Consider the following 130,240-nt stretch of genomic DNA (forward strand, 5'->3'; position numbering starts at 1 on the left):
CATTAGGAAGAAATTCTGTACTTTGAGTGTCGTGAGGCACTGGAACAGGCTGCCCAGAGAAGTTGTGGACTCCCCATCCCTGGAACTGTTCGAGGCCAGGGTGGATGGGGCCTTGAGCAACCTGGCCTAGTTGATGGTGTTGCTGCACATGACAGGGGGGTCACAACTAGCTGTTCTTTAAGGTCCCTTCCAATCCAAGCCATTCTATGATTCTGTGATGTTAGCCAAGGAGAATTTGATATAACTTCATCAGGAGCATAGGGGCTTTAAGAGCATGTCCCTGGTTAAAACAAGAGACATCGAGTAAAGACAAAATGGGAGAAGTATTTGCTTCTGGTAGCAAGCAAGGTGAACTACAGTCAGTTCTACACAGCATTCCAACTTACCATTCCTCTTTCTAGGGCGAGTCCCAGACACTAGAGCAACATAATGGTTTGACATTCACTGATGTGAATGTGCCAATGAACACGGTTGGTGATAATGTAGCAATTGCACTGTCTTTAACTCAAGTCTCAATGTAGTTCTTCAGGTGGGACAGAATAAAATACCTATCAGTTCATTTTCTGTGTATGAATTAATCCCAGCAAAGGGTAGGAGACCCTGCTGAGTTCAAAATATTGAATACTGTAATACATTTGTCTCTAAAACTGCATTACATTAACTGAGAATAATGCAGCCTTTATTCTTTCATACATATATTAGCTTAATGAGCCATTAAGGTGTCTAGTATTTAAAGCATACAAGTAGATCTATAGTTTAAGCTTCAGAAGTCATCCAAATGTCTTACAAGTGCCAATAGTACTCTCAACAGGGGAAATTTAGCCTTTCATTTATTTTTAAATTGCTCTTTCCTTTTATTCCATAAAATGCATTTATTTACAAGAAGGCAATTGAAATCTTTAATACTGAATCAAGTAATCTAAGTTAGAAAAGGCAGAATGGGAACATATATTTTGGATAACACCCTGCTCCTAATCAGGTCCCAGGAAATTAGACTCATTTTCTCTTTTACTTTCTCTAGTTAATTAATCAGAAAAATTTTCCCTTCCCACTGATCAGAGTTTCATAAGGAAATCTGTCCTCTTGGAAGCACCAATATCCACAAAGGGGCCATGTGCTTTGGCAGAGACCTCCAGACCTCCCAAAGAGGCTGTTGAAATACAGAAATGTTGGGTTTAGACCTCACCATGGGAATTCCCCAGCACTCACATGGCCTGTGAATGTAACAAGGGAGTCACTGCTTCAGCCTTGCCACTTTTGTAAACTCCAAACTGTTCGAAACCACAGCAGATGCATGCCCAGAGGATCAAGGAAAGACAGAACATGGTTGCAGAACTACAGCTATTTTCTATTGCAGACCTGCCTCACCCATGTATTTTTGCCTTCTCAGAAATTTACTGCATCTAATTGCTTCTGTATGATTGGCTCAAGAACAACAGTCATAAATCTGTGAAAGGTCTACATGGTATTATCCTTGCATAATCTTGGCATACTCATAAGTAAAATCCTTCACCAAATGGAAAGTTACTGCCAGTAATTTCTAGACAGATGTGATTCTCCAAAATCTGTTCTTTTAGTCAGTATTCTACCAGAAGTCTGGTCTGTCCTGTATTTCTATGTATGATGAATAATTTCAGTAATATTATTTTAAAAGAAATTCTGAGTTCTGTTACTTTGATTTTTCCATCATTCTATATCTCATAACAATTACCATTGACTAATATGAAAAGGTATATTATGGCAGAGCAGCATTTTAGGTGATTACATGTATATCAAGAGTATTAAACAATCTCCTTCACCTTTGTTCCAAAGTAACTGCATATAATACTACATGACCTCTATTATAACTAAATGTATGTTTCATGGTTGTGAAAATTTTAATATATCTCATTCTAAAGTCTACTGGTTCAATTTGTCTGATGGCTCAGCACTGCTAGAAAGATTTAAAAAAAAAAAAAAAGGACTTGTGCTGTAACACTTTGGAGGAATTACAGTCTGTGAGCCAAGAAGCAGCTCTGTCATGCAACAAAAGACTGTAATACAACACACCTGAAAAAGCTCAGCTTTGAAAGTGTGCCTTTTAGGCAGAAAAGACACCTAAAGGGCTAAACTGGACTAACATTGCAAAAACTTCAGTAAGGGGCCTTGGTGTTTTCAATCCATGCCTTCTTTTTTCCACCTTCCTAGCTTCTCTGATAAGTATTTTTTAATAAGATTCTTGATTCTAATTGAGGCAAGATGAAAAAAGAAGACCATTCATGCAGAGATGTAAAAGGAAAGGAAGCCTTCAGAATGACGAAGGGAAACCACTGCAATTTGAAGTGTTTGTGGGGGAAAAAAAACCAATGGAGAATGTCTGGGGGGGACAGAAACTCCTGAGGTACTAGAATGTATTCCAAAACACATTTGCAGCAATAGTGCAAAATAGTGATTGAGGTAAACAGTAGTAGGAAATGACATTGGATCTCAGTATATTTGCCAAGATATATATATAAAAAATGTTCTTAATCTAACACTGTTTCAGACCAAAAACTTTATAGTCTGTTATGCCTGCTAAAGAAGCTCTGCATTGCAGAAGGGAGTTCTGTCAGGCCCATTTAAAGTCAAGTTCAGACTACCCATGTGCTATACTCATGTCCTTCATTTCCCCTTATCTATTTCCTTTTAAAGTCCAGAAAAGAATTGTAAAAAAGTGAGTTTATGCAATGTTAATAGTTAATACTCACTTGATAAGCATGCAAAAGCTTTATTCTCAGTAGGCAAACGCAGAGAGAGCACCTGTATACACCATATCTATACATATATATACACAGCTGGCCACACACTTCATGGAATGGTTTGGGTTGGAAAGGACCTTAAAGTTCATCTACTTCCAACACCCCTGTGCTGGCCACCTGCAAGGCAATTGTGTGGTCCCATCCTGCCCACACCTGCACCAGCTGCTGTTGGTAAGGGCTACTGGGGGACAAGGATGGGGCAGGTGAGTGCTCCCCTCACCCTTGTGAGGTGACAGGACAGCCAGAGTCACAAGCAGGAGTGGAATCCTCTGCCAGCCTGTGTCACAGCTGGGAGGCTGATCTCAGTCCTGGCCTCTCACAGAATCACAGAATATTCTGTCTTGGAAGGGACTCACAAGGATCATCAAGTCCAACTCCTGGCCTTGCACAAGACAGCCCCAAGAACCCCACCACGTGCATGAGAGTGTTGTCCAAACTCTTCTTGAACTCTGTCAGGCTTGGTGCTGTGACCACTTCCCTGGGAGCCTGCTCCGGTGCCCAACAACTCTCTGTGCGAAGAACCTTTTTCTGATATCCAACCTAAGCCTCCCCTGGCACAGCTTCAGGCCATTCCCTCAGGTTCTGTCACTGGTCACAACAGAGAAGAGATCAGTGTCTGCCCCTCCTCTTCCCCTCACAAGGAAGTTGTGGACTGTGCTGAGGTCTCCCCTCAGCCTCCTCTTCTCCAGGCTGAACAGACCAAGTGACCTCAGCTGCTCCTCATACTGCCTTCCCTCAAGGCCTTTCACCATTTTTGTTGCCCACCTTTGGACACTCTCTAATAGCTTAATGAATTCCTTATCTTGAGGATCCCAAAACTGCACAGAATACATAAGGTGAGGCTGCCCCAGAGCAGAGCAGGACAATCCCCTCCTTTGCCCGGCTGGTGATGCTGTGCCTGATGCACCCCAGGACACGCTTGGCCCTCCTGGCTGCCAGGGCGCTGCTGACTCATGTTCAACCACCAACCATCAAGCAGGACCCCCAGGTGCCTTTCTGTGGCACTGTTTTCCAGCATCTCATTCCCCAGTCTGTACACACAAATAGGGTTGCTGCGTCCAAGGTGCAGAACCCAGAACCTCCCAGCTCACTTCTCTTCACTAGAAATTAGAGGAAGAAGTTAAAGGAAAAAAAAAAATCCGTTTCCATGTCTTACAGTGACAAAAATGTTTGGAAGCTTTGTGACAATGTCAGGAGTCAGAATCAGTACCCTCTAGAAGAATTTCATGCTGTTTCCATGGAAAGAAAACGTTGTCTTGAAACACGCTCTTTCACCCAGTGCGCAAGGGGATGATCCACAGACAGAGTGGAGGTTATGTCTGGTTTCCTTCATATGGTAAAAGATGTTTCCCTCTTCCATTCTTTGTTCTATAGTTGCTGCAATTACTGAGACATTAAACATAATTTTTCCGTTTGGGAGCAGTACATGAACATTAGAATATACTGAAGTCCAGTATCACAGATAACTTAACGTTGCAATTTCTTTCTTCATTGCCTAATAAGAAAAAAAGAAAAATTAGGAGTCACAGTGTGAATGCAAGCTAGAGAACCCTATTTGCTTCTTCATCAAAAGAATCAAGTCTGTTCATACATACAAATGTTAGTAATGTTTAGCCAATACATGTGCTACCATCATCACATCTTTCTAGACCCATTAGCTTCATTAGGCACCCAAAATACAGAGTAGGCTAGAGAGACTGGAGGAATTTGTTTTATGGGACTATGGATCTTTATCAATGACGGTTTCAACAACGAGAAAAGAAGCAATTCCCAAAGAGCCATAACTAAAAGCTGGAACTGTTCTTTTCTGCACTCTGATTAAGTACTTGTTAAAGTCTCTCTCTTCATACAGCAGAGGTTGCTCCTGAACAATTCATGTGGGTACTTTGAAGAGGAAATATTTTTTGGTTAAGGTAGAAGTAGAAAACAAACAAAAAAATCAAGTCTAGTCACAAAAGCTCGCAAGCACTGAGATAATATGAACAGGTCCCTTTTCATGTTAAACCACATCATTATGCTAGATGAGAGAAGGGTGCATTTTTCAGGAATGGCCTGCACAATTATAACAGAGTCTGTTCCAACTCTTTATTAGCTGTGGAAGAAGAGATTGAGATGACCAGGGCCAAAGACAAGAGGCTTGCTCTTTTTTTTAAGGCAGACTGAGAGGCATGAAGAATTTTATCTATTCTTAGGCACAAGCATCTGAAAGACAAATGGATTCAAGGATACTGAAGCTGAAGATAGAATATCCAACCTATCTAAATGAACTCAGTACTGGGAATGCCCAACTGGGACCATGAGTGCCTGTGGAAGATTTCTGCCCAGTTCTGACAACTAAGAAATCCTCTCTTAGAGGCAGAGATTAAGAAAATTTGACTCATTAGCATCAAACTGTCATAGGCAGAAAACTCCCCATTTGTCAAATTAAAGACATTTGGGCCATGCTAGTTAAAAAGAAAGTCTGGTGAGACTAGACGAAGTCTCGAGTTCTTGTTATGTTTCATACTTCATTTCTTTTCAAGAATGGAATGACTACTATACAAGCATTACCATGTGTGCCTGCCTGCAAGGGGAGAAAGAGGAAGTGACACACAGAGAAAAGCACCCTTCTTTCACAGCCTCCCACCCCTGAAAGGCTTCTGGAGAAGCCTTTATTGACAGAGTGAGGTTAACTGGTTTGAGAGGCCTGAGTGGGTTGATCCATTGTCTTCAAGTCTTTTCCTGTTGAAACTGCCAACAACTATGCCACATACAACAATGGTTTTGCAATATGGATAAATGTCCTCCAGACTGAAATGAAAATCTTGTGAAACAGGCAACTAAGCAGTAAAGAGTGATGCCAAATAAGTGTGATGTTCACAGGGCACACATACATATGCATAACACACACACACACGTATAATAGCATGTGACAGAAAGGGCTACAAGACAAAAAATTTACCTTCACTAATTCAGTTTTGTCATCATCTTCCCGATGTCGGTAAATGCACTGGCTAAGAAGAGCATATAGTCTTTCCATGCGAGATATACTGACATTCTCAGTTGCCACAATGACCAAATCCAGCACTTGCTGAAGCAAAAAAATGGAAATTACAGTTTAGAATAGCACAAGATACATCCTACTTTCTTACATTGTTATATAAAGGCAGCACTTCAGAAAACTGATTAGATTTCTGACAAGATTTAATTGGAGGAAGCAAATTAATATTCCATATGTCAAAGAAAAGGCTTACATTTCAGCCAGTTCTTTCTTATCACTATATAACATCAGGGATCATAACTGCCAATCAACTGCTTCTAGAATAGCGGGGAATGACACAATCCACCTTGTCAAAGAGTAGCTGCCACAGGAAAGTCATGGTTGCACTTCGTTAGAAATGCAATACGAGGCCCTGGAAAATGTGTTTTTGGAAACAAGGCTACAGATCTTACATATAGAGCTGTGCCAGATGGAAACAAAAGCATACTTAGGTGCTCACCTCTACCCATTAGCTGAATCTGTACTGTGACTAACATCAGTCAGCTCCTACCTTGCAACTCAAGAGTGGATGAACTACCAGAGTTGTCTGTAGGAAACTACCAATATCTCACACAGTTCCTTGTGTTACCAAAGATGTGAACGTGGTAATCTCTGGGAAAGCAACACCAACAAGCTAGCAGCAGCAGTGCTGGGGCTGTTCAGCAGCTGTGTGTTGTGGGAGGCTGTTAAGATGTAGCTCAAGAGAGCAGCTACACCAAACAAAAATATTACTGCCTCACAACTGCTTGCCACCAGACTCGTCCTCCCTCAGATCAGCTACCACAAGATTTGAGTTCTATACCTAATATCGAGCAAATAAGTGAACACACATACAAAAGAAACCCCCAAGAGAACAAACAAACAAAATCAATCAACCAAAAACCCCATACAAAACCAAGCAGCTCCATTTTGGCTCTCTGGTACAAGCAGTGACTTCCAGTGACACCCATGTTAAGGAAACAAGTCTAAAAGACGTGTTTCATGACTGTAGCTGTCTCCTCACAGCTGAAACACATACGAGCAGAAACATTTGTAAGGGCTCTACCCTACCATTCCTCCAGTCAGTAGGCAATAACTTCAGATTACATGCCACTAGCACCCTGATTCTAGAAAAACCTACGTGGCTTCTTTAAATACACAAGCTGACCTGAACAACACAACCCCCTGAGGTTTGTTTCCTTAGGAAGCCATCTTGGAAAGTTAATTTAACCTCTACAGTTGAGGTCAACACTTAAAAGTGTGATAGAAATTGTGCTGGCAAGCCCCTTCACCAAAGAGGATTTCTCTCTGGTTACATTCTCCTCACACAAGGGAAACAACCAAGTAATACTCCCTTTCTCATCATGGCAGGTAAACAGCAGCATCCTCTCCTTTGACCAACCTCCAGGACTTCAACCTAGCAATTTCCTGATTTTTTCTCATGGCTACGTCCCCTGAAAGGCAGGTCCTTCTTCTACCCTCTCCAGTTCCTGCAAAGGAACCTCTTTTCCCCCCTGCAGCCTAAGCCCATGTTTGATCCTTTCCCCAACTACACCCTAGGAAAACAACTTCTATCCTACAGGGGACTGGAAAAACCATGTAACACTGTAATTGTATGGATGCAAAATTCTAGCACTGAATTTTGAAAGCCTTTGAGAAAAGCAGATATTAATATTTTATCCAGGATGATCTTTAGGTCAACCTTCTAATTTCAGGTTTAAAGTCATCACTGATAAAAATCGAAGTCCTTTTCCAGTTTGTAATTAATGAAAACATGTGAACAGCAAACCAAAACACCCATCACCCCAGTCCATCATAAAAACTGCTAACCTACGGTAGTAGCAGGTTGTCAGTAACTTATTTTAAAATTTAACAAGCCCTTTTACACTGAAAATTAGGAAGAGAACACAGTCTCCTAAAATTCAGTTCAGCAAAAGCAGCCATCTATACCAGCTGTGGAAACACCAGTCATTACAGGCTGAATTATTTCACAAGCTATGTACCCCTCTCATGAATTGGCATTGGTTAAAAACTGACTTAATTTACAACCATACAGGTAGCAAGAAAATGTCCTACTTCAGTATTAACAAAATTGAAATTAGACTTACTCTGAGCTCAGAGTAATCCACAGACACTCCCTGTGCGTGAATTTTCTTTGCTTTCCCATCACATACTTCAGGTTGCTCATCCGCCTGAGAATGTCCCACATAAGTTTTATGATGTACCCGTGAATCTGGAATTACACACATTTAAGTCATGATTTCTTTATCTGGACTACAGTATCAGTGAAGCATCCTGTATCTGGAAAACAGTAGCCCTCTGCAATAACAGAGGCAGAACTGTTGCCAATTTTTTTACCGAGAAATGCTTGACTTCTATCCTTCTAGTGCTTCTCCATAAAAACTAGAAACTCAGACATGAAAGAAAGCCCTAGATAAAAAAGGCTGGGTAAAACTAATAAAAAATATTCATGCTGCCACTATAGCACTGCACAGTAAACCTGAAGTTAAAAAAACCAAACACAGTGAAAAAACAAAGTGTTTTAGGTTCAGAAACACACCTACACATCCTATATTCCAAACATTAGGACATAGTTCTTCTATTCCATGGAGGTCTCTGGGTCCACACTACTTAAAGTACAGCAGTACAGTTTACACTTAGGCTACTTATTACTGGGAAGATACTTGTACAATTAGATACCATTTGAAAAACAAACTGCAGACTCAAAAAATCCCAGCCACTACAGAAAACCATGACTTCAGCCAACATAACTAGAGGAGCAGCATCATTATGCAAGGAACACTGTATGTTGATTTGAGAGAGACACAAAAGAAGTAACAGAATGAAATTCAAGAAGGCTAAAACCTAATAAATAGTGTAACCCTGCTCAAGAACAAAAAGGAGCTAAATTACCTCTTTGACCTTTAACTTACCATTTGAACTTCCATCTTCAGAAGTTCTGCCTATTTGGCAATCCAGCATTTCACTCTCCTCTCTTAGGTCTAAACATTCAGGAAGCCTGGCACTCTTTTTTTCAGTAGAGGATTCAGCCACAAGGGTCAGTCTCTCGCTTTCATTTTCTGTCCCATTTTTCTGTTGTCCTTGGAGTACATTTTCATGTTCTTCCATAGGACTATCTTCGGAGGATGCAAACTGAGCATTCTCCCTCTTTGCTGCAATACTTGAAGAGCATTCCTTCATTTTGCATTTTCTTTTTGACTTATCTACAGAAAGATACAAAAAAATGTAATCCAAAACAGTTCTTTCTTCAGAACACAGCAGCAGCATCTTGCAAGGAAAATAACTACAGAAGCTTCAGTACCATCTCCCTACATGTGTCTAGAGAAAGGGTTGCAAGTTAATGAGATCGGTTCTCTATTAGATATATTATAGGCAGGAAGGGGAAAACACTGTTTCATGTAACTGAAAACTAGCTGAGCCATTCAAAAGAGCCACAGACAATGTTTTGGACTTCAAGAGGCAGGTGCCATTAAATGTCAGTTGGGCCATCAAGGCCAGGCTCTTCCAATGTCAAGCAGCCACTGCACTTCAACTTCATAACCACATTGAATGAATGACCTCAGGATTTACTCCACATTTTGAAGCAGCATAATGAAATATTTAATGCCTCTGGCATGAAGAACCAAGGATCACAGGAACCTGGCCACAGGAACACAGAAGGTAGAGAAGTGACTTTGGCACTTTCTCCAAGAAAGTCTGAATAAAATGAAACTTGCCATTAGAGCAGGGGGTACTGGCATTCACAGGCACTGTGGGCATCTTCCATTTTTCATTACACTTTGGGTCTTCTTTCTTACACCCTGCGGAGCAAAGAATTGTGTCTTGTGTGGCTGGTTACAAAGCACGAGACAAGTCTTAAAATCCTCAGCATCAAAAAACATACCTCTTTCTTTACGAGATTCCTTAATTTTTTGGCAGCGTTGCTCAAAATCTTCATTCATTTCATGCCTCACTATGGAATATGCAGTATCACTCAAAGTACAAGCTTTGTGCCTCAGGAGGGGATCTGAAATTTTACAGTCAGAACTGAGAATTTTCTACCTGTCAATGAAAGTCTTTATTTTGGTTACTTAGAATGATTTTTCTTTTTTCATAGGCAGGTTCTGAAAGGTTATCTCAGTCAGTATTTTCAGCATGAAAACAGAAAAGTTAATTATTTAAGAAAAAGTACTAGTTACCAATCAACACATCTGCTACAATTCCATACCCAAACAATATATCTAATGCTAAAACATTTACAATCTAGCAAGAAATGCTCTCTGGGGTTGTTTAAATTATCTAATGGGGTTGTTTAAAATTATCTGATCCCACATCTACTGTGGGATTACTAAATTTCCGCAGACAAAATTTATCAATTTACACATCTGAAATTTTTTCCAAATTAGGGATAAAAAATACACCCTTACCTCCAGGCCCTTTTTTTGGGTTGTACTCTAAAGCATTACTACAGATTAGATCGATGTCCTTTAGAAAATCTCTTGCAGTTAGGTACTGGTGCATGTCAATCTTGGACAGAACTGTCGAGAGGTCCATGGGCTGTTTAACAGTGTCCCTGCAATTGGTTGCCTACAAATTAAAGACACATGCTCAGAGATTTAAGCTACAAAAATTAATTATTTTCATAAAGTCAAATAAAGGACTTCTGAAGAGTCCCAGATATTTATAACACACTCAAATATGCAGAAAATAACCAGATAGTTTCTTGAAAATTGGAAAGGTATTTCAAGTGTCTTTGAAGAGACAGACCAGGAGAGGGGGAAAATAGAAGCAGGGTGGTCAGAAGCATGTGTGGAGCAGAGAAAAGAACTGGCTGGATTCATTTCACTTCCTTTCAGAAAACCACAGCAGAGAAGCCTTTCTCAGTAGTCACCTTAGATTCTCTTTGTTGTTGGCAGCAAGAAAAAATCTGCAGGATTTGCACCTTTGAAGCACCTGTCCTAAGCATCTAGTCTCCAATGAGATAACTGGACCCAGAGATGCTGATTTCTTTACTCAAAGCATAAAAGGAGCCTAATGACTAGTTTAGATAAGGACATCTATGTGTTTATAGGTTATTCACATCTTGGAAACTACAAGGAAAGGAAAAGACAAGTCAGTGGATGCTCAAGGGAATGGGACTTTGCTGAAATGCAAAGCTATCTTAAAACAACTGACTTTGAAGTACATGCCCCTGGCTTAGACTTATTCAACAATTTTAATGGGAAGTGCATGGGAGCAAGAAAAACCCATGCAGCCCTTAGGTTGATTATGTACTAAGGAAAGCTACAGATGAAACTGAGAATGGCATCTGAAAATTTATTTGACAAACTGCTGCTTCTACTCCTGTTCTCACAGAACATATTGACAGTTAATCAAAGAGCTTCAGACTTTATTAGAACAGCCCTACAGGTACTGTTTATAAATATAGAGAAAGTGATCTCTCTGCTTTTTAGTGCTGTAACACACTGTTCCGGTTTGGCCAAATTTAGAAATACATCCTCTGAGAGAAGGCACAACCACCCCTCCCCCACCAGGTTCGGGAAAAATAAATTTTCCTCGAAGGAAAGTGAAGGAGATAAAACTATTTATTTAACAAACACACGAGAAAGGAAAATAATGCTAAATAATAAAATCTTTTGCTGTGAAGGAAAAACCTGGGAAAGTGTTAGAGTCCTCCCTTTGGTCTCCTCGGAGCTGGGGCTTGGCCCAGGGCCAGGCCCTCTGTGCCCGGTGGAAAGTCCTCCTGATGTGTTCTGATGTTAAAGCAATCAAGCAGTCCAGTAGAAAAGGGAGAAAATCCGAAATTCCAGGGAAGGAAAAATTCAACTCTCAGTCTCTCTCCGGAGAAAAAGCAGCTGAACCCCTGGCCAAAAAAAACCTGTCCTGGGAGCAGCAAGCCAGGTGCTTCCTCCCTCTCCTGCCACAGCTGGGAAACTAATTGCTATCTGTGTGTGACCTTGAACAAGCTGCAAACTGCTTTGAAAAAGTTTTGCTCAGTTTTTTCCTTCCCCCTCTCAGGCTCAGTTTAGAGGCATAGAAAGGCACAGAAATTAATTTCTGGGCATAGGCAGCGATATGGGATACACATCATAAGGTCACCCCAAGACACACACCAATGTATCCAAACATTTTCATGGGCAAATTGTGTTGGCATTTGGTGTAACTGGCACTTGGACTAGATCATCCTTGTAGATCCCTTCTAACTGAAATACGCTAAAGGTTTAAAGACATTTTAGAAAGAACATAGGACTTTCAGTGAATACTCAAATAATAAGCATTTGAGAGCCTCAAGGAGTCAAGTAAAAGCAAAATTCAGTTCCTTCTTCTTGGAAAATCAGAATAGTACATCCCTAACACCAAAGATAAACCTTCCTAGAAAGAGCACACAAACAGCAAGACACGTAAACACAGAGGAATTATGAATACACACAGTTATAATAGTATTATAAGTCAATACTAACCTCCTCTGGGTCAATGGGCTTCGTAAATGCTTTGAAACGTTTGTCAATGACAAGTCTTTGTGCCACATCTCTTAAGTAAATCCTAAGTTCACGCAACGTATCCTCTTCCTGCTCTTCCACCTGTCTTATTTCTTCCTCTGTCAGCTTTCGATGCTTGGGTGGTGGAGCTACAGGCAGCACTTCCAAAGGCTGGCAAGCTTAAATGAATCAGAAAATTGTTAATTGATGGAACTCATATACAAGCACATGAAAAATGATCGATAGTAAATTATCACCACAGTGAATACTGCATTATCTGTTAACCTAGAGTTAGAAAAGTTTTATATGCAGAATATCCTCCTCACTTGTGTTGTTTTTTAATGCAGGAGGTTGAGCAGCTTGCTTCATAACTAAGTCCTCAAAAAAATGTCTTCTTTCAGCACAGGTAGGACACGGGATTCTGAAAACTTCTTCATATTCATCATTGAACAATGTTTTTATCTAAAGTATGAAGAGAAAAGATACTTCAGTTATACAAGGCCATGCAAACTTCTTATATTCTGTTCCAAAAGAGCTGAGTATCTCTCTGAATTAAACTGAATACTTATCTGAATAAGACTATCAATGAAAAGGTACCTTCTTGGCCTTAAAAGACTAGGTTTTTATAGCATGGCAATTTAAAATGCCTTCTCCAAGGATCACCTTCTAGATTTTGAGCTAGGAAGCTAGGAAGAAACTGTATGATAAACAACTGAGAAAGGGGTGATTGGGGATTCACCATCCTCAAGGCTGCTTATTTTGCATTTACATGCCTTGCTGGCCTTTGGCTTGAATCTTCATGGCAGCTACAGAGGGAAAACGGCAAGGCTCGGAGGACAAGTGCTGGCTTTTTAGTAAGGTGTTTGGGCTTTCTCTAATTTTATTTTTAATTAATTTAAATGAGGTGTCTCAATTTGAATACTTCCAAGCTGTATTCCATTTTTCTATATCTACTACCAAAAGGTATGGAAGGGATTTCAATCCTTATTTTAGAAGGCACTTATTAACAGTATAAAAACTTCTGTTACCGAGACAAAATAATCAGAGCAGCACATTCACATTTTGAACACCTTCCTTGAATGCACAGTCTCACGTCTACAAAGCTCAGCATGTCCTCTTGAAGAATTTTGTTAAAGAATGCACCTAAACATTTATTTCCAAGTTGCTTAAACAGAAACTGGAACTTAGCTTTCTAATTTGTTGAGTTTTCACCCAGATGAAGGAAGTAATTGAAATTCTAAAAAAATAATTTAAATTTGAAATCACATTCCATCAATAACAGTGTAATCTCTGTATTTTTTCAGCAAAAATATCTCTGAATTTTCAGTAAAAATGTTTTCAGAAAAACAGTCTTTTTCCTAGCAACCTTTCAAGCACCATAGTCTTCACTAAGGACACACCTAACCATCTTTAAGCCACTAAAACCATTGCCTGAAGCAAGTCCATACATCTGTCTAATAAGCTTGAGTGTGTGAGAAGGGATAAAAAGTTGGGTCAAAGTCAATCTCTACTCAGAAAACACTTTAGGCAAATGCTTCCAGCATTGTTTTGTCTAAGCAAGTTTTAAGGGACTGGGTTTGGATGCCTGAGTAATTAATACGAATCTGCTTAGGAGCCACACGTAACTCTAATGCTTCAGGGCGTTATAAATTAACAAGAAATTGAGTAACAAAGGAAGTAAAGTATCAACTGAAATACCTCTTCTGGGAGATCTCTCAGTTGTACATTAGATGTTGCAAGGAGTAAAACTGGAGTAAACCTTGGGATGCTCTGCAGTAGTGTTGTAAAAACAGATCTCAGTGTAGGTCCAACAGTCTCCCACCATGAAGGGATTTGTGGGACATAAATGATACTTGGTGCTGTTCTTTGAGCTTCTCGCATCAGCTGGTAAAATGAAGCTTGGATAAGAAAACTACATCATGTAGAACAGGCTACTAAATAACTATGTATCAGTCAAACTATCTTATGAAATAAGAGGCATGAAGGCAAGACATCAAGACAAATTGATAAATGACTCCTTAACAATCATGTAAAATTTTCACTTTGACTCTAATATAGGCATTTCTATGCAGACAGAAACAGACCTGAATCTCTGCTGATTTCAAAACTACTTAGGTATATGATAACTCCTAAAGAGCCTAAGAACTCAGCCAATGTAGTGGTGTGCCTGAAAAAAACCCAAAGCTAACACTTCAGCAAGATGTATTTGCCTGGAAAAATCACCACACAACTGCAGCTACACCATTTTCAGTTCGGAGGGGGGACACACCCTATTCAGACTGGAACAGAGACTGAACAAACAAAGGCCTATGTGAAAAGATGAGGGCTAACACAGCACAAGAAGCCTGGCTATAGTTCATAACTTCAATCACATTTTATAAGAGGTGACCAGTCCTTAGACTGTCTTAAGAGCTAAATCACTCACAGCCCCTCATTACCAAAGGACCCATCAGACCAGACGGCTTTGGAAAACCACAAGCCACTGCCTACAGATGGCACCTCAATCACAGAAGACAACATGCATCTACGGGATGAGGGAAGTGGAACAGTCCTTTCGCGCGACAAATTTCTCCATGCACCATTTCAGATTAACTGCTCCTCCTATGTGACAAATGAGTATCCAGTCACATAATGTGTTTCTCCTAACTTGTACAGATCTCAAATGCTGCTACTAGAGATCAAAATATTTTAATACGGTGATGCCAAAAAACAAAGTGGATTTACTGCCCAAAAGTAAAAAAGCAAAAAAGCACTAAGCTGCTTATATTTCCTTTTCCTAGTAAATGAAAACTCAACACTGTACAAATCTAAGTATTCCATGAATTTTAATGCTTTTGCTGCATGTACTGCAGCAGTAGAAGCTGCATGTGTATAGGAAAAAAAACCAAACAAGAAAATTCTTTTTCTTAAAACTTTGGCTGCCCTACAAATATAATTGAAAAAAAGGCTACAGAATGTGCATTGACATGCCGTCAGGTTGGTGCAGAGCCATCTACTGGTAGCACAGAGTCTTAAAAAGCAACAAACAACTTTCTAAATTCCACGTGAGACCAGCAGGATTTTTTGCCACAAAGAGGGGTTTATAAGCAGCACTTCCCATCTTCCTGAGCTGCCAGTAACATTCTCCCTGTTACATTTCAAATGGAAACCATGGCCATGTATAAAATCCTTACTTGGTATCATTCCATCAGAAAAGGGAATTTTCAGACAGAAGTAAACAAAACAGCACATTTAAATCAGGCCACTTATATTGACAATGAATTTTGCTTACTTCATTAGTTTATACACTAATCCTACGAGACTAACAAGAGAAAAAGCTACCTGTACACACGTTTCATCTGGTGACGTGCTAGCAAACAAAGTTGGTGTGTCCAGTGTATAAACTGGAAACTTTTCCAGGGAATGTATTACTGCAGCTGCCAAATCAGAAGCTTGCCCAGATCCTGGCTCTTCAATTAGTAAGAACCGTGGCCTGTAAGATGTTGGCTGGTCACGAGGATTTCTACAGCAATAAGAAGAAAAGTTTAAAATGAGTGATGAATATGAAAACAGACAGTAAAGTTTTTTCCTATTTTTTTTTTTTTGTAAATATTCTCCCTGTTCCATAAAATAATAAGCTGGTCTGTGAACAGGAAGACTATCAAAGCCTACTTTCTCACAAACTCTGCCTCTGCTAAGAAATCCTGCCAGTCCCCAGCATGTCCGCTACTCTTTTGGCTGGGTTAAGTAACAGCTCTTAAATACCACAGTTGGACTGTCCAGCCAAATACCCACACAACAGTTCAGTTTGATGGGTCAGGGTACTCAGTTAGAGCAGTAGTAACTAGTTGTAGCTTCACACTTACATCTGGCAAATACTGACCACCCTTCACACACACTCTCAACTCCTTCATCTAGCATCCCTCACACCAAAACAGTTTACAGACCAGCCATCTTACAAATGGAACCATACCAGGGACAAACGTACCCGCTAAAAGTGCAGAATTCTGCCTTTTTGCAATCAGGTGTTTTATGAGTTGGCTTCTCTTCAGAGATTGATGGTGATTCCTCATCAGTCTCAATCACATAATTTCCTAAAATAGGATTTAAAGAGAAGAGAGCTTTGTTAACTTTCTTGTATGGTCCATATCTCTCTCTTACATTAATACACATTCAAAATTGGTGCTGGAAAACACTTCTCTTGTATTTCATCATTTGAATGCTATTTTCTGAAGAGTTCATTCTGCCACAAATCAAAGGAGATTGCACAAGTCTCTACAAAGCTGTCCTATGTCCCATGATTTGCATTGGGTATTATCTCTGTTAACAAAAACTTGTGGGTTTTTCTCCTTAGAATAAAGATGATTAGAAACAACTTATGTAGTTCCCGGACACCTGAAAAACATTTCTCCTGCTTTAAGCATTTATTTGAAAAGAGGTGCTAATAATGTAAAACTTAGATTCCTCTCCACAAGTGATAAATGTGATTGTTAGCTACTGTCAGTAACTGTGTGTACTGTCAGTAACTGGGTGCTCCAGCAAATAACACATAGTTCTCAGCTGCTTTTGCGAGTCACTCGCAGCTCCCACCCTGCACTGTGCACACACAAAGTACAAAACTGTGCTGCCAGTACAGCTGAGAGGTTTGCGTATGTTGATTGCACAAATCACAAGCTTTTGCTTTGGCAGATTTTTAACCAAGGGAATGTAGACGTTATACCTTTCTGTTGGTCCTTCTTTAGTGCAAGCTCGGCATGGGGGAACACTCTTTGCAAGGTTTGTAAAATCCTTTCCAGTGTGTTTTTTAACAGTGGCTTTGAAATAGCTGATAGCGCTCGCCCAGGGGAAGGCACAACCCTCCGTGAAGCTGGAACAGTCTTCTGCATGGCCATGGAAAAATCATTTGCTTTTATTTTAATTGAATCCATGTTTATCTGCAGTCTCTCTCTGCTTTCATATAGCTGAGGATAGCGATGCCGCAGAGCACAGAGACCGGTTTCGGCACATAAGGCTTTAATATCGGCACCACAGTATCCTAATAAACAAAACAAGAATCAAATGTTATGCCAGTCTCAGACAAAACAGAATTCAAGGCCAATATTTCTAAAGTGCAACACTGAAAGACTTTTTATTCTGCCAAAAATTACCAGGCTAAGAGAGAATTTAAAGAGTTACTGTGCTGCAGAAAATCTCTATTATGTGGCTCAAAGCCTGATATCCTGCACTTAGGCAGCAGCCTGCTGGTCAAAACTTTGTTCCTGGGAAAGATGTTCCAAACCCATTCAGTGTTCTGAGAGACAAAAAGAAAATTGAAAGCAGCACCTAACTTTGCTCCCAAGGCATGCCAACTTCCTCCTCACTGCCTCTCTCTGCAGCAAGGTACAAGAGCTCGAGTACTGCCTGATACAAGCTCAGGTTCCCTAGGGCTCAAGTCCCATGTAGTAACCCACACTGTTTTCAAACTCACCAACACATTCTTCAGCCAGCTCTTCAAGTAAGTTGTCCGACGGCTTCAGGTTCCAGTCTCGTGTATGAATTTTGGAAATTTCTTTTCTTGCCTGAAAACAGTTGCATTTCAGTTTGCCCTAAGTTTTCTCTTACAAGAACAATGACAACACAAACCCACAAAACCCCTTATACCAATAAAAATACTTTTCTTATCAGCTAAGCCTTTTAGTATTTTAAAGGTCAGTTATTAATATGCTGTCTGCTACTTCAAGCAGGAAATTCAATAATTCTAAACTTGTTACATTAAACTCTTGCTGGGGGCTGCAGTCAAGTAAAAGGCATTTACATCTTCCATAAAAGTCAGTTTTCACAAGTGTGAGACATAAAGATTCTGAAGAAAAAATCATGGTAAAATTCTTATCTACAAATGGAGATTTTTCGTCAAAGAAAATTCTCTCCAATTTAGAAAAATTTCATGAAGTATTTCTTGGTACACAGATTAATTATGGCAGATTTCTGGAATTCTACCACATTAGGGAATCATGTATTAGATCTTTTTAATGGCACCTCATCTCCTGTTCCTGAGAGCAGATGAAAACTGGAGAAAAATATTTGTGCTAAATGCATTGTTTAGTGCACTTTTACTAGCTTTCAACCCAACAAGCCTTTTATCCTTTTTCCAAGAAGTGCTAAGAAATATCAGAGATAGCCAGAGAGAAAATACAAAAAGAAGTCTCCAGTTTTGCATGCAATGTCCCCCCTTCAATATTTTTTAGTTGCTATATATCCATTTTTATACTGCTTAACTATTGCCATTGAACTAAATGCTTCCCAAGCCCTGCACCTGTGCTGTGTCCTTCAAAACTTTGTCCAAGTCCCTGTCAATAACTTCCAGTGAGATCCCAACATACTTAATTCGCTCCAGCACCAGCCTTGATCAAAGTTTTTGCTACCAAGGCGGAATTCTCTCACCCTTTCTTTCACTTTCAAGATGCTATAGGAGTAGTTTATAACTAATTAATACACTCATTCTTTCTTAAACATTTCAGTCACTATCAGCATCCCCTTTTCTCCACCAGTCACAGAGAAACCAAAACTAACTAGAGAACTAACTACTTGTTCAAATCACCCTAATCATAGATACCCAGGGCCAGGTCTGCAATGTAATGTCTCCAGATATCCCTCTTGTGTCCAAGCTGTACACTATGGATGGAGACTTGCACTGCCGCACAATGCTGCCTCATTCCAGGGCTTTGTTATAAAGGTGGACTTTGGCACATAAGCACTAAGGTTGAGTGGAAGTTCTGACCTCTTTGTTTGGCAAACTGAAGCGGAATTCTCGTTCAAAGCGCCCAGGTCTTCGTAAAGCAGGATCTATAGAATCCAGTCTGTTGGTGGCTCCTATGACCACAACCTCTCCTCTGCTGGCTAAGCCATCCATAAGTGCCAGAAGTGTCCCCACCACAGAGCTAACAGAAAAATATGATTTTCATTCACCAGCTTAGTAAATTTTCTTCAGTTACACATAACCTTGTCCAGTGATCACTCAAAGAGGACAAGTTTTTATTTATGAGATGCTGTTTAGCAAAAGACTAATTTTAAGTCATAAAATACAGATAAGGTAACACAGGCCTTGTGTCGATATCAAGCTTGGCAAATCATTTTCAATTACTGTCTAAAATTCATCTGAGATTCTTTTGCATGGAATTACTAATTTTCAGTAAAAATGAATGTGTCACTTGAAGTTAAATAAATTGCCATCTTTTTTTTCATAAAGATCAAGCAGCTTCTATGTAGATACAAAACATGTCCTACCTATGAATTTGGTCTTGTTTATTGGACCGTACAGGAGCAAGAGCATCAATCTCGTCAAAGAAAATAATTGAAGGTCGCATCTGGTAGGCCTACAATGAAAACACAGGAATATTGACATCAGGGAAACAGCCCTATTTGAAAGGGAAAATGCATGAAAAACATCATGGTTGGAAAGGCATGAACTAGATTTTTCAGACTCTGCTAATTGAGCTAACAGAGTAAAGTGGCATGAGTAACTGAAGACAGCAGCCTATGTCAACCCACAGAGACTGGGTGACAAGAAAAAAACTGTACCAATAGTTTTAACATCTATCTGGCAACCACAAGAACAGAGACAGGATTTAACTCAGTTACAGGTTCTGGAAGCAACCCTCTGTTACCAATTTAAATGACCATGCTTTCAGCCTGCATCTCTTTTCCCTGTGATCTTAAGCCACCACCTCTTGCTTCTTGAAACATTTTTTGTGACTTTTTGGGAGGTTGTTCAGTTTGTTGTTTTGTGGGAGGGAGGAGGGTGGTAGCGGTGGTGCTTCGCAGGATTTTGTTATTTCCTTTACTAATCTTTCCCAATACACTTCAAGATTTCAAGCCCCTAAAACTCAACTGACAAAGGAAACAGTGGCAATCCTGTTTCAGTGGAAGGAGCTGACAAAAGAAAAAAGAGTGAGTTCTTGTTGACCACAGAAAATTATTTCCAATTCAGACAGAACACATGGCACATTTCAACCTTACCTGCTCAAATAATAAACGAAGCTGTCGTTCAGATTCTCCTATCCATTTACTCAAGCACTCAGCACCTTTTCTCATAAAAAAGGTTACTCTCATGTCACCCTGACTGCATTCATTAGCAAGTGCACGAGCAAGCAGTGTCTTTCCAGTCCCTGGTGGACCATAGAATAGACAGCCTCTGCAATTTAAAAAAAAATAAATTAAAAAAAAAACTCACATAAGAAAAAATCACCATGGAAAAGCACCTATTACAAACCCCATCCTTAAAACACACAACTCTGCTCTCCTAAACAAAACACCTCATGGATAAGATAGCAGTAACAGCTGAAGTGTGAGAAAAGTCAGAAGCGTTCCCACACAGTTCTACAAGGCAGCAAACAAAATCAGTAAAGAGGATGATGCAGAAATACAAAACCTTGATAAAAGCTTGCAGCATCCCAAAAGGACACTTTCAAAACTTGTGACAATCCAGCAGGCATGGCTGGAGCCATACAAGAACAAACTTTCAAATCAGAATCTGAGACTAGGCTAACTTAGGAATCACCAGTTCATTTTTCAATGATGCACACATATTCATTCTTGTTTTCACATAAGGCAAGATTTTATAGTAAAACACTTAATTCTGCCTTAATAAGCTTTGGGTTACTAGAATTCCCTTTGCTGGTGATAAAGGAAGAAGTATGCTAAAGCTGGAAAGATATTCTGCATTTCTGCACTTATATAAACTAGAAAAGCCAATACACTGCTTCTTCAAAAAAGAATTTCAGTGGTAAAGAAGCAAAGCACAGAAATATTTTCTATTTTGAAATACTTTTAAAGTCACTGAAGGCAAAGAATTCTAGATCCTAATTCAGTATGCCATGACTGAGTTTCATTGAGCAAGAATATATAAAGCTAACAATCAAATCACTGATTATTTTTTGTAACACAGAAGCCACTTAGCTGTGTAAAAAGAGGACGGATTCTTATTTTAGCTCGAGCACAACAAACACTGCAGTTTCTAGTTGCATGTCCTATCAGTTGTAAAACTGATACTTGAGAACTTGAAAAAAAAGAAAGTTGGTGGCAGAGACAAGTGGATTTTTGCTAAGCAAACATTTGACTACCAGTAGAAAGTACTTCCTGCTTACAAACTAATTAAGCCCACTTACATATAGAGCTTTAAAGAAAATATCTCCAACTCCACATTTGAAAAGCAAAACACTTTGAAAGGATAGTCTCACCACAAAGTAAATCTCTGGACCTACATATATACTAAATTCTATCAATTTTTTTTAAAATTACATTTTACTACTGTTTAAAAAAAAATCAACACTGCTGAGAATTTTGAAGCACAAAAACATATTGATGACGCAGTTGAATTCTCCTGAAAATAGGTAAATTATAACTTAGAGTTTTAAACAGTGTCTGTTACCTTGGAGGTTCAATTTTCAATCTCTCAAAGATTTCGGGATAAAGCAATGGGAAAATGACCATCTCCTTTAAAGATGAAATGTGGTCAGAAAGACCACCCACACCATCAAATTGTACCTAAAGATGAAGCCAACAGAACACATTTTATATGTTACAGAAAGCTGCAACCTCGATAAGGTTCCATGAGAAGCTGGATTGCTTGAGAGAAAACCATAAACCAAGGGAGTTGTAGATGGCCCATTACTGGAAGCTTTCATAAATACTGCAAATGTCTCACTGCCACAATGAACCAAAACCACTTACTGAACCATCTATTTGCATTTGCTCCACACCAGCCAAACTTCCTCCCATTTTCATGGTATCTTTGTCAACTCCCGTTAAGGCACCTTTCTGAAAGCTGACCAGAAGAGATCTGACTTGAATTAAGGAGGAAAAAAAGGTACTCTCTAACTTACAATGCAGATAGAAGAATTTTGATTTTATAATGATGGCAAGTGAATGCAGAAGACCTTATAAATTAGCATGAACTTCCTAAATAATTAAATATTCATTCCAACTTTATACATTTAATGGCTATGAATCAATAAAGGAAAATGGTCGCTCCAGACATTAAATTGAGTTAATCCTTTTAACAACTCTTAGCACTTATGAATATCCATGCCAGTCAACACAGCACATATAGGAATGCAAGCTTAGAACAATTATTCCGTATGTGGAGACTATGGACTAACCTTGATTAGTATGATGGAAGAATTCCTCCCCTTCCCAAACACACTGACATCTTTCAAATAGTTCTAGCTTTTACCTTCAAAAAGTTACATTCCAGGAGAACACTTATATCAATGGGGATTAATATTATAAAGGCTGCCCACCTCTCCTGGATTTTCCTGAGGACTTTGGAATGTGTGTGCCAGAAGATGCACATCTGAAAGACGTCAGGCTGAAAGCTCGTTTGTTAGACTGTTATTCAATTAATATTTCTAGAGCATTTGTTAAGTAATAAAACCTATTTCCCTGACTTATAACATTTTCTCTTGTAATGGTTTTCTTTCTGAAAAAACAATGGTAAAGCACAGAAGCAGTAAAATTTTACATCAAGGAAATACACCAAAGTGTGTATCTGTACCTTTCCTCCCATTCCCACCTAGCAATCAAATTTCTTATTAAAAGTCAATTCTAAAAATCCAGTTTTAGAGACTCCATTTACAGTTGTCAATACCAACAGGTATGATTAAATATTGCCACAATTTAGAAAGAGTACAAGATGAAGATGGCAACACTTCACAGTTAGGCATATGCAAAGTGTTCCAGGCAGATTACTCCCTCCCCTCTTCTCCAATTTCATTAACCTCCTTAAATTTCTCTTCTTCCTCTGCATTTCAAAATCCTCATCATCATCAGAAAAGGGAATCACTGCTGAAGACTCCATATCTCTGTCTGCAAACATTCAAACAAGTAAAAAGTAAAATGCACCCTAAGTAATACCAAAATTTAAGTTAATGCTATCTCAGAGTTTACTTTGAAATCTAGTAAGTTTTCAGATCATTGGAATTTTCATCAGATTTCAAAGTACATTATGTGATTTTCCTTGTGACAGCAGTTATTTGATTTTTCTTAGGAAGGTAAAATGTTTCACTAGTGTGCAAAGAAATTTCTTAATCAAGTTACTCCTTTTGTCCAGTCTCTCTCTTAGACACACAAATCAAGTTTCACTTAGCATTATGCAGCCACTCTGTGAAATATCAACATTTTACACTTACTTAAAAATTTGACTTCAAAATCCTTTCCTTCCATAATAGTCTGCTTTCAAGGATGCAAAACAAAGTGTTCCTATCTAGCAAGGGAAGACACTCTCCATGCTCTGTTTATATGATCTGACACCCCTTTGTCATTACTAATCCAATTCATAAATTAGATTTTCATTTAACATTTTTCTGGTTTAAGGATAGCTTCATACAGAAACATGAACTGATTCCAAAGAGACATCAGAATCAGTGTTTGAGTGATTAAAAAAAAATCCATTAAAACTTCCATACAGGCTCTCCCTCTAATTAAACTGTCTTTGGTTTTAGGAAAATAATTTTCATCTCTCGAGATTAAATAGTCTAAGGTTTTCAGAGGGAGATCCTGGCTTTAGTTCCAGAACAAATAAATTTCAGTTACACAATCTCAGCCACAACCCTCATCATCACCCTATCAGTGACCATAAATACTGCATTTTCAAATAAAATATGAAGGCTAGTAAAAAGAATGGCCTCCCCACCAGTGTTTGTTTTCTTTATATTCTCAGACTACGACAATAATAATCATACTATTTATCTGTAGTTACCACCAGTTCAAAACCCCTTGAAAGCATTATTGAGCCATGTGACAGCACTATTGAGAAAGAACTATCACTTAGCCATACACAAACCTTTTATTCCCTTGGCATGAATCTCTCTCTGAGACAGATGAAGATGGGACTGAAGAATCTGTCTCACAATTTCTAGGTTCTGTTGAAAGCAAAGGATTTAGAATAATGTCACAAACAAATATAAGATAAAGTGGGATAGTCAAAGAGGCAGAAAACAGGATGTGTACCACCCATCTCTAAGTTCAGGGGAAGTTTCAAGGCAGGTGGGGGTTGATCAGTGCACAGTAGAAGTGAAAAAACACACCCCTGATTTTTAAGGAGAACTGTAAAACACATGAGTAAGATTATGAAGTCTCATTAATTACTATTCTTTCAAGATAGGTCATTTTTTTACTGGAAAACAGTAAGGATCCCAAATAGGAAAAAAATAGAATGTGCATGGGGTACAGACATTTAAGAATGGCAGAATGAAGGTAAGAAATTTAAAGTTGAGTGCATGTATTTCCATTAAAAAAATCTTGCATCCACGCAAGAAATTAGCTCTTAAGAAAAACCCTGCCTATAACCTACTTTCCAGTGTATCTTGATAGCACTCAACAAAGCAAAGCCTTTTTCCTTTTGCTTCGCTTCCTTATGATGAAATTACTGCACAGAACATTAAGCTCTTTAAGTACTGTTGCAAATAATGATATATTCAAAGTGCGCTGTATGACAGGTATTCCCTCCTCTCCATAGATTTTTATCATGCACACGTTTTGCAAAAACACTGGGGTTTAAGACTTCTTTGTCTGAATCCCTATGAGCTCTTTACCAGTACAGCCCTAGAATCTGTGGCTATGGCTTGTAATGTCAAGAGCAACATAGATTTTTTAACAAAGGAAAAATACCAGTAGTTCAGTCCATTTCAATTGCTTAAGAAAAAGCTTTTGGCTAGGGCATAGTCAAAGAAATTTAGAACAGAACTAGCCTAGAATGCTACCTGGATTTTCAGTTGTTTCTTCACCAGTTGTTTCCATATCTAGACTTTCCTAATTAAAAGAAACAGGAAAAATCAGACACAAACATGCAGAAAACCTGTGGGCATATCTGGTGCCTTTATAGTATCATTTTCAAGGCACTCCATATACACAAAATATTAAATTAACGCAAGGGGGAGGGAACAGGAACACCACTCTGGAACCCAGGATTAATAGCAAGGATTTCTACTCTAAAATAGGGTTTAGTAAATGTGAAAGTCAAACACTTGGCCAGATACAAAACTGAGTGTATCAATTAGTCACAGGTTAATTATCCAAGAGTGTGGTAGACCCCACTGTAGTGTAGGACAAAGCAATTCCTAGCAGAAAAAGAAAAACATACTGGCATTTGAAAGATGATTTATGAAGTACTATGGCCAATTCTGGTTGAAACAAACCACAAAGGAATTTATATCTGACCAAAAACAACTATGAAAGCAGGCTATGGATATGTTTAAAAAACAAAGTGCCTGACATTCAAGAGGACAGTGGAGGAACTTGATTTAATAGAGCAAAACCAAGACAGAGAAAATATGATTGATTAGTGTCTATCATTTTAACATGAGTTCCTCTTGGGACAGGGGACTACTTGAGCTCACAGGCAAGGCTGGCACAAGAACACAGATAAAGTAGGTATCAGTGAATTCAGTTTTTAGTAAGATTTGAATGAAAACCCAAGCCCTGAGATAGCTATTTGTAAAAAGCTGGGGGTTTTATTTTTGTCCATTCAAAAATCATAAGGCAATTCAGCAAGCATAGTATATGATGTGTTTCAGCATATCACTGCTCTTTCATGTCTTCTGAAGATATTTGCTCCACCTTAGAACGTAGCTGTGGCATGACTGTAATAGTAAGATGTTAATAATAATTAGAGAGCAAGAATAAAATATTAGTTTATACTATACTACACTTTGGAAAAAGTTTTTTTCAGCTAAATTAAAATTATAACTAAGTAATTTCTTTATGTGAAATGCCATTCACATATAAAAATAGTAAATTAAATTAGTATCTACTTCTTCTGTGCAGTGGAACACCCCACGGTCTCCCATTCTCTGCTGTCTAGGTGTCTTTTCTGAGTCACCCCCTTTTTTTGCAAGACTGCTTCTGCAGTACTAAGATACAAAGTTGATACATAAGAGTAAAGATAGGCAAGTACAAAAATATCCCATTGAAAACAACACACATAGTCAGCATGGTATTTTAATATAGCGTGCACAAAGCAAGAGTCACTGACACTTAGCCAAATTTTTCAACTCTACTTAAAAATTAGGTCAAATGCTTACTTTTTTTTATAGAGAGATTTAAAAACAAGCATTTGAGGACTTGCAAACATACATTGTTTTCAGGTTATTTTCCCCTCTTGCTGAACACAGTACAGAAAGAATCTCATTTAGTAGGAAAAAAAGAGAATTCTGAAGATCATACGAAGATAACAAAAAAAAATTATGGCAGTTTTTCATAGCATTTAAGTTGCTCTGCGTGATAGCATTAAGTCATTTTTAGTTCACAGCCATCCTCAGACAACAGGTTGCTTAGTCTTCTCTTAACTGGAATTAAAGTCTCATGCTGATTTTCCATGACTATATGTGCTAGAAAAAAATATCTCCCTGCTGATACTCTTTGAAAACCTTTCAGAAAACAATGTCAATTTGGGCTTCACAAAGAGAATTAAGTTAAAGACACACAAGCAGAAATGCTACGACTGCTTCACTTTGCCTGTGTCCAAATTTCTGCCATTTCTTAAGTCAACAGGACATTATAAAATTATTTGCAAGCAGGAAAGAAAATTTAATTAAACATGAAGGCACTTCTGGTGCCAAGAAGGTCAATTTAGAGGGCAAGTTAAATCTACTGAAAGTCACAACATGAAGTGATCATTTCAGTTCACAAGAACCAGCCCACACATAAAAGATGCTCTGGCGTCAAGATCTCTCTACAACTGGCAATCCCAAAATAAAGACACCGGTGGCCAATTTAAACATTGGCTGTGTCCAAAATATTTACACATGGAGCATCTGACAAATACATCCTCCTGTGCAGTCTTTGAAACAAGCCACAAGCAGGAGATGCTACCTGACCAACTGCAGTGGAACGTTTATGGAATGTTTGTCAGGTTGCTTGGCAGTGCCCCCACAAAGTTCCAAGCTTGATCATGCCCAACTCCCAAGTCCCTGGTGGGACCCTACTGTGGAGGGCACCTGATACCCAACACTTGATAGTCACGGAATCATAGAACAGCTCGGGTTAGAAGGGACCATGAGCAACCACCTGGTTCAACAGCTGCCATGGATAGGGACACCTTTCACTAGGCCAGGTTGCTCCGAGCCCCATTCAGCCTGGCCTTAACACTTCCACAGGTGGGGCATCCACAGCCTCTCTGGACAACCTTATCACCCTCTCAATAAAAACTTACTGTATACGTAGTGGCACGTAGGGAGGTCTCAGCCCAACCACTGCATGCACTTGCCACTTGCTGCCAGGAACAACAATATCTTCTCTGCAGTCAAAAGAAAGTCCCTAGCCAATATTATGCCACAGAACAAAGGCTTGCTAATAAGGCTCATTCTAGTAGCTCTGCAGGATGAAAAAAACCCCAACTTATTTTGTTCTAACATTGCAAAACAAAACAGATTTGATTTGCAGTGGTGTAAAACTTTGTCAAAGTCTACAGCTTCAACAGACCTCTAAATCCCAATTTTCTTCATCCTTTAAGCAACCAGTATTACAGAAAATATAATGTGAAGATGGTTTGATAGGACTGTATATTGTGTTGTCTTTGGCTGGATGCCAGGTGCTCACCAAGCTATCACTCTAAGAGTGACAGGGGAGAGAAAATAAGATGGGAAACAACTACTAGCTTAATAAAAGGCAGTTTACCAAAGCAAAAAAAGAAAAGTGAAAGCTTGTGCAGCTCAGAAGTAGCCGAAACACTGGTGTGTTATCAGTACCTTTCCAGCTACCAGTAGAAAGTACAGCACTGTGAGGGCTGCTGTGGGAAAATGAACCCTATCTCAGCCCGACCCAATACAGATTACTTTCCATAAACACAAATGAATATGCATTAATTCTGCTATTCACTTCTAATTATTTATTTATTAGTTTCATATTAGCAGTTCCATTATCTTTCCAAGGATTTTCTTTTTATTTCTTCTGTACAGTGGCAGGGTTTTGCCTATGTTGTTTTTTTTTGGTAAAGCAGTCAACACACACGGAGTTATTAGCATGACGTATAACTACAAGTAATTTTTAAAAATAGGACTGATAATTTTTTTTTTTTTTAAGTTGTATTTTTAATAAGATAAAGGACAAAAGAAAAGTAATACAGACATATATACAAATATTGTGATAGGAACCAAGAAAAATAGCTGGGGAGGTTACATGTCACACTGGGCCAGTACAGTATTGAAAGAAAAGATCCGCATTTTTTCTTGATTTGTTGTGCAGTTGAACTTATGAAATATGCAAGCATGAATTTAAAGAATTATTAAGTCAAAGGTAAAAAATGAACTAAAAATTTAAATTAATGTCTGATGTATTCTAACACTAAACCAGTCACACTTCTGTATAGTATTTTCTGAGGTATGCTCAAGTAGGAAAGGAGCTGAGACCCACTAGTGTCACTGAAACAAGCTGTAATATTAAAATAGTGAATTGCCCTTGGCTGGAGTAGTTAACACCAGTTATAATATTGAATTCCGTTCTTTACAATTAGTGTTTGAAAATCTGGAATGATCCAGCAACAATAAGAAATCTTTGTAAATTTAATTCTGTATTTGCTTCCTTGTGATTTCACATCCAAAAAAAATCATGCAAAAGAAAGGCTGCATTAAGAGAACATCAGTGACTCATTCAGGAGATCAGAAATATCTGAGATTGCTTTTATAATGTTAATTCAGCTCAGCTGTATGAATACCTTTTCAGGTCATTTAATGAGAGGGTTTTTTCAAGAAGATCCCCGTCTCACTTGGATCTAGGAATATATGAACAGTTTGTGTTGAAGAAGAAGCTAAATGTGAGGTAGCCAATCCCTCATTTGCTGTAGAAGAGTCATCTAACACAGTGAATGAGGCAGCACTTGCAAAAGATTTGCTACATTAAGGAATTTGAGTATTGCCCAGAAAAATTCAAACTTCTCTTTCTCTATAAAATCCATGACCGTACTGGAATAATTTAAATCATAATTTTAAAAAATTGTCATTAATTCTGTTTTCCTCATTTTTTATACCCCATTTTAAATCCTCCCAGCTTGGATTGTGGAGTCTTAAAATCTCATTGTTGTAATTTAACATTTCATAGACTCTAGATCTTAAAGGAATTGCAGCTATCCACAGTTAGTCAGAAGTCGAGCTTTAGGATACCTGCTCTTCATCTAAACAAAAGTGACTGAGATAACTTGTCCTTCTTTCCTCTTTTAGTACTCTTGGAACTTAATTCTTAGAGGACTATTGGCAGTCTAAACTTATGAATTACTATGAAATATGAGGTCCAAGTTACTTCATCCTAGGCATCCAAAGTCAGTGAATAATTCTGGCTATACTTTGTTTCCATCTAAACATGGCATGAGTGGGTACATGAATGCACTTTATTTCATGTTACATTTTATTGGGACTTTCTAGTTCCCTAGTATGTTGAAACTGCTAAACCTCTAAATTCAAAGTTTGTATCCTTAACAGATACATGCTCCAATTACCCAAACATACCCTGACATATGTATTCACTAGGTACCCAACAGCTTATGGAATTAGTGTATAAACAAGCTCAAGTAGATATAAGAAATTACACATCCAGTTGAGCAACTTCCCCCTGATGCTTGCTTTTTCTAACCATCTGGTCTACAGCACACTATTGTTGTCACACACACTATTTTTTCCTTATGATTTCCACTTTTATTTAAATATTAAAATATGGGTTTAAATAAACTACTAGATGAAGATCAGTTGAAAGTCTGTGACACTGCCAGGCACCACACCTGCATTTACAAATCCCTGGTTGGTACTTTGGTCACAGTAAAATCCTTCCTTCCTTTTATTACTCAGTAGAATTCAATTCTTAAAATATTACTGCTGTAAAACTTCATTGAGTCTTGTAATTTTTAAAATTTAAATAGCAAGAGAAATTATTTTTCCAATAGCAATACTGAATGAAATTAAAGATGATTCTTGTCTTGCTTTCAATGGGATCCAATCTCCAGCTCAGCTTCTCACTTGCACAGAGTTTACTCCCTACAGCATTTTAAATGGCCTAAATTTTACTTCAAATTTTCATTCTGTGTACATCACCACCTGTGAGAAAAGGCACTTTCTTCATGTACTTGTTTTCATTTGTGCAAAGTGAAATCTCATTAAACGTTCAGCTGAATATTCAGTTGGTTCCCAGCTTTACGGAAGGGTAGCCTATACTTCGGGCAGTTATGAATAAAGTCTTTTTCCATCATTCTGATCCCTAATTTTTGATACATAAGTGCATTGAATATTCTAGCAAGAACCGTTTCACCAATCCAACGTCCAGCAAACCAGAGCACCACGGTGTGAGGGAGATGTTAGGCTGGGGCCACCTACTGGTTGTGTTGCTGAGCTTTCATCGACGAATTTGAAAAACTGCTTTACACCTGTAATTCTACTGCAGTTATAAAAATAACAGCATATATTAATAGATTAATCACCTAAGTATGTGATGTTTCTTGTGTAATGGTTCTTTGCTTTTAAGATTAAATATTCCATGAACTTAATATGGCCCAATTATCAAAAGAAAAAAGAATTTATTTATCTTGTTTTCATAAAAAAAAATTTAAATGGAGGTGGAGGGGGCCTCTTACTTCCCAATAACACTAAAAAGAAAATTCAGAATAAAGTAATATTAATGCCAAGATTTAAACAATTTAGTAAAGTAATCCGCATATTTTTAATATTATTGCTGTGACGAAGAGGGTAAGTAATTTTTATTGCCTTATTTGATGCTGTGTAAGATTTTATCCTGAATTTGTATGTATTGTTCTGAAATAGCTAAAATGCTAAAATGCACGGTTTTTTGGGGATTAAAAAAGATCTGTCAAGGGGGAGAGATAGGCAGTACCTGAAATCCATTTGCCCACATATTATGGGCTCCTCAAAGACACTCAGGGCTGGGTGCTGTACTGTTTTGGTTGGACTAGAGTTAATTTTCTTCACAGTGGCTGGTGTGGAGCTGTGTGTTGGATTTGTGCTGAACACAGGGATGATAAAAGAGATGGTTTTGCTATTACTGAGCCGAGCTTACACTCAGCAACCTGATCCTGCTGTTGCTTATCATGGTAATTTCAAACTCTGATCCACATTCCTGTCAGCTTCTACTACAAAACTCACAAAATGCCTACTCAATTAAACATCAATGCATAATAATCTCATTTTTTTATGTCTACCTGGTTCATGTCATACACTGAGAATTTTGATTCCTGAGATTATTAGCAGCATGATGAAGCTGTGACAGTTTCAGGCTTGCCATTATCCTGAAGTACTACAAAGCACTTTGGCAAATGTGAGCAATTTGTCCAGTCAGAAGAACTCATGTCCTTGAAGTTGTTATTGTAGGTACACATGCAAAAACACATCTGAAAGCTTACAATTATTGCCAAATATTAAGTATCTTTCAAAGTGTAAACTTAAGTCTTGCATTCTATTAATATAGCTGTCCTAACAGAAGATTCTTTTATGTTAAATTATGTGTTTTCTTGTCTCTTTGACTTCAATTTATTTATGCCACAGCAGGATTCCTGTGGGTGCAATTTAGCGTGAGCACAGGAGTCAGAGGCAGTGAAGGCCCATCAGCTCATTCATCCTGCTCTCTGATACCACAGTTCTTCCCTGGAGTGAAGTAAAGCTCAAATTAAAGCCTTTCACCAGATCTACCATAACACTGCTTGACAGTCCACCAAGTCTCCGAGAGGAAAACTGTTCTGCCCTTCAGCATTTGCCTTAAATTCAGCCCTTCATAGACAACCTTCTTCCTTCTTGGGTTTTACATTTTGACATGTGCAAAGGGTTGCCCTTTCAGCTAGACACACTCCAGCTAACACTGTCCCTTTTCCCATTCCATCCTGGGCTTCGTTGCAGAGTCGAAGCTTCCACTTTTCAGTTTTTCCAGGCTCTGAAACACTGCTATGTCCTCCCTTCCTTCAGCAGCCTCCTCTCTCCAGAACCCACATGAAGATGCGCTTAGAGAAGCCCTTCGTATCACACATGCAAGAAAACACGCCCGTTTCGCCTTTGACCCTCCCGGGAAGCGTGGGACACGGCGGCTCTCAGAGCCACCGCCCCTCCCGCAACATTCACTCCCTCAACTGCCGCCCGCGGGCCCCAAAGCCCAGTTACAGACCGACACAAGCGCGCCGTGACACGGCCCGGCCCGGGCGCGCCGTCCGCGCTGATTGGTTGCGGCTCGGCGAGCAGGGCGGGGTCGGGCGGGACGACTGCGCTGATTGGCTGCGGGGCGGAGCTCGGCGGGGAGACTGCGCTGATTGGCTGCGGGGCGGAGCTCGGCGGGGAGACTGCGCTGATTGGCTGCGGCGCTGCGAGCGCGGGGCAGGTCGGGTCTGACAGCCGTTGGCGCGCGGTTTGAAGATGGCGGCAGCGGCCGGGGTCGCGCCGGGCAGCAGCAGCAGCGGCGGCGGCGGCGGCAGCTCCGTCAGTTCGGCCCCGCCGGCGGCGGTGGAGGCCGTGGCTGCGGAGTGGATGCTGGAGTTCGCCTGCTCCTGCCTGTGCCGGCACTTCGCGGAGCAGAGCGGGGCGGAGTTCTGGCGATGGAGGGACGTTGCGCAGGGTGAGGGGCGGCGGTTCGGGGCGTTCCGCGACGCTCGGGGCTCTCGCACAGCCGCTCCCGGGGCAGCGGGTCCGGCGGGGCCTGAGCGGCAGCTGCCTCCAGCACGCCGAAGGGTGGGAGTGCTAAAGCACTCATAGCCCGCCGACCACCGTGGTCAGCAATCTTGGGAGGATGCTCAGCTCGTTCGGGGGTTCCGGAGACCCCCGGGCTATCAGGGAGCCTGTTGAAGGCTTGAATGGTATCGGCAGCACTCGCACACGGGGGCAGTACAGTAGTGCTAGAAATATTTCACGGAACTATAATCTGGCAGACAGAGATGAGGTGAAATTAAGTCTGGTGACTGAATTTTGAATGGAAAAACATAATATTTAAAATGAGAAAGAAACTTTAGAGTGAGAGTAGTTGGCAACTAGAAGTAAATATCTAAGTCTCAGATAAATTTGATAAACTTACGATGCTTTCTTCTGTAAGAAGCAGTTTTCCTGAGGATACCAGGTTAGAGCGTTGGGGGATGTTTTGTGTCTGTGTGCATATTCTTGACTCGAATGTAGTAGTAGGAGTCGTTTAAATTTCTGCAACGAGTGGAATGCAATGGCATGCAGAATGATTACTATGTAAATTGATATGGGATATGGTAAGAGGTAAGAAATCTAAAGATAACTTCATAAAGTAGTTTGAATGGGGGTCTGGTAGATTGAATTATATGTGTTGCTTCTTGATATTTATGTTTGGCCTTGTGACTGCCAACTCAGCAGGAGAATTGTACTGAAGTTTTGTGAAGGTGGGAAGCAGAGACACTGCCAATGCAGAAACAGATTGGAGTTATCTTCTGAGAAGAACTGGGAAGACTGAGGCCTGGATTAGTAGAAACAATTAATTAAATTGTACAGAGTGCAAGGTCATATGGAAATAAGAAGTAATAGCAAATTCTGAACTTGTTCCTACTCTGTTCAGCAACAGAGGAAAGAGTTTGGCACGCTAAGATTATAAAGTCAGTATTGAAAAAGTCTTTGGGAAAAGCAAAGCACAGTCATAAGATTGTATTAGAAAAGTGGGTGTGTTTTTTTCATAGAAGCACAAAACTATTATTCTTGCATGTGTCAAAGACCCTACAGAAATAATGATTGGCTGTCAACAAGAAGGTCAATTCAAACTGAAGCAAGTGCAAAAAGCTAGGAATGCAGTGGTTCCAGATGATATCCAGAGGCTCCTTTGAACCCCAACTATTCTGTGATTCACTTTTCATTTTGAATGTTTCTGTATTATGCTGTGAAGATGAATTACTATGTCCAGCACATTAGCATAAGAAATTCACAGTAACCCACATCATGGGAATAAACTTATGATAGCTCCCATGTTAAAATATGTAATAATCCTTGTGACCTTCCAACCTTGCAAGGAGGATTTCCCTTGTAAATTTACATTTCTGAGTAAGCTTTCCATGTAGCTTTTACTCCTTTAGTTCTGTAAGTTGCTCTAGCAACATGTGTTACCAGTCTGCCTGTGGCTCATGGTTTGTGGCCATTCCATGGAAGTGTTCTTTGGAGCAGACAGCTGTCTTTTGTAGTAACCTATTTACCAAAACAAAACCTAAATTTGATACTGTGGTCTTTGAATTGGATTAATATAAGCCTGTGATTAATTCTGCTGCTTCTTCAGAAAAGGATATTTTCTTCTTAAATATTTTCTTTCTTAAATGTTAAGTTGTTTTCGCATGGAAGAATACTAGTTAAGTGTGCTTCATTGGTTTCTTAAGGAATTAGAAATTTAGTGAAATCTGATAACACAGTGTCTAGTATATGTCTAGCCACACTGTGGCAGTGCTGGAGCAAGTCTGATTTAACTTTTCTCTTCTTTTCCAGCTCTTATTAATGGCCTCTCCCAAATACCTCCACATCAGAAAAAAACAGTATATCTCTGTCAGCTTTTGATAAGAACTGCACAAGGAAAAAGCCTTGGTAAATACTAAGATTCTTTTTTTCACTTGCTTAAAAATATTTGCATGAACTTTTACAGAGGTGTATTAGATATGCTTTCACATAGCCTTTACTGTGCATATCTATATATCTTTTTATATAGAGATATAACTGTATATAAGTAAATTGAATAAATTCCACCTTTTGGACACTCTTTATTCTATATGTGACTGAGCTGTCTGCAGGACTGGTGTTATTCTGTGCTGATTTAGCTGCATGGGGTTTGAATGACCATATACTTCTTAAATTAGCAGTCTTTTTTTGTCAGGGTAGTATCAACAAAAGAAATATACTGGAAAGGACTGTCTCACTCTTAGTGAGCAATACTTGCAAGTGTAAAGCTCAGGATATGTATTCCTTTCTGCACATTTAACTCTAGAGATTAAAGTATCTCAGCAAGATTATTGATGAAAAGGATGACTGCCCATGTTTTCTACAGAAGACTAAGGCTTTCAGCTGGCAGCAAGTCCTTGGGGCTCTTATTCACTACCGTATCTTCTATTTGGCTGCATTTGCAACTTGTTGATTTAGCCAAGATGATTTTGTTTGAGTTTCTGGAAGACTTTAACTTTTTTTTTTTTTTTTTTCACTGTTTGATAAAACTAATTGGAATTTAAAGACTTCAGAAGCAGTCTTGAAAGCATAAGCATGAAAGAAGAAAGTGTATTCTAGCCTAGCAATGCCACAAAGTCTTGTTTTATACAATTAAATTTCCTATGTCACCTTGATTTAGTTCAGCTGGAGAATCAAATTCTAATATTTAAAATAGTTCAACATACGCAAATTATGAAATTTTTGTGATAATGCTCTAAATTATATTATTGTATATAACACTTGAGAATATGACTTCATTGTGTATTTTTATCTTATCAGTGTAGAGAATGACCTGTGTGGTGAGGAAGGTTGCATGCGTGTAGTAGGTATTACGTCAGGTGTAGCTGCACAATGTACATGGAAAGCTAATATATATATATATAGCAGCTCTCCTATTTTTTCTAGTTATTAAAACATTTGATCTGTGCTGATCACACAAAGGAGGCTGTTTCAGATGTCAGCTATCTAAGAGCTAAATACTTTGGTTTTACACTATTAAAATTAAGAATGTGAAGTGTCAGGTTACTTGATTGAGCCAATAATTACAGAAACACGTGGGGTTTTTTTAGTTATATGTATATATGCGCATAATATTGTTTGAAATTTCACTGTTTGATGTATTGTAGTGGGTATAAAATATTTTCTCTCTTTTCAGTATTGTATAAATTGTTTACCTTCTGTATGAAAAATACTTAGTGAAAGGAATAAGTTATTGAGTGACATTCTGCTGATACCATAAAATGAAGGCACAAGTGAGGCTGTAGTTCAGCGAACATCTTGAACTAAGCTGGCAGTGCCATGAGAAAAAAGCACTTGTGCACCTGCCAGCTCCTCCTGCATCTGTTAGATTGGCACACTCACTTGTGCAGGTGTGCAATGACCAGGCTGGGAAACTGCTTGGGAGTGTTGAGGGGATGATTATTTGGCTGGGCTAGATTTCTGCCAGAGCCTATCACTGATCCTTTGCTAGGAGTTTGCACAAACCTTGGTGTTGGCACAGCAGTACTCTGGCATGGAAGGTTGCTTCTGCTTTTTCAGTGACACTCCTGTGTAGACCTGTTTGAGTTTCCCTCTCGCTTTAAGCACTTCAAATACAACAAAAATTTAAGACATGGAAATAGTGACAGACTCAGGAAAAAAAAAACCTACTTAGCATGGTGATTATATTACAAGATTAATAGCATCAATATCAAATGTTGTGATATCTGATGCTAAGTTTAATGTATTATTAATGCCAGCCCAAATACCTAATGCTGAACTTAGTGCTATTGCAAGTGGCATTTTGAGCAAACAATAATTGCTGACATATAATATCCCCTGAAAAATGCAACAGTAATGTCATTATTAGCAAGGGTAGAAAGAACCAGTCTCTCTGAAAAGAAGACAGTTGCTTCAGGTTTCTTAAAGCACCTAAAAATTGAGGAAAAAGGATTTGAAATTGTATAATATATATTACTTTATTACATATAAATAATGTAATCTATTTAAATTTATCCTTTAATTTTTATAAGTACTTTGGTTTTTTCCCCCTCTAAGGATTACATTTTGAAAATGATCAAAGATTTTCACCTTTGGAATCTGCTCTGTCTTTTTGGACTTTACTTGAAAAGGAAGAAATTAAACTGGAAAAGCTTCATGAAGATATTCGTCGCTTGATTCAAATTCAGGTCTGTGTGACTTAACTCATAATCCTTCAGGATGCTACCTACTCATTGGGAGTGAGTAGATGGAAAGCTGCCTGGCAGGAAAGGACCTGGGGGTGGTGGTCAACAGCAGCTGAACATGAGCCAGCTATGCCCAGGTGGCCAAGAAGGCCAATGGCACCTGGACTGTGTCAGCAATAGTGTGGCCAGCAGGACCAGGGCAGTGACTGTCCTCTGTACTCAGCACTGGTGAGGCCCCACCTCAAATCCTGTGTCCAGTTCTGTCCCCTCAGGACAAGAAAGACTTTGAGGTGCTGGCACAAGTCCAGAGAAGGGCAATGGAGCTGTTGAAGGGTCTGGAGCACAAGCCTTACAAGGAGCACCTGAGGAACCTGGGAGTGTTTAGTCTGGAGAAAGGGAAGCTCAGGGGGAGCCTTATCACATTCTACAACTGCCTGAAAGGAGGTTGTAGCCAGGTGGGGGTTGGTCTGTTCTCCCAGATGACTAGTGACAGGACAAGAGGAAATGGCCTCAAGTTGTGCTGGGGAGGTTTAGATTGGTATTAGAAAATGCTTTTTTCACACAAAGGGTTGCACAACATTGGAACAGACTGCCCAGGGAAGTGGTGGAGATGCTATCCCTGGAAGTGTTTAAAAAAACATGTGGATATGGCACTTGAGGACATGGTTTAATGGTGGTGGGTGCTAGGTTGATGGTTGAACTTAATCACCTTTAAAGGTCTTTTCCAACCTTAAACATTCTATGATTCTATCCTGCTAAAACAGAGCCCCTTCTACAAAAAGCTTGGGCTATGAGCAGATTGAACTGAATTTTCAGTTTTAGTACAGATCAAATAGATCTGTGCAGGGGACCTTTTTCTATCTCATGTGGTTCCTGTTTGTACAATTGTTTCAGAAGCTGCCAATCTGAAAAAAATATATCAATTGAAATAAATTTCAGAACTAATTTCAGAACCAACTGTTAGAAGTAGGTAAGTGTTGGTAACCCTTAAATATATAATCATCTGAATTTTGAGAGCCTTAGAAAACTGTAGAATTGTACTTCTCCTGTTTTTTCAGGTGGAAAGTATTTCACCATATTTTGTAATTATATTTTTTTGTAGATTGTAGCAGTCTATATGGAAAACAGATATTTCAAGGAAGCTGCTGAAGTTCTTGAAAGGCTGTTTACAGACTCTGAATCAGATAAGGTAGTAACTTGCTTAATTTGCATTAAAAGCTCTTGATTTTCAGAGGAGAAAGAGGGGAGTGGGCTTCCAAAGCTAGCAAATCCTACCTGCATAGTTTCAATCTCATTGTTGTCTATGCAGTCACTTTCACACTGTACTAGTTTGAAAACAAACCAGTGGGAGGCACCAAGTCAGAATAACAATTTAATGGGGAAATTAAAGAAAAGAAAAAAACCTAAAAGAAAACACTGGTTCAAACTGACAGAGTCAAGATACAACCTGAGTCCCTGTTAGGCAGGGTAGTGGTAGCAGTCTGGTAGAATGGTGGCTGCAGTCCTCTGAAGCAGTGATCCTGTAGAAAAAGGGTCTGCTCTTCCTCAGAAAGTCCAGTGGTGGCTATGTAGCACCTGTCCTTTGGAAATGCAATGGAAAGGGTTGTCTCTGGTGTTCAGACTCTCAGATTATATCCACGATGGGATGCTTGGTTCCTCCCTCTGGGTAATGGGGTAATGGTCATGAGGCCAAGTGTTGATGAGGCTCATTAACAGAAGATAGTCTGGAGGGAGTTATCTCTGAGTCATGCAGCAGGACAATGATGGGCCATTAACAGAAAGATAGTCTGGGGACACACACCTGGGCACTTTAAAATACAAAAGGAAATTTCTGGCTAGGAGATTAATGGAAATACAGGATGATTTGTGGGAGTAAAATGCTTCTAGCAGCAGTTGTTCTTCATCCCCTCTCCCACTTCATATGAGAAGGGAGATGCCACTACAAATTCTGGGAATTTGATACTACTGTTCTCTCAGAGCAAAGACAGTGTAAACATGCTGGTAGAGACATCATAACTCCTAACAGCCAGTTTGCTGAGTTCTATTGCAGTGGGCTCTTTTTTTCACCTCTGATAATTAGTGTTCTATGTACCAAAGCATCCCAGGGAAGGAAAACTCATTAGCTTCTGTAGTACAGACTGAAAGCTCTTATGCCTCTGCCTGGAAAAGACAATATACGTGACTTAGGCCACCCCCTGCTTTGAAGTTGACTGCATCATTCAGAAAGTTGCAAGTTTGGGTGAATATCTCTTAAATATAATAGTTAGTGCACACATCTGAATTTTCTGGGGGAGAAAAGAGCAATAGAAGGACTGCAGGCAAAAAGAAGGACTGCAGGCAAAAAGAAAAGAAGTTAAAAATGCTGCCTATATCTTCAATTGGTATATTAGGACACATGTTCTATGTAAGTAGTAGCCTGTGTATAACTTACTCTTTGGATATGCTTTCATTCAGAGGATTTGGATGTTTGGAAAGTGTAGATAATAGCACTCAAATTAATAAATAAAAATGCAGCCTATACACAGAAGATAATTCTCCTGGCTATATTTGCTTCTGTAAAATTCAGAGTGATTGGTAGACAAAATGTGAAGTTCTGATTATCAGTATTGATGTATCCTTAATGCTGCTATACTAAGTAGTCCTTTTCCTGAACACAGTACACCCCTTTCAATGGCAGCCTTTTTGAGGCAGCAAATGAGAAGAGAGAAGCGAGTAACAGGTGGCTTTTTATGGGTGTTTTTCCTCCACTGACAACCCTGCTTTCAGTGTTAGTCATAAAGGAAATGAAAATGTGGATCTCTGGTCAGTTACACTTTACCATTACTGAGCACAGAAGGTAAATGCCTGGTGTTAGGTCTAGTTGACTTAAGAAGCCTTTCAAACTGCAGCATGAAGTTGTATAGGAATATTCAGGAAACCATATAATCATTTTTAGCTTTCTATATTTCTTGTTTAGCATAGATAACAAGTTTACTGCAGGATTTATGTTGTATAAAGTTGTGCTTTTCTTAGCCTTTAAGGGTGAAGCTGGCAACCATAATTAAAATCAAGGATCCATATGTTCCTCTTCTCCAAAACTTCAGTTACAGTCTTTTGATAAGTAAAATCAAGTCTTACATTGAACTTTTCATGAAAGAAAATGAAACTAACTTCTTAATACAGGTATGTTGAATGTATTTTCAGAACTTTTGAAAAAAGTCACCTGCTTCAATTAAATAGATTTATTCTTTCAAGGGAGTTGTTTAGGCAATATTCAGTTATTGTATTAGATGAAAAGGAAACTTTACCTTCCTTTGGATTGTCTTATATTCAACCTTTTTGTTTTAATTAATATGTCTTGGAGAAAGTTAGTAGGAACTAGACTCCTCTAAAATATCTTCTCTGAATGTTTTTCCCATGACTGTTTTGATTAGAAAAATAGTTAGGAAAATAGTGTAATTAAAACAAGATCTGTTTAAGAGAAGCAGTTCTGATATGGGACTCCTTTAAAAAGTAGCTTTATATTTAATGTTTATTTAAGCCTACATGACTTCTCATACTAAAAATAAAAAATCAAGACCTGTAATTTGGCTGAAAGCTTTAGGAATGTCAGAGGAGTTAGGAGATAGAAAACTATTATTGCGGTTTTCCTGTAAATACAAATGTTTCTTACAAACAGTCTTGCTCAAAAGTGATTTAAAATTGGCATGAACAACATTCTTTCTTCAGTTCATCTTCAGGAGGATTGTAAAGAATTTCTCTTATGTTTACTTCGTATAAAAGAATATTGAATTATTCAATTACAAAAGCACAGACGTCTAAAGGTAATAAGAAGCAAATTTTAAATAAACAATCCTGAAGTTCCTCTGTGTTTTTCATTTTCTTACCAGAGAGACTAGACAACTTATTAAATACATTCAAAGTATAATACAATGAATACTTTTTAATGGTTTCACTCTACTGTCAGTTTTCAAGTGTATTTTTCAAGGCTATTTCTTTGAGTCTAAGACGAGGTGGAGGCTTGGAGGTGTCAGAGAAGGCTCAGAACTCCAAACTAGCATGCCTAAGGCCCTCACTGCCCCACTCACCCCCACTTCCTGCACATTTGTCCTACTGTCTGCACCCACATTGCAAATCTTTCTTTGAACAGTTATTCTGGCCCATGGAGGAGACAGCTTTGTGAAGAATTCCCACTTCTGTACAGCACACAGTGATTTCCCAGCAGTGTACCTTGCGTTCTCTATAGAAGAACACTCTAGCTCTAACTGTTAATCTCTCTTCTCTTTCTTCTAGTGCCAGATGTAGAAGTATGATCATAGAATAGCTTCAATTGGAAGGAACATTTAAAGATCGTTTAGTCCAATCCCCTTGCAATAAGCAGGGACATCTTCAATTAGATCAGGTTGTTTAGAGCCTCATTCAACCTGGCCTTGAAAGTTTTCAGGGATCAGGCATCAACCACCTTGCTGGGCAGCCTGTTCCATGTTTTGGCACTCATAAATAAAACAAAATTCTTCCTTATATCTGGTCCAAATCTACCCTCTTTTAGTTTAAAAGCATTAACCCTTGTCCTACCACTACAGGCCTTGCTAAGAAGTTTGTCCCATCTTTATTCAGTGTAGTAGGCAGGCCCTTTTTAGGTACTCCATAAAGAGTAATGAATTACTACTTCTTTCTCTTAGCAATGGAGGAGAAACAATCTTAGTTTGTGGCTAAAAGTTTGAGCAGGATGTTAGAAATGTTTTTTGCCAATGCAAAACAGGTTATATTACAAGCCTAAGGTCTGCTTAGACAGGGCTTTTCAAAGTGTTACATGTATGCTTTATCCTGCCATGGGCTACAGAACTAGATAAACTTGAGACCTGTCAGTTTTTGTTTCTAACTTAGTTATAAAAAACAGACTTTGGAGTACTTTGATAGTATTTGCAGCCTTAGTTAAGCTCTGCAGTTTACTTCACACATTTATAAGTTCAGTCATTATGCAAGTATTCATTGTATTTCTTTGTGTCCATATAAAAATCAATTGCAGCTATGACTAAAATTTCTCCAAGTTATTAATTGATAAAGGTCTTTATGGATTTCAACTTAACATGCTAAAGTTGTTTTGAAACTACTTAGTTTAATGTTATTACCTCTGAAAGGTCTGTGAAATAAGCACTGTTAGTCCTAATAAAAAGTATATATATTAATCTTAGTGCAAACTCCTATCTAGGTACTGTCTGGCTTTAATTTTAAGATATCAATTCCATCTCTCACAGGAAGCCACAAAACAGGTGGCGTCTAAAGGGTTGGAAGCAACAGCATGGCAAAACAGACCTCTGGAAGTCAATGAAAATGACAAAAGTGATTTGGAAACAAAGCAAAGGTTTGTATTAAGTATTATACTGCTAAGGGATGTGCTTGGATAGTAACATGAAACTTGTAGAACAAAGAATAGGTAGAAGGAAGGATGTTAAATTCCAAACTGCTGTCCAATAGAAAATTAGCTACAAGCACATTCCCTATTTTTTTTTAAATTTGTGCTCTTCTGTGGTTGTTACTTTTGGCATTTACATCAAATAGCTTGTCATTACGTTTAATTATTTGTGATGTTGCACAATTTGCAATTTAAACAGCTGTCAGTCTATAATAATAAAAGCATAAAAAGACTTCTCTTTATAAGTGCTTGATTGAACTCCTTTTAGTTCTAATTTCAGGCTACAGATCATCTCAAGAAGAAAAAGAATAAGGAAATGGAATCAGTCTGTTTCATTTTCCTTACAGCTGACCCCTTAATGATACTAGTATGAAGGGAAATAGTTATGTTGCTTCATGATCCTGACAGTACAAACGTTCAGAACAATTACATTATTATTTTGGAAAATGCTAATATTCTAGGTTTCTCACCACTTGTTTTTCAGGGAGAATAAGTCTTTAGCTGGGATAGAGTCTGTATTTCTTCATTTTGTACTTGACATCATTTAGTTAAGCAAATTGGCTGACGCAGACAGTATAGAGGAAGACAAGTCATAAGATTTTTTTAATTTGTTTTTTTAGAAGGGCAACTCCTGACACAATTACATCTGAGAGACATGATGAAAGACTCGTTCAAAAAACCTATGGAAATAATTTGTAATGAAAAAATAGATGTGCAAAATGCCTTGCATCTTAAATGTGTAGTGTCTTGGGAACAGGCTACCCAAGGAAGTGGTCGTAGCACCACAAGAGTTCAAGAAGCATTTACACAATGGTCTCAGGCACATGGTGTGACTCTTGGGGATGTCTGTGCAAGGCTAAAAGCTGAACTCGGTGATCCTTGTGCATCCCTTCCAACTCAGCAGATTCTGTGGTTTTGTATTTCTCCTCCAGGTATAAGGAGGCAAAGTTAAGAAGGTGAATGCATTGATGCAGTTATTGATGGTATGCCACTGTTTCTGTAGAGAAGTTTTTCATTTAAATATTGTTGAATCATATAAATGGCAAGTTGCTGCCTAGGAAATAGATTTTTTTTTTTTTTTTGTCTTTTTTTTTTTAAGATTGATAAAAGAGGAACAGTGTATCACAAGTCAGTCATCCGGAGACATAAAAAACCCCACACTAAGGTAAAAAATGTTGTTGCTCTTGGTCATAGACTTTTCATCAAGTTCTTTGTGTTTTTACTCCAGATCTGTGTTCTTTGCAGGAGACATTTGGGACAGAAACCCAAAGAGAGCAGAGTTCTTCAGAGTGAGTATTACTTTCAAAACAGTCATGTCAAACACTTACTTCTGACTGCTATCCAATGTGACTGGGTTAATGCAAAACTGGTTGTGGCAGATAAAAACACTCCAAGTTGCGTGTGGTTCCTGTACAAATGCAGGTTTGGTGGTTGCCGTATTTAGGATGCTGAGAAGTGGGTAAGGTTCTCTAGCAATTAATTTTGCAAAATCATTCACTATTTTCTGGTTAGCTTGGTTGGTTTATGAGACTCAGGTATTCTGTGCAAAAGAAAGCTGCCGGAGGAGTACTGAAATTAATTTCTTTCTGAATTCTGTGCTAGATAACTTGACTGGGAAGGAACTAAAGAAATTAGCTGATTGGAAAAACAAATTGTACTGTAAAGTGCACAAAGTTAGGATGTGTGTGCATTTTCCTAGTATTACTTCTTAAAAACCTAACAAGACAGATAATACCATACTTATAAGTAAGCTCTTAAGATGAATAGCACCCTCTTACCACAGAGAGATGATCTAGTTCCTGCATGTGGCCATGTTGTACATGGAAGGACAAACTCTTAAGATGCCTTGAATGCTTTCCACAGTTAAAACCTGATACACGTACTTGGAAATGAAGGATTTGTGTACCAAGAATCATAGCTCTGACTGGTTGTTACTTCCCATTCTCTCTATGTAAAATGAGAGCAGTGCATATAGTAAAAATGTTTTTACCAAAATGAAATGTTTTATTATTATGTACCAATTTTTACCTAAGTGTTTAAAATATAATTCTTCTGTGAGCTCTATTGTATAGAAAATACAGTGGGTTTTTTGAATAGCCTATTTTTTGAAGCCCTTGAACTATGGCAAGATTCATGTGTATTCATATATAAATGTATATTTATATGTTAACAGACTCTGAAATTTTCCCAGTCAGTCAAAGCATCTCAAAATAGTGTACATTCTTGTCATGTGTAAATGGTAGAATGCAAAACTCCTGCCTTGATGTTGACTCCTCATTGTTCTGGATGTATATTAACTGTCTTCTAGATCTTAACAACATGAAAAATGTGGAAAAAAATGGAGTTTCTTTGGCTTGTAGCCGAAAAAGACAGGTTTGTACCTACTCTCTCTTCTACATTGAGGTAAAATGAATCTGCACTGCACAGAATTTTTTTCTCAGCTTTATTTAATCTAACTTTTAAATCTAGTGCTTATATTTAAGATTCTGTAGATAACTCAAGTGCTACAGTTCCTGAAATGGTTACAGTCCTTTTATTTTTAAAGACAGGAAATAAAACATATTTTTTGCTGTCTCAAGTATTGATGCTAATGCTTCCAAGCCTTTTATATTTGTTGAAATACACTGTTACCAAAGCTTAGTTTGAAATAAAAAATTCTTTCCACGGTTTGGATTAAAGAATTCAGGATGTCATTTGCCTGTGAGAATTTTGGGCAAATATCAGAGGCTACTTGTTTTCCAGCTTAGAAGGTTAAAGATTTAGCAATTTTGTAATTCAATACTTTGTTTATGTGCGGTAAAAACATATTTACTTGAGAAGCTACTCTAGTTTTTATAAACGAAATGGTAGGGTCTTCTTATAATGCTACATTTCAAATGGTCTTTTGTGTTCTCTTCATGGGTAAGCCTACTTCATTGAATTACTTGAAAATAACCCTGCTGTGTTCACTAATGCTAGAATTCCCTATTGGTGGGAAGTATAGAAATGTATGCCTTAATAGAATGCAATTTGAAGTTGATTTGATGTTGGGGTCTTTCAAGCTAATTTTTATTTATAGCCAATTTTCCTTCATAAGTGTTCAGCACTTTATCATGATAACTGAAGAAATTAACATTAAATAAATGTATTGCCATTGTTGGATTCCTCTTCATAATATTTCTTAGGAAACAATGTGGAGTCTTTCTGTTTAGATAATAGTGCAAGTATAAAGTGCACTGTACATCCATTTTGATGTGAGCTGTTTCATTTTTCTGGTGTTCATTTTGATATTTCATTTTCCATATAATAGGGAAGACCAAATCTGCTTCTGTTTGGTTTTTTTTGGTTTTTTTTTCTAGAGGAGAATTGTACTTACTCCTATTTCTTTAAGTTGAAGTACTGGTTAAATCTTCAGTTACATGCTATCCTCAAACTGGTTGAGGTCCTAATGAGACCTCATTTATTCTTGAAGTTCAAGCCCCTATAAACAGTTTTTCACTTTCTCACAAATCTCAGGAATAGTTAAATCACTGACAACCTCTTTAAACTTGCAGATACAACCAGTTCCCTTTAAAAAAAAAAAAAAAAAACAAGCAGCACTTACTGGATTTGGATTTTGCCTTCAAAGACATAATTACTTTATTCCAGCATATACTTGGATAGGTACCTTGTTAGCCAGTTGCTGGTAAGCATGAACACTTCCATCAAGCTTGTTTTCAACATCAAGAATTAAACTATTTGGACCACAAAGACACAGAGCTAATGAAAGCTTTGTATTCACATATTTTTATGCTGAGCTAGTCTGTTATGGGGTCACCTACAAGCACTGTGTCTAGGTCTAGGGCTTACACACACATCTTGTTAGAAAAAAATAGAAGTTGTTTGCTTAATTATGTTGTTATAGTTGAACCTTAATTGAAATATAAAGACTAAAATTGCGGGAACTGCATCTGACAGTGGCATTGAAAATTTTAAAAGAACTTAAATGAAACTTGAGATTCAGAACTGTGTTTCTTTCAACACTTAAAAAAGTTGTAGGCCTTTGCTCCATCTGTGATATTTATGCCTTACTCCCTGCCACTGAAACCTCATAAAAGTTTTATAGAAAGCAATGATAATTGGCCTTTTAAACAATAAATCTGCTCCTCTGCTTAATCATCTGGGTTATAAAATTGTCCATATGCATGAAAGAATGCAATGAATGTCAGAGCTGTTGACTTCTAGAACTTCCTTTTCCATGTAGTCCCTCATTCAATGTTGGCATTGTTTGCTCTTGTTTTGTACATGGCATTTCATTGCAATGGTTCAGTGCCCATTTTCAGCCTTTCATTGCAGTGTTTTCAGTTAGCTGCATAGAACAATCTGCAGTTGAATGGACACGTACTTTATTTTCTCATTCCTAAATTAGGGGATGCAAGTGTCACAGAATTTAGGGAACTGTTTGTACTCAATTTTACATACAGTAAGTATATGGCAAATCCTTTGAGTTGTCTAAAATCTGGATGGCAATTTATTTAAATTAAACAATGTGTCTGAAAATCTGGGTGTTAAGAATTTAGTCAGACTTGTATGGAAAAAACCCCATATATTTACAGCTGAAGGAGAAAACTAGAGCAGAGTCCCATAATGCATAAAGGAAGACAGGTTACTAAAATAGAACTGACTGTAAGGAATAACACGATCTATAGATATGTGAGGGAATGTCTCCACATTCTGCCTGGCAAACTCAAGCTTGCTCTGCTGGTGTTCTGAGCTGGCCAGATGTCACGCTGCTGTGGACCAGGCACTGTGCTGATGTGAGCTCAAGCATAGTGCTGCGTTATGGCCAGCCTTTCAACCAGTCCTGTAACAATGCAAAGCTGGACTCTACATAAATTCTGTCCCAGAAGGGACAGAGAGCTTGTAAGTGAGTGGGGCAAGGGGCAAGTTACTGCTCTGTGCAGTTCCTCAGTGAAAAGAAAATGAGTCAGTCCCTGATTTACCTGTAAAGCAGGCCCCTTATTTATATGGTAAATGGAAAAAAATTATTTTTTAAAAAACCTCAATATAAGCAATTCAGAATCAAAACAAGCTAAAAACAGCCCTTTTAACAGCAAATATAGTTAATCATTGCAAGTAACAAGGGTTGTGATTGTCTCTGTTGATGGAAGTATTTGAATTATCTGGTGCTGTAGGTCAAGCATAACTGTGTTACTTGAATAAAGATTTTATTTAGGAAAGTTTTCTGGCATGCTCTGAAATGAGATGAACTACATGATTCCAATGGAATCTCTGGCCTTTTAATAACAGTAAAAAAAAAAAGCTATTCACTGCTAATGTTGCAAAAGATCTGTGGAACAGGAAGAATTGGAAAAAGGAAGTATTTTTGATAAAAGGTAGACTACTTTAGAGAAGTTTTAGGTTCCTAACTGTTCAGAAATACAGTCGAACTAGTATTACTTGTAATTTTTTCACTACTTAGTGAGGTTTGTCAGTGTTCAGAGTTTACTGAAGAGGCCCTGATATTTGCATTAAGCAATCCAGCTTTGAGATGTGATGTTTGGTCTTTACACACCTCAGCTTGCACTTTTTGGAGAATAGCCAGGATACAGTCTTGATCTGATACAGTTTTGAGGCTGAATGTTATCCAAGCTCCTTCCCCCTCAGAGACACCCCCTTTCATGTCTGAGTGCTGCTGCTACTTCTAAAGGTTTAAATTCAACAGAAGGGTGGAACCATGCAGAATAGTACTCAAAATTGTCACTTAGCCCATTCCCAGAGACTGAATTGATGTTGTTTACAAGAGCAGAATCTTTTAAAGATCCCAGAAGGATTCCATGTCATTAAGAAATAAATTTATTTTTTCTTCCTATGTCTGTGGATGTGGCATTTAACACATAGACTTTTTGTGCCACTGACAGTCATACTGGCTGGGTATTCCTGCTCATCCTCCCTTGTGCACAAGCAGGAGGGTATGCATTTGTGTAAAGACAGCAGCCATAAGATTTACATTTCCACTGGGTACGTTATTTTCAGAGTTAAGTGATGTTTGTTCCCCTGTTATTCACACTTCCTTGCACTTACCAGATCTACTAGTTGGCTTTGAGGCTATTCCTTTGCACCTGCATTTCCCTTTCTGCCCAGTTCTTCACAATTTTGAGGATTTCAGTTGTAAAGGTGAGCCATTAACATGATTCTCTAATGTTCCCTTCTGCTTTACAGCCAACACCATTTGTCCATTTGGTAGTTGGAAGTGATCTGTTACTTATTAGGAGGAGGTTTTATACATACTCTGGGAAACCAACCTTTCTTTTATTCCACCAACCTATAAATTTTAGGCCTTCAGATTCAGCCATTTACAGTTCTTATGGCTCTTGTAATGTTGTATAAACATTTTTTACTTCTGATCCAGTTATTCCAATTAACCAAAGGCTTTATTTACACAGGTCCCCTTTGGGAGCCCTCATAAAGCTCTACAGATTCAGTTAAAAATTTATCATTTATCTCTCATTTCAAGATATGGTGCTCAAAAAAAATCCCTCTCACATCATACTCTGTAATAACTAGAGAACTGTTTGAAAACTTGCTTTCATATTTACTATAAGGTTACCTCTTACAGTAATACCTTTCTCTGTTCTTGCCCTAGCGATGGACTTGCCAAGAAGACTTGGAGCTGAAATCAGGAGTGAGGGAGTTCGGAGTGGGTAACTGGGCTAAAATTTTGGCCCGTGGTAACTTCAACAACCGAACAAGTGTCATGTTGAAAGACCGGTGGAGAACATTGAGCAAGATTGGACAAGGCTGATTTGGACTGCTTGACCTTTCCCTATGTAAGGACCTACTCTATCTCTTATTTTAGTCTCAGCACGGACAGCAGTGTTGCTGTCCTAAAACAGGAAACACAATAGTAATAGGTGTAACACAGTCATGTAACCTCACTTGCTCTGGTAATGATGACTTAAACGTAAAGTCTGGCCTTTTAGCTACATGCAATAATAAACTACCTAGATTCTGAAATGGGACAATGTTTGCAGTGATTTAAGAAAGGTCTCTTATGTAAATAGGAATATTAGAGCTGACTGGCAACATCATTAGCTTGATAGAGGCTAATACAAAGTCAAGTGTTCTGTATTTTTAAAGGGCTGTATCTCTTTTTAGATTGACCTTTTCATAATTTTACTTCCTTCCATATAACCCATTTTAATTTGTTTTGCTTCACTTTGAAATTTTGGTCAGACTTGTACATCTCTGTTGTACCAAAAAGTATGTATTAGTACTGCTAATTTTATGACCTGATAGTTTGCTGGGGTTTTTTTTCTGCTGTTTAAAATGTGTAAATTCATATAATGTTGTACTTGCAAGTAACAAAGTTACTGGTTTATTTGTTTGGGTTTTTTTTTTTCACATGGAAAGGAACAGGCTTATATTAGCACTTAGCATTCTTGATTATCTTGTGCCACCTGCCTTGTGACAAATGACTTCTTCCAGACCAGCAGGAAAGGGAAAGCTCAAAAACACATGGCTGAAGTGGGACTCAATAATGAGCCTACAGTGTCACTGATAGCACAGCTCATGGGACACATCTCATCTGCGCTCTCCACTGTCCCTGTCTGCGATGGCAGCAAGCGAAGATACACTTTGATTGGGGTCACTATCAAGGTATCTACTGGCCACTGCAGCTGTCTTGCTCATGGGAGAGTGGAACAGATGGATGATGGCACTGTCCTGTCTCTCTGGATTCAGATCATTTGGAAGGGATTTCCACAATCTCAGAAAACTCATGCTTTCCACTGTCATGCTGGTGTGAATCTAGTGACTTGAACTAACATAATACAGCATTCTTTTAAAAATGAAATTCCTTGAATTCAGTTTTCTTTTTTCTTGGCTAAGGTTTTTATTTTCCAAGAACCTTACAAGGAAAAGCACCTGTCTGAATTGGTCATAATAAAACAAAGCTCTCCAAGATAATTTTCCCCATGACAAAAGAAAACATATATTCTTGAAGGTTGAAGTGTTCAGGAAGTATTAAGATAATCTCTCTGCTTTCTGTTTTGGAGGCCTGCTTTCATTAAGATAAAATGGTAAAATACATTTCAAAGGTTTGTTTCACACTGTGGACAGGACCTCAACCAGATCACCTTCTTCATTCTTGCCAAGACACACTGGTTTCTTCAGCAGGTGCTAGAAACAGTACCAAGCAGGAGTCTTTATGTTGCATTGAGATGCTGCATATCTTAACACGGTATTTTCTCAACCTGCATAGCAGTCTTGCCAGTGCTCAGATGTTGCAGGTTTCCATGTTAATCATTGTAGATGAGCATTTTAACTAGTAGTTTTTTTACTCTTAGCCAAGGCCTTAGTCACAAAGTGTTGTTTAAGTTCATCTGCCAGGAAAGTCACACTGTGTATTAGTGACATCAAGTGCTGAGGAGATCAGTTCCTTAACAATGCTGACTAGATACATGTCTTCATGAAGGTGGCTGAATATGAAAGGAAGGATAGAGGAAGGATACTCATGCAGTTACAGTGTAAAAAATTGTCTAGATGGTACCGGAGAGGAACAAAAGACCTAAACTGAAATAAATTTTAGCTCTCAAAAATTTCATTTTTATTCACCCTTGCTATTAAATGTTGACAGTAACTATTCTCAGACTTGAAAATGTTTGGCTGGCTCACTATTGAGTAGGAGCAGTGCCTGTAGACAGGGCTGTGGCCAGTAAAGATGGAGAACTTCAGGAAATACAACTACTATGGTTAGAAACATTAGCTCTTTAATTACAGAAGAGAAACATGGAAACATGCTTCTAGTGTTCTAATACAGAGATCAGTCTTAGCATTTTGTATTAAGGCAGAGAGAGTTTCCTGAAATGCTTCTGCCGAAGTTCCAACTCATTCAAAATTTACTAAGGTTCCAGAAAATGCAGCAGAAAGGTGTAGATTTCTTGGCATTGGTGTTAGTTTTCTTATTCTTTTTGTTGCCATTTTAAAGGTCTTTTAAACTTTTATGTAAAAATAAAACTATGCACCAGGGGACAGGAACAGTGTTCCAGCTGTCGGATCTTCTTCCAGGTTCCTTGGCACTGAGAGTTGCCAATTGCTTCCCAGTGTAAGATTTTATCTCTGAAATGTGACAATAAATGAAAAATTAGAAGATTAAAAGCTGTGTATTTCGTGTTACTGGACTGTGTTGTATAAAATGTCAGAAGATTGGATTTGTTTAATCATGTAAGACTTTAATTAACTCATCTAGCTCTTAAAATTCTTTCTGCAGCAGACATTATATTCCTAAATATAGTATCCAGGATGGTGGGTTGAGTAGCTGGTTGTAGAGGTATTAAGTAGTATGCATATTAATAAATGTACAGATCAAATAAAAATCAGTTCTGAATAATAAATGTCTACTTTCACAATTACTTTTCTAAAAACCAGGTCTATAGGTTTGAGGGGAGTATCAATCCACCACTGTTAAACCTGCAGTCAGATTTGGACTATGGCAGGAAATACCCTTTTTAAGTAAAAGTGCCCATAGCTGTAAAAAGTCCTCTGTTGGGGAAGATGAAACAGGAAAGCCTCATAAATATGATTGCCTGACAAAAGATTTTGGGAATATGAAAACTATAAGCGACATCGAAATGAAGGCCACCTTTGAGATACCAAGTCTTAGTTACTGAACAACTGGAAAACAATGGTATGGCCACTGAAGGTAATCCCCTCTTGATTGAACAATACCCTCTGCTTGCAGACAGGTCCAAGGGTCAGAGCAGACCCTACTAGCTCAGCAGAAGGGGTCCAAAGAGTAGTTTTTAGGAGTTAAGATGTAACACTCCATGGTAATATAACAGTTCTTATAGGCTGTATGTAAATGCTATAGGATTTGTATCTTGTATTAGATTGGTTAGTGACAATTAGAATATTCAGTACAGAAGATGATTTATTGTATTGTAACGAGGACTTCGGCATCACTCTACTTACTCCCTTACACCCTTACTCTCTTACTTACTTCCTCTTTGCTCACTCTTACTCCGCTCTTACCTACTTGCTCTTACTTTTACACTCTTGCTCTCTTGGGCCTGCTCCGAGCTGCGGCTGGCAGCTCTAAGCAGTGCCCCTGTACCCACGCCCTTTGCAATAAACCGCATGTTCCATGATCTGACTTCAGAGATCTCTCGTCTCCGTCTGTCCCGAACGTCCAACCCCCCCAAGCTCCTACAGTCCTCTTCCACTACAGAGGTTCCATCATCTCTTCACAAGAGTGAATAAACCAAAGCATTGAACTCTTATGTTGAAATTACTTCCCAATTTTATCTAGGTTTTAAAAGTGATTTCTGTGAGAACTGAAAGAGTAAAACCTTCTCAGCTCTACAAACGATATGGGCTGTTCCATGTTTTAGGTGTAATAAAATGCAGCTTTTAATGAGGTCTTGAGATGTTCAAACTCCTGTACTGGGTTTTGCTACAGAAGAGGCAGCTGCAGCTGGCTCTGTTTACCCATGTGCGTTGTGTCCATCTCCGGAGCAGCGCTGCGTGTCCATGCTCATGGCCGGGGGCTGGCAGGCGACGCACACGGTGTGTCCCTCGCGCAGGTACTGCATCCAGCGCCTGTACGGACGCGTCTCCAAAGCACAGTGGCGTGAGAGAGATTCTGTCCTGAACTCCACACAGTACCTGCTCAGAAGGAAAAGTACCAAATTATCATAGATGAAGCACGAGCTAAGCACTTTGAATGGACTTACATATCACAAGGGTGGTGCTTCTGAAGTGCAAGTTAGACATCATCAACAAATCTCTTTCTGACCCTAACCTAATCACTGGATTCTTAAAAATATTATGTAAACTATTTTTCATTCAATGCCCCAGTCCAGTGCTTTATGTGTAATCTCACTTTCTGGTAGTATTCTGTATTCTTAAATCATTTTGAAAAATATCTCCGTAACCCATATTTTTTCTTTCTATGCTGCTGAAAGAAAATGGAAAAGAAACTTTAAGAATATTGCTGAGTTTCATTTTTCTAGGGAAAACAGCACAGGACAAAGCATTATGAGCATTACAGACCTAGTAATAGCCTAATTTAAACTTCCTAACCATCTCTACCGGTAACTAAGCAAAATTTTTTACTGCTTGTGTCAAATAGTTTAAAAAAAAAGGTCTCTTGAGACCCATCACATTCAGCCTACTTTGTTCACAGACTTACACCTAATTTCTCAGACTTACACTTAGGATACATTCAGCTCTGTTTTAGCATTGTTTACTGTTGGCTTTCAAAAGCAGCTATCACCAGATTTACCATGATCCCAATGTCTAATTCAGGACAATTAGCAAGTAATAAAAAACAACATCTAGAACATGCAAATAAACAGCAGGAGAGAAAACCAATACAAGCTATAGCTTATTGTTTAATTATTGCAAATTTGATTACATTTTTCTCTGTAGCCAGCTGTTTTCTATTGAAGAAGATGACCCACATACATATAATAAATAGATTACCCTGCTGCTTCTTTGTCTGAAGGCCAGAGAGAAGATGCTGCTCGTCTTTTTCTTTCTTTACCATATTCAGAGGTAGTTATGAAAGCAGGAACTGAGGAAGAAAACAGATATGGTAAAACAGCAAGGCACAGCTGAGTCATATTTCAGTTACTGTAACAGTGGGTGAATGAATCAGGAGCTTGTGCATGGTGATGCTGGCTCACTTTATAGAAAAAGTGATAAAATCTTGGCAACATTGGACCTCAGCCCCATTCCCTACAGCTAAGCTCTCTCTTTACTCAGAAGAAGAATATCAAAAATACATGCAATCTAGTCTGTGAGGAAACAGGATGTGCTGGAATCCCACAAGGAGTACTGTTTCCTGTTTCATACTGAATTTGTGCTCTAACTTTGCACAGAGATAATTTGATACTTATATCCAACTGCAGGAATACATGCAGCTTAGTTGTTTGCTTAATAGAAATTATGAAAAGCCAGAGTAGGAAAACAAAGTATTGAATAAAAAGCAGTATCACAGTAGAAAGTAAAGTTCTAAATTGTACTTTTAACAAGCTAACTGCAGATAGATGCTTTTTTTTCTTTTTGCAGTTCATTGATATCAGTAAAATTTATGATGGCTGTGATGGACACAATGTACAGCAGAGAGATCAAAGAGAGAATACCATGTTCATGGCCACAGTCCTCCCCCTGGTAAGTCAGGTATTCCAGGCAGCCAGCCTTCTCCTCCAGAGCTGGACATGGTTCCCCACCGTTTTTAGGTTCCTGTTGTACATAGCGCCTACGTATCCGCAACCCAGGATGGCATTGTTCTGCACAGCCACTCCAGTGACTCCACTCCCCCACAACACAGGGAATAGCTGCAAAGCAGTATTAAAACATTATTAGTAGTTAACACATCTGTTTTATCCTAATTGCTCTCAAAAGCTTGAGATAATAAGATTATATTAAGGGGGTTTTTGTTCGGTTTGGGTTTTTTTACTTTCTCTTTTCTAATTTTATTTATATGGGTTTAAACACTCTTCCAGGAGTTTGCTTACTCAAATTGAACATTCAAACCTGCCTGCAATGGTTGGCTCCCTATTCCATCCCTTGTCCACAAAGAAATAGCCCCTCATCAAAACCTTTCACTACAGCTGTGGGGTTCCTCTGTACCCTTTTCTGAAGCATAAAGCAGAAGCCTCAAAGGAGACCAGCTCATGGATTATCTACACCAGACTGGTCTGACCTTCCTTGGCAGTTCCTACACCACCAGATTTTTTTTTGTAAAGGCTGGAACATTAAGTAGCAGCACGCTTGATTCCCCTCAGATCAATTTCTAACTCCTTTTTCCTCAACACTGAAATATATCCACTGCCGTAGCTTTGTTTCCCTGTTTTAACACAGGTCCTGCTCATCTCCAACTATAGAACAGTCCACTGGATATTTGAATTTCAGTTCTCATGGATCACAAACTGCCTCTGAACTTAATCAAAAATGTTGGGGAAAGTACCATTATTTTCAAAGTAAACTTTGAATTGTAAGAAACTGCATTTCCCTCAGGCAGAGGAAGAAAAGGTTTTGCAGCGTCACTCCTAGAATACAAAAACAGGTGGAAGATACATTATTCCTAAGTGAGAAGCTACATAACACAGAAGTCTTCACAGTATTTGTCCATTAAAACAATATGCAACTGTAAAAAAACACACAGCCATTTCACATCTCCATGAAACTGCTCTCCTCTGCCTCATCTCCAGGAACACCAAGTCCCTGGTTTTGAAAACTGTATGGCCTCACAATTTTCCCTTTAGCAGGTAGAATGAATACTACAGAGTTTCAAAACTGTACTGCAGGCTGAGCCCTGAGGGACTGGAGGAGGATGATCTCTGATGGAACAAATACAACCCCTCCACCTGGAAACTTCAAATCTGCACAGTCTTGGCAGGCAGAGCAGTGAAAGAGCAGATAAGAAAAATGTCTCACACATGGGCATCCATCAAGTGGAAGAATTCTCTGGGGATAAGCAATCATTTCCCTACACGTGTCATCCTCAACCTGTGGCCTACAAGGACATTTAATCTGATTGGTGGCCCATTCCCAGTAGCCTCCTTTCCTGGAGGCCACCTGGTAGGTGCTGCAGTTTAGGGAATGGTACAAAATACACATTATCATCAATGGCTGGGCTATCTTAAACTGGTTCTGGATTGTTTTGGGTGATGCTTCTCATTATCTAGTTAAATAAAACTTTTTCCTTTCCCATATGTACTATTTCTCAATAGCTTGTAATGGAACATATCACATGCTTTTGATTTTTTTTCCATATTGCTGGATTACAGTTTAAATCCCCAAGAACCTTTACAGCGTAACCACCAGTTACATACTTGTATCAGTGTTGCAGGGAAGTGATGGGACCAAACTAGTCTTTCAGGAAAATATTTTATGCCGTCTGGGATTCTGCCAGCACAAGACATTGGGAAGAAAAAGTACAATGTGATAACCTCCTTGGGATTTGTGACTCTTCTCATAAAACACAGAAATTGCAGTGTTTGCTCTGTCACTACATCTCTGATTTCTTGGACCACTACCAATATCATAAAGCAGATGAAACCTCTGAAAGAGGCTACCTGGCAGATGTCCTTACCACTCTACTAGAATTCCCTTCCTCTGTTCTCACTGTGCACCAGCTGTTCTGACCAAACTCGTCCATTTCTGAATGTCCTGAGAGCACCAGGTGTATTGTGGCTGAAGATGCTGAATCCCACGCCCTAAGGAACTCCACTGAAGCAACCACATAGCTGCCCTGGGTACTGGGCCACCAGCTGCCCATTCTGCTCAACAATTAGCATTCTCTGGTGTTTTCCTCTACTTACTAATAAACACCTTTCCAGACAGCTGCTGGGTATGATCTGTAGAACAGTGCTGGAAAATAACAGAAAAAAACCCCTTTGCCACATACAGACACCTGACACTGCACCACCAGGCACATCCAGGTACAGACACATCCAGGTACCCCAAGGTACATGACACAACCTCTGTGGCTGTGAAGGCACCATGCTGACATGTTGCAGTGCAGCCCTCAGACTGTTTGCTCCAAGAATTGAGGACTAGAAGAGAAAACCAGTGATAGTGAAAATGTTTTGGACCCCACCCTGGGATAGCCAGGACAAGTGCTAAATGCAGTATGGACCTCACAGTCTTTGCCACCTGTCTGCAGGTCCAAAAACAGTCTTTGACCCCACTTTATTTAATGGTACAAGCACAGACTTCAATACCTGATCACACATCTTAGTTCTACCCAACTACCCAAAGGACAGTAAGTGTCTATCTAGCCTGTTTCCTTATCTATTGACTCCCTTCCAATCTGGCTGTACGAATGACCTGCGTAAGTATGAATTTCCACAGAACTTTAATTCCATATTAGCACCTTCATATGCAGATAACACGAAGTCTAACATCACATTTTCCATGAAGAAAACTCCCAAAGGGACTCAGTAACTGCATAACAAATAAAGCGATGACTTCATGTCTCACTGGAATTAAACCAAGCTGACAGTTAAATATGGGTCATCGGCAGCAATACATGGTGATTTTATGGTCATCAAGATTTCGAACAAGAAGGATGAATTGCCCTAGTCATGTGGAAAAATAAGAATATTGGGTTTCTAGAATGGAATTTAGGCAGTGGGATAATAATGTCGCTCTTGCAGTCAGTACCCCACAACTATTAAGGAACAGTAGATCAATTTTGTGCCTTGCTGGAAAGATGTCAAATTCCCCAGCATGACAGAGAATGGGTCCCAGAGCTGACATAAAAGGAATGGTGCCATCTCTTGAAACACAAAAACAAGTATCAGGGACCCATAGCTACATCTTTATGGATCCCTCCCTGTCTTGCTATTTGTTCAGTTTAGTTAACACAACAATCTTAAATGATGATTCACTGAAACCAGGAGGAGGATGCAAGTCAAAGGAAACTGAAGGACAGGATTTGTTCTCAGGTACCTACCAAAATGTGGAAGCTAATGAGACACTTGGAATTTCAAAAATACACAGAAAAATTACACTGCTATCTTATGAAAGCTTGAGTAGTCAGAACTTTGTTTTTGTCTTCCATTTGCAGCATTATGAAACACAGATCCTTGTTTCTGAGTCAAACTCTATTTCATTTTTTCCCATCTCTGGAAAAAGAAAAACGGAGGACTGTAGTGTGTTCATTGTACAACACATACCGTAATGTGTAAGGATGTCTGGATTTTCTCAGAGTAACCACTTCGATTCAAATGGCAAGCTGATTCCTTTCTCAGGCTTTCTCATTGGACAGTAGTTCCTATTTAAAATGCTCTTTAAAATGCTCTCTATGTACAAAAATATTCTTTCTTCAAAAATATTCTTCAGTGTTACAACTATAAAGAAATTTATTTAAAAACTCTTGAACTCGGGTTCAGCATACCATGGACTTCTGCTGAGCCATCTATTTATAAAGTACCAGACCTACAACAATTTTTAGGCATGACAGAATTTAACCCTGCTGCTGGCAGCTTTAGGATGCTCATTCTTCCACCGGTTTATTTTATTTTGGAGCATTGTTTTTGTATTATTCCTAATGCATCTCTTGATTACTTACACTTGAGGCACTTTACACTTTCCCCAAAGGATGAAATGCCATTTCTTCAGGTGCTGAAATCACGAGTTGTTAACAGGTTGACAAAGAAGCTGTAGCATGAGAACCACAGACCACCTTTCTTCACATTTCTGTTTTAGTGTTTTGAACTCTACATTCAAAACAGTGAACTGTGCCAGTTAACATCCCTGGTGTCATTAAATACTGAGACAGATTTTAGGAAGACTCAGTGGGGCAACCTCAACATCCAATAGGAACAAAAAAAGACTTTAAAATTTTCACCCATACTTGTGTAAATGGATAAAAACTTCCACTGGAACTATTTAGAATTTCTGTTTATACAGAATACAACTTAATGACTGCTTGCCATAGAGAGGATATATGATCATTTGCCTTTAAAAGAATGACTTCTTGTAAATTTAGTTTTTGGATGTGTGAGTTTTAGGACCACCTCACCAGGGTGCCAAAATTCTGCCCTCCCATGCTACACCCACCAATGCAAAATGTGCTGTTCCTTCTGTTTGTGTTTGCATTGGTGCTCACACAACTGGGCAGCGAGGCAGTGCAGGGAGTCAAACCAGGCAGAAATGGGCAACAGAGAAAACAGAAATAGTTCCCTGTGTGTTTAGCTCCCTGAACTGGGGCACCAAAGACTGGCAAATTCCATCTCTGGTGCACGAGAGGCAGCAAGATAGGGAGGCTCCACCGAGACTCCACCTTCCTGACTGGATCTATGGCACCCACTGCCCACACAGGGTAAAAGTGTGGTGTGCTTGTACAAACACATAATGCCTTTCGAGGCAATCGCCACTGAGCCTGAGACAAAAAATACCATCTTGATAACAGCAAGGCATCATCAGGTACCAGAAGTCACACCTGAAGTCATGGTAAAGAAAGTGTTTAAACTAGAACTTTTCAAGCACAATCTTGAGCTTCTTTTTGAAGGATTACAGCTGTTTTAATGCTAACACTGTGCATGTTTATCAGCTCTCTCCTTTTATGCTTGAATATTAAAAATCATTTGATTTACTGAAAAGATGCAATATGCTGTGGCTGTAAGACAAGCATCTTGCCAGTTCTCCCTCTACTGACTTTCCTGAATGAAAGAACAATGTATTTTAAAAATGCTAATTTTAAAAATGCTACCTTCTGTCAAACTTTGTGGTGCACTTTTTTTTCCCCTTCTGTTACTCTGAGGAGATTATTTAGCTGTGGGAGAGCTGACCGTGTTTCTTCTAGAGACCTGGGGTCATAGTTCTGCTCTGCTGAGTTCTTCTGTGAAGCTTTACAACCCTTAGGATGGGTCTACACCATCCGAGAGTTGTACTCCCCCTTCCCAATCTGGGCAGATGTAAGCCAACTTGGGTCCCAAAGCTATGTGGCTATGTCAGCATGGCACTGAGCCTGCTAAATACACTCTAATTAGCACGACTGTGCAGCAGAGGCTCATGACTTTTTGGCTGTAGGCTGGCATGCGTCCAGCCAGCAGGGAGGAGACATTAGTCTGACCGAGTACTAGTACTGCACCTGCAAAGCAAGGTCTCTGTCCTGCATCCCAGGCACAGGGAGGTCGGTCAAATTGTGAAGACTGAAAAGGGTAGAAATCCCACAAAAAGAGGCGCTCTGAATACCTACAAAGTGGATACTCAGTTTGGTAGAACTGGGCTACTTTCCCCTCCTTGCCAGTGCTCACTGGGAGGCCGGGCCATCCCCTGAGGGCTGGCAGAGGACCCTCTCACTCATACTCCTACGCTTATTTTAAAGCCTTTGCCTTCACAGTAAATTCTTGCGGATTCATGCTCCTAGACAAAACCTCACCGTGGGGACTTCCCCAATTATTTCACTGATATTTGTTTGTCAGGATGTGAGAAATCAGCTGAGAGACACAGGCGGTGCTAAATTAATCTCCCTGCTGTCTCTGTAATCAGACATCCCCCCGCAATCAATTTCTGTTTGGGACTTGCCTGAGTGAAAAGTAAGTAACATAATATTTTAGAGGTAAAATAACTTCAGACTGTCACTGCACTACAGCTGATCCGGAAAGCTTTTCTCTCTAGTGAGAGAAAAGTTTCTGTCCCTCTTCCTGAGCCTACCGCTACCCTGGCGCTGCCCCAACCTGGTGCCTGCTCATGCCCTCGCCCCGGGGCTGGGGAAGGAGGAATCTGCCCCTCTCTCAGTCCTGAGCCCCAGCTCTGAACCCCGGCGGAACCTCCATCCCGCGAAGCCCCGGCAGGCAGCCAGCTCCCGGCACCCGCAGAGAGGGCCGGGGCGCGGGCTCCCGCCCGGCCGCCCTCCACCCGCGCCCCGCTCGCCAGGGCCAGGGCGGACGCACCTACCCGGGCACGCCTGGCCGTGGTCGTGGCAGCAGTCCCCGGCTCGCCGACAGCCTCCGTCGCAGTAGCAGGTCCCGTAGCCACCTCCCTCCCTCCATCCCTCGCCGACGCAGGCGGCATCCCGGCCCTGGCAGCATTTTCCCTGGCAGCTGCCCCCGGCCCCGCTCCCGGCCCACAGCAGCCCCAGCCACAGCGCTCCCGACAGCGCCGTGCCGCCCATCACCGCCGCGCCGCCCCGACGAGCGGGCCCCGCCACCGCTGCGCGCTGCGGCCGCCGCCGGCCCCCGGCGGAGCGGGGCGGGCTGGGCGGGCGGCGGGGGCGGGGGGCGGCCGGCTCGCTCCTGCCCTGCCCTGCCCTGCCCTGCCCGGTCGGGCAGCCGCCGCCTCCGCGCCCAGCCCCGAGGGCTCCGGGCAGCGGCGTAGCTGCCGCGGAAAAGCTTCGGTGTGCAGGGGAGCGGCAGCTGGGGCGGGTACGTGTCCCCGGGGGTGTCCTGCCAGGTGGCGGGTGTTTCCCGCAGGATCCGCATGGCAGGACCCACTTGGCGATGTCCCACACAGGGATGTCCTGCGCACCATAACCCACACTGCCATGTCCCACACTGCAGGGACTTACACAGTAATGACCTTCAATGTCCTCCCATGGCAGTGTCTCCCACATGGTGATGACCCTTACAGCAGTGTCCCACACTCCAGTGACCCCCCACAGCAATGTCTCACATCGTGATGTCCCTTCCGGAGAGCCATGTCCTGCGCAGCAGTGTCCCATGCAGTGGTGAGCCACAGAGCAATGTCCTTCACAGTGGTGTCACACGGCCATGTCCTGCACAGGACCGATCTGCAGGGCAACGTCCCAGCCAGCAGTGTCCTGCACAACTGCGAACGGCCCAGCCATATCCTGTATAATGGTGACTCACATCACAGTGACCCACAGAGCTGCCCCAGAGCATCCCCAGCCATCTCCACACAGCCCAGTGGGTGGGAATGACCTGGTGCAACCAGCCATTGTTTATTGGCACAGGCGCTTTCTCATTTCAGGGCATGTTCTACGCAGCATTTGTGTGTGTTACATTTTTAATTTCATTTTATTTCTTTTTTTTTTTTTTAATCTGTTTCCAGAACAAACAAAAGCAGCTGTACTTGCAGGTGCCCAAAAAAAGCCAGGTGGATTCCCAAGTAACTTCTCAGTAACAAAAGGTTTGGATTGTGGTTTTCAGTTCACTTCGGCACTAAGAGGTTTTCAGGATTAATGGAACCTGATAATTTTAGCCAAAAGTCAAATCCCAAAAGTAAGTAGTGAGGTGACTGCAAAAATATGCTAGCTTTGCACACTTCAGTTTGCAGATAGCTACTAAAGCAGGAGACATCTGGTCTGTGAGGGGAGGTAACAGTTTATTATATTATCTGCTACACGTGGGTACTTGGACCCCCTGAGATAGCTCGGGCCAGACAGAGTTTAATTTCTTCTAGCCATCAAACATTACTGTTAAAATCTTGTCTAAATCCCTGAGGATTGGGTCTGCACTGTTATCCAGTGTGCCACTAATGAACTTGCTGGCATTTTGCCAGCCTAAAACTTGCACCCCTGAATAGCAAATGATGGGGAAGTTCCGAGGGTAGATGACTAGAAGAACAAGACTTGCAGCTCACCTTGGTAAAAGCAGTGAGAGAGAAGGAATGCCTCTTTATGTTTTCCTTTATTGTATTCCTCTGCTTCACCTGAAAGGCAAAATATTAGCAAATAGTAGTAGAAACTACCTTTGTAGGTGGATAAATCATGTGCAGATGACTTATGCTGAAAGGGTAAGTCAATAAAACTTGGCTGAGTCCAGAACAGGTCAAAGAGGGGCTTTCTCTCAGTGGATATGTTTACAGAAAAAACAAGAAAATATTTCTGCAATAGTCTAGTAAAAGAAAACAGAATACAAATGAAAATTGTTATAATTTCTACTAGACAAAGTAAAGCAGATTCTTCAGAGCAACCAGGAAAGAAAGAATCTTAATTAAAGGAGAGAACAAGCTCACCCAGTTTGTTCCAGCAAATACTTTGGCTTTTTTTCTTTCTGTTTAGTTCCTTTCTATTAGGAGTAGCACTAGGTAACTAAGAAGGACAAAGGAACACAGTGATGTGTTCTCAGGCAGTGATTCAGCATTGAAACCCTTACAGGCAATTCCAGCAAAACAGGCAGAGATTTCTTTCCAGTCTGACATGAGATGGTCCACAGAAAGTAGGTGTTGCTCAGTACCCTGCTGTTGGTTATCTTTTTGTCATGCAAATAACTTTACAAGAAAAGCAGAGATTTAAAATGCGTATGTAGGTAAGCTTAGGGAACATGCAGAGTCCTTGCTCTTTCTTGTAAGCCACAGAGGAGCATTGCATGGAGCAGAGGTCATCAGGCATCTGCTCCACATGTGCACTTCATGCCAAAATACTTCTTAATCCCAGAGGTGAGGAGAAATCTAAGGACTGTATTGTAGTCCTCACAAAAACAGGTGTTGCTGTTGGCTCTGAGATTTTGAAAACCATGATTGAGTTCAAGTTGTCAGCCATTTTTTTGTCCATTTCTGCCCTATTTTAGCTTTGGAAACTCTAAACTCAGATTCCCAAACTAAAACATATAACTGCAGTATTATATGGTAAGAGGGGAGAAGAAACCAAGACTGTGAAAAATTTTTTCAACTAATTTTTCAAACATGTATATGGTTCCAATGAGTCTTGTTCCATTGTTTTGTTTCCAACCCAAGTGTCCCTATTGCCTTACTTGGAGTTCTCCCTGGTTTAAAATACCACAAAGACAAAACTGAGCCAAGTGTGTTCCAACAATAAATTAGAATGATAACTGGTCTCTGCTATTTACCATGCTTACCAGCATTATTATTTACCATGGTTGTTTATGCTTTCTCTATATAAAGAATGTAAAGCAGAGCCAAGCTTTTACTCTCTGTCCATTCCTGTGGCACACATCTACCTGTAATACTAGGTAGAAGACTGAAAGCCCCTGCAAGTGGGAAAAGCTTCAAATTGGATACAGAATATATGTTTAATAGTAAAATACCTTTCTTATTTTTTCAAATTGAACTTACAGCTGCAGTGATTCTGAGTACCTGATGTAAGGTCTATTCAACTCAACTTCAAAGTCTTTTTTCCACTATATTATCTGACAGCCAGCAGCATTCCACATGCCCACACTTCCTCACAAGCAAACTCTCTGGAAGGTCCAAACTTGCACAAATAGAGCTAATTTTTCTTCGCTGCTAGGAGTTAATCCAATGGCGTCAATCTGAGAAGACTTCAAAAATCCCGCAGGGTATTTCTTTTTCTTTCAGTCTCGTGTTTGCATACAGCTTAATTTATTTGAGAGAAATACCCTTTCAAAACTGACCTGCTTGCATTTTATATTGAGGCAACATGGTGACTGATGTGACTACAAAGGCTACAGGCTGTCTCTATCCTGCTACACAGGGCCATGCTTTCCGACAGCCCCACAGTTAACTACAACTTGATTTGTCATATGAGGCCCTTGTTCCCATTGTTCTGAAAAAGTAGACTTTCTCCTGATAAGAAATAATCCCTGCCAAGGTGAATAACCAAATCATGGTATTTGCTAGTGTAGCTGGCAGCTTAAAGCAATAGCAGCATTTTGTATGTAAGAGAAATGAGTATTTTGTCTTCGCTAATGATCAACCAGTACAAAAACACGGTAGAGGATACATAAAAGAGAGTTTCTATGGTTTCATGGCCCATGATGTCATACAGCAGGCATGATGCTGTTTCAATGACTAGCTTGAAATGTTCTACTTTGAATCACTCATAAGAGAGCAGGCTGAATACCTGGCTGTATTTGAGGGAGGTCATTTGGTATGCATCCACTTTTCCTTGGCAGTCCTGTCAGGCACAAGCCTGTCATGGGTCATGGGAGATGCACTGGCTCACTGCGGCTCAATTACAACCATTGATTTTGGTTGGTAACGATGCACAAAATTGCTTGAATTGGAGAGGTTAATGGAAATATAGAAGAACTATCTATCAGGATATTTTTAGCTGATTTTTAAAGGCCTTCATCCTCCCTGTAAGTTATTGGAGAAATGTCTGAGTAGTGCAATGAACACAGAGCTGCTGTTGAGCTTTCATGAAGAAAAAGTCAGGCAAATCTCTATGTCCAGCCTAAGCATATCAGGACTGAAAGACATCCTTGTCCTGTCTTTTCCCCTGAATTTCTCATTTTCAGATTCAGGGAGCCGAACTGAAATGGAGCACCTGAGCCAGCATGAGGAAGGGGAGGTAACCCAGGGCAGAATGGGCAAAAGGCTGCAGGACTGTCTCCACCAGCAGCAATTAAAGATGACACTGTCTCAGCTGGTGCACATGGTATAAGGTATAACGTTCCCCTTGCTCTTTTAGGCTACAACTACATCTCCTGTCTGAATTAACAGCCTCTGGCTTATGGAGTATTAGTATTGCATTAATAAGTACATTTTCTCATGTTAGTTTTTATTTTATCTTAATTCTAAATGCTATATAATCTATAAGTGTTACTGATGTTGTTCCAATTTCCATTTGTCTTAGTAGTGCTGAGAACAATATTCCCCCAGGGGTCACTCACAAGGGAACATGCTGAGTACCTGGCTGTATTTGAAGCAGTGTGTTTTTTAACTTCTGGTCCTGGAAAGTCAGCCTGTTATTCAGGCAATCTGTTCTGGTTCTTCAGGCCAAATAGGACACTCCTGCTTTCAAAAGCTTTGCTGAGATGTGAAGGCATCTATTCATTATGTGTGAGGAACACAGTCCACTTGACTCCTGTGTGTTAGCTATCTTCCTGCAGGGTTTACCAGGTAGTTTTACATTTTAAAGGCACGTGATCAGCCAGAGTAAGAGAGGGTGGTGGTTTAACACTTTCCGAAGCAGAACTGCCTCTTACAAAATAAGCATCCCAGGATGTTATTCCACATACTTCCCTGTTTGCCCTGCTTTGGGATTATTTTCTTTAGTATTTACAGACCTCCTCTTTTCTGCAATCATGACTAAACCAATTACTTTCCTTCCCGATGTAGGGACATTATTACCATTTTAAAGATAGGATAAAACAATACTGAGAGATTAGGGCACCTATCCAGCAAAACACTTAAGCACTTGCATAACCCAAGGCACATAATAACCCCACCGTAGGACTGTTCACTTGTTCCAAGTTGTGCAATCTTGAAGGATTTACTGAGCTGGGGCCTCCCGGTGTGCTGGAGGGCCCCGAGGCTCAGCTCCCTCACTCTGAGCTGCACGCTGCAGCCACCAGCCTCTCTGTGCACTAGCTCTGAGCAGCCACGTTATTCTGCCAGATCTAGAGCAAACATTAGCCCTGATTTGGGCCCAGTCAGCTCCTCTTTCATCAGCATATAAAGCCAAAGAGATGAATAGCTCATCCTCAAATTCACTACTTAAATTCATGCAAAAAGTGGCTGACTGTTTATTTCTCATTAAATCCAGGTCAGATTTTCCCTGCTGTTTTAAGCTATGAGTATTAGCATAGTTCAAAACTCAAAACTGACTGTTTCTTTCTTTCTCAGTTATCACATCCAGTAGCGAAGATTCCACATCTTGGAGTTATTGGATGATTTTAATGATGGTGCATTTTACAGAGAAGAATGCATCTCCCCCTCCTGCAGCTGATGAACATGCTCTGCTAGCAGGAATAAACACAAGTTTCTGTCAATGAAGAAAGCAGGAATAACTATGAGTTTATGAAATTAGGGCACTGAACTGTTGAGAGAAAGAGTAATTTTTTTCTTCTCATAATCCCACTTTTGAAAACCTCTGCCAATCTTTCCACTGGACTGATGAAAAGATGGATTCTGCTGACTTGAATAATTTGAAAGTAAATGATGATTCTGGTGTACACTGGCTGGCAGAGGGAACTGTTTATATAATTCTGGGCTTGTTAATAACCCTCTTCATAGCTCGAAATGGTGCCAGCAAAGCTGCTGGCTATGTAAAAATGCTCTCCCATTTCCTTGCCTTAATTGTTTCCTGTCACAGCTTTTTTTTTTTTTTTTTAATTAGTACATGAACTATTTTTAGTGTCTGGAGACAAAAATGTTTTGTTCAGTCTAAAATGAGGCCAGGTATCATGAAAATATTTTCAGGGAAAAATATTTGAAGCCAGTTTATCTTTGGCTGTGTGCAGTGAAAGTTTGCCTGCTTAGTCCAATTAGTTACAGCCATGTCACTTCACGTAAATGAATGTAGTTGTGTCAGTGCACAGTGCAGATTTTGGCTCTCATGCTGCAGAGGAATACTGTAAACCACATTAGCTAGAATCTGTAGCATCTAGAGCACTCTGAATTATTTTTTTCCATACAAATTCCATGCATACCTTGTTGAGCGAATAAAACTTTTCAGTCAGATGATGACTTAGGCAAATGTGACTTTTGATAAGGCACCTCTTTGTAACTCATCTAACCAGCTCTAAGAGATCTTAAAGTCCCTGCACTGTAGACAGACTAGCTGCACTGAGTTCTACCCATGTGTGTATACACACCTGTGTGCACCATGCAGGTAAAGGTGCAGCGAGATTTTGTGACCCATTAATTCAGCCTGGAAGAAATAGAAAAAACTCTTCCCTATGCAACAGTCTCAGCTGAGAGGCAAGGTGTGAAGCCCAGCCATATCAGTTCCCTGCAGAATTTCAAATCAAGCTCAGTCTTGACTGTTTTCTTCATGGTTGCCTAAAGTGCAGCCCCACACTAGTCAACCATTGAATTCCTCTAATGCGATGAGGGCTCCATTACCAGGAGAGAGTTTATCTGTGTGGAAGTATTATCCATAATGGGAACCCAAAGAGAAAGCCACAGAAAATTAAGAGTTCTTCCAAAGAACCAAGTGCCTCCTGTACTCCAAATACTACTGCATTCTTTGTTTTTGCCTGATTAAAAAGAAGCATCTCTATTTACCAAAAAGACCCACAAAATCTACCAAAATAAGTCACTCCAATGTACACACTTACACTTTTTAAAAAGACAGCTATTACTCGTGTTGCTAAACACATCTGTGAAAGTTTATTCAACACTAGGGTGACCAGAAAAGCAAGACATGTCAAATTTAGAATCTGTCCTAGCTGCATATATGAAATGGGCCTTGATAGTATTTTCATTAAAAGAAACCAAGTATTTCAGAAAGAGAGAAAAAAATGTTATCTCCTGTCATCTGTCATCAGTGCAGTGCAGACTTTTAACACTTCACCAGATAGTTCCCTTGCAGAGGCAGATGACATGCAGTTAAAGTAGCTCTACTTTAAATTTTCAACTTTTTTTTGGGTTATGAGTCCCTAAAATATTCCATTACATGGACCGACCTCTGCAGAAAAAGCTTTAGTTTAGAGACCAGAAATAATGAAGAAGTCACCAGATCCTAAAATAATCCCAATAGTTGTGTTTTCATATGTGTCCAGCTGTGTTTTCAGCCTCCCATCCTTGGATCCTGCCAGCAGCAACATAACTACCAAACCTGCTGTAATACACTGGTGACCTTCAGCCAAAATGGGACAGGGCTACATAGAGAGAGAAGAGGGGGTGAGGGGATGAGCCTCAGAGCTTGGCTTGGCAGAGACCCTGAATGACTTTTCAGCTGGTACACTCCCATCTCCTTCTTTGAAGGCTGTCCTTGAGGAGGTAAGTGGCTTCTCCTCGACGCACAGGGAAGCGCATGTGAAGGGCCTGGGAGTGGGTTAGTGTTTTCTTAGCACTTACCTCACTGAGAGGACTATTATGTGTTTCCTTCTTTTGGGCTACGTCTTTATTTATAGAAATACTAACTTGGAGTGCAGGCAGGGGCAGTGATCACAGAATCAAAAGTCCCTCCTGCCGCAATGTAAATATTCTTGAGTGCTTTGCAGTTCCACTTACAAAACCGTGTGCATTGTTTTAAAGACAAATAATATAAGATTTAAATAAGAGGTCAATCCCAAGTCCCAGCTGGCATCACTCCATGTAATTTACATGGAAATATGTTATTTTACAAGGAGATCTGACTTTTCGTGTTTTGCCTAATTTATGTGCTCAGAAATTTTTGGAGTGCTCTGCGCTTCTTAAAATAGCGTTCGATTAATCCAGTTCTTCCTGATGTGTAATACCTGCATGTCCTCTCCCTTTTTCAAAAGGCTTTTTCAAATTAAAGTGATTTGGAGGAGCCTTCTTCCCAAATGGCAGCAGGAAGAGGTGAGGGAGTGGAAGTGCCAGCTGGGGATGAAGAGTGAGCAATAATCTTTTTCTACCAAGGTGTTGAATTTGGCTCCAATTCAAACTCTTAACTCAGGATGGGTTAATGTATTTTTGCTCTTACTTCAGTAGTAACAGCACCAAGCCTGGCCTGGTGATGATGCAGCCTGGGTACCTCTTTGTCATCTAAAATGGAGGTTACCCAGAGTGTGCAGAAGGTTCATAAAATGTTGAATGGTGCTAAAGAGCATGAACAGTTTATGCAGCTTGAGCCAAATTCTCCCCAAGACAAATTTACTATTGTGCCATTTTTCAAACTTTTATTCATTATATCCCACACCAGCAGGTTGCAAATTGGATGCAAATGTGTGACAATTCACTCTCTTCAAGGATACTTTGGATGGATTCTAAGATGGTAGTAACTGACTCCTAGACTCTGCCTGCTTATGAAGAGAGTCTAGGCCTTAGTTACTACGACTGCATAGTTGGAAGAAGACAGAGCTGATAAATGTGGCTCGGCTTTCCATTCTGTTGGGGTGAATGTATGTTAAGGGCAGACAGAGCACTGAACTCAAGAGGAGACAGCTCAGCTTTGCCTGTAGCACGTGAAGCAGAGCAGCCTACTCACCAGCCAGTGCCTACAAGTGCAAGGGCTTTTCCCACGCAGGAAACCCACTTATCCATGGCCCTGAATTTATCTCAGTATCCCTGAGTCTAAATGTACATATTATATGTGTAACTGAAAAATATATAAAAAGATAATTAATTTTAGGGCTATACTGTGTCTTGATTTGTTTGTATCTTTCTCTTAAATGTCTAATTTTGCTGTCTAGCTTGAATGTGTGAGTACTTCAGTTGTATTTCTATCTCTGTCTGTATTCCAATATTGGCTTAGCTACAAAGCAGAGGCCTCCAGGGCAGAGGATGCCTGCAGTTAGGCCTCTCTGTCTGAAACATGTTTATCAATTCTTTGTACAATTATCTGTGCATTAATTTGATTGTAGACGAGGAGAGCATGTTTACAAATTTGGTGTTTGTCTCGGTTTGAGACAAATTAGGAGGAAACGTCCTGAGATGAATGTGTCTTCTAATGGAAGGCAAGTTTTGGCAGCCCCTCCCCCACAGGTTCAAAAGGAATTTCTTGGAGGAAACTGAAAAAAACTATTTAACAATCAGAGTGCTAGCAGGCACAGAAAAAATGACTAATGTTAGATAATAAACCTCCTCACTGCAGAGAAAGCTGGTGGATTTAGAGTTCCCTCTGTAGCTGGCTCAGCCCCTCCTGAGGTCAGAGGCTGGGATGCGGTGTCCCTGCAGCCTCCCCGCTGGTCCACGGGGTCCAATGATCTGGTTCTCGGAGCACAGCTAGGCCCAACAGTTCCAGAAGAAGAAGAAGAAGTTACCAGAGGATTTTGGTGTGCCGATATGGGAAAATTCCTTACCTCAGCTAACAGGCTGGCTAAAAGCAGGGAGGTGCTCCCTCGGCTCTGCAGCGGTGAGAACATGGAGAATGTGTGAGTCCTTGAACACAAACCACGCTGAAAAATTTGCCTGGCTTTTCTCCCCCCTCTCCTGGACCCAGCTTAAAGCTATGGGACCCGTTTCTGGGCAATAAGCAGATGATAGGGAAATACAGTATTATCATAAAATCACCCCAAGACAATGTTGAAATTTTTTACATTAGTTTTGTGTTCAGCTAGAGATATACCCATGGAGAGCAAAACTAGATATACTGCACTTAGTGCACAGAGAAGCTTATATCTCAGAAAGGAGAACCATTACTTTTCTCATGGGATCACATTCTGGCTTTATCCACCACTCATGAAACTCACAGAACTGTCCTCCTGCTGACAGAATGTATATCCATGCAGAATGGGCCACCATTAATCTGATAGTGAATTTAAATTAAACTGAAGAATTCAAATTTGTACACTTTTATACACTTAAACTTCATTAGCTTCAATGAGAATATAGTGTAGATACTCTTAGGTGTGACTTTTGACGATCCTGAACACATATATTAACCAGGCTACCCATTCATAACTATTCTTTCTGGCGATAGCATCAGTCTCGGAGAGATCTTTTTGTTCATCCAAAGCAATCAAAAGTACTGCAATCACTCATATGGAGAAAAAAGAAAGCCCTACACCCATTTTGAATGCCTTCAGGTTTACAGCATTAGGAAAATGTTTGACAGCACCAAGTGTTTAATCTACAAAGGGATTATAACTATATTCACAACATGCATACATCATTAATGTTAGTGGGAACTACACCTCCAAGACTCACCCTAAAATTCTGGCTGTAAATTGCATCCCAGTAGGATAATTAAAAGTCTGGTAGAAATACAGCAAGTTCCAACAAACAGTTTCTCCCAGGGTAAGTGATCAGAGTATTTGGAATTGAAAAATATAATTATCAGTTTACCTGAGAAAGGCAGTGGATCTGTTTTACAAACAAGCTCACACACAACGGCTTTATACAGCTTGGGTATAATTTTAGTTGGTAAATTTTGTTCTATGTTTCTTAGCCTACTTGTTTTTTCCTCCATTTCTTTAGTCCTACTTGACCTGAAGTTCAACACTGGGCTGTATTTGCAATCATTATTGTATCAGGATTGCCAATTCTCATTTCTATTTCTCCCATGCTAACTACAGGGAAAGATTATCAAACCTGTTAGCAGAATTACATCTTTTTTTCTCTCTTATTTATTTTGGCTCAGGCTTAACAGAAAACCATGTTTCATAACTGGATGTAATTTCTGGTATAGAGTATGTTTTCTGCCAAAATTAACTATCTTCTAAAATTATAGGGGCACCAGCTGATAAGTACAAAACAGATCTGTCTCATTTTCTTGTTCTGCAAAGATTGATGATGGAGGTAAAGCTAGGAATGAAATCAAAATAATCATCTAATACCTCATGAGGTTGAAATTACACTGTTAGAAGGAAATAGCCTAGAGCCTCTAGACTGCTGGTAATGTCCCATATGTTATGTTATCCAATTTTGAGATGACAGCATTTGCCTATGGGTACAAGTAAGATGTGGGAATGGTTTTCCTAATCCACAGAGGTTTTAAAGCTTCTAGGAAACATTATAGGTCTTGACACATTTTCAGTTGAGCTGAGATGTTCAGACAGAGGCTCAGAGCTTATCCAGTAACCTTTGAATCTCCATCACTGACATCAAGAGACTTCAGACTTAGTCTCCATCATTGCCTTTTCTTGGCCTCAGAGAAAAAAAACTTCCAGCACTTTCCTGTGTGTACATATTTAAATGTGTGCATGAGATGAGTGCTTTAGCACAGGATATAAAATACTTCAAACAAAATGGGACTTGATTGTTTATGGGGAAAAGAAAACCTTGGAACTTTGGAAGTTATGCCACGGGCAGCATCTGATTGTGCTGCAAAACACAAGGCCTTAAACAAATTTTGCTGCAGTTTTCCTAGAGATAAAAAACCCATTTTCTTAAAGTGGATATTTTCAGCAGGCATTTCTGCAAATTTTTAAAAGAAATAAAAAGAATTTTTTTTGTTGTGTTACTTGGTTTCTTGACCTCCTTACAAATCAATTCACATTCTCTTTGAAACTTTCTTGATAAAACAAGTGGTGAGCACTTTGCTTAAACAGATGTTTATTTGTTTACAGAATAGAACTTACTGTACACAAAAAGCACATTAATCACTTGTACTACTCTATTGAAATCAACAGGCATTCAGTGAGGAATTGAATCCAAAAAAATAACAAAAATGGTGTTCAAGTTCTTTATGCATCATCATATTTAAAAGCCTAAGTCCAATACTGCCCTGCACAGCTCAGTTAAAGCAGTGAGATTAAACTGATCCCCTGAATGAGTAATATATGGCTCTGTGGAGGACACAGAGAAAACATAGCACAAGGCAATCCCAACTGCTGGTTGTGCCCTAAGGCAAGGAGACAGCATGTTTGTTAATAGGACTGAATTATTATTGGTGGTAAAAATGAAGCTGCCAGCCAGCAGAGAACATCAGGCCCATATTACTGCTGCTGCAGTACGGTGTCGGGGATAGATCTCTGCAGCAGCTGATGCAGTGTTTGAGACTCTGAAGAGGCTGAAGTCTGCCTAAAAAGGAAGCAATGCAGCTCCCTGGAGTGATTTGTCGTCACACTTTGGGTGGCTCTACAGGATTTCTATGCTAGAGAGAATACTGTAAATGACCTTTTTCTGTCAGTCAATCCAAGTTTACAAGGGGTTTTATAAATGTTGTGTCTGTCTATGCAAATGCTTTACACAGCCGTCATGTCAGTGTGAGCTACAGAAATGCCTACTTACCATTTTGACCTCAAGATGAAGTGGCCTCAAAGAGGGGATCTTCACCTTCAAAAGAATACAATCAAAAACTAACAGCATTTTTCTCTTACTCACGGACCCAGACTTCATCCTCCAGTTCTGCACAGCACTACTGTTCCCACTGCTACCACCCAGCAAGTAACCCAAATGACCTCACAGCCCTGAGAGCCATCTTCTCCATGTCTCTGGTGCCACCTGTCCCTCCAGCATTCTTCCCAGCACACGTGCTTCCCCTCTTCTTCAGCCCTAATGCTTCATGCAATCCCCTCTTTTTCTGGACTGAATCTCTGGGGAAGAACAGACACATTCTTCACCGTTAGAGTGGTGATACACTGGAAGTGATTGAACAAAGAGGCTGTGGTGTCACCACCATCTTTGGAGATACACCAAATTAGTTTGGACAAGACCTCAGACAACCTGATGTATCTTTGATGTTGGCCATTCTTTGGGCTAGATGATCTCTAGATGTCCTGCTAGACTAGTGTTACCTTATAATTTTAAACACAGCTCTCTTCTTAATCAAATCAATGCGTCTGTAGAGATAGGAATTGTTTGTAAAGCATCTAGTGTCCTTGACTGTATTCTGTTTCAGAGTCACCAGAACTCAGTCAGAAGAGTGGTGTTAACATGTTGCTTGGCCTTGCACAGTATACACCGAAGGTTTACAGAGAGTAAATGGAGATATTTAGGCTTCACCCACATTGCTCCTTTGGACTGCACACCATATGAAGGGAACAGGCAAAGCAGGGAGACAGGAGCCTGCTATACAGTGAAAAAGGACAGAAACTACAGATACACCGTATTTCCTAGGTCTCTAGGTAAGTATGAGGTTAGCAAAGATTTGTCTTAGAAGAGATTTTAATTACTCATTTGTTATCAAGTGTATCATTGCTTTCTGATGAGAAAAAAAAAGTTGTTTTCCCCTCTAGTACTTCTGAACTACTGTGTATTTTTGATTGCTCACATCAAACAGCTGTATATCTGGACTTGACAAGTCACTTACAGTATACAGTTAATTTTGACTTCACTGCACCCATTTTGTTCCTTTACAGTGGCAAAGTAAAAGACACAGCACTACTCATTAGGCATTTGCCTGCACTAATAGATCAATGCCCTTGTTCCACCAAAGAGTGTCATGTTCTATTGTAGAATTTTCTTCATCCTTAGTTTTTCAAGCACTGATTTTTTTTGTTTGGTCTTAAGCAACATGGTGGGGAATTTTCTCTGGGAGATGGAAACTCTTAAAATAATGGCTTAAGATTTTCAGTGAAGTGTATTCAACTCCCTGCTACAATGACTAACAAAACAATGTGTTGGTAGCTATTTCAGCCTATTACTTTGATTCCTGATAGAAATCATGTCTTTAGCACAAAATTCATTTGATTTAGGCAGGGAGAAATAAAGCAAAGAGTAAATGATCACCTAAAATATCATAGATATAAATGAAAACTTGAAGTTCTGCACTCTTGTAGTATGCAAACAACTTTTTATTATGATTATATTAATTTTTACTACAGTAGTACAAAATAGTCATAAAGAAGAAAAATTATTCCAACCCTTGGGCTTTCTGCTTAGCATGTGGTAGAGTGATTTACACCTGCAGAAAGCAGAGAGAACACACTACCAATGGAGAAATCAGTTCACCTGTCCAGGTTTTGAAGCCCAGTTTGCACAGGTTGGAAGGGTTTCCTAATGTGCATGGTGGTGAAAAGGCAGGACAGATAGAATGAGACACACCTTGTTACTCTGAACAAACTCATAATGTAGAGGTCCAATTTAAAGAATAGCTTGGGATTTTTCCAAGACCATGCTTCTGTGGAAAGGGTAGTCCTGCCTTTCCAGTGCCACTGCTGCCCCCATGTCTGCTATTTGGGATGAACAGAGAGACAAGTCAGCTTACTGATTCAGCTAAATTTTAACTTTTGTTGTTGTTTTTTTTTTTTGCATGGCTGTTTTCAGGCAGCTGTGCAAGCAGATCCAACAGGTCTGAGATTGCATAATAGCCAGGGCTAATGAGAAAGATGTGGTAGGCACAGAACTGAAGCACAGATGATTGCACAGGCATTTTTGACGGCAACAACATGGCCTTGAACTGGATTAACAAACTACCTTTAAAAAGCATGTTGTGATGCTGAATATTACTTGGCACTAGCATTGCCATAAAGTTTTAAAGATAATGGGTATACAGCTTTATATCCTGTTCATCATGGTGACGTATTTACCCTTAAACTTACACTATTATACCCCTTACCCAATGAACTCATTTCAACTTCTGTTAAACATTTAACTTAGCTTGATAAATCCAGCTTCTGTTAAAAATAAACAGAAGTACAGTATTCAGTATAAGTTTTCAATATTTCACAGCAAAGCCAGTAGCAGAAATTCATAGTGGTAAGGAGGAAATGAAAAAAAAAAGATCTGTCGCTGTCTGACAGCTTCTAGAGAGCTACAGGCTTATCAAACCAAATATCCCAGTTTCAATTTGTTAGCAGAGTACCTTCTCTTCCCTTGAAGAACTCCTTAAGTGAGCAAACTATTTTAACACTGGAGTCAGTGAGAGCTGATTTTGCAATTTAACTTCACTGGAACTCTGTGCAGACCTTTTACAAGACACTCGTCTTTCATTTCAGGGAAAAAGCTGACTGGGCAAGACTATTTCCTGATGGTTTATCACTTTTTGCACCAGAAGTATGGTTTTGGCATTTTTCCTTTCAGCTTCAATGGAAATGAAGAACAAGCTTGACTGAGGTGTTGCCAGCTCTCACAATTTCATCACAAGCCTCACTACTTATGTGTTTTCTTAAAGCCTCAAGATTCTGGCTCAAAGAAAACTAAAACTTTTCTATTCCATGGGACTCTCCCCTTGCATTCAAAGCAAAGCTTCTGTCTTTTTCAGTTGCAGACAAAGTTTGAAGAATGTGAGACAATTTTAGTTTTGGGGCTGAAAAGTCCCAAGTCAGCTATGAATAACCGACTTTTCTTTTTCTTCTTCATTACTTTTACACCATTTAAAGGCTATGGGGATTATATTCTTGGTTTTTTTTAAGTTTGCAGTTGGCAGCACTGCAAATGCAGCAGGAAAAATATAAGCATCTTTTATCAGTTTTCAGTGTGACCTATCAAACTGAAAAAAGTAGGACTGGGACTTACAGCACTGACTCCAAGCTAATAAAAATGAAAGGAAATGGTGCAGATGAATGAAATTGGTTTTCTGTGAAGGGAAACGTGATGTTTAAGTAATACCCAAGTTGTTGATATTTTTAGTTTATTTCAGTTCAATATTCTTTTTAACCCTAGGGCATCAAGGTTGGTAATCTGTAAATACTACAAAGAAGTTTTTTGAACTGCTAGCTTTCCAAAAATTAAATGTTTCTCTTTGTTCTGTCAAAGATACTTCATATGATAGTAAAATTTCCATATTCAGTGAATCATCTGGGAATATCATATGTAACAATGTAGATAAATAAAAGAGAATCCTGTCCTACCTGTGGCAAACTTAGTCACTGAAATATTAATATTGGAGGAAAACCCTCAGAAATTTTAATTTTTTATTATTTTAGGTTTATTTATTATGTTATCAAAGACAATGTACACAAGCTCCTCAGCATTTGGGTTTTTTAACAGCTGAATCATGCACAGAACAGGAATAAGCACAAGCCAAAAGTGAAAACCCAATATTATAAACATTCTCCATTGTTATTTCTCCCCTCAGTTTCACCTGCTTATAGAGTGACCCACAACCTGGCAAAGAATAAAGGTTTCCTGTATTTAAGTATTCCCTGTAACTTATGCAGCACAAAAATCCAAGGAGCAATTTGTTCATCCACTAAATGGATAAACTGTTGTTGGAGCATTTTACACAGCTGTTGTGAGACACAGTTTTTTATTGGCAGTTAATTTATACTAAATGAACACAAAGAGAAGTTAATGACACAATTATGCAACCGAGCTAAAACTTATTGATCAAATGCAAATTATTTTTTTTAATTTCTACAAAGTAAAAATTGCTACAAAAAGTAGTACATGTTCATGGTTCTGTATTACTTGTTTAGTTCAGGGTCTTTAACTTAGTCATAAATATGAAACTTAACACATGTAATATCAGCCCAAAAGCAAATTAGTTTATGAAACTGAAGATGTCCATTTAAATGAAAACCTGACAGTTGTGATTCTGTTGTGATTTCAGATTTTAGCCTTTAAAAATCAAGAATTGAAAATGTGGATCACTCAGGCTTGACTCCACCTGCTTTGTTGTGCTATGGTTTGGATCTATAAAAAAAGATTTTCCAGGGGAACAAAATGGCCTAGTTCTCTCAAACAGAAAATGGCACAAGCCACGCCTGAGGGAGGCAGTTCTGCCCTCTCCATGGTCCCAGCATCTGCTTTTGCTTCCTGCATTGTCCCCACCTCTGCACCACCCCAAAATGTCTTGAAATTACAGTAGCAAGGCCTGATCCCACTACCCAAGCCCATTGATAACAACCCACATGCATTGGTTATCCACTGTGTTGAAAGGACCATTTCCCCTGGAAGTCAGGGGATATGGAAATCTTGGTCCAGAACTTTTGAGAAATTTGTTAATTTATAAATAAAACACAGTCAGTCACAAATGAAGTCTGGTGCAGCAGGGGTGGAGAGGAGCAGTGATAGGAAAGCTTCAACCAGCTCTCCCTTCGTCCCATCTCTGGCTTCTTCAGGGCCCAAGCTGAAATCCTGGAAAGACTCTCAAGCAACAAGGCTGGCCATTGCTGCCTGACTGCAGAGGCATTGCCCCCCTCAGCCCTAGCCAGCCCATCCCCAGCTGCCAAAAAGCCTCCTCCTCTGGCTCTTCCTCCTCCAGCTGCTTTTGTGCTCTGCAGCAGCACAGAGTACAGCGAGGGCATCCACCTGGGGCCCTCCTGATGGCTCATTGGCCCAGCCAGATTTCTGTCCTTCTCTTGATGAGTGACCTCTCTCTCTCTACCCTGCCTTCTCCCCTCTTCCACCCTTTTCCTTTGGCCACACATGCCACATAAGTGGAGAGGTACAAGAAGCTGACTGGGTATTTTTTGTGGGAGAAAGACTTCTTGGGAAGCTGCAAGATGAAGAAAGAAACCTTGTTCCTGTAGTTCCTCAAGAAATATGTTCTCAGTTACCAGGCCTGAAACCTATTCTTCTCTCTATCCTCACTAAAGCTTGATTAGGTCCACCAGCCCCAGAAAAAGCATGGATCTGTTTCAGCATTCCAGCTCCACCTTCCTCCCTCAACACAGTGTTTCAGAACATGTTCCATTCCTTTGGCTTTTTATAGCTTTCTTAGAGGCAATAAACTGAATTGGATTTCCTCCTACAGGAGAATCAATCAAACCTGCATTTTTAAGCACTCTGGAGCCTGCAGAACTGGAACACGTGGAACAAAATATATCTTGCTTTCCTGGGAGGTCAATCTCTCTTGTTTCCACAGGCTGGACATATCTCTGAGACGAACGGGATTTGTGCCCTGTCCTGCTGGGTGTGCAGTATCATTCAGTCCAACACAGCCTGTACTTTATTTTTATTGAAGATCAGAATGGGATTCATATAAATAAACTATATTTTGTTTAACCTTCTTGGAACAGGTGCTCATGAAAGAGTAGAGGTTTTCATAACATTTACTCAAAACATTTATTTAAACTTTGGAGGCCTTCAGCACATACAGTTTACTGTTAACATTTCACAGACATTATCTGTAGATCAACTATGTTAATTTTATCAGTTCACACCATATGTGGTATGATATTGGGGCTTTTCCAGGCTGTTGCCCATTTTTATGTATTTTTCTCTCTGGTAAAGTCAAGTTATTTTAGTTGTATGGTTGCCTCCACTAAAAGATCTGGTTTTTTATTAATTGTTTTGTCCATACAAGGAAATGTTGAAGGCTTTAACTCTGAGACCAGAAATAGAGGGAAGGAAAAAGGGTGCCAACATTGTGACCCACTTTTTCCTTCACTCCATTTATATTGCTATCCCCTTAAATGCATGAGAAGAGCTATGCAGCTCTTTTGATTAAACTGCATAAACCAGATTCAGAAGTCTGTGGAGTTAACTCTAAACTTCCATTAGTATAAAGGAATTTGGAGTGGAGAGCTCATGTTGTATTTAACATATGCCCTTCACATGAAGAAAAAATCCAGCATGATCCCTGCTCAAATAGGCTGCAAATGAGATTCCAGACTACCTCTTGAAATACATTTTCATGTGCCAGTAATGGTGCTGTTTCTCTGCTGGACAGCAATTAACATCTTTTTTCCAACTTTATTCTGGCATAATTTTTTTGTGCCAAAGTGTCCTGGAGCTGGTTGATATGCATGAATGCTCTTAGCCGAGAGGCAAATACATTCCAGCAAGAGTGAATGATTCCTGCAAGGATTAGAAATGGGCAAAACATTCCCACTGTGTTTGATTCTAGTGGTGCAGCAGATCTTTGGACAGAAGTGCTCAGTCCGGCTAAGAGTGGACCTCACAACAGCCCACTTTCTTTCCAGCAGGTTTCTGGCATGTTTTCCATAGTCCTGGTCCTTCCTGGGGCATCACAGGGGACTAATGTCTGCTTCCTCCTCAAAATACATGCAATTTCTGTATTCCTCTACCAGCAGCAGAAGGCTTCCCCAGTATCTTGAAAATCAGTTTGGAAAGCTTAAAGGAAAACTGGCAAAACACACTTGTTAATGTTTGAAAATGACAAGGAAACACTGAGGGTTTCCCAGCTGCAGTTCTAAACTCACTTTTATGGGGCAGTCCTGCTGGACGTTGGCCAGGCTGAAGCTGATGGCCAAATCACAAAACTGTGGCCAAAGAATTAGCAATTTTGTAGCCATAAATGCTTCAACATCTTGCATTGACACTGCATTTAATTTTAATTACATTTTCATTGAGCAGTAGGAATATATTTCTGCCAATTTTGATTTGAAAATAAAAAAATGGGGAGAAGTCTTCCAAATGTTTCAGACAGAGGTGTTAAATGTTGGAATGTGTTTTTCCATCATTATACAGTAACACAAATAACTGAGGAGAGCATTTCTGACAACTTCAAGGTATATTTTGGTAGGACAGTTTGACAAAGAGATGGAGATTTTTCATATATTTGAAAAACTGAAAGTATGTTTTAAGAGAGAGAGAAAACTTCAATACGTTTAGTACCTGTAAGCTCTGGGAAAAACAGAAGATGAATAGAAAGGCCAAAATAATCCCCCTAACAAGGAAAGGCAGCTTTAACATAGTTGTGTTTCTACTCTGGTGCAGCATCCATTTGATCAATGCACCCTGCCACTTCTTGTTCAGTTAAAGCAGATAACAAAGGAGCTGATTATACTGCATTGAGGAGAGGAGACTGAGAGAATGAAGACATATAACATACAAATCCATAGGAAAATAAGCTTTGTTTGTTCAGCTACACATAAAATAATTTTTTGTTTGCAATACGTTAGGGTTATTGCTTGCATAGATAGCTTTAATGGTTCCTTTCTAATTTACTTGTCGAAGTGTGTTGAGGGGGTCATTCAGTGCTAATAAAAACACTGCAATACGGCATTAACTGCCAAAATGCTTATGTGAAAAGGACCTTCCAGTTGCTTTCAGGTAGAATATGCGTCAGCAAAGATAAGGATTTAGCTATTACTCAGTAAAGTGGTGCTTGAAAGTTTTGCTGAAATGCAGTATTGAAACGTTTGAATTTTCAATTATGCTGTTACTGCTCTAATAAACCTTTTTTGAATGCATTCAAACAGTTTTATGTCTTGCATTTTAAATTGCCTACAATTTAGCAAAAGTCATACTGACTTCAGGTAGAGAAAGAGTTGGTCTAGTTCACTGACAGACTTCCTCTTCTGTGTGTGGAACACTGCAAGTAGTGAAATATCCTTGCTGCAGGAAAGAGTAGGAGGCTACAGTGGTGTGTTTAGAGGAGGTTAAATGCTGCTGAACTGGGGCACCTTTATTCTACGGTGTCTAATTTGTATTAAATGGGAGTTCCTTGCTATTCAGCATGCAGCCATTTGGTTCACATTACATGAATCACAGAATCACAGAATATTCTGAGTTGGATGGGACTCAGAGAGATAAAGTCCAGCTCCTTAGTGAATGGCCTGTACAGGGATTGAACCCACAACCTTGGCACTTTTAGCACCAGGCTCTGACCAACTGATCTGATCTCAAAGGATGGAAACATGATTTGACAAAGTCATATAAGATGAACAAGATATCAGAATAGCATACTTTGTGAGAAATGTTACCTTAAAAGGGACTTGGTTCAGATCTGGAAATACCAAGATTAGCCCTTAAGATCTACAAATTTGTTCCTGTGGCAAACAATTCTTTTTTCTTGGGCTTAGAGAAATACAGCAGAAAGAATATCTGCACAAAGCTCTGAGGATGGGCATGAGCTCACACTACCTACTGAATGAGAATTATGTGGCTATGCTAAATGCATCCCTAAGCCATCACTAAAATACCCTGTCTGTCAGCTGGGGTTCAGTGCTACAATAACATAGCCATGAGATTTATGCCGGGTGAGAGGACAGGGAGAAAGAACCCATGTTTATTTCCAAAATACTTTTTGAACAGTGGTAGAAGCTACAGGTAGATATTGTCACAGTAAGAAATGCAAACTATTAGTTTTGACATCCTTTCTCTCCCTTTCCTTACAAGGGGAGGAGGAAGGGATTGATCAGAGACTGATATCTCCTCTCTGGCCACCAGTGACAGAACCCGAGGGAATGGCCTGAAGCTGTGTCAGGGACAGTTTAGGTTGGATATTAGAAGAAAGTTCTTCACCAGGAGGGTGTTTGGGCACTGGAAGAAACCCCCAGACAAGTAGTCACAGGACCAAAACTGACAGAGTTCAAGCACAGTTTGGGCGATACTCTCAGACACATGGTGCGATTCTTGTGATTCTGGGCAGGGTCAGGAGTTGGACTTTGATGATCCTTGTAGGTCTCTTCCAATTCAGGATATTCTGTGATTCTATGAATATAACCTAATATATTTATGATAATATTCCAGTCAGATCACAAAATACATATGTGTCAAATATTGCATTGTCTTTTAGTGAAATGACTGTGGTTAGCATTTAGCAAAAATGAAACACTCAGGTTGTAATTTTTGCAGTTGCATAGGCAAAAGTTCTGAAAGTAACTGTGATGAAAGGGGTTTGACCATGAAGAAGAGAGATGCATGCATAATGCCAAGATACAATATTAGCTTTGAATGCAATTATGTGTGCCAACAGTTCTTAACATTAGTAGATATTGTATCCTAAATAAGCAAGATCATTACATGGGGAAGAACCTCTTTATAGCTAAACCTACTTGCAGGAACAAATGTATGCTCAGTTGATCTCTACAATCCACCAGTCTCAGCAGCCCACCATGCTGTCTGGTGGCTAACCAAGCCACTGGGGACTGGAGCCAGCCTGCTGTTCTGAGCACTTGGATGCTCCCTTTGTTTTCATGTGGACAACATCCACAAGTGTCCTGTATCTTTCAGATTGCTGTCACTGGTCTTTGAAGGATTATCCAGTCTTTTACTTTGGTGGCATTGCTATTTCTCAGTTTTATGAATGGCATAACTTTTTCTTAATCCTGTTAACAACATCAATCCCATGTGAGCCAGCTGTCTCCTGCAGCTCTTTCTCTTACATTGTGCTGAGGGTTGGACCCTCTGTACCTTCACAAGGCCATTGTTCTTCAGCTGGATCATACAGACCGTGGCTCCTTATAACCGTGCACAAACGTTCTCCCTGCATTCTGTAGGCACACTGCTCATACATTCTTATTAACCTTACAGTGGTTCTAACAGGCCAAACAATTTACAGGGAGCCACAGCATTGCTTGGGCAAGAGATAATGATTGAGGAGACAGGGAAGTTTAGATGTTAGCATAGTATTTCTCTGTTTAGAAGCTCTTCAGAACTTTTCCTTTATAACCACAAGTATCACAACTTTATCAAATCATGCTATCCTATTTGAAGTTATCTGATTACATGTTATATAAACTATGGAGTGGGAATAGCTTCTTTAAAGCCAAAAATATATTAACATATTCCTGATCCTTTTGTGGCTTTGTTTCATTCCAGAACAGGAGGTGAGCTGGTCCTTAAGACATAGAATCATCTGCAGTTTTGAATATTTCTCTACAGGCAGCTGACTTTAAGTCAATTTATGTATTTTCACTGGTTCTCTTTCTTTTGTTACTTCATTTGTGGGTTTGGTAGATACTGACAGCAGTTCCCCAGTTCCTCTGAGGTTGTATATCCCAGCTGGGTGGAGCTACAGAGGATAACTTTTAATAGGACTACATAGCATTTTTTTATTAGAATATACTTTTTATGAGATAATATAGTCCAGTCAAAGGATTCTTGTGGCTGAGTGATTTAAACAGAAAAGCTTAGGGAAACAATCCTTCCTTCTGCAAAGTATTTCCAGTAAGCCCTCTGTACCTTCAGGAAATGTGAATCAACATGGTACTGCAGAATTCTGTAAAGTAACATACCAGCTGAGAATCTGTCTTGTAGTCTTGAAGTGCTGTTTGTGGTATAGAAAAAAGTCTTGGAATGTATCTCTGCTGCTTATTAAACAATGCAGAAGAAGCAGTAAACATGAAAGTACAGATACCCTGAGATCACCACAGTCCTTGAGCACTGGGAGGCAGGAACTACAGCCAGAGGGCTCTGGTCCCTGAGAGAGTGATTACCTTATGATAATGGTAAGGTCAGTCTTTCTTTTACAGGGAGACCATTTGCACTTTGATAGTGAAAAATAAATACTGGTGTTGACATTTTAGAGTGGTTTAAAGTTAATCCTTTGTTTGGAGTCGGCATTTCATACAGTAATCTTAATACCCATTCAAGATACCACTCAAGAGCTTAATATCCATTCCAGTCCCTCAGAACGCTCCCTCTGTTCAGACATACAGTTTGTGCATAGAAAAAGCTGTGATGCTTCTGACAGCTAGAGTGTTGTGGCAGGCACCAGATGTATATGCATCCATCACACTTTGGAGTCACCTGGCAAGAAGGGCCGAGGAATTTAGGCAGGTCCTCACTGAAAGGTAGAGCAGAGGCAGTCCTTGCAGGACTAAGCTCTCCATACAGTTTCAGGGAGAGACACTATAAAATACTAACTCGCCAAACACCTTAATATTTGACAATTTGCCTAGCTTGAGCCAATTCTAAAATCCTCTCTGGCTTTATTGCTGCAGTGACTTAATTTTCTATGAAACTGATCTTGATCCAAGACACTCCTTGGAAACTTGACTTCCAGAAAAGTAAGAAAACAAAGATGTTCATGATAAAACACCTGTTAGTTATTAATTTAGTAAGGACCTTTGGATCCTTAGTTCATCATGATTCTGTCTTTCTGGTTCTCCTTAAAGCCAAAAGTAAGTAGTGTATCTAGAACTAATTTTTTGAGTGCCTTTCATCTCTCCCTTTTGAATATAGTTCTGGTGCGAAACTAAGCCTTTAGTTCTGAGATTTTTTTCATGTGGGACATAAGCCAGACACTAATAATAATGCAAAGAGAAGTTTTACATCCAGGATTTTTGGTGTTTCTACCCAGGGCTGAGCCAGTTCAAAGATCTAAGTGGACAGAAACTTTCTAAAGACTAGGGCTAAAGAGATTATTTTGAGGTAATAATTTTTTCCCCTAATTTAGTCTCTTCTTTCTGAATGTGGATCTTACAAGCAGCTGCCTTGTTTTCTTATTATTTTAATTGCAAGTAATTAATTTTATATCTGTAATTTGCAATAGAAATTATAACAATTGAACTGTATCCTTTAGATATCACAAGTCAGATACAAGCTCAAATACTGCTCAGATTTCTCAGCTTGTGAGTTTTAAATGCTACTTCATTCAATGTTCATGGAAAATGGGTTTAGTTATTGGAAGAGTATAAATCAGTAAAATGCTACCAGTACAGGAAAAGCGCAGCCTATGCTGTAACGGCTTCTGATTGCCCTACAGTTCTTCCAAAAGAAGTAGGCACATTTCTATCTGAATAAACCATTAAAGGAAAGATGGAAAAATAATATTCTTGTGTGGCGTAAACTCTCCTAGAAGAGAGATTTTTAGTTGGTTTCTGCATGAATTTTTTGCCCTGCAAAATCCTAGGGGGAAAAAATCCTAATTAAATGTAATTCAACACTTTTTCTTTCTAAAGAGAAGGAAGGCAGACTATTCCCAAAAGAAAACAGCTTATACTCCCTATTTATACATCACACCAAACATGGAAGAAAACGTGCATCATTGGAGGTATCCATGCCAGCCATAGGGTGCCAAAAAAGAGTCAAAACTTTGAGGTCCACCTGAGTCAGGAAAGAGGTACAGACCCTGTGAGGAGCAAACCAAAGCCGTGCAGGTCCTGTCTTTCTCCATTGGGCAAAGAAAGAGTGTAATGAAATCAGCCCCCTAAAGCTTTGGTAGTCATGTGCTCCCTAGGCTTCTTGTTCATTCCACTGATGGTCTTTTTTCGGACCCTTGGTCCGTAAAAGACTGTGTTATGATAGCACAAGGTTTCCATAGCTAGTCTAATCCTCACTGCAATTCATGTTGCTGTTCCATATCGGAGATGTCTGTTTTGGTGGAGTGGACAATCCTGGGTGGGTTTTTTCAGGCTACACCTCTAGTTTCTGCATTCTGTGTTAGAGAAACATTATCACTGTAAATGCTACTTGTTGGGGTCCCTCCCCCGCCGTGTAGCCCTGGGAGAGGGGCCCTGAGGGCACAGACACGGGGTTTCCTGCCCCTGCTCAGCCTCGTTCCCATTGGTTGGTTTGTGTTCCCTGCGCGGGCAGAAGGACCCTTGGGCCCGTGACTGGAACAGTTCCTGGGCAGAGCTCCGGCCATGCGGCTGGAGAAATAAACATCTCTCTGAAACAGCTATCAAGAATCTGTCTGTCCGTATATATTTCCTTTCCACGGGACTCCTGGTTTGATATATGCGTGTTGCAGGATCCCCACTGCAACAAATGGTGGAGATTTGTGAGCAGAACGATCCCCGATCCCTAAGCGACTGATTTGTGTGAGTAAACCCTGGAAACTTTGGATTCCTCTTCTTGGTTTTGCTTTGCTATTCCATATCTGAACTATGGAGGAACCGTGGGAAGACTCTTGGCTCTCAGAGCCGCATATGGACATTTATCTTAAACTTAAAATGATTCTTGAACAACGATTTGTAAATTTTAGCTTGATTCAAGCTCAAAAAGAACTGAAACACTTCCTGGCATGGTTGTTTCAGAACTTTTTCTATGTTTCTTGGGATTTAATTATTACCAAGGGCTTTTGGAAAACCGTTTGGACACAGTTAATACTAGAGTCAAAATATATGCCGATGGAAGAATATTTTCGTGAATATTATTTAGTTACTGAGACTGTTGAGCAATGTCAGCTGTGTCCTGGTGAAGGGAAGCCTGGCGCAGGGACCGTGCGGCCCAGGCCACGTGCACCGAGCGCTCTGCGAGCAGCAGCGAGGCAGTTCCCGCGCGCGGGCGGAGCCACGCGAGCCGCAGTGTCGGTGGCGGAGCGAGGCGCGGCGGGACCCGGCAGGACCCGCACGGCCGCGTGCAGCGCGTGGTGGAGCGAGCCCCGTGAACGCCCGACCGAGAGGGGCGGCACGCGGGCGGCGGCTGGAGGCGGTGGCGATGGAACGGAGCCGCGCCCGGCCGAGACGCGCGCTGGAGCGGAGCGCGGGGGGGTCGTCGCTCGGGGGCCCGGCCGAGACGTGGGTGCAGCGCCCGGCAGCGGCAGCGAAGCTGCGACCAGAGGAGGCGACGCACGGAGAACTGAGCGGCGTGGCCCGGCCCGGCCCGCACAGCCCCGAACGCGACCCCGGGAAGAGCGCGCAGGCACGAGCAGCCCCGACAATTCCAACACGGGAGCGACCGAAGGAGAGAGCAAAGACGCAGCGAGACAGAAAACAGCAGCCACTCGGAAAAAGGAAAAGATCATAGCAACTAAGACCTTAGGGATAGTAAAATGGTATAATGTTAAGCAAAATTATGGTTTTATAACAAGGTGTGACAACCAGCAAGACATATTCGTGCATAGAACTGCTATTAAAAAGAATAACCCTGAAAAATGCATCCCAAGCTTGGGAGATGGAGAGGTGGTGGAATTTAATATTGTACTAGGGAGAAAAGGGTTACAAGCATCGCAGGTCACTGGGCCTGATGGTGTTCCTGTAAAAGGCAGTATATATGCAAAAAATCGTAGTCATGTTAGACAGTATCTCCATTGTAAGCCCCCCCTACAGTTTCCCTTTCCTAATCCCACCTTTCCCTTTTACCCTATGTCCTATTACCCCCAGTGTATTCCCAATCCGTTTTTTCACCCATGGTTTCCCTCACAAAACCATGCTTTTGCCAATTGTTTCCCCAAAAATCCCTTTCCAATGCCGAGTGGGGGATGAAAAGGGGGAGGGAAGAAGTTAAACCCTCTCCTGCCTCAGTTTCCCCACAAAGCATGCTCAGAGTTCTGTCTCCCTTCTGTCAGCCCTAAGATGTTCCACAGAATCTGTTTGGACATTTAAAGACTCAGGAGGGTGGCTTTGTTTTGTTTTGAAACTGTTCTTGTTATGTTTATCCAGTTGTTTTCATTCTCCTTTTATTAAAATAAAACGGGTGAGGTGTTGGGGTCCCTCCCCCGCCGTGTAGCCCTGAGAGAGGGGCCCTGAGGGCACAGACACGGGGTTTCCTGTCCCTGCTCAGCCTCGTTCCCATGGGTTGGTTTGTGTTCCCTGCGCGGGCAGAAGGACCCTTGGTCCCGTGACTGGAACAGTTCCTGGGCAGAGCTCCGGCCATGCGGCTGGAGAAATAAACATCTCTGAAACAGCTATCAAGAATCTGTCTGTCCGTATATATTTCCTTTCCACGGGACTCCTGGTTTGATATATGCGTGTTGCAGGATCCCCACTGCAACAGCTACTGTCATTGCATTATCTGTAACTATTCCAAAATGCACTATAAAGGAGCATTCACAACAGGCCAAATATTACACAAATTTAGTAAGATAATGACCATAATCTGTACAAGGACTCATCATCTTTGTACGTACGAAAAGGGCTCTGCACCTTACAAATTTCAAAAAGTATGAGAATTAAAATGATGTTCAACAAGTTTAGAAAGTTAAGATTTGGTCACAGGCAACAAGTGGATTCCAGTTACTTCCCTCTCCTGCAACAATAAGTGCTCATAATACTGTACTTCAGAGTCCCTGTGCCCAAGGAAAACATTCCCCAGCCAAGGACTTATAACGAAGTGCAGTCCTAGTTCGTCACACAGGTAAAAAATCCAAATGTAAAACACACGAGGTAAATAATAAGGTATTTAAGACTTATTCCTACGAGACAGGCATTAGCAGTGATACTTTTAATGGTGCTCTGGTTGATCAGGAAGGCTCTGAAGACACATACCATTGGATTACCTCCTCTTGTGACAGAATGGCACATGCTCAGCTGTGTTGTATCACATTTGGATCAGTTATAGGTCCAAATAGCACCTAAAAGCCAAATGCCAAATGCCTAGATGAGAGGTTCGACTCACACCTCAGGATTGAAACTTCACTCCAAACTTTTGCGTTTGGGCCAAGCACAAACTACAAAAAATGCATTTGCCAGATTTTTTTCAGATCAAGCCCAAGGAAGTAGAAACTGCACAAGACCTGAAGAATCAGCAGTTTTTTTCACCATTTGGATGTAAAAAGTTAATCTATCAAAAGTTAATCCTGGATTCACTGTGGATTTGAATTTTGAAAGATGACTAAACACAGCTGGACCATACTTTTGTTGCACCACTTTCCACGCTTCAACAGGCAATGAACTCCATTTAAATCTCCAAAAATTTAAGTCAACTGCTCTTCCTTGTCTCAGGATCTGAATTTTTCATCTAAACTCCTGAAAGCAAACCTAAGCTTAGCTACAAATCAGCTGCATTGATGTAAAAGCCACAAAGTCACATTTGGTTTTCCCTCAGTCGAGGCTCACTTCTGTCTCCACTGAAACTGAGGTGAAGCTTCACCAAGCAGTGGCTGAGCCCTGGCCAAGGTTAGAAAAGGCCAGCTGGCAACTTTCCATCTGATGATGATTCAAGTCCAGGTTGGATGGGGCTTTGAGCAACTTTGCATAGTGGCAGGGGGATTGGAACTAGACGGTCTTTAAGGTGCCTTCCAACCAAAACTATGCTACGAAGCTACGATTCTATGAATTATTTCCGTGCACCATCTGGTGGTTCCTTGCAGTCGGTGCAACAACACTTCCCAGCGTTCCAGCAGTGGTTGCAGCACTCCCAGCTGACCTTGCAAATGATCTTGGGCTAATGCAGGAGATAGCACCTGTCAGCAGACTAGTTAATAATGTAAAATAACACAAATCCCCCTGGTATGGCAGAAATCCTGCTTTTTGCTTCAGGTTGCTATTCCATCATCCTGATCACAGACCTCTTCACAAAAGCACATGGAAAGTAAAAAATGAAATTTGACGAAACTCTATAAAGGGAAAAAAAATTCAGTCAAGGTTTAACAAGTGCTTTAATCAGGGTATTCTGTAAAGCCTGCCAGAGGTATGTGCCAACTAATAGCAACTTTTGACCGTGATTTTTGGCTTCATTGACTCTTGGCACTCAAACAACGTGCTGGCTCAGCAGTCCAACAAAACCGACCAAGTGGACGGGATTGTATTCAAGTGGTTTCAGAGGAGGACAGTCATCATCATTAGGTGATTAAAAAGCATCTCAGGCTCAGGAGTCGTGCAACAAATGTACGTCGAACTATTTGACTCTGGAGCACAGGTCATAGGATAGCTTAAGGGATTGAAGAAAAAACCCAGAAAGACATATACTTCCCCATGGGAATGCGTGACATTGTAGAACAAGTGATGTCTTTACTTCCTATTTATGGAACCTGAATCTGGTGACTGTGGTGGAATAGTTTAAGGTCTCGATTGTTGAAAACAGCAAATACAAATGGATCTGATTAGACAAGTTCTGCAAACCTTGCCAGATGCTGAACACTGCTCAGTTAAAACTTGGACTAACTCCACCAAAGGCAGTAGAGAAATTAGGAGCTAACAGATTTCCTTCAGCCCAGAGTCATGTCCTTCTTGTACTTTGTTATATTCAAAGAGCAAGATTCCATGTCTTCCTGTTTTGGATAACTTTCTTTTTATAAATAATGTAATTTCTGCACATTCTGATGGTCTCTGGAGATGGGAAAATAGGCCATAATACTAGTGGGACCTGTCCTTGGAGAATATTCCCTGCCCAAAAGGAACAGCTCTCAGAATGGAGGCCTATGGCTCCTGTCCCTGATACAAGAGCTGTCTCAAGGAAAGGGACCGGTGAGACTGGTGAAGCTGTTAGACTGCTCTGTGATTGGGATAAACAATACCCCCCCCCAGACACACACAGCCCAAAGCTGCAGGAAATTCAGAACAGGCTGAATCCTCCACTTCTTCTTGTCCTCTGCTCTCAACCCACATCCACACACCCACAGTCAGTGAAGGCTTGTTCTCTTCCCCTCTCACATCAACTAAATTTTTGACCAGAGGCAAAACAATATTTTAACTTTCCAGCACGGAAGGAAAATCTCTGTCTCCCAGTTTTTCTGGGTCATACGATTCCAGTGTTAACTGCCAAGCCTATTCCCCACCTGGACATCTGTGAGAAGGACCTCACACAATCAGGTTGTTCTCTCACATGAAAGATTTTCCGGTCAGGCACACCCTTTTTGAAATACATTGGATACAGTAAAAGTTCTTCAGAAAACATTTCCTCTTTCTCTGCTTCTGAACTTGGATGGCTGTAATTTCATTGACTTGCCAACCACTGAGGCCTGTTCTAAGGAAAATACTGTACAGATATAGCCTGTTGGAAGAAATAATTGAGCTGTTAAAAAACCCCAGCAAGACACAGGCTGAAAACCAGGTTTGTTTTTAACCTCAGTGGTTTTGACCTCAGCGGTAATGGGTCTCTGACCTGTCATATCTCTCTATTCAGTACTGATATTCTTCTCAAAGAAAAATTCCCATGAACTCACTTTCATGAGAAATGCAGAATACCCCACTATTCCTAAAATAATAGGGAGTTCTTCTGGGTTTTTGAACCTTATGTAGACTGTATCTTTTTAGCCTTATTTTTTTTTAAGTTGATCCAGCACACAGATGCAGGACACTATATGCCACAAACCCATCTTTGAAACACCTTCGCTGAAATTTATATTTGTGAGCAGCCATCTTTAAAAACAGATTCATTTATCAAGCTTGCATCTACATCTGAATTCAGGGTAAGGATTTGGCTCTGATAAGAGCACAGTTCTGCTACAAGAGTCCTGCCTCCACTGGGAAGGACTTTCTTTGATCTGTTATAAACTGATCAAGACTTAATAGTCATCTGAGAAAGTCTTGGTTCATAACTCATTTTTACAGCTATCTGATTTATTTTCTGTTTTGGGTTTATCTTGGATATGAGGCCCCTGAAACAAATTAAAACTTCTCCACAAAACTATGAATATAAAATCTCCTGTGAAGCAATCCAGTTTATCTGTTATCATGATTAATCAGACTATGACTCTCCAGCAAAGCTGTCACAAGGCCAGAGCAATTAAGAAATTTGCATCCTTTTGTGGTTACTGTTTTGTATTTATTTTATATATTCTCAGTAACTACCTAGTCATTTCAGTTTAGTTGCTGTAGTTCTGTACCCCTACCTCCACCTCAAAAAATGAGTTCTTCATGAACTTTTTGTCCCCAAGCACTAATCTGTTTTCGTGACCTGAACAGTATTTATCCCCTGGTTATAAATGAAATCTGTATTTCATCACATTCATCACTCTTTTTCATGCTACAGCCAAATAGCTGCACTCCTACAGCTTCAAATGATGGCACAGAAGAGAATTGTTAGATATGCACATTCCAGCTATCCCACATCTGCCAGGTCTGTTGTGGGCAAAAATGAGGAAACCAGAGCCAAAAAAACAACCCTGCTTTGTGTGTATGTTTTATTTTAAACCATTCTGAAGCCAAGAATGTGAAGATCAACCAAATGCTGACATGCTAGTAATATTTTGTTTTACACAGATCTATAAATATACTTATCAGTGTTTAAAGTAAGACTGAATATACTGTAGTCATAAGAAACACACATGTTCTAGAGGACAGATAGAAATAATTATATGAAACAAAGACTGGAAACACTTTCTTTTTCTGGGTGGGGTTAGACTTCCTATAAAACTTCATCGGGGATAATCTTCCATTCCTTGTGCAGGTGAGCTAATGGGAGCTTTCTCTAGGATTGGGCCCAAACAGAAATATAGTTTTTGTGCTTCAGTTTTCAAGTTTTCTGCAAACTTCTTTCCTTCTGGACCCACTTCTAAGCCATCTATAGCTATAAATAACAAAACTACAATCAGTAACTCTGAACACACCATATAGGAGCACCTCCACTGGAAAAAAAATGTAGGCTCCCATAAATAATAAAAAAAAATGTTCAAAAGAAACACGGAATTGCCTCATCTAGGAATCAGCCATGGTTAATGTAGTTCACCCTGCTGTCTCTGACAAAGACCAGCACCACACACAGGGCTAGAAAACTGGTATGAAAGAATATAGCAGGATTAGGAAGAAAAGGATGAAAAAAACTAGTGAGGTACCTGCTGTATGGACAGAATGCACATACTGACTTTCTGCAATTTCCTTATACTGAAGCTCAAGGAGAAGGAAGGGACAGACTTCACACATTGTCTTTGATGGAGACAAAGGAGAAAAAAGAAAAATAAGTGGTTGTAAGCAAGGAGGAGAGAGACTTCTGCTACTTCTGTACAGAATGGACAGGGCAGGCAGGAGTGGAGGTAATGTAGCAGGAGAGGCAGCATCTTTGGATAAGTTCCACTGGATCTACGCCTACACAGGAAAGAAAATGCACACACCTGTGTGCCTCTGGGGAAGGGAGTAGAGTAGGTCACCGACAGACTAACAGATAAGAACAACCCCATTGGTAAAGGGAAAGGTGTTAGAAGGCAACCAGATCTTGAATAAGAGGAATTAAAGCTATCAGATGAGATTTGTCAAAGCTTAGAGCACTGCCTGTCTCTTTAGCAGTGACTGGGGAGCATTTTTGTTTCAGAAAAAGAAAACGCCATTTCCCAAGTCAGTGTCTGAGTTGTCTGAGCATGAATTCAATGGTACCAAGTACCATACAACCCCCTGGGTTTGAAGGCACCTTTGTGAGTCACTCATGTACCAGTAGTAGTTCCTGGCTCTGAAGCCAGACCTGCATTCACATGCAGCAGGAGATGCATTTCAAAGCACATCCCCTTCTTCATTCATGGAGCACAACACATACTCACAAGCAAAGCAAGAGGCAGCTTGAGTGAAGGAACCAAAAAGCTCTTCAGAGGAGGCAGTGGACCAGAGGGAAGCATCCAGTTACCCAGATCTGACTTGTGTGCTGGCAGTTGGACCACACTGGTTTTGCATATGGTATATAAAATGAACAAACATAAAAATGGGTATTGATGAAGTGTGATTCCACCGTTAAAGTGCAGCTGAATTCGCTGTATCTGTCCAGGCAAGTGCCAAAAATGTGACCACAGGGCAGGGATGTAAGATTGCCCATCTAGTGTGAGAGTATAAGTAAAATTTGGAGATAAATCCTGCAGGAATTGCAACAAATGGGATACATAAACAAATTTCAGGTCTGTGCAAAAACTATTGTCCCAACCATTTAGTGGCAGTCGCAGGGGAATATTGAGTTCAGTAGGTTGTACATACCCCTGGGTAAGCCAATGACCAACCTGTGTGCTTATTTTCTGCACGTTTACACTGCTCAGTCCTTGAAAATTTGTCATCTTTGTATGGTTCTATTTACTCACTTGGCCCTAGGAAAAAAACCTGGTTAGGAAGGAATGAGTAATTTTTTTTTAAATCTTGTTTTTTTTTCCCAAGGAAGGAGCAGAATAATCTCTTTTTTTCCCCTTGTTTTATGCCAGCATGCTGAAAGATGGGCATATTATCAGACTGATAAATTTTCCAAAGAATTCTAAAGGGTTGATCTGAACCAAATGTAAATATTAAGCAATGCAACTCTTGTCTTTTTTTTTTTTTTTTTTTTTGTTCAGCGTGGTTACAGAAGTCATTAAGTTGAGTAGGGCTTGGACTGAGATCTGTAATAGTTTTTTCCATGTTCATTGGAGACCACTAAGTAACTTGAAAACTGTTCTTTTGTATCTTAGTAAACAAAAACAAAAATTAAGACCAAATTTTTCCTCTATGTCATTCCAAAGTGAAACATTTTAACTTCCTTTGTGGTTTGTTCTTCCCTTGAAAGATGTATTACAGTTTAAAAAGTACTATCAGACTGACAGACTGGCATGTCAAAACGGGTTGGGTTATTACTGGTGCTTTATGCTCTCTGGAGCATGACTGCCACAGTTATTTGGTTCTCAGTTAAATGTTCATGTGGGTAATTCCACTGCAGTTTTCCAAGGAGAAGTTCAAAAACATCAGGATTTATGCTACTTCTGATCCCTGAAATGTGACCTGTACACATTGTTTGTAAAACACCTGAAGTTTATTAAGTGCTTGATGCTCATGGATATCTTTTCCACTTAAAAGCATCCACCTACTGTTTACTGACATCTGCATAGATCTAAACATGTTAAGCCTGGAACTGTATCATCATGACAGCAGCCACAGAGGAGTTAACTAAAACGTGCAAGCTAAGTCTCAACTTATAATTCATAATTAACATTTATAAGATTGCAAACCCTTTACTCCCACTGTCAAGCTGTTACTTACCAAAACGTTTTCAGTGCAGTCAATGAAAGGTGTATAACTGCTGAAAAACATGAAAATGAGTCTGCAAGTCTTCAATACTTGGGGTACACTGCTGAGTCTTAAGCAAAATCTCTCTGTAACTAGCTCAGGACAAACTAAATCCATTATATAGCTGTTGCTACTTTGAGAACTTGTCTCTTTTTATTATTTTTTCTTTTATTTTGACATTCTGGCTGGTTTTTAGGAAGGTTCCTAAAAGGTTTGGAGTAGCTCAGGCATGTCTACAACATGTGTGGCTAACAATTGGGCAGCATATGTCAGTAAGTCAGGCCAGCATGGAACTGGCAGGGTAAATCCCCCTATTTTCTGTGGAAATAAATCTGCAGCAACTCCCTTTGATGTCTCGAACCACCCGTGCACAAAAATTGTGCCAGAAATCTGACCTGATGTGTAACAACATACATAGCCTGACACTGAATAACACTGGCTACATCCTTAGTTACCATAAGAGGTTGAATTTCTTCCACAGCCAGCTTCCTTCACCTCATGTGTCAGTCCCTTCACTTGATAACTTGCTGAACTAATAAACTGAACTACTAACTACTAAAAGAAAACTGAAACGGAATGTGAGCATCTCCTTCTCATGAAAGTCACAGCAAAAGAGACACCATGATTGCTCTCCCTCTTACCAGACTTGCAACAAGACAAAGAGAGGCTGGCCTGTGACAATGGCTCTTGTTTGCACCCTTTTCTTACAAATTTATTATACTTTACCATATACTTTGACTTTGGAGTATCTTTCATAGACCATATGTGTGAAAGTCTTTCACCCATAATTGATTCCCCACAACCCAACCAGCTAACAATGCTGTTCTGGGAAACACAGCACTATAAGAAAACTGGTATTGGCTGTGGCTCAGTTGAGGCTTGCATGTGATATATGATTTGGGGAAAATTGAGAATAAAATACACATTGGAACAGAAACACCAAAGTAGCCACCTGCTTACATTTTCATCACTCTTCAACCTGAAAAATTACAGTGGTTTTTAGAACTACATGTTTAACTTAACATCTCATACATGTAAACTCCCCATGTGTACCCTATTTCTCTCTACTCATCTCAGTGATACAAAGGTACTAAAACTGCTGCTGCTGCACATTGATAGATTGACATGAACCACATTAAGTTAACATTAAGTTGTGAACCCAGACACAGATGCTTTATTAGCATTTAAATCGATGGTGGGTGATCACAGGACATGATATGAGAATCATATTCTTAGAGTGACACTAGCATTAGAACCCTTCTGGTGTGGAAGGCATCAATGTTCACTAAAAATTTCAAACTTCTCAAGCATCTAGAAATATGTCTTATCCTGCCAAGTACTGAACATCCATCTTTTGTAAAAAGCTGTTCAATGCATTTCTGAAAGCTGAGAAAAGGCATGCCACCTCCACCCTTAAGCCACTGGGAAAGAGAGCAAGTTGTCTGTGTGTTACATCTCAGATGATTGAAGGTTTAACTCTGGTTCCTTACAGTTTTGGTAACAAAGACATCTATATTTACTAATGGAGTTGTTGTTCTTCACCTCCCACATGCTATTGTTTCTGTTTCCTACAAGTAAAACAATTGGACTTGATTTTAAAATATACTAAGCAATTAATGCTCATGCTGACTTCATGGAGACCTCTTTAATTTCTCAGTACATCAGGTCCTCACTCATTAGTCCCCTCCTTCATTTTCCCAGTTACACAGACCTACGTTCAGTTTCCTTGAGTTTTTAATGCTCTTTAATGTCTCGCACTGAAGACTTTTTTCCTTCAGCTGAATACTACTAACATACAGCTTCTGAAGGCATTCTTTATTTCAGCAGTTAGATACTGGTTATTAGCTATTCACCTGAAAGTGGATGATGGGTATTATTATCCCTAGTTTTAATAAAGAAAGCTTGTGACCTGTGGGCAAGTGGGAAAACGTTCCTCCTGCTTATAAATCTTTCCATGAAATCTCATTGTTCCTACCGATGACTACATAAGGTTCCTCTTAAAATTGGAACTAGTTCTTTATAACTGAAATTAGTTGCTAAATGAAGAAGCAGTGGAAGATTACAGTGATGTTGATGAGAAGACTACTGGAACTGACTAGAGAAGCTAGTAATTAGTGAAAATTAATCTCCACAATTATAGTGGGAGAAATAAATCTAAGGACCTTGCAGCTTTATGGCACATTGCAAACTGTAAACTGACATTAAAATCCTCTAAACCTGTCATTTCCTTGAATTTAAATAGATTTCCTAGCAATTCTTAGAGGATCTTTGGGAAGAAATTATTTTCCTGCAATTTTTTGTGCTTTTCCCAACCTTGTTGTGAAGGCTGACTGATAAAACCATGGGGGTCCACCCACATTTGTTTCAGTATAATATAAGTGATACTGCTTACATGGTACTCTTTGTACAGTGAGTGCAATTGGTGAGAAGAATGGCATAAAGGCTGCTGAATAAGCTTTTTTTTAATGGAGAAAACTCTTAGAAGACTTTCCTTGAGGAGAATAAACACACCTTTTATTCAGACTTTCATACAACACCTATTTCTTCGTGCATTCAGCATTTTTCTTACACACTAGTATTCTGGACAGCTATCCTGTTTGACTGCATAGGCCTCCCAGGGGTAGCCTTGGATGGCTGAATCTGAATATCTGGGCAGTATCTCCAACAATTTTGCTTCTCTGTTTCATGAGACAGAATCCAGCTTTATTAGATTTTTTTTCCCCCCGATTTAATGTGCTGGATATGTGCATGGTTTGATGTGCAGTGTAATGCTTGTTTGGCTTTATTTCCCCTCTGTGACATATAAAATCAAATAAGCAAGACTTTTTCTTTTGTTGCTATGGCAGGAAGATTCTTGAAACACTTAATGATAGAAAATAATTTATATTAAAAAAAAAAACAACAAAACAACAGAGGGGCATCTCACTTCTATTTTTGGCAAGTTTGTTCACATCTGTTTACAAAACCAGAACTCTGAAATGCTCTAAGCTAAAAGTTCCACAGTGAAACAAAGCCAACCTCATAAAGTTCAGTAACTTCAGAGTCTGAATTCTTATACTAAATGTATTATTGTTCAAAAGGAACTTGTAAGGATCATTTACATGGGAAGGCAGGCCTTCCTAATAATTTCCAAATAAAGAACTACCTGGTTGCCACAATGAGGCAACACATAGAGTCTGTGCTTTACATTCCATAAGCTCATTCATGCAGTTGTTCAGTATTCCAGAACCCCATTTATAAGCTTTTCAAGAGATTTGCTTGCCCAGCTCCATCTGAAGTTTGGATGTTTTTCCAAGTCTAACTGTTACAAAAAATTCTAGCAACATTTATAGTGTTTATTGGTTTTAGGTTTCAGGAGGTGCATAATCAGACCGTGGTATAAAATTAATAATGCAGAGAATTATAAGATGATGCTTCTGTAAAAATCTGGTGAGGAATGGTACCACTTCAGTGGGATCCCCTGGTTGTATGGTGTTTTAACCTGGATGATTAATTTTGTTTGAAATCACATTTGATAACTATGTGGAGGAAGAGGTGAAAGCTTAAAACTTACCAAGCATTTAATATTTTTATCTCTTCCCCTATATATACAATGTTTCCCTTCCATCTTCCTGCTTATTTATCTCGTTTCCCATCTTGTCCTGTACTCCCCAGAAACTCTCCTGCATAATCTGTTCTACCATGTTTTGTCCAGCCTAACCTCACAGAAAGCTGTAGCCGTGCTTTCCTGCTGCCCCCAGAATGCACTCACACACCACAGGACCTCTTTGCATCTGAAAATGTCAAGAGAGAGCAGGGATGCAAGGGAATGTAGTGAGGGTGCAGGGAAAAGCTGTAACAGGAGCAAGTTCTCCTATTGTAGTGGGGCCTTTCTGCTCTCCCTGTACTTTCTTGTTTCCTTCAGGACACTTCCTGAGCTCTCCAGTTAAAGCAAGAAGAACCAAAAAACCAAAAAACAGTAAAGCATGTGGAACCTTATCACAGTCACATTAAGCTGATGTTACCTTTCCAGAGAGAAAAATGTTCACCTCGTTTAACTGTAGGTATCAAATTTATGCTCACTCTGCAGGCTCAGTGGCTTCCACAAGTCAGATAACTCAATTGGATATTCAGTGTTGCAAGCAGCACCAAGGTAGTCATGTAACTCTCCCTTCTTGTCACATTCATATTTCTATAATGCTTTTTCCTCTTTAAGGAGATTGTCAGGGCATTTGCTCGGTGCTTGAATAATTCGTCCTTGATGAATGTGCAATCAACAGAATTAACAGCTTCTCAGGCACAAGCAAAATTGTGTGGCAGAAATTTTCTTAGTAAGTGTCTACCTTAAGTCATTAAAGTGTGGCTGCCTGGGCAAAAAACATAGCAGAGAGCCAATGGGGTCTTGGCTGACTCAATTTTAAAGAAACAAAATGAGCTTACAATTCTGTTAAAAACATCTTTTAACCAATTACTTTTCTCATGGTGATCTTAGAAGTAAACAAATACGGTCATAAACAGGTAGGTATGAGTCTGTTGCTTTCTTGCAGCCTTGGAGTCACGTAGGAGTTTTTTTACATGGACAAGATCTTGCAGCAGACAACTTCAGAGGCTAGGACTCAAGAAAGGAACAAGGAGAACCTGGTACCTCTTCTAAAGGGCCCTAGGAATTGCTGGTGCCAGGAAAAATTATCATCCTGTTTAATGTAAAAATATTTTTCATGAGTCAGAGGCATAACACTGATAAAAAAAATTATGTGAAAACAATGAATTTACTATATTTTGTTGAAATTTAATCTGAGGAAATGATGTAATTACATTTTATAATGAGAACCTGCTTTTGATTATTTCTCTCAAATTCTTCTCAATGTCCCAAGTGCAAGCAATGTTGCTGCTATAGCATGCACAGCAAGTTAAAAACTAAGGTCAGATAACCATACACAAACTCCAACATGTTTTACTAGGTTATGAATTAAGAGATAGTAGCTGGAATTTCAGACCTCATTCTGCAATACTGTGTGACAGTGGGAGCATCACTTCATCTATAAGATGCTACAAATCTCTTTTATATTTGAACACGGGGAAAATAATGAAAAAAAAATCAGATTATGGGCCTGTTAAAAATTGTATAAAGTGTTCTCTAATATTTTTTCTCAGCAGATCTCATCAGCCTGACAGCACTCAACCCTCACTTGGATACCTTTGCTCCAGACCCAGTTTCATCCCGGCATCCCACAACAGTTCTTGATATTGGCTTGCAGCTTTTGAACAAGGAGAGTAAGAAAGCTCCATCAGGATCAAACCCTTCATGGACTGTCCCCAAGGCAAGCTCAGACCCAAAGTGGTAATTCATGAGGGCCATCAGGTCAGCATAACGGCTCATAAAAGACAAGCTTTGGGGTGGCATGAGGGAGGACGCTAGATACAGAAAGAATTCTGGGTTAAGCTTAATGGCCAGGCAGATAGTCCAAAACAAATAAACAAAACAAGGTTTAGGAAATTCAGTGATGGTCTTTTTTCATGTGAGAGGTACTAGAGCTGCCTGGCAGTATCTCGCCACCCAGAACAAGGCCCAGAACACTGTAATGAGAGGGCAAAGTAAGGGTGACTGGAAATCCAGCCCATTACAGGCCTGTGAGGCTTGGCCATGGTGTGGAGCACACTGCCCAACAGAGGCCACATCAAGGAAGGAATATCATCTGTGCAACTGGGAACATGGGACATTTGGGAAAGAAATCAGTATGTATTTACAGGAAGCAGGACCTTCAGGAAAATGAACCCTAAAACTGTTGACTGAGCAGAGTTGATGAGTTCACTTTAAAAGCTAACTAACATTTAAAGCATTTGAAATACTATTAAGGATAATGTTTTCTTCTTATATTTAAAGGTAGTTTTCTAAATTTTGTCTTTATAGCCTTTTGCATTTCAGAATCATACACAAAACAAATTATCACCCAGGATGCCTAATTTCCTTCTGAAAGGTAAGTCCTTTATTGTGGTGTGTAGTGTAAACAGCTTGATTCTTCTCCACAAAGTAAGTGGAGTTTTAAAAAGCCAAAGAGCATCTTCTCTTCTAATTAGTTTCCACTTGTGTCAGTCTGGCCCTCTCTGCAGTACTGCTGGTTTGTGTGCATACAGAGATGAAGGCTGCTGTGCTATAGCCAGGTACCACTGTTTTCTGAGTTTATCAGGCCACACAGCACTGCAGGGAGGGAGGCAGCTCTGTATCACGAATGAGGGGAGGGCTGGGTGGGCACTGTCACTGTTCTGTGCTGTGATTCAGCATTACTGCCCTGTCCCACCTCACATGTGGACAGGAGGAGTGTCCCAGCTTCATGTGCCAGTGGTCTCTAGCTCAGGGGAATACAGAAGTGGGTCATTTGCTTATTACTCTCTCCAGGTTCTCTCTTCTTCACACAATCTCCTTTTTAAAAAGCTGTGATGCAATTCTAGAAATTTTAAGAGACTTTTATTGCACTACTGTAGTTTTTCTGCACTGTGTCCCTCAGGCTGAGGTTTCATGTTGCAGTGAAATGATGTAGCAGTGAGCTGCTGCCGAAAGGAGCAGGCCCACTCTTTTCCACCCCTCTGCAGACCCTTGCTCCAGCCATAGCAGCCAGTTCCGCCTATTTCATTTCCATTCAGCATAGTGATTGTGTGGTTTTAGGATTAGTCTGGTTACGTGGCCCATGACATAGGGAACTATTCTGTATCTTTTCTCCCAAGCAAGGGTTTCTCTTGGATCAGCTCATACATGGCTGCATCTTTTCTAGATTTAAAACATAGTAATGTTGAGAGGCTTTTTCATTTTTTCTCTTTTTTTTTTCTTTCTTTTAAATACGATTATAAAGTTGAATTGGTAAGGAGGCAGAACCTTTGTTTTTAGTGCACATACCATGTGTGTAGTTACTCATTTTCAGTGGCATTCTCACATGTTAAAGTAAATCACAAATAATGTTTGTTCTGTTGAGACATTTTTCAAAACTAAACAAGTGGAGATTCATATTAAAACCTTGAGGAAGGTGCTGCCTGTGTTGCTGTCACCACTTCTTGTCTTCTCTGTAAAGTTTTTAAGCCTCAAGAAAATAATGACAGAACTTTTCAAAGAATGTGATGAAATACATCTCATGAAAAGAATTGAGAATGCTCATTGATTTGGGTATACCTCAGAAATCTGCACTCTTCATTGCTTTCCTTTGCTTTGGGGATCCCTTGGTGTTGCAATTAGTGCAGACAAACGTGAAATGTGTATCAAGAGATAGTCCAGCCCTAACTGATCTGACTCATCTCTGGCTGCAAGGGTTCAGTGTTACTGTGCATGTGGGCCAGATGCAAGTTGCTGTAACAGAGGCATCATGATCAAAAATGCAAGGCTCCTTTCTATCAAAAGCAGCATGGACACTGCAGAGGGATAGAGCTGATCCAGGTGGTACCTGCAGTTCAAGCAGGCACATGTTGACAAAGATACCTGACTTCTTCAAGAGTCCACCTCACAAATACAAGATGTCATGACAGCCTTGGTAATGGAGACCAGATCTCTTTATAGCTGACAGAAACATTTGTTTGCATTCCACCGGATGATTCTGTTTCCCATCACCAAGAGCTTAAAGAATTTCTTGACATTATGAGTTTTTTAATAGCTTTTCTTTTTATTAACTTAAACAATTTTCCATTAACGTGCCAGTGTTCTATTTGTTTAATGTCTGAGGGTGATGTAAAATCACCTTAATGGCTGCTATATCACCATTTTCTGTGCTGGTCTATTCTTTCCCCAATAAGTAACTTGAGTAATCCTGTCTTTAAGAATCCTGTGTTCCTGCTGGAACAGTATGTTGCCATTATAGTAAAAACAGTATAAAGCCCCGTCAACCTCAGACAAGTTCTGACTCATAAAGAAACAAAATTGATATCCAGAAGATTTCAGGATGTGTGGCAGTGTAAAAGATTTTTTTTCTTTTTCTTTTTATGAGAAATGGGGGAGTTTTATATTATTCTAACTAGTTTTGACAGGTTTCTAATATTCTGTGCGAAAACCACAAAAACCATTCCTTGCAAACTTGCATTTTATCCTGGATTATTGCACCAGTGTACCACTATTCTGAATCTTTTCTTGAATGCCTTTAATGACAATCTGGACTGACAGGAGAGAACACTTCATCATTACAGAAAGTTTTCATAGGAAGGATTGTGGGGGTTCTGAATCAATGCAGATCGTTTATATCCATGGTGTATTCATAGCAATTATATACTCAGTCATGCTTAATTTGTGAATTTGTGGCACATAAATGACTTATCCAGAGAGTACAGAGGTAAACAGAAAAGTTTCAGCTGTAGAAGGAAAACTTTATTGATAAGTTCAATTTTATTTTTATTTAAAATAAGGCAAATACCCTCCTTGCTTCAACAGTCAATATACATAAATCAATTTTCATGTTTAAAAATACAAAATTATATCACCCAGCAATGTCAGTCTTGTGTAACTGTGATCCACAAGTCATCTGACTACTAAGAAAATTTATGACATTAGACATTGGGAAAAAATATTAGCTGGATGGCAAGCAAAGTAAATGAACATGGGAATTTGGAAGAACCTATTTGGATGCCTGTTAGGGGCTGACATGCTTCCCTTGGTGTGCTGTGAAACAGTTTCTGTCTGTCTACTGTGTTTATTGGCACTATCACAGATCATCTTTGGAGCAGATATGTATATCCAGTCTTTTATTTCTAGAGAATATGAAGCAAGTAAACAAGGATTTTCTGGGTGTGAATTTGAGGAAGAACAATTGATTCTTTGCATACTTCCCAGACTTTTTCCTTCCGTTTAGATGTTAGTGATATAAGTTGGTTTGACAAAAAAAGCTCAACACATTTAAAAGTAATCTGAGAAGGACTGGATTTTGAGAAGCCCTAGCCCAACATGTCTGCACAAAGGGGAAGTATGATAGGTTCTTTTGGAAAAAAAAAAAAAAAAGCCAGTAAATTTAAGTAGTTGTGCAAATCTACTCTATTTTTTTGAATTTCATATTTGAAAAAGATAATTTTCATCTTGGGTGTCCTAGGAACAAAAATCAGGTTTTATTTCTGGTCATAGATATCTGACTGAAAAGATTGCATCAAGATCATTTGTGTGCTTTCATTTCAAAGTAGCTGGAGCAATGCTGTCTTAAAGCCACAGAGGATGAAACAAGGTGAATGGCTAAACTTGTCCTTTTATGAACTGCAGTGTGGGTCAGCTTTAAGAAACTTCTCACAGTCTGAAACTTCCTCAAGGGAGGCAATGGAGGAGGGGTGGCAATCTTTTCTCTCCAGTGGCACATGGAACTGGAATGAAGATGCATCAAGGGAAGGTCAGATGGAAGAGTTCTTCACCGAGAGGGGGGTTGGTCGTGGCACCAAACCTGTCAGAGTTCAAGGAGCATCTGATCAATGCTTTTCGTTATATGGTTTAATTTCTGGTAGTTCTCTGAGGAGCAGGGATTTGAACTTGATGGTCCTTATGGATCCCTTCCAACTTCTTATATGATATAATTCTGTAACTCCACCAGAGAACTTGGTGATGAGAACCAAGTGCTGTGTTTTTCTGAGTCAATTTCTCCACATAAGTAATTTCTTCTTAGAAAGTAACCGGGATCTGTGTGGGCTGGTTAATTACCTACGTTGAATTGCAGTGTTGCTGCCTCCTCTGCTAAAGGTTGCCACATTCTGCCACCCAACTGCTTATTTTAGCACTCCCTGATCACTGGCTGAATGATCAAAACAAGTCAGTTTAGCAGAAACCTACTGTTTTGTATTAACTTTGTTAATTTTTTAATGAAATTAAGGTAGGAAGTGATCACACAGCAACTCTGGTCAGAGGGACAGTGTGCTTGTCATGAGATTAATGGAGAGGGAACAGTAGTCCCAGGACATTTTAGAACTTCAGCAAATTAATTCAGAGGAGTCTTATTTTAGATTACTAATGCATCTTGCATTACCTGATATTTTTAAAGTTTTCACATTTCTATATTAACATTGCCAGCATTACATGAATGCTTTTTTCTCAAAAAAAACCCCTCTGATTTTAAATTTATAATAAGAGTTTAATACAAATTAGTTGGTTAAACTCTTTATTATATCAAATATCTTAGTTATGATCAGATTCTAATATTCTATATATGTCTGTTAACATTCATTTTAAGCAGAATATACTTCAGCTTTTCACATGAGACAGAATCAAGAAAGTGTTGCAACACCTAATTTTCAGAGGCTCCAGAGCTGTCAAGTCATCCCATCTCTTGTACTTCAGATGAAAAAAATATTTGCTGTTCTGCAACCATTTCTGACATGGCATACAATATATTCCTTTGACTAGCTGGGATCCTACTATAAAGAGAGGGTTTCGGGTTTAATTTGCTGTCCTTTCTGCCACTTAGCAGGAATATTCTTAGCTTTTTAAAAACAGATCAGATACATTCATGTGACCCCATGTGTTCCAAGTAGCAGTGAAATAACTTCTCCAGTACCACTGGTACCATCATTCACTGTCCAAAGAGATTCAGTTCCTTCTTTACATGCTTACAATAACAAGGAGCCGCTGTTGCGCTCATAACATTTACCCAACAAAATCCAAATAGTTGAGCTCAGCCCTTCTCACCCTTTGTACTGCTTCTACCAGGAGTGTTCAGAGTGTAAATAACCTACAGGCAAACAACTGTTGTCTATTCCTTAGCTTTCCTTCAAGGCTGAGTTTGCTATTACCCGTTCCTTTGAAACAGGACACACTGCCTTGCTATCCCTTTTTACATTCCTTCCCCTATGCGTCTTTCAGGTCTGGGGCAGATGTTAGGCTTTCTTATCATCTTCATAAAACCTCTTCTTTTTACGTGCTTGTTTAGCACATTAGGTAATCTAATATTGACTTCGTCTTTGGTGTCTCCATTTCCACCCACTGAAACAATAGAACAGTTTCCACTTCAAAGCTGTTCTTTGTAATAGCTGACAAGCGTGTGCCCATACAAGTCATCCATTCTGGTTTTGGTAGAAAGGGAATAATGGTGAAAAAGAGAATGCCTATATGTTTTCTTCATAATAGCAATCAAAATTAAAACCTGGTCCTCTCTTACCACTTCTTCAGAGAGACTATTCTCTCTGGGGGATCTGCAGGTGGGGGTGAAAGAATCCTTGAAGCTGGGCATTAGGAGGGCTGCAGGCATGCATGGTCGAAGGGAAAATGGAAAACCAAAGGTGTCTAATTTGTTGCACATATGGGGGAATAAACATTTTATTATTTAGGAAGGGAATATTAATTATTAGGCTACTTCAGGAAAGTGAGGACTTCCAGAGAGTTATAACAACTAGCTTGCATTTATTTCTCTAGAGAGTCTCACTGAGGTCAGAGGAGTGCCAGTCCATCTCTCTTCTGCTGTGCTGTATATTTGCATCCTAAGGATTGGAAAAAAATTTGGAAAGGGTGAGTTGAGAAAAGAATCTGTATAAAACACAATAGAACAGCTGTAAGGAAAGATGAGTTCCTACAAAAATAGTTTTTGTTATTGCCATGGTGGTACATTCTTTGATAATACAAAACATACCATGGAAAATCCTGTCGTCTTTGGTTTGGCTTTAACACTCTGTTTAGCAATACAGAAATCACTACAGTTTACTGTAGTGTAATTTCCCATCCTGGAATTTGACTAGGAAATTGGTTGTAACTTTATATAGGCGAGGAGCCATACTGACCACCATGCAAAATCCTTCATCTCCTACGTGCTCCACCAGAAAAATAAAGAAAGTTAAGCTTATTGCAACTGAGAAAGTTGAAGCAACTATTTCTCCCTTATAGCATGGACATATGTTTATTGCATGTCCAAAAATTCTGGGGAAGTTTCTTAAACAATAGTAATTTATTTGGCACCACATTTAAGACTAGCTTACAGTTTCAGCACATACCTGGGAGACACGGGAGTACAGGAGTGAGATCCCTTCACTAGACAGGAAGGAAAACAGGAACTACTTATTTTGCCATGGGCACTGGGGGAAGCAGTATAGCTACACCCAAAGAGGCAGACAACTTTGTTTCTATTTTATGTTTAAGTATGATGCTGTTACACAGCACATTCATTTCAGGACTTTTTGTTTTAATGGAACTTAAGGTGCAAGAAAAATAAATCCACAAAATTTCTAGATTCTCCTTACTTTCAGAAGAACCCTGCCACAAACTTGATAAGAAAGGTACATATAGTATTTATGTTTTCAATAGTCTTTCTTACTTTAATTCTGTTTAAAACAGAATTCTGTAATAATTGCAATCACCATCATTTGTGATACAATCTTTTATACCATTTCTTCCTTTTTCTAATAGTTTTCTTGATTGTAATAATGTGTGTATTCATTTAAGGGATATTTTTACTATACTATGCACATACGCATTTTTATGTGACTTTAAACATATTAGAGAGTCAATACTGTGAAATTCACTTTGAATGCAATTTAATTTGGAGGAAACTCAAATGTATAAATGCAAATTTATTATGAGCACCTTTCCAGCTACCAATACTAGCACAGCATTATGAGAGCTTCTATGGAGCAAATTAACACCATCTCAGCTAGACCCAATACAGTGACACATGAATGAAAGAAAAATATCTCAAAATAAAATGGAAACTGTTGGAGGTTTTCTTAAGTACTTTGGCAAAGTAGATTTTCTCAATGTGACCATAAGTATCTACAAAGCAATAGAGACAGGGCAAAATGAAATACAGGAGCTTCAAACTTCATTCTCTTTGTTTTGTCTGTAGAAAATATTTTAACTACATTTTCATATTTTGTCAAAGCTATTGCTTGTCCTCTCTCTTTACCTCAAGGTTCTAGGGAGTTACTCTGTTAAGATAGGTAGGCTCTTTCAATCTGTCAGCTTTGCTGTAAATTCATTTTCCAGTATTAAGGTTTAATTTGAAACCATAATACCAAACTTCAGCATTAGATTAATCATCTACTAAAGGAACAAAAGGAAGTCCCAGATCATACTAATGAGAAATAACTATTTTGTAAAGTACATGATTATATATAATGTAATAAATAGTTCTTGGTTTGGGGCTTTCCCTTAACTACCATTACATGGATCTTTTAAATGAAGGTCCACCTGAATATCTTTGAAGATTTTCCAAAATAGCTTTATTAGGATGTATAAAAGTGTATGAGGAAAGAAACAAAACAATTACATAAGAAAAAGAAGAGAGGCTTGTGGGCAAATTAGCAGGAAAGAATAAAATTGTTCAGAATGTTACTCTAAGAACTAAGAGTTTCTGACCACTACAATCCAAAAATTACCTTCCTGTGCAATATGGTACTCAATAATTTTTCCTTAAAACCCTGCCAATGTAAGCAATTCAAAAATACCATAATTTGATTTATGAAAATTTGTATTTATGTATATTGTATGGCTTTACATCAGTATTTATATTTATGTAAAATATATTTTATAACACTATTGGTATCAATATTTTTTACTTGTATAGACTGTTCTTTTTAGCAAATATTGGGTATTTCTGGCTGCTCTGGATGTGCCTGTGTCTGTCTGGGTCTAGACTTGCCCTAAACATGTTCATTCTGTGTTGTGCAATGAATAGGCTGACTCAGTCCTCTCTCTCTCTCTCCCCTCCCTGGTTACACACACACACACACAGAGCTTTACTTTCCTTGGAAGAGAAACTCCAGGGTAATGGAAATGCTGCACCATATTCCAACAGGTCTGCTCTGGCAGACAGAGCTGCCATCAAAGGTCTGGTCAGATGTCTTTAGGAAGTCCTAATTATTATGACTTATTTTTGTCTGGTGTCAATTAAGTCAGCTGTGAGTATCAGAGTAGTTTCCTCATATAACTTTGCTATCTTTTGATGGTAAATTTTTTAGCTAAATAAATGTATTGATTTCATTTCTTAATTTGAAATACCAAGGAAATCTTTTTTCTCCTGTTCTCCCTCAGCACGTTTTGTTCTACAATTTTAAACTTCCACTGGGTGGCATCGTTTCTCCCATAAAAAAGTCCAGTACATGTGATTCTGCAGCAAACTTGGAGCTTTGAGCTTCTCTGCCACAACTATGGCTAACACACTGAAGGCATAGATGGTAAGAGAATGCTCCCAATGAAGTATGTGCCTTCCATCTATTTATGGCTGTGTGCAGATGGTCTCTGCCTTGAGTATTTTAAGACCACTGAGCTGAGAAGAATTGCTAGGCAGGTTTATTTCGTTTTCTCCTTTTACACCCAAGATATCTGGGGAAACGAGCACAACTCAACATAATTTATTTGTATAGGACAGATTGTATTTATGAAGTTTTCTCTAGAGATGACAGTATTACTGAAATGGAAACAAAGAAAAAAAGTAAGAATTGTGCTGTTCAAGGACCAAACAATAGGCATTTGACACTCTTTCTAATAGATTTACAGATCACAGCTGGTTGCAAAATGCAATTAAAAAAAACCTTGCAGCCATGCTGGAAGAATTCTTAGAATCTCAAATGAGAAGTAAAACTTCAGTCATCACCAAAAAGAAAGGAATACTCATTAAAAAAAAAAAAAAAAAAAAAAAAAAAAAAAAAAAAAAAAAAAAAAAAAAAAAAAAAAAAAAGGGGCTAAAAGGGTATTCTGCTTTGAATTGCTTGTAGAACTTGAAACTAAATTGTGAAAATGTGTCTGTCTTTTCATCAGTTAGAGCAAGCAACATTCTGTGCCTAAATCTAATTTTTGTGAATATTCTTAACTTGAATACTAGGAATTGATCCTAACGAGATGCCTACTTTTCTACAAAGTAACTATACAATATTTTTGAAATGAAGTTCCTACTTGATGAGAGGGAACCGAAATTTTTAAGTCCATTTTTGGCATGTGCCAGGGCAGCATGCTGGCATTAACCATGTACTGTTCTAGCCCTCTTTAAAAGCCACCAATTGCCTAAAAGTTATTTGAGTGTCAAATGTTCCTCTAAATTCATCAGTGAAACCTGGTTAAGTGCTCCTTGACATTGTGCACAGCCAGAAATCTGGTATTTCCTGGTTTGCTTCCAGGCCTTTGGATGGCTCACCAAACTTTTTGAGCACACAAAAAGACAATTTCTGATGTGTAGTTTTGAGTGGCATCCATCATCTCATTTCTAATTATTAAGGATAATTTCTTCCTCCATACTTTGTGGTTACTGGTGGCATGCTCTGTCCCCATTCCCCCTCTTCCCCCCATTCCCAGTGTTTCATCCAAATCTATTTTAAAGGCAACAGTCCAGTTCTCCAAAGCAAGAGATGCAAATGTTCAGATAATTTAAAACAAAACAAGCAAACAAAACCTCTTGTGAATTTTCTTAATCTTGTGTAGCACCACTCAGTCTAAAAATTAGGAGAAACTGAGTTTTAAGTTGATATATACTTCGCTATTGATACACCCTTTAGATTGTAGCTGTTTGTGGTTCAGGATGGTATTTCAGATGAGATGGGTAGAAAAGCAGTGAGTCAATACCATTGTTAAATGTTCCCTATCTGTGGATAGCTGCTCAGAAACTAAATTAGTCCTTATGTGTAGCACACTAATGCCAACTAACTGTTTTATTACCAAGAAATTGGCATTTTTAATCTGAAAACTTGGTAAGGAATATTCCCTTTAATGATTTACTTCTTTATCTCCTTCAATTCGTAGAAGACTCTGAAGGATTTGCAGAAAAATGTCACGATATGCAAACCAACTCTGAAACTTGACAAAATGTGATAGTTGTCTTGAAATCCATTCAGACCTTTTAAGAACTGTCAAAGATTTCACCCTAAATTTAGGTGTTTTAGGAAGATAATGCTAGTATCTCCTTTAACATGTAGTGCCAAGCTGTGGGGAAAAAAATATGCCAAGTTTCGCTACATGGATATCAGTCTTTGGAAGAAAAAATGAAGCTTTCTTCTGATTTCTGAAGAAGTCTGTAGGAGCTGCAGGTGCTGTACATTTTTAAAATTCAGACGAGTTTACATAACAAACAGAGGAAGATAAACCTGCTAAGCATTTTTATTGAATGAATTTGAAATGTGGTCGTATTTCTGAAGAAACGAAACAATTATTATGTTATGGAACCCAGGAAGCAACGTAGATGTGATACACAGAGAATATGAACAGAATAGTAAATTAGTCCAATCTTCATACATATAAATATTACCACAGTGAAAGGTTAGAAGAAGGGATCAGCCCACACAATACCCAGATTATTTTTAACACATTAGTACAAAATTAAATGCCTAATTTGTGGAACAGCGTTCCAAAGGACATCCCAAATTTAGGCACAGGGTGAATTTTTAAAGTGACTAGATAATGTGCAGACTAAAAAGGCCTAGAGTTGGGTAATTTATTGTTGGGGAGATAAATTTTTGCTTCTCCCTGAAGTACTAGATGTCAACTGCTATCAAAAGAACAAATTATGATGACTAAATCATTAGGCATTCTTGTGCAGCACGGAAGTTACATTTTGCTTCGTAAATAGTTTTTCTAAGTCAGAAAGTACATTTATTCCACTTCAGGTCAGCATCTATGTCTGGATACAAAAATGCTGCTAGCAAGGATTTTCTTGCTATTTCCTAAGCCCGTGAGAGACTTTTCTCTCTCACAGAAGAGGTGGCAGAGTTATGTAAACAACCAAACACCTGCAGCCTTGAAAAGTCTTGTTTACAGTATAGTAGAAAAATATTTTGACAATGGATGTTTTAGGATTTTAGCCAATCACGCCAAGGGGTGGCTGATCCTTTGTCCAATTAGACTATGAAGAAAAAAGTCTATAAAAGAGTTTGTAAAATAATTAAATCATCGATCTTGATGCACAGTTCCTGCCTGCTGGATTTTCTCTCCTTCTCCCTACAGCTGCAGGACACAGTAAAATATCCTAGGGTTGCAGTAATATCTATGGGTCATGGAAGTGAATGAAACAGGTAAAAACCCATGTAAATTAAGATGATCTTTCATAAATGATGCTGTGACCTTGCCAACTGCTATAGAAACATCCATACAGTCTGTTCTTTGTATCTCATTATTGCAAAGAAATGTGTTCAGGAATCAGGCTATAAACCTTCTATCCTTCTCTGAGAGAGTATCCTCATGACTAAGCTGTTAAAGCTGTGGGGTTTTGGCGGGGTATTTTTTTTTCCTTTTTATGTATTTTTCTTTCCTCTTGCAGTGTAGCTAAATGGAATAATTATGGATGATTTTCAAAACTACCCTTAGGACATTTTGCCAATAAAGGGAATTGACTGGCTAACCAGGCCTGGATTTTATAATTTGAAAAACCTGTATTGTATTAATTTTTTATCAACTGCCTCATGTATCTCAAGGTTTTCATGTACTTTCATCTGGCTCTGTTTCAAAGAGGGTGGATCTTCCAAGTGGATATGGTCATTCTCTAACCTGTTGAAGGTTACTCATATCAGTCTTTGACAAGATTTTTCTTTCTACTTGCCTAGATTGCTACAAGTTTTCATGACATTTTAGTTTTGATGTCCTGCAAATATGGTGTATGCTTAATGAACTCTATTCTCTTCTCCTGGAGTATTTCCTCAATAACTAATTTTTCTGTTTAGTTAAGATAAAATGAGAAAACCACTAGTTTTGTGACAGTTCATTGTGACTTTATCTGGCTAGGACTCTGTTTCCAGAAGCCTTACCAAAAATTTTATTAGCTTGTACAATTCTAGTTGAAGAAGATGTCTGTCTGGATCCAAGTATTTGGATAGGGTTGCTGAGCTGGGACTCAGAACTGGTGCTTAAAACTGAAAGGCATATTTGTCACTCTTTCTTGCATTTAAATTAATTTAACTAATTCTCTCTGACAGCTAAAATCCAAATCACCAGCTGAAATGTAGATAGCTGCATTAGACTATGCTGCAGTCCTAGTCAAATATACTTTGTTTAATGTTTTCCACTAAGGGATTTTTTTTTTTATTTGGATATACAACTTTGCAGAGTGAACCTCCACAGGTTCAGAAAACTCTTGAATATGTAACCCATATTTGAGCATATGGCCCATGATATCATTCTGTTGCTGCAATAAAAGTACATTCCTTCTCATATATTTCATTCGGAGTGGTAGAACTGCTGTTTCCTGTGGCTGAATCATTCATAATTTTTGTGTGGCTTTTCCAAATTTCAGGTATTTATCTAGTCATACTCCCTCTCATCATGTTGGTGAGCTGCAGTATCCTGGAGTCCCCTAAGAAATCTGAACCATGATCAGGTCATCTTACGGATCCTGAGGACATTCTCCTTCCTGAGAAACTTTCTTTCCATTTGACAATACTGTCTTTATCAAAGAGTGCAGAAATCATTTATCCTTAATGCTGCTCCTGATCCTATGTGCCTAAGGCTTAATCTGAATTGAAGCAATCAGCCAGGATGTCAGTGCTGCCCCTCTCCTGCACTCCCTTCAGCCCCTTAGACTGTTTTCTGTACTCCATGTCTTCACTTTGTTTGAAATATCAGTCCAGCAGTTCTGATGCCTGTGGCAGAGCTCCCTGAACCAGGGATTGCAGCTGGTTGCACTTAGCGTCCTCCCCTGCACTGGGCTCTTTGGCTGTTCCCTATGACGGAAAAGAACTTTTTTCTAGGAATTTTTCCTAGAATTTCTAGGATACAAATATCTGAGCACTATTGTATAATTACCCCTAAACTATTTTTAAAATCCTGAATACCCAGGAAAATACTTATTTCTTTAGCATGTTAGCTGAGATAAGGTGGAAAGCTTTTCCTTGGCCCCATAGCTAAAAGATCCAAAGCCTTTACCAAGGCCTGAGCACCTAGATGTTTTCCTTGGTCGTTTCAGCAAAACCAATTCGTTTCATTCTTGTAAAGGCCTATTCCGTAATTATTTGGATAAGTCTTTGTAGAGTTTGGTTTCAATTTATAGATCAAATTTCATTCATAAAATGGTATTTTTAATGCTGCAGATTGAGTGGTTTGACATTATTAAAATCTGTTGGTTTTTTAACTTACATAGTTGCTATTCTGTAATCATAATAGACAATACAGGGCAAAAGAAACCAAAATAAAACAACATAATTTTGTTCGTAACTTTCTTGCTGGAATCTGGAAAATTGTGGACTCTAATTCAGAACAGCTGGTTCCAAATATGTCAAGTTTTGATTGATTGCATTACCATTGAATAATATTAAAATAAATGGCTTATCTCAAAAGAAACGAAGCAATCTGTTGCCTTATTTGGTAAACAGTCTTGTGTCTCTGAAGACTAGAATTAGATTCAGCCTTAAAATAAATATTTAAGATCCCAACAACATTTTTAATTATTTTAGTTTTAGAACATGCTCAGAGCTCTCATGCTGATTCTTTTGTTTAAAGAGCACTAGCTCTAGTTTCATCCATAAGTGCTGTGGCATGCATCTTCTGGTTTTTGCTAAACAAGGAAAACAAAGAATTGATAGACACTACATTAATATCCAAAAATAACTTTTTCTTATCATTACATGGGCTTTTGCATTGACCTTTATTAGACAATATTTTTTTATGTTTAAAAAGCTCAATACATTTTAACTGATAAAAATCTGATCAAGTTCAGCCTATTGGTTTTCCTGAATCTGTGCCAGCTGTATGAGCTGAATCATTCTGGTTTGAGTTATTCACAAATAAATAACTGGCAACAGCATTTAGATTTAGTTGGATGACTAAAACAGTGAAAGTGCTTTAGAAAGACACCAGTACAATGTTCTTCAAAGCTCTGTTTAAGGTTTGTGAGTTAGGTCACATGTGTGAAAGGAGGAAAGGCAGAAAAAAAAGAAACTTCAAATTTTTCTGTCCCAAGTTTAGAATAGGAAGGAGGGGATACTCAAGATGGAGGAGCTTTAGGGAAAGTGGTTTTAGATGATGATCTCATGACAAATCATCCTGAACTGCTTTGGTTTGGTCTTTGTGACAGTGGCGAAGGGCATCAGCTTTTGCATCCCTGACAGGGGTGTTCTGTTAAAGATCAAAGTTGTGCAGGTTTCCTCTAAATAAAAATTATTTATTTGAAAAAAGGTTTTAATTTTTCTTTTTAAGAACTGTTCACCTTCCATTTCATCAAACACTACTTGAAATATATTTGAATTCTATAGGTAAAAGCCTTAAAACATGTTAGGTTTCTTTCTTATTGTTTCACATGCTCTTCTTTCCCACCTTTAAAAAAAATTTAAATAAAAAATGCCTCTACCTTGTCATACTGTTGGCTGTCTTTCTTCCGTCATAACCGTTTTCTGTCAGGGTAAGTTTTTTCCTCTCCTTCTACTGATATGTGTAGTTCTTACAGACTAGCTAGGTAAAGTCTGTATTTATAAGCTCTTTTTAAAAGGAACTTCTTGCAAAGAACAGTATGGGGCAATAGCAGGGTATTTTTGTGAGTGTCTGGAGCACCAGGGATTAACCTGGTTTCCATTTGAAAACCTGCCCTAGCAGGAGTGTAACCATGCTAGTACAGTCCTGTCTGGAGTTAATAAATCCTGGTAGTTTCAACCAATCTGACACTTTTCTATGGTATACCTAATCTACAGCCCATAGACACTACTCAAGGATAATTCAGAGGTGGCTTGACACTATATGCAATCTTTCTTGCCACATCTGTATGAAGCTTTCTTCTCTGTGTCTTACTCCTACAGATGACTCTTGCTGGTCTCTTACTTCTGCAGGTGACTCTTGCTGGTCTCTCCTAGAGAGTTATTTTGGCTTTGCAAATTTCAGATGCATGAACTTCAGTGAAACATGAGTAATACTTTCAAGCTCATCATAAAAATATGCAATAGTCATCACTGAACTCAGCCTTTGGTTATCAAGTTTATTTGTGGTACGGATTTTAACCATGTCCCAGATGCAGAGCTGGTGTCACAGCCTGTTTCTAGCTGTACTTTCCGGTGAAGCCCTCGCATGAACTAATGCAGTTGTCTGAATTTCAGCACCATCATGGTTACAGCTTTAGCCTGGCTGTTCTGTGATCTGGTTCCATTCTCATCCAGAGGGTGCTGCAGGGGTACTGCAGGGGTTGGCTTTGCCGGTGGAGAAAGGTTCTGCATGAGTCCAGTTTGGTTGCATGGGGCTCTAACAGGTCAGTCTTGGCATCAACCCTGCTGGACATTCAGATGACAGTCATTCTGCAAAAGACCTCTGTGCTCATGTCCCTTGGTATTTATGTTCCCAGGAGGCTTATTTACTCATGACCTCCATTGTGTGAATGTCTCAGACAGTCCTAGTCTGAGATTCTGCATAAACTAATAAATATTGCCTTGAATACTAGGCAGTGTGGAGAAGAGCCACAAGGACTTCTCTACAACACTTACTTCCAAGCAGCAATGTTTAGCCTGAGCTAACACCAAAAAAAGCAGCTCAGCTTAAACCACTTCCATGTAAGAGTTACTCTGAGGCACCCATGTCATGCTATCCATAACCTTCCTCTTAGACAGCATGTTTTCAAAGCTTTTCTCTTCATAATTTGAGTAATGGAACCCTTATTACTCTAGATAATAAGAGGTCATTGCTTGTCTCAATACAGACAGAAAAATAAAATATTTGCCATTTTAGGAAGGATTTTGTAAATATCAAACACTTCCTGTGCAAAGCGATGCAGTTTTAAAAAGAAAACACTGAACAAGCAAAAAGAGTTAACCTGATTCCACTGAGGGAGAATCTGTCTGTGAGAAATCTCTACAGCAGACTGAAATCTAGCTGCTGTTAGTTTATTTGTTGGAAGAAAACCAGACCATCATTTTGCCCACTTCCCAGAAGAGAGTGTCTGTGGGTGTTCTCTTTTCTTTCTCACCAGTAATAGATGAGATCTTGCAATAAGACCTGACTGCTAGAGAGACTACCTCAAGAAGCTATTGTCATGGAAAACAATTACATCAGTCCAAGATCTGTGCTGTTGCTCTTACACCCTTCCTGTGGTGCAACATCAATAAAGAATAGTTATTCGTTTATTGGAACAAGAAATAGAGCAGAATTTCTAATGTTTTGCTGGATTGTTTTGCTTTCTTACAGCCTTCTTTATCCTAACCTCTAATTATGTTTCTCCTGTGTAAACATGGATAGGAGAAAAAAAATTATTACAAATATTGAGTTCTCTAGGAACATGTGGTATGAAGATGATGGAAAGTGACTTCTCCTACTTGTATGTGTGTGTCCCAAAATAAAATATTCCTCTATTTTGGAAAGAGGTATGTAAATTTATATGAATATTTTATCCCATGTAACGGGGAGCCAGCACTGTGATTTTGACTGCTAAAGGAAACCTGGATTCGTGAGTCTTTGCAGCACTCCTTATAATAGCTGAATACCTGACATGAGCAGGTAAATTCATTCAGTTCCTGTCTTGGGTCTGTTATGAATCCATTAATTAAAACCACACAATCTAAACTGGGTTTCTATTCCTGATGTAGTTTATTTTGCTTCCTCCTGGTAGAAATGGGTGGCTTCAATGGATCATTGCTATTAATCCTCAGGAAGCTGGCCACTTTCTGCTCTAGTGGTACTGTCCTTAGTTGGTTATTACTGCCCACCTCCTGGAGGTTACAACCTCTACAAGTTCCTGTAAGAGTATGTGTAAGGGTGCTCTTTTCTCCCTTGGCAGTCAAGTAGGTTATCTGAAGCCACCTTCACTGATGGAATAAACTGAACTGGCCCACTTTGCCAGAAGTGAAAAAGGGTAACTTATTTCCTTTTATCAGCAGACTTAGGAGGTTGGTGACAAATACTAGCATAACACTACTTCTTCTACCCCCGTGTTACAAAGTACCCTTCTGGGTACTTTGATACAACCTTACCGTCTCTCTGTGGGGACTGTGGTCCTAGAAAGTGCAGTTATTAGCAAGTCAGCAGAGAGCAAAGCAGTTTTTACCATAAGAAAGAATGTACTGGAATGAAAATCCATGCAGTGACTTAAGTACAATTTAAATACACAAGGACAGTGTATATGGTGTGGAAGGTGAAGAGTCAGAAGCAGGCTCATCAGCTGGAGGAGATGCTGGCTCTTTGGTAGCTGAGATGTTTCAGTGGCTATGTCACAGCTTGCTAACTGTCATCATTACCTCCTTTTTCCATCTTTCATCCTTGACAGATAACTCAAATTCACTCAAATTAAAAAAAGGTGATGACTATGATGAAAACATAACCATTTAGAAGTAGGCAGAAAGGCAGAAAATATTAGTTTAGGCTTTCAGCCTCCCAAAAGTGAACGAGTTTGACAGACACAAAGTCACAAATTCTAGCCCCCAGAAAGCCAGCATCTCCTCCAGCTGACAAGTCTGATGATCTTTACTGGCTTCTTTTCAGTAGTTATGTTCTTGTCACTGTCATCATCTTCCTGAGATCAATTAAGGTCATTAATGCATGAAGGATGGAAAAATTAGAGGGTAAATGGTGGTGGGCAGGGAAGGCTGTTAAGCAATTAGTGATGTAACTCTGAAAAAGCAACAGTGCAGAGTGGTGTTGTGCTGTATATTGAGGAAGTGGTATAAAACATTGTGGGGTTGGTCTGCATTCGCAAAAAAGGCAAAGTCTTTCCTATGATAACTGTGGTGGGAAGGCTACATCTAGCAAAAGCTCTTCATAATGTACAAATACTAGAGTTTACAGCATGGAAGTCATGTTCTTCCTTCACTGACCCTTAGAATAAGCTGTAGTGCCATTATATAGCCACAGGCTTTTCATTCGACAGCACTCCTGCTTCTTTTGGTGTATCAGATGAACGATGCTCACTTAATGAACAATAATCCAGTACTGTTTTCCCTTTGATACTCAGTGTGTGGCCCTCCAAATGATTTAATACATATTGTTTTGAAGACGGAGCTATGAATTCTCTTAGGAGTTTTTCTCACTACAGTGCATGCATGTGTTCCACAAAGTGAATTATTTTACCGTTGTTGTAGAGGAGGGGCTGTTCCAAACAAAGGGTACATTTCAAAATACCTGCTGATTTTGGTTGCCTAATCCGAGGCATGCTGGATCTGGTTCGTTCAAGGCACTTGCAATGAGTAGCCCTCAATATGCAAAAATGTGGATCCCATTACTCTTACTGCGAGTTTCCAAGGCTTTTGCAAGTAATAGCCTGAGATGTCTGGGCAGGTACACAGAAAATTAGCAAACATACAGTTGCAACTATTAAATGTAGTGGAATTCAATTCTTCATGGTAGTATGAACTGAGGCATCTTTTCTCTTCCAGAATCCCTGTATCTTACACACTGTCATTACATACCAGCAGTAAAACACAGGAATTCTGAGAGCAGAAGTGTCCTTGCCTCCACAAACTCTGCTCGTGCCTAGAGACAAGGGCTATGAACAGATTAGAGGGATGAGAAGAGAAGACATGGGGAAAAGGGGCAGGAGGCCACAGTGCAGAATTCTGAGGTCCCTTTGACACAATGGAAAGCTACTGCATGCAGTCATGTTATAAAGACCAACACAATTCAAAACAGGAGGCAACCAAGCCATGGGTGTGAGGTGACTGTCTGCAGTGGTGGGCTTCACATGTTCCAGCAGTGTCAGCTGCTGGAAGTGGGCACTGGTCAAGTCACCAGGTGAGCAACTATCTGAAGGAACAGCAGAGAAGCTGAGCATACAGTAGTGTCAGAGGGGATGATCAGAAGACAGGATCCTTGGAAAGAGAGACAAGATCCCAAGCCCCACATTTTGGAGGGAGAAAAAATAGGACCAGTGGTCCTTGGGGTAGGCAGCCCTCTGAGCTGGAAGACAGAAAAGGGGAGCAGAAAAATGCCTCCATAATCCGAGGGAAAATGGTCAGTGACCTGCTGTATCACTTAGACACACACAGGTTTCTGGAGCTGAATGGGATTCGTTTACAAAAGGCATGTCCTGCTTGACCTCCTGCTATGACCAGGTGACCCATTGGGTGAGGTGAGGGAAAGGCTGTGGATGTTGTCTGTCTAGACTTTAGTAGAAAAGATTCCTGGTGGACATGAGCCCCTGCAATGGTGAAGGCTAACTGCAAACTGACCAGTGTTAGCTAGAGCATGGCAAGTAGGCTGAAGAAAGATTATTTCTCTTTACCTAGCACTGATGAAGCTACATCTGGACTTCTGTACTGAGTTTTGGACCTTCCAGCAGATATGTCAACACAAAAGGAAATCTAGAGGGCTACTAAGGTAATTCAGGAAGATGGCATGTAGTATCATAGAATCATAGAACCACAGAATCACAGAATGGTTTGGACTGGAAGGGACCTTAAAGATCATCGAGCTCCAAATCCCATGCCATAGGCATACATTACAAGAGACTGAAGGAACCAGGTCTGTTCAGCTAGTGGAAAATGCTAAAGGAAAAGAAAGAGGGGGCTCTAACTGCAAAGTACCTAAAAAGAGCTTGTAGAATGGACACAGACTCCATCATCATGGCACAGCAAAGGAACAAGAGGCAACTGCCATATTGCAAGAGGGAAAATTAGTTATGTGAGAATAATTGAATATCATGTAGAAAGGCTGTATCATTTCCATCCAAGGAGAATTTCAAAACTCAGTGTTCTGAATAGCCTAATTTTGAAGTTACTGTACTTTCAGCAGATGATTGACTTCAAGAGCTTCCTTCCAAACTCTTTTCTTTCATTATTCATCTCTATTAGTTATCCAAGTTCTCATTTATTTTAGAGTTAGTTCCTTGTCGCTACAGAGCACACTCTTCTGTTCACATAAATCACATTTCATTGTTGCTCTGAGACTGAAGTTCTACTCTTTGATGTTTCACTGTGAGTGTTTATCTGGCTCTTCGTGCTTTGCCAGGGATCGTAGAGGAATGCCATGGTAGAAATAGAGCTGCTATATCACCTAGGACAGTTATACATATTCAACAGCAGATAATGGCAAAGCCACTCTCTGCATTCATTAACCAGATCTACCTCATTCTCAATTTGCAGGTCACTATGATAGGAATAAATCACTGTAACAGACTTGGTTTTGATTACCTTGACAAAGTTCCTATAATTTTGTGTCTAATGGACACCCTTCCTCAGTGACACACTGAGTAAAGGCAGTTACTGCCCTGAAACTGAGTCTGCAGAGAGATGGACACGCTTGCAGTTCTTCCATCAGTCAGTCCCACGATATGAGCAAAGATCCTCCACTATTAGGGGCAAAAAGTTTCTGGGTGATTCAGCATGCAATGCTCTCTGAAAAGACGAGTTATCCTGTGAAATGAAGTCAGAAACAAAAATGATGTGGTGTGGGACTTTTGACTGAGCAACTAGGTGTTACTTCCTTGAATCTCTCAAGGATTAGTGCCAGATGGGTTCCACGCCAGGCAAAGCTCATGGTTCTCAACTTGCTTCACTGGGTATTCTGCAGCACCTGTAAATGCTGGAAGCTTGTCTTTTTGCTAAGAAAGAAAGCAATTCTGAGGCTGAAATTATCTCATGAACCTGACATCATGCAGTCTACGCAGTTTTTCACAGACAGTGCAAAAAGCTGTATATTTGAGAGCTGTAGTTTTCTCTCAGACTAAACCCAGTGCAGCGCAAATTTGCAATCTCCCATAGTTCAGCTACCTTCAGCTCCAGTGAGACAGCAGGATAGAAGAGGTTCTGTGATTAAAAGGACCAACCAAGCTGGTTTTAATTTGGTCAGTTTTAACATAGATGCTTTCCTACTCTTCCACATACATCAATTACCATTGTGAGTCTGTCAAATCACACATTTCTATGAAGTTGTATGAGGGAAAAATGAAAGGAAACACAACTTTAAATAGTTTCTTTATTAGTATATGGTCTACATTATGAAAATAATCAAGAATAACATATAAAACCAGTCAGGGGTTATTTTCCCTCAACTTTGTTTGCAGTCTGCAATTTCTTTTCCCAAGGAAAAGATGCTTTTAAACATTGTTCTGTCCTAACCTATCAATAGATACCACAGACAAGAACGGTGTTGAGATTCTTAAGCCTGCACATATAACAAAGCTGTTAAATGCTTTTCTGAAACAGTGGGCCAGTAAATGACAGGCAAAACAGATGTCACACCAAAAACACAGCACCAAAAGGGAACGTGTGACTAGCACTTATCAATGCTGACAATTCAGAAAATCGTTAATGTGCAGGCAAATATTACAGGATGCACCATGAGATTTTCGTACTGATTTTATGTATGTAATGGATGCACAGGTGCAGATTGACTGTGAGATAAGTGATTCTGATATTACATTAGCCATTAATATGTAGTAAAATGTCGTGATATGCAATTTTTTAGACTACTAGCACCGCAATTTTTTAGTCTTTAAGCCGTAAAAAAAATCAGTAAGGAACCTCAGTAATTTACAGAGATTTGGTATGGAATTGAATGTTTTCTCCTAGCTGTAAGCCTTCAGTAGAAAAATTCATTTCTCTGTCTGCAACACTGGGGCATGAGATCTGTTTTGGCTCCATCTAGAGATTCATTTACAAACTGACTGTGGTACAGTCACCTGCCATGTTCCTACAGGCTTTGTGTAAGCAACCAAAAGGTACATGGTTGCTTACACCACCTACAACAATTTTTAATGCTTAGGCTATTACTGTTTCTAAAGCACGTGCCCTGCCTTTCCCAGTCATTCCTAGAATGCAGACCCCATGAAAGGGCCTTGTTTCTTCTGAGTGAACTTTCAGAAAGTGACCAGAACTTTGTCAGAGGTTATAACTTGACATGTGCTCTGATACTTCATCAGCATCCAAAACATAAATTGTTTATAGGATCTGTACTTCATTTGTGAAGGCTCCAGATGGGTAATGGCAGCTTTTGGGCTGGGGGCTATTTTCTCTTCCCAAGTGAGGCCTGCTCTGAATGCAATTCTAATGAAATTTCATATAACAAATAGTAGTATTGTTGGACCTCAGTTTAAGCACAATTGCTTGAAATAAAATGGTTTCAACACACTAAAGAAATAGCCCTCAGCTATGTGTAACTTTGCACAAGGCTGTTACCAGGAGGAACATTTCCACAGCATGTTACTGCAGGAGCCTTTCTGTCTGATAGAGCTGTCACCACCATTCACTTTTGCATCTGTAGGTTCCTGAAGGTCTTAAAGACCCAGAAGTTACTCATAGCACTTCTGTACTACAAATACATGGGTTTAAGTTCAGCACTTCAAGAGCAGACATTGCAGATGGCTGAGTAACAGGAGTCCTTGGGAAAAATAATCTGTGGAGGGAGAGTTTCATCATCCTGACTCCCAGACAGAGAAAAGACCTGATTTTCTTCAGGGATACATGGGTTTTTCCTACAAATTTCCATCCTTTTCCCATGTAGGACAACTGTTACCACTCACCTTTATCTATACTGTTAAAAAACATCATGTAAAAAAATAGGAAGAAAAACTGAATATAGGTATTTGGTTTATTTCAGAAGTAACAGCTTATCATTGAAAAAAAAGTTATATTCCCTTCAAAAGTTCAGCTTCTGAGCAAAAGGTAGAAGTTCATTCCCTTTGCAAAATTTTGGTTCAAGAAGGCTCAGACTGAGAACATGAGAAGAAACTAAACACAAGAATCAAAATTTGCATTCTGAAAAGCGTAATTGAGGCAGAAATAGCCTCTTTTGCTAAATCATGCATGCTTCGTGAAATAAAAAAGAAAGTGAAAAGGGAGTGAACAAAACCAAGGCATTTAGCAAAAAGTGGATTTAAATCTAACATTTAAACATTGATTTAATCTAAATCAATGTTTAAAAACATTGATATGGTACATATCAATGTTTTTAATGTAACATGATTCACTAAGATTATATTTTAAAGATTGCATTTGTGTGCCATCACTTGATTTACAAGTTCCACTTATTTTAGTTTACAGTTTCTTCAGTACAACAACAGTCTTCCAACAAGCACTAGTACAGCACCCAGAACAAAAATTCTGCAAATTTATCTCAGGCCTTGTCTTGTTATTCTGACACAACCAATTGTTAATCTGTATTACTTGTATAGTGAAGTATCAATGGGCTTGGTTTAAAAAAACATGTTAAGGGAAGGGATAGAAATTAAAGTGTTATTTCATTCTCATACCCTGTTTTTTTCACAGCTTTTCACAAAACACAAAGGCAAAACCTGTAAGAAATTGGGCAAATTTAAGTTAAAAAAATAAAGTAGTGAGTGATGTTCAAAAGAGGGTCTTGTTCATTTGAATAAATGAAAAAGCGCAGAGCTAAGAGGGAGTAGTCCAGGAATATTTCCCCTCTGCTGGTCCAGACCAACTCTCACTCCAGCTGAAAACTGCTGGCTCAGACCTTGCTCTAGACACAGTTCCCTCTGCAGATAGGTACCCAAACTGGTATTTAAAGCTTTACTACAAGCTCAGTCCTGCAGGACTACAGCAGCCAAAATTATCTCCTACAATTCTCCTACTGTGCCTGTCCAGAGTAAAGCACATTTTGGCACGGCAAGGAATCTCTCTATTTAGATCAAGTCTAAGTTTATTTAACATCCACGATACATGTCTATAGACCAAAAGATGCTCGAGCCAGTAGGATAATTCAAACCATATGTAATGCTGAGTTCAAAAGAAAGCATAGCCATTACTCAGAAAAACTCAATTTGTCAGAAGTGTAGGTAATTTTTGCTGCAGAATTATACATGTGAATTTGAACACATCTCAGTCACATAAAATTATTGAATATACACAGACAACCTCATTACAGCCTACAACTCCCTCATAAGGGGAAGAGGAGGGGCAGACACTGATCTCTTCTCTCTGGTGACCAGCGACAGCACCCAAGGCCTGAAGCTGTGCCAGGGGAGGTTTAGGTTGGATATCAGAAAAAGGTTCTGACCCCAGAGGGTGTTTGGGCACTGAACAGGCTCCCAGGGAAGTGGTCACAGCACCAAGCCTGACAGAGTTCAGGAAGTGTTTGCACAATGCTCCCAGGCACATGGTGTGACTCTTGGGGATGGTGCTGTGCAGGGCCAGAAGTGGGACTCAGTGATCCTTGTGGTTCCCTTCCAGCTCAGGATACTATTCTATGATTCTATTATTCCATGATTATGCACTTTCAATTCTGATGGCTTCTCCCATAAAGTGTGTGTGTATGTGTATATTAGGAGACCATTTGTATAAAGAAAAGCCACACCTACTCTATTTCAGTAGTAGGAGGGAGTATCAAAATTTTAAAAAAGCATTTCAGGTTAAAAAAAAAGTACTTAAAATTAGAAAATTAGGATCAGCACCAAAAAAGCACCAGTATTACTGGTTAAACATGTTCTCTTACAGTTCACTTGTTAAATAATACCTGGCAAAAGAAGCCTAAAAAAGTCTATCTGTTTTTCAAACTAAAACTTGGTATGCTTAAAGCCTTCCTTGAATCCCATTTTCCTACTCGTCTTGGCTCACTGTATTTTACTTCTTTTTATCTTGGAGGCCTTGTTATAATGATATGTGAAACACAGTATTAGTACTGAAAAATTAAACATGCATTGTGCTGAAATTATGAGGTTCTACTGTGTTATTCTATTCATGAGATATTTGGAGTGATCAGAACTTGAAATCTTCAATTGGATTTTATAGTGCAGTAAAGAGCATAATATTGTGGGTAATAGCTGCCATCAGATATGTCAGTGAGGTAATCCTTGCAGAGCTCCTAACAAAGCGCAGCAAGAGTGGAAATGTGCCATGGGTAGAGCTCCATGACAGTGCTGCAGGGCCTGGGCAGCACACACTCACCAGGAGACATCCAATACTCCAGGCAGACTCCAAGGACTAGTTAAGTTGTTCAACACACCTCCGACTGCCAGAGCAACTCAGGATGGGAGGCATGTAAAGCATGTGGCATGCTGGCTAGTTAAACTGGATTTACAGCCCCTCTGGACTGCCAAAACAGTGCTAAGCCAAGTGAAGAGTTACACTGCTGCTTACACTTCCCTCTGCTCCCTTTTCCTCCTCTACCAGAGACTTCACTTTGCATGTGACTTCCTCCCCATATACACCCCATGGCTCTATGATTGCACACGCCCTTATTTCTCATTGTTTTCCTCCAAGTACCTATTTATTTAATCATGAAAGATATTTGCTGCAATTAATATTTTATATGAAGAAATACTTAGTATTCAGAGTGCAAAAACATGCAAAAGCAGATTTTTTACCCTTAGAAAAATAAATCAGGGAATATTGTTTACAGCTCAGGACTTTGGAAATTTGCTCTTATTTGCAAGATGGCCAAGGTCACAAGTACTTCGTTTTCACTGATTAGGCTAGAAATGGCTGGTGTGATCATCTACAGACAGACTAAAAACTATGCTAGAAAATTGTTTCTGAACATCCTGGTTCTTAGCACTTGCACTTCATGAGCCCAGTAGTTCATTTTTCAGACTTTTCACTCATGAAAAACTGCTACATGTAAGAGCTTACTTACATCTAAACCTGCATGTTTTGGGGATCTAAAATGCCCAGACTAGTCTGTTGTAGTACAAATGCTTTTAGAAAAAAATCAAGTGTGCCAAGAATGGGAACATTACAAGAGAGAGTGGACATAATCATGCAAAAGATCCATGAAGACAAAGAAATACTCACTACGACTTAGACCAGACAAAACTAGTTAAGCGGAACATTTTGCCTGGGATTTGGGAGATTAAGATTTTGTTCCCTTCTAAGCTTGACTGTTTTCAGATTCATATCTGTCTGCTCTGCAGTTTCCTAATCTAAACTAAAATTGTGATCTTCTGCCTGCCTTAGACTTTTGGTGCAGCTTCAATAGGAACAACATGCTGAGATTTTTCTCACCTATAGTTCTGTGGAAAGGACAATCTTCTGGAAAATGGGACATGGGAGGAATGGTTTGAACAAACCCATCGCCTAAGTGTAAGCAAACCTGTTGTATGAAACAGGAACACCATTCTGCTTGCTGGGGACTCAACATGAATGGTGCTATTCAATTCTTGAAACAGCCCATGGGTCCCAATACTTAGAAGAGCGCTGCCAGATCTGGATTCCAAACAGGCAGAAGCAGCAAAGCTCACAGAGGTATGTGAAGCCCTACCATCTCTCTCCTGAGCCCTGTTTATGCTGAGGTTTAAGCGACTTGCTACTTTTTGCACTATGCTTGGACTTTGTAGTCCAAGTTCCCTTGTGAAGCATGTAACACTCACCATTACCATTCTGAATGTCACTCTGGGTGGCTAGACACCTTAAAACAAGGCTCTGACTTGTATCTATCAAGTACCTGAAGGGCCTGCATTTAGTAACTTCTGCTGAGCAAGAGAGGCACCAGGACTGTCCTCAACAAATCTCTTGGAAGTATAGCAAGAAAGAAAAACCCCAAGCTTCTGTTTAGAAATGACCACTAACAAAGAATCTGGCACACCACTGGTTAAGTGTTCCAGTCTCTAATTATGTTCCATTAAAATTGTTTGCTTAAAGCCCAACATTTTTCTGGATTCAATTTCAAGACATTTCATCCTATTATAGCTTTGTTAGATCAAAGAATTCTCTATTATCAAACTACTTTTCTTCATGGAGGCAATTATAGGTAGATACTCATTTTGTAACCATGTCTGCCTTTAAAGCAAGCTCTGAGTATATTATAAGGCATGTGCTTGATTTTTGGCACAAGAACTGGATACTGCATTTGGCACTAGTGTAAGCACTACTGGAACAAAAGTAGTATTGCCTCCCCCATATCATTTGATATTCCCTTTTTAAAGCATCCAAGAATTGCATTTGGCCAAGTGGGGGCTTATGTTCAGCTGACCATCCATCATGTCTCCTAACTTTCTCTCGAAACACTGATCCTTGGGATGGGCTCCCATTCCATTTCCAGATGTATGACTTTACACTTGGTGATAGTGAAACAGGCTGTTATGAGCTGGACACCAGCAAAGAAAGGCATATCAATTAATTGTAAAGCATAAAAACCTTAGCATGCCTGAAAAATTTGTGAGTTGTTAGCATTTCAGTCTCCCTTTTCTTCTCCAATAGCTATTAGGTAAAGCTTCTGGCTTCAGTTCTGAGGAACTAACAGGAAGATGTTGGTCATTCTGAAAGGGGAGCGGAGTTCACAGAAATTTTATTTCAGAATGTGTCAGCAGCTGGCAGTTATGGACAGTGAGCAAGTAACAACGTTTCCAAGAACCTGAACTTTATCATAGAACATTGACAAAGGATTTGAATTATTTTTTGTTTCAGGACTGTCTTTAGCTGCTACATTTTTAACTTAAATTGCCTCATAAACGCTCCAAAATGCATGCATTGAGTAAGTGGATTGCACCACATTTCCAGGGCAAATTCTGACCTTAGCTATCAGATTGTGAGCTGTTTCTGTAAACACCTACTATGGGACATGCCTGAAAAGCAACATCAAAAATCCTGAAAGCTATGCTATAAAAGGTGACCAATTACACCAAATTAGTGGCTTAAACACAGCTACAGTTTAGTATTAGTTTCCACACTATGTACTAACATTTTGCAGCTGTTATCTGAAAGAGAATTTCAGAGGGGGGCAAGAAAAATGAGTTGCTTAAGTACCATGAAAACCAAATTAACTTTCTCCTCACTAATGCTTTAGCCCATGTACTACTTTAAACAAAATCTGGGACCTATATAGCCCTCTTATCAGACAAACAAACTCCTACAGCACTGATTAATTTAATGAGCTAATATGTTATTCTCTATACCTATCACACAATGTCTGCTATCCATTTGTATGGGTTCATTATGTTCACAAAATGCTTGTCTGTTAATATACTAGAAGATGTGTGTGGGTCCGAGGAAAATAACTGAAAATGCTGTAGGGAAGTAGTGGACAAACTACAACTGAAAAAAATGAACAGGGATGCCACAGTCAACAGATTTTTATTGGGTACATCCCCCTAACATGCAAAATTCATTGCTCATTCGTGCAATTCTAAACTGAACTAAGACTGTACTCTTACAAAATAAATTCCATTAACTATGCAAAGTGATTATAATTTTCACTGTAAAATTTTTTCCCTTCATCCAGCAATTTATAAAAATACATTTTTTTTTCCTTGTAAAACATCCCTTTATGAAGATGCCTAATGAAATACTTCTATGGTTTCCAACTCATCCACTCACTAAACCTCTTTCAAGCATGTACTCCCATTACTTGCACTGAATAGCCACAAGGCAACGCTAAATTTTTCTGATTTAGTGCAGTTAGCTTAAATGGACTAAGGTGTTGGTACTTTTGTTGTTAGACACAAGCAGCTGTGATAGTGCATTTGGGAGCTTGACTCACAATAGGGGAATTACCAGTTCAGGTTTTAGAATTTGGTTGTTCAAATAGCTGGAAACACTAACCCCCTGGCTGACACTCAGCTCTTTTGCCAATGACCAAACACATTTACAAACAAAAGCACTCAACTATTTTTAGTTAAACTGCCATCATAAATTCCCATGTTACTTAAAAACTACCTTCTGACAAACTTCAATAAACTAGCATTGTTATTAAGTTTTATTTAAACTGAAGTGCAAAAATAAGCTGTTGCAGAAATTGGCACAAAAATCAGTGACAGTGAATTTTATACAGGGCTCCTTCACTGCCTGTACCTGACCTGAAAAAAACCATTTCAGTCAGAGCAGACACAAGTTATTGATCTGCTGCACCAAATGCTTCAGCAGGCTAAGACTCCTCCAGTAGTGCTTGCAAGATAAGAAAACAGTTTAAATGCAATTACATGTTTTACAAGTCCCTTCTTTCTGCTACACCTACACATTATCAGCAACTGCTCATATCCTCGTGAATCCTGTGCTCTCCACTTCCAAAATATCTGCAGTAGAACACTGCAAACAAATTATCTAATTAAACTGAGTAAGTACCTAGAATGTGGAAAAAAATTTACTATTTTGTAAAGTATTTTATGCTTCCTTTGGTAAAAAATACCTGATGGTGTTCAAAGCTGGAAGTAATTATCCAGCTCAGAGGTCCCCAGCAGTGGAAGGGCATCAACCTGTTTGCACAAGTCCAGAGGAGAGCCATTAGGAAGGTTAGGGGGATGGAGCACCTCTCCCATAAGGCTAGAAGAACCGGGATTATTCAGCCTGGACAAGACTTCAGGGTGACCTAACTGTGGCCTTCCAATACCTGAAGGGAACCTACAATAAAGATGGAAAGGGACTTTTTACCAGGGCATGTAGGGACAGGACAAGGAGCAATGGCTTCAAA

The 130,240-nt window shown here is 39.6% G+C and overlaps 3 protein-coding genes across 6 annotated transcripts; 1 reads left to right on the forward strand and 2 right to left on the reverse strand.

Annotated features, from left to right (window-relative positions):
- Positions 1 to 8,243: 8,243 nt before the first annotated feature.
- LOC125317147 (ATPase family AAA domain-containing protein 2-like) lies at positions 8,244 to 30,588 on the reverse strand. Its single transcript, XM_048286825.1, is given in 20 exon segments — positions 8,244 to 8,275; positions 8,709 to 8,999; positions 9,513 to 9,596; positions 9,635 to 9,802; positions 10,203 to 10,362; positions 12,237 to 12,433; positions 12,581 to 12,716; positions 13,953 to 14,138; positions 15,576 to 15,756; positions 16,222 to 16,327; positions 16,954 to 17,268; positions 17,701 to 17,791; positions 18,991 to 19,150; positions 19,497 to 19,585; positions 20,229 to 20,403; positions 21,640 to 21,755; positions 21,942 to 22,050; positions 22,988 to 23,044; positions 23,046 to 23,075; positions 30,566 to 30,588. Coding segments are annotated over 20 exon segments (2,706 nt in total).
- A 2,009-nt stretch (positions 30,589 to 32,597) lies between these two features.
- On the forward strand, positions 32,598 to 51,044 carry TERF1 (telomeric repeat binding factor 1). 4 transcript variants are annotated; one of them, XM_048286296.1, is made up of 11 exons: positions 32,598 to 32,801; positions 34,664 to 34,759; positions 36,908 to 37,038; positions 38,138 to 38,224; positions 40,048 to 40,197; positions 42,273 to 42,379; positions 43,530 to 43,595; positions 43,676 to 43,719; positions 44,739 to 44,803; positions 49,035 to 49,218; positions 49,802 to 51,044. In XM_048286296.1, exons 1-10 carry the CDS (start codon positions 32,603 to 32,605, stop codon positions 49,191 to 49,193), a joined length of 1,104 nt encoding a protein of 367 aa, XP_048142253.1. In that variant the 5' UTR covers positions 32,598 to 32,602; the 3' UTR covers positions 49,194 to 49,218; positions 49,802 to 51,044. The 4 variants fall into 4 exon arrangements, with proteins under 4 accessions (XP_048142253.1, XP_048142252.1, XP_048142254.1 ...); XM_048286295.1 differs by having other exon boundaries at positions 49,035 to 51,044; XM_048286297.1 differs by lacking the exon at positions 43,530 to 43,595 and having other exon boundaries at positions 49,035 to 51,044.
- A 93-nt stretch (positions 51,045 to 51,137) lies between these two features.
- On the reverse strand, positions 51,138 to 61,048 carry SBSPON (somatomedin B and thrombospondin type 1 domain containing). Its single transcript, XM_048286299.1, has 5 exons — positions 60,806 to 61,048; positions 54,535 to 54,729; positions 53,873 to 53,963; positions 52,877 to 53,053; positions 51,138 to 51,508 (listed from the first exon to the last, which is right to left on the reverse strand). The coding sequence occupies exons 1-5, from the start codon at positions 61,020 to 61,022 to the stop codon at positions 51,391 to 51,393; spliced, it is 798 nt and encodes a 265-aa protein (XP_048142256.1). The 5' UTR covers positions 61,023 to 61,048; the 3' UTR covers positions 51,138 to 51,390.
- Between the last annotated feature and the right edge of the window lie 69,192 nt (positions 61,049 to 130,240).

The sequence above is a fragment of the Corvus hawaiiensis genome, chromosome 26 (genome assembly GCF_020740725.1).
Source record: "Corvus hawaiiensis isolate bCorHaw1 chromosome 26, bCorHaw1.pri.cur, whole genome shotgun sequence".
Lineage (NCBI taxonomy): Eukaryota > Metazoa > Chordata > Aves > Passeriformes > Corvidae > Corvus > Corvus hawaiiensis.

Bases quoted from the DNA above. Each gene is read 5' to 3' on its own strand.
- TERF1 (XM_048286295.1), top strand. From the start codon at position 32,603: ATGGCGGCAGCGGCCGGGGTCGCGCCGGGCAGCAGCAGCAGCGGCGGC. The intron at 38,225-40,047 runs GTAGTAACTTGC...TGCTTTTCTTAG, and splicing joins CAGACTCTGAATCAGATAAG to CCTTTAAGGGTGAAGCTGGC. The intron at 42,380-43,529 runs GTTTGTATTAAG...TTTTTTTTTAAG, and splicing joins GATTTGGAAACAAAGCAAAG to ATTGATAAAAGAGGAACAGT.
- SBSPON (XM_048286299.1), bottom strand. From the start codon at position 61,022: ATGGGCGGCACGGCGCTGTCGGGAGCGCTGTGGCTGGGGCTGCTGTGG. The intron at 53,054-53,872 runs GTAATCTATTTA...CCTTCTGAGCAG, and splicing joins TCAGACAAAGAAGCAGCAGG to GTACTGTGTGGAGTTCAGGA. The intron at 51,509-52,876 runs GTAAACAGAGCC...GTCACATTTCAG, and splicing joins GATGGACACAACGCACATGG to AGATAAAATCTTACACTGGG.